Source organism: Oncorhynchus clarkii, chromosome 12 (genome assembly GCF_045791955.1).
Source record: "Oncorhynchus clarkii lewisi isolate Uvic-CL-2024 chromosome 12, UVic_Ocla_1.0, whole genome shotgun sequence".
Classification (NCBI taxonomy): domain Eukaryota; kingdom Metazoa; phylum Chordata; class Actinopteri; order Salmoniformes; family Salmonidae; genus Oncorhynchus; species Oncorhynchus clarkii.
Window position 1 is genome coordinate 80870213 of NC_092158.1, and position 144179 is coordinate 81014391.

A 144179-nucleotide genomic window follows, 5' to 3' on the forward strand; every position below is an offset into this window, starting at 1 on the left:
AGAGCTCTTGAAGCTATAACATTAACAAAGAAGTTTGCAAGGCAAACCCGGTGTTGCGTTGAGGACCAAGTTCTCATCAGTTGAAAATACATTTAATTCCTCAGTGTAGTCAGTCTTATCAGTGAAGTATTCCACCCAGGCTGGAGTACGAGGGAAGAAGATACACTATCTCTGTTCTCTCTTAGTGCTCAGATAAGACTGGTTACTGGCCGAGGTTACTCCTCTCCCTTCAGGTCTGTGCCCCCATAACCCCACTAGAGCATTCACTGGCGAGTGTACTCCTGTCAAAACTGGTGATTATTATGGACGAGCCCAGTGAATAATTGTCGGTATAGATATGGCAGGATGATGGACAGCACACCTGACGTGACTCCTCCCCTACCCCAGCCAGAGTTCCCCGTGAGGTGCCTCTTTGTGCCTTTATGAGTGCTGAGGGCAAGGGATTTCACCACTGTAGGAAGGGTGGAGGCAAAGGAAACCCAACAATGAACTAACTGCCTGATATTGTTTTTCCTTGACCACAAAAAATAACACCAGATTGAGTGTTTAGCAGCTGGTGTTCAAAGTGTAGGCCAATGAAATGCTAGATATTTTCCTTTGTTACATGCAGTGTGCATACACACACACCACAATCTCATTTTACTCGCCTGCATGGGATCAGGAGTTAGGCTCTGCTACCCACAGAAGAAAAATGTGTTTATCTGATGTAACTGAAAAGAAACCACAACGTCTACTGTCTTTCTGCTCCCTAGAGAGGAGTTTAGCTACACCACTTCAACTGAACTCCCCACTGTAATCATACTCTGCAGACCATGCTTTAAATGTTTTACTAAAATGAATCAACAAAGGCGTTACCCCAAAGAAAGCTAACGTGCCAGGTTTGCAGAGGATGGTTATTCTAGTGAGGTGGTAGTCATTGCTCCCTACTTGTTTAAATCTTGCCACGCAGATGCACCGTGTTTGAAAGTGCTGTTGTGTCATGATGTAACCTATGTGGTAGTGTATTGTTTAAACAAATACAACAATATATATTTTTAGTGAGAATTCTGGAGACACAACGTTTGAGTGTGATTTGATCTCATACAGATCAGAGTAGCTAGGCATTGTCCAGACATGTCCAGGCATTGACAAGACTAGATTTACAGTACTAACAGATTTATGGTCAAATTGATTAGACTAGGACCAGAAACCACTTAGGTGGTTTTAAGTGCTTGTATTCAGCTGTTTATGTTGATGGTTTCTATATGCCATAAACACTATTTGAGGCTATCTGGACCCTGGATTTGGAAAAATGTTCTCTCAAATATGTTCATATGCAAACATTACTGACGTGATTCATCAGAAGCCTTGAAGGAAGACAAGGCATTGTGCCTTGATAGGTGAGAAAAGACCCTCATCCACAGGGGTTCTTAAATGTTAATGACATTTGACAATTTATGGGAGGATGGGGTACTTACAATTATCAAAGCAATCCAGTTGTATCTCACATTTGACATTAGCTGGAGCCAGGCTACGGACTCCTGTAACGGTGGTTTTATGTTTTCCTCGCTCCATTTCTCAAACTGTGACGCGAGGGAGTGAAGGCATACAAGAAAAGACAATTGTTGGGCTGTGGTCTTTACACATTTGTAATCTTCTTTTGATATACTAACCATTTCAACTGAAGGCTGTATTCTTCAAACTATTTATTTAAACGAGGTCTTCAGGATAGGACAATGTCACCAATCTTTGTATTGTGCATGTTGTTGTGATATTAACCTTTAATAAATAGTACTTTCTTAATAAGTCTGGTAATCATTTCTGTTTTCACTGATCATGTTGGGGGTGCCCCTTAACCCCCATAATGCCAACCCAAGTCATACATTTTCTGTTAATTTGCCTTAGTATAAAAAATTCTGCTGAATTTAAATAGCCAATAGGAGTCTGAATTAAATTATTAGGTACGTGTACGTGCGAGTGTGTGTTACAAAAATACTTTTCAAAAATACTCTTTGCAGGAGCCTCCTGAATATAATGTAGTTATTCATTCAGTCACTAGATGCTGCTGTTGCATTTCAAACAAGGCCCATTCAGAATGGCGTACTATGGATGGGTTCAGCAATGTAAAGAGGGGTCGCACTCACGGGGTTGTGAGACTTGCTTTTCCATTTGAAAAGCACATACTCACATTTTTCACTCTGACAGATCAAATCACTATCTGGTTTAGCTCCTAATTGATCCAATTGGAAATATATCATTTCCCTTCATTCTACAGTGTGTTCTAATCTACAGCCCCCTCCGCCTCTATGTGCCTGCTCACCCTGGTCACATCCTCATTGGCTTTGGTTTTGACTTCCACTGTAATAACAACACAAATATCTACAGTACCAGTCAAAAGTTTGGAATCACCTACACATTCCAGGGTTTTTATTTTTTACAATTTTCTACACTGTAGAATAATAGTAAAGACATCAAAACTATGAAATAACACACATGGAATCATGTAGTAACCCAAAAAGTGTTAAACAAATCAAAATATATTTTATACTTGAGATTCTTCGGTGACACTTTGGTGACATCACCAAAGTCAATGATCGGTAGGATAGTCAGTTTTACGAGGGTATGTTTTGCAGCATGAGTGAAGGATGCTTTGTTGCGAAATAGGAAGCCGATTCTAGATGTAATTTTGGATTGGAGATGCTTAATGTGAGTCTAGAAGGAGAGGTTACAGTCTAACCAGACACCTAGGTATTTGTAGTTGTCAGAACCATCCAAAGTAGTGATGCTAGACAGGCGGGCAGGTGCGGGCAGCGATCGGTTGAAGAGCATGCATTTAGTTTTACTTTTATTTAAGAGCAGTTGGAGGCCACAGAAGGCGAGTTGTATGGCATTGAAGCTCGTCTGGAGGTTTGTTAACACAGTGTCCAAAGAAGGGCCAGAAGTATACAGAATGGTGTCGTCTGTGTAGAGGTGGATCAGAGAATCACCAGCAACAAGAGCGACATCATTGATGTATACAGAGAAAAGAGTCGGCCTGCGAATTGAACCCTGTGGTACCCCATAGAGACTGTCAGAGGTCCGGACAACAGGTCCTCCGATTTGACACACTGAACTCTGTCTGAGAAGTAGTTGGTGAACCAGGCGAGGCAGTCATTTGAGAAACCAAGGCTGTTGAATCTGCCGATAAGAATGTGATGATTGACAGAGTCGAAAGCCTTGGCCAGGTCGATGAATACGGCTGCACAGTATTGTCTTATATCGATGGCGGTTATGATATTGTTTAGGACCTTGAGAATGGCTGAGGTGCACCCATGACCAGCTTGGAAGCCAGATTGCATAGCGGAGAAGGTACGGTGGGATTCGAAATGGTCGGTGATCTGTTTGTTAACTTGGCTTTTGAAGACCTTAGAAAGGCAGGGCAGGATAGATATCTGTAACAGTTTGGGTATAGAGTGTCTCCCCCTTTGAAGAGTAGTCACCTGGAATGCATTTCAATTAACATATGTGCCTTGTTAAAAGTTAATTTGTGGAATATCTTTCCTTCTTAATGCGTTTGAGCCAATCAGTTGTATTGTGACAAGGTAGGGGTGGAAGACAGAGGATAGCCTTATTTGGTAAAAGACTTGAGTCCATATTATGGCAAAAACAGTTCAAATAAGCAAAGAGCAACAACAGCCCATCATTACTTTAAGACATGAAGTTCAGTCAATGTGGAACATTTAAAGAACTTTGAAAGCGCTATGATGAAACTGGCTCTCATGAGGACTGCCACAGGAAAGGAAGACCCAGAGTTACCTCTTCTGCAGAGGATAAGCTCATTAGAGTTACCAGCCTCAGAAATTCCTGCCCAAATAAATGCCTCACAGAGTTCAACTAACAGACATGTCTCAACATCAACTGTTCAGAGGAGACTACATGAATCAGGCCTTCATGGTCAAATTGCTGCAAAGAAACCACTACTAAAGGACACCAATAAGAAGAAGAGACTTACTTGGTCCAAGAAACATGAGCAATGGACATTAAACCGGTGGAAATCTGTCCTTTGGTCTGATGAGTCCACATTTGAGATTTTTGGATCCAACTGCCATGTCTTTGTGAGATGCAGAGTAGATGATCTCTTCATGTGTAGTTCCCACCGGGAAGCATGGAGGATGAGGTGTGATAGTGTGGGGGTGCTTTGCTGGTGATCTATGCATAGTCACTTTAATAACTCTACCTACATGTACATATTACCTCAATTACCTCAACACCGGTGCCCCCGCACATTGACTCTGTACCAGTACCCCCTGTACTTAGCCCCGCTATTGTTATTTACTGCTGCTCTTTAATTATTTGTTATTCTTATCTCCTACTTTTTTTAAAAGTTATTTTCTTCTTCTTGCATTGTTGGTTAAACCTGTTGAGTGTAGGGGGCAGTATTTTGATGTTTGGATGAAAAACGTACCCAAATGAAACTGCCTATTTCTCAGGCCCAGAATCTAGAATATGCATATAATTGTCCGATTAGGATAGAAAACACTCTAAAGTTTCCAAAACTGTCAAAATATTGTCTGTGAGTATAACAGAACTGATATTGCAGGCGAAAACCTGAGGAAAATCCAACAAGGAAGTGCCTAAGAGAAACGAATCTCCCTGTTCCATTGCATGCCTTCCCTCCATTTAAAGGGATATCAACCAGATTCCTTTCCCTATGGCTTCCACATGGCGTGAACAGCCTTTAGACATAGTTTCAGGATTTTATTCAGAAAAATGAGCGAGAATGATCACATCGCGTCAGTGGATGGCTGGGTGCTAGCAGAGTTTTGCATGCGCAACAGCTTGGAGCAGAAATTTTCTCTCTCTCTCCTATTGAAAAAGGTACAGTCCGGTTGAAATATTATCAATTATTTATTGTAAAAACAACCTGACGATTGATTATAAAAAACCGTTTGACATGTTTCTACAAACTTTACGGATACTATTTGGAATTTCCGTCTGCCCCGTCGTGACCGCTCTAGCCTGTGGATTTCTGAACAAAACGTGCCAACCAAATGGAGGTATTTTGGATATACAAATAATCTTTATGGAACAAAAAGGAACATTTATTGTGTAACTGGGAGTCTCGCGAGTGCAAACATCCGAAGATCATCAAAGGTAAGCGATTCATTTTATTGCTTTTCTGACTTTCGTGACCAATCTACTTTGCTGCTAGCTGTTTGTAATGTTTTGTCTGCTGAGAGAGATGTCCTAACATAAACACTTGGATAGCTTTTGCTGTAAAGCTTTTTTAAAATTTTTTATCTGACACGCCAGGTGGATTAACAAGCTAAACTGTGTTTTGCTATATCGCACTTGTGATTTCATGAAAATTAAATATTTTTAGTAATTTAATTTGAATTTGGCGCTCTGCAATTCAGCGGATGTTGAAGAAAATGATCCCGCTAACGGGATGGGTGCGCCAAGAAGTTAAGGGCTTGTAAGTAAGCATTTCACTGTAAGGTCTACCTGTTGTATTCGGCACATGTGACAAATACAATTTGATTTGATTTATTTAGAATTCAAGGCACACTTAACCAGCATGGCTACCACAGCATTCTGCAGCGATACGCCATCCCATCTGGCTTGCGCTTAGTGGGACTATCATTTGTTTTTCAACAGGGCAATGACCCAACACACCTCCAGGCTGTGTAAGGGCTATTTGACCAAGAAGGAGAGTGATGGAGAGATGCATCAGATGACCTGGCCTCTACAGTCACCAGAACTCAACCCAATTAAGATGGTTTGTGATGAGTTGGACAGCAGAGTGAAGGAAAAGCAGCAAACAAGTGCTCAGCATATGTGGGGACTCCTTCAAGACTGTTGGAAAAGCATTCCAGGTGAAGCCGGTTGAGAGAATGCCAAGAGTGTACAAAGCTTTCATCAAGGCAAAGGGTCTCTCCTTCACTGCAGCCGAGGTGAGTAAGACATTTAAACGTGTTAACCCTCGCAAGGCTGCAGGCCCAGACGGCTTCTCCAGCCGCGCCCTCAGAGCATGCGCAGACCAGCTGGCCGGTGTGTTTACGGACATATTCAATAAATCCCTATACCAGTCTGCCCACATGCTTCAAGAGGGCCACCATTGTTCCTGTTCCCAAGAAAGCTAAGGTAACTGAGCTAAACGACTACCGCCCCGTAGCACTCACATCCGTCATCATGAAGTGCTTTGAGAGACTAGTCAAGGACCATATCACCTCCACCCTACCTGACACCCTAGACCCACTCCAATTTGCTTACCGCCCAAATAGGTCCACAGATGATGCAATCTCAACCACACTGCACACTGCCCTAACCCATCTGGACAAGAGGAATACCTATGTGAGAATGCTGTTCATCGACTACAGCTCGGCATTCAACACCATAGTACCCTCCAAGCTTGTCATCAAGCTCGAGACCCTGGGTCTCGACCCCGCCCTGTGCAACTGGGTACTGGACTTCCTGACGGGCCGCCCCCAGGTGGTGAGGGTAGGCAACAACATCTCCTCCCCGCTGATCCTCAACACTGGGGCCCCACAAGGGTGCGTTCTGAGCCCTCTCCTGTACTCCCTGTTCACCCACGACTGCGTGGCCACGCACGCCTCCAACTCAATCATCAAGTTTGCGGACGACACAACAGTGGTAGGCTTGATTACCAACAACGACGAGACGGCCTACAGGGAAGAGGTGAGGGCCCTCGGAGTGTGGTGTCAGGAAAATAACCTCACACTCAACGTCAACAAAACTAAGGAGATGATTGTGGACTTCAGGAAACAGCAGAGGGAACACCCCCCTATCCACATCGATGGAACAGTAGTGGAGAGGGTAGCAAGTTTTAAGTTCTTCGGCATACACATCACAGACAAACTGAATTGGTCCACTCACACAGACAGCATCGTGAAGAAGGCGCAGCAGCGCCTCTTCAACCTCAGGAGGCTGAAGAAATTCGGCTTGTCACCAAAAGCACTCACAAACTTCTACAGATGCACAATCGAGAGCATCCTGGCGGGCTGTATCACCGCCTGGTATGGCAACTGCACCGCCCTCAACCGTAAGGCTCTCCAGAGGGTAGTGAGGTCTGCACAACGCATCACCGGGGGCAAACTACCTGCCCTCCAGGACACCTACACCACCCGATGTCACAGGAAGGCCATAAAGATCATCAAGGACATCAACCACCCGAGCCACTGCCTGTTCACCCCGCTATCATCCAGAAGGCGAGGTCAGTACAGGTGCATCAAAGCTGGGACCGAGAGACTGAAAAACAGCTTCTATCTCAAGGCCATCAGACTGTTAAACAGCCACCACTAACACTGAGTGGCTGCTGCCAACACACTGACACTGACTCAACTCCAGCCACTTTAATAATGGGAATTGATGGGAAATGATGTAAATATATCACTAGCCACTTTAAACAATGCTACCTTATATAATGTTACTTACCCTACATTATTCATCTCATATGCATACGTATATACTGTACTCTATATCATCGACTGTATCCTTATGTAATACATGTATCACTAGCCACTTTAAACTATGCCACTTTGTTGACATACTCATCTCATTTGTACATACTGTACTCGATACCATCTACTGTATCTTGCCTATGCTGCTCTGTACCATCACTCATTCATATATCCTTATGTACATATTCTTTATCCCCTTACACTGTGTACAAGACAGTAGTTTTGGAATTGTTAGTTAGATTACTTGTTATTACTGCATTGTCGGAACTAGAAGCACAAGCATTTCGCTACACTCGCATTAACATCTGCTAACCATGTGTATGTGACAAATAAAATTTGATTTGATTTGATTTGGCGACTTTAAAGAATCTAAAATCTAATATATATTTGATTTGTTTAACAACTTTTTGGTTACTACATGATTCCATATGTTTTATTTCATAGTTTTGTTGTTTTCACTATTATTCTACAATGTAGAAAATAGTAAAAATAAAGAATTGAATGAGTAGGTGTGTCCAAACTTTTGACTGGTACTGTATGTTGATATCACATCTCTATGTCCTCTGCCCACCCAATACTTTAAAGTACTACTTAAGTAGTTTTTAGGGGTATCTACTTTACTATTTATATTTTTGACAAATTTACTTAATTCACTACATTCCAAAAGAAAATAATGTACAATCTACTCCATTTATTTTCCCTGACACCCAAAAGTAGAATGCTTAGAACAGGAAAATGGTCCAATTCAAGCACTTAAAGAGAAAATCCCTGGTTATCCCTACTGCATCTGATCTGGCGGACTCACTAAACACAGATGCTTTAGTGTGTTCTGGTTTTCTTAATATAAGGAATTTGAAATGATTTATACTTTTGATCCATAAGTATATTTTAGCAATTACAGTTACTTTTGATACTTAAGTATATTTAAAACCAAATACTTTTTGACTTTTACTGAAGTGGTATTTTACTGGTTGACTTTCAATTCTACTTGAGTCATTTTCTATTAATGTGTCTTTACTTTTACTCAAGTATGACATATTACCTCAATTACCTTTTTCCACCACTGGTAAAAAGTGTGTGCTGGAAAAGCTGGGTGATTTCAACATGATTGAGGGTGTCACGGTCTCTCCCTGCCCCCAGGCCTGAAACCTTGGTGTTACCTTTGACCCCACTCTCATCTGAGTGTCACATCAAGAACATTGAGATGGTATCCTTTTTCGATTTCCAGAGTTAGCCCCTTACCCAACCTGATGAAGGAAAACGGATACACACCTTTGTGACAAGCTGACAGAACTAACTGTTGCCACTATTCTGTGTCATTAGTTCCAGATCCCTGCACACACTTAAGTTGGTTCAGAACTCCAGCCCAGAGCTCCAGCTCAGATCTGAGCCAAATCCCCAATCCTGGACCCATATCACACCTACAACAGCACTGGCTCCCTATCAAAGACAGGATTGATTCTAACTTAGACATTTCTGACAGTTTCCAAACACCAGACTCCACTACCTCTCCAGTTGCCAGGACTGAGATTCACAACTGAGATCACAAAGAACCTGATACAGCTATTGATTGTATAAAGGATGAAGTGAACCAGGTTAGTGTTTGGCCAGAAATGATCAAACAGCTGATCAAACTGTCTGATTGCATCTAAATGCTACAAGAAAAAACCTCTTCAAAATCACTAGCCAATTTAATCATAAATGACAAAAGACAAAAGACATTGTTTATTCAGTTTTAACTGTACAAGCTCTCCTACAACTTGTTTGCATGCCAGAATCATTTCATGAGCACACATGTAAGCAAACAACACCGCCCCAAAATTAAAAAGATCATATTTTGGATGTTGCCATGTCCCATAGGCTTATCTAATTCAATTCAAACGGAAGGCCCTGGGTAACTCTCACGGGAAGAGCAGACACTTGAGGCAGTATTAGCTCCTTTACCATGAAGCCAGGAGTGTAACGTTATGTTACACATCTCCAGTGGAGTGTCACCCCAATCTCCTGGCTGCCTAGGTCTATTAACCCTGAGTGGACAGTGTCACACTTGACCAGTAGGTGGCATGTGACCTGTAGCCGTGACTGATAAGCAAAGTGTTCTGTGTTCTCTGTTCCACTACAGATATGGATGGGGAGGTCAGACGGAGGTGTCTTCCTGGAGAGTCGCCTTTCACACAACACAGTGACATAAGTCAGTATTTCAGGAGTCACATCGGCTTCATGGCTCATACATCATGGTGGCTACATAAAGATGACTTGGTTTTAAGTCTTACGAAGGTCAATGCTGGTCAGTTCCCTTTGACTATTGGGCTCAGGGTGTAACATACAGTGCTCATTGCTATGCATGCATACAAGTGTATGACTGGCTAATGTAGGGATTGTTATTTTGGCCCTCCCTAGCCAAGAAGATTACACCCTATACTTCATAGTTTTGTTTGGCAGCACTTTTAAAACTAGTGTCTAAATCTATAAAATATTCCCAACCCATTGTGCTTAAATCTATTATGAGTGCGTTATTATGAGTGCGTGCATTAGTCAAAAGGTCCATGTTAAAGGTCCAATGCAATATTATATAATTTCTGGGTAACAATTAAGTAACTTACTGTGATTGTTTTCAATTACATTTTTCAAAAAGAAACAAAACTAGCTTCCTAGCAAAGAGCAATTTCTCAAGCAAGAATGTTGCTAGGACTTTCTGGTAGTGGTCTGAGTAGGGAGGGGAAAACTGAAAACTAGCTGTAATTTGGTAGAGGTTTGAAACTCTTTCTTATTGGTCTATTAATTAATTTACCACTTGGTGATGACACCAGGCAGTCCAAACCTCCATCCCACCAAAACAGGCTGACATTTCAGGTGGTCTTTTCCAACAGCTCTTACACTAAAAGGGCATTATCATAATTTGCACAATACTATACACTATATATACAAACGTATGTGGGCAACTGTTCAAATTTGTGGATTTGGCTATTTCAGTCACACCAGTTGCTGACAGGTGTATAAAATCTCCACGGACAAACATTGCCAGTAGACTGGCCTTACTGAAGAGCTCAGTGACATTCATCGTGGCACCGTCATAGAATGCCATCTTACCAACAAGTCAGTTCATAATTTCTGCCCTGCTAGAGCTGCCCCGGTTAACTGTAAGTTCTGTTATTGTGAAGTGGTAGGCTACACAAGCTCACAGAACGTGACCACCGAGTGCTGAAGTGCGTAGCACATAAAAATCATCTGTCCTCGGTTGCAAAACTCACTACCGAGTTCCAAACTGCCTCTGGAAGCAATGTCAGCACAATAACTGTTCGTCTGGAACTTCATGAAATGGGTTTCCATGGCAGAACCACCGCACACAAGCCTAAGATCACCATGCGCAATGCCAAGAGTCGGCTGAAGTGGTGTAAAGCTCACCGCCATTGGACTCTGGAGCAGTGGAAACGCATTCTCTGGAGTGATGACACTTCATCAACTGGCAGTCGAACGGACAAATCTGGGTTTGGCGGATGCCAGGAGAATGTTACCTGCCCGAATGCATAGTGCAAATAACTAATGTTTGGTGGAGGAGGAATATTGGTCTGGGGCTGTTTTTCATGGTTCGGGCTAGGCTTCTTAGTTCCAGTGAAGGGAGATCTTAACGCTACAGCATACAATGACATTCTAGACGATTCTGTTCTTCCAACTTTATGGCAACAGTTTGGGGAAGGCCCTTTCCTGTTTCAGCATGACAATGCCCCCGTGTACAAAGTGAGGTCCATACAGAAACGGTTTGTCGAGATCGGTGTGGAAGAACGTGACTGACCTGCACAGAGCCCTGACCTCAACCCCATCGAACACCTTCAGGATTAATTGGAATGCCGACTGCGAGCCAGGCCTAATCGTCCAACATCAGTGCCCGACCTCACTAATGCTCTTGTGGCTGAATGGAAGCAAGTTCCCGCAGCAATGTTCCAACATCTAGTGGAAAGACTTCCAGAAGAGTGGAGGAAATATATGTAAAACACAGGAAAATCATATCTTTGACTGCACTGGGCCTTTAAGCATTGTATATCTGTAATAAAAGGAGACTGCTCATTGGGCGATCTCACATGCCTCCAGCCCTCAGCTAGTCCCCCAATCCCTACCACCTTTCAACACACAAGACACCCCTTTCTCTCACCACCCATATATTTAGACACTCTTAAAACACTGTCACAAAGAATGACTAACTGACAGAAGTTATCATTACAAAGTGCTAGATTCCTTAATTTATAGAGATCCCCATCCCGATACTGTGGAATTTTCCCAAAATAAATTAATGTAAACACTTTAGCAACAGAGGCACTCACAGTGGCCTGGTATGCATAAACAGTATGAACAGTGTGACACAGTGTAATCCCCCAACCCCCCCCCCCCCCACTCCTGACTTCAGGCCGGTCTGGAAATGTGGAGTCTACCCCCTCCCCCCCCCGACTCCCGGCAAAATAAGCCAGACTCCAATCCATCTTACATGGCAATAACACTCTGCCCAAATTGGTGTTGTTTTGGAGACTCCACGGCAGGTTTGTCTCAGAGGACTTTTTTCCACTACAGGTTATTGTTCCTGTGACACTAGTTGAAGAAAGCTGTGACCAGCTATCTCTACTAGATCACATTGTCTATTTTATACATTTACACACAGTATTCTAATAATGTAATGAAATAGTCGGCAATAATGTTTGTATTTTTGTTTTGTTTCCCCTAAACTTTCGGATTACAACCAGGGGCTGGTTGTATTTAAAATGCTCTCCAACTTTAACGATGGTTGGTACTCGATTTCAAAGGACTGTTTAGAAATCTGATACAACCCTCCAGCAAAGCCTACCTTTTTCACCCACATCTCCTATGGTCTGTTTCTAAATCACTCTGCTGAAGCAGTGTAAACAAACGTCAGTTTGCCCTCTGATATTGAGAGGCAAGACAAGCGGCAGTCCTCCACTATGACAACACGGCCTCAGACAGACGATGTCATCCGTCTTACCTCACTCGCCATCCATCACTGTACCGGAGTCGACATGTCTGACAGTCCCACTCTCGCTGTTCTAACTGGCACAGGCCTCCACATCTGTCACATTTTTCTCCAGGCTTACTTTATTACACCAGATGACCCACCCCCCCTGCATTCATGGACACCTGAAGGGCAAGCAAGCAGAGAGAAAACATATTGATTAGTCTCAGTATCTGATGTCATCTTGGTTCCATAAACACTTCTTCAACTGCTGCGTCAGCTACCTGTACACTCTTAGAAAAAAGGTACCTAAAAGGGGTTCTTTGGCTGTCCCCGTAGGGGAGCCCTTTGAAGAACCCCTTTTGGTTCCAGGTAGAACCATATTGGATTCCATGTAGAACCCTTTCCCCAGAGGGTTCTACATGGAACCAAAATAGTTCTAACTGGAACCAAAAAAGGTTTTAATTGGAACCAAAAGGGGTTATCCTATGGGGACAGCTGAAGAACCCTACTGGAACCCTTTTTTCTAAGAGTGTATAGAGTAGGCCTTGTCCTGAAACTGGGATTCTACAGCCACAAAATGCAGCAAGCTGGCAGCTGTGACAACTCCCCAGCTATCTGATATCATGTATTGATACATGAATAGAGAGCCATTAAGGTGGATGTACACATCGACTGGTTGATAGACAAGATAAACAGACAAGATAGATAGATTCTGAATATGCAGACAGTCAGACAAACAGGTTGGTCCCACATTTTGTACACAGGCTGCCATGCAAAAAGTGAAATTGGTCCATACAATCCACTGTGTTATGACAGGGAAGACCTTGTTGGTCATGAGCTGCTACCACCCACAGGCAGGGATCTCCCTCTACTGTCAAACTGAGTTAGGGTTAGTCCAGCTGTATCTAATTAAATACAGAAAGCAGACAGAAGGTGCCAATGAAGTGTTCGTCTTTCAGATCTGCCCATCATTTGTATAAGTATAACTCTTCTAAAACTCTGACTCTTAGGTCCCAGTCTAATTCGGTTAAGAGGGAGAGCAACCGTTGATAGACTGTCAGGGCATTAAAGTCTACATACTGCATCAAACAGGTACTTATATGATATTAGTTGAGAACACAGCATATTGCACTGCAACCTTATAACACGCCATGTTTTCACCATGTTTCATACCGCTAAAAAAAAAAGACCAGGAAGACCCAGACCTGTCTTGTTGAAGCATTGTCAATAACAGGGGCTGAAGAGATTTTTGACTGGGCATTTCACTCTGTCTTGATATTTGTTAAGAACTCTCATCCTGGGCAACAAGTGATTTTGCCAAACCTTTCTTGCATGGGCAGCCTGTGTACAAAATGTATTCATGAAAAAAAACATTAAAAAGAGGATCCCTTGGCCAATGCACATAAAAACTCACAAACCCACTGGCACCGGGAGAGGCCCGCTCCGATAAATCAGCGACGCGCCAAGAACAAGGGCCGGTGCCGGCAGACCTGTGTGCAACAGGACATCTCTATCGGTGAATTTCACAGGTCATTACTCTGGCTCCAGCCCTCGCAGCCTCCAGTGGCTCTAGAGACGGCCAGCTTGTTCTCAGAGACAACAGCTTACTGGGCTTTGTGCTGGCTAAACAAGCGTGTCTGTCTCACAGCGGTAGATTCATGTGTAGATAGAGGGCTCGCTCCTTAGGGAGACCTGTAGAGGAACCATCCATCAACCTTTGGAGGCCATTATAAAATAACAAAATCAAAAGGAGGGCCCACTGATGTCTGTTTTCCAGTGCAGGAGGGAGAACGGAGGAAGGGGAGTATCTCCCAGAGTTATCCACATAATGTTCCAGTCACAATTCAATAGACAGAGGCGGAAGAGTTACTGTTATGCTGGGAAGTAACAGTGGCCGCTTTGACCAAAGAGAGGGAAATTATTCCACCAAAGCTCTAATGAGCACATGAACACTGTTTAGCATGCTCTGATGGAGTCGAAGCCTGAGCTGATGGCGGAGGTGTAAAATGCATCAGTAACAGACCACCCTTTCTTACACAGCTGAAATAAAATGGCTCTGCATTTATATTTTTTGGGGGGGGCCTATGACATTAGTCCATCTAGGCTACAGTCTCAGGGCAATCTTGATGACTTGTGTGTAACAATCATGGTGTGGATTACTTTAGAGGAGGAAAGGTAATACAAACAACTTCTGACATTTGCTTCAAGCTGGTCGATCAAACACGAACCCCAAAGGGAGAACACTTTGTTTCCATTGCTTGTGCAAAGTTGTTTAGGAAAGGAGATCAGGACGTGACGACTCAGCGGACCTGAGAACACACAGCTTCACAGAGGCGCCAGGTTGTAATTAACACTTTGCAGATTGCGTTTACAGGACTGACATGGGCTGTCCCACTTTTATTACCCCCTGGGTTTACTCCTGCCTTCCAGGGGGAAAACATTCTCTGCTTGATGGTGTCCTGTGTGAAAACTCTGGACAGCTTGGATGGTGTTGCTGGCACAAGTCAACTGATTCTCATTACCACTCATTTTTCTTAGGCAAGGATCATGAGAATATCACTGGCACGCTCTCTACCAGATCCACAGTTCTAATTGGATATCAACTCACACTGAGGGGAGACACTGGAGTTTGACAACCTTTATCTATTTTTATCTCCTTATCTGTGGTCCTCATTAGTTTATTTGGCCTCATGCTGTCATTCTAACAGACTTGTTAGAGCAATCCATGTCTTGGCAGTGGGCAGGCAGCTAGGGGGATGGAGGAAGCGCTGATATTGCAGTGTAATAATCTTCATGCAGCTCATCATTTTCCCTCCGGAATGCACGCACGCACGCACGCACACGCGCACGCACACGCACACACACACACACACACACACACACACACACACACACACACACACACACACACACACACACACACACACACACACACACACACACACACACACACACACACACACACACACACACACACTGGGCTTCAAGTTAACATTCCAGCTTAATAAAGAGGCCGGTGTAAATCTACAAATACGCTCGGCACACTGACCTGATAGTGTGAGATTCACCTCATTCAGCTCTCCTCAAACAAGCCACTCAGTCTGGAGTTCCTAAACCTGGGAGCAAACACAACACTAAAGACAGACTAATGAAAGTCTCCAACGCCATGCAGGGGATCTATGACTGCCACACACACACACATCCTGTCCTGTTGATTGGGCCAGTAAGCAGACATTGTTGGGGAGTGTGAGGTGTGCCTCTTGGAAACACTAAATGAATGTGCCCCACTGAGCCCTCACTAGGGAGGCTGATGGAGTGAGCTAACAGGGTTTTGCACTGTCTACCATCAGAGAGAAACAGATCACTCACTAAAATGAGGGCACATTATACTCAGTACTAGTTTTTGCTACGTGACATGACTTCCTCAATACACTATAGTCTTGGTCATGTGGCCCACAGTTGTGATAGCCTACTAAAGCATTTTAACATGTCTCTTAAAAAATGGGCCTTAACGTAGCGCCAAATCCTAACTTTCGATACTCCTATAAAAGTGGAACTGTTGCACAATTATCTACTGTTGCCAATGGGTAAAAGGTGTAGTTATTTTAAAATAAAACTTTGTAATGCGTAAAAAAGAATGATACGTGTGAGTATGAAAGTTAAAAGTTATGATTTGGCGAAGAAAGTTAAGAGAGGAATGATTGGAGAGGAACGTTTCAAGGATGCACATTGAAATGAATGTCAGGTTTAAATGAGGAGCATTCTGAAATGAGGAGCTGTGGGAATACCATCTGCTTTGATATATGCCACTAGATGTAGGCCACTAGATGTAGGCCACTAGATGGCATATATGCATTAAAATAATGAGCACTTCAGAGAAGTAAGAAAGAGCAGTGAGTAAGATTGCCTCATTAATGATGCAGAAATCATGATAAATCCTAAAATCCTAACTTCTTTCTGATGACCTGACCAGGACAGCACCCTTACTGACTAAAGATGTGTCTGGATAGAAGTAGACAATAAAACAATCCTTCTATCATATTGTACAACTGATTAGAAGACATCTTGCATTCCATTTTCCAGTGAAATACCATTGGGTCTAGTACTGTCTTTCAACTATAGCAAAAACTACTGGGCTGAATCTGAGAAGCCATAGATCAGAACACTGGGACTGTTCCATCTTAATGGGGAAAAGCCTGCCTGGATTTCACATCCACCTCACAAAGCCACGCTGCTCTCTTAAACACTTCACACTGAATTAGATTGAAGTGAAAACCCACTGTTTGGAGAGAGGGGTGCATCTTTCCACTCCAGGCCTGGGTAATAAATCTAAAGCCCTCCCTCGTCTGCTCCCTGCTTCTCTTGCTCCTCTCTTTTTATAAGCCTTCTACTTCTCCCCCTGTTCAAGCATTTACTGCAACGATAACTGTGATGATGAAGAACACCTTCTCTTTCAGAAGTTGGTCTACTGCCCTGAATGAGCTCTTGATACTGTTAACAACATTCTTATTATGCTAAAGAAAACCAGAGAAATTGTTTGTGGAATGATCTAATCATACACCGAAACCCTCATGAATCTATAACTTGACATGAGATGTAAATGAGTGGCATGACTGACAAACTCCCTCCATTGTTAATGAACTCTAAAAGAGTTCGGTCCAGGACAGCAGTGACATTTATAATGATGTCAGCTAAGTCAATGCACACTGATTTATTAGTTCAGTTCTATACAGTTCTATACACATGCAGTTGCAGTTCTATACACATGAATTGCAGTTCTATACACATGAATAAGCCCTGAGTGTCACAATGACTTACAAATTGGAAATAGGTAACAAACAGGACCCTGATTGGCATGACAACAGTGGAAGCCATGCAGATTTTCTATTGGATTAGTGCAAACCTTGAACACTGTCCATTGGTCAAGCAGGAAGCCCGCAGGCTTCTCTTTCACTGAGCCAGAAACCCATTTGGTCTTAAATCTGACTTGGTACGAAAGTAATGGTACATAAAAATTTGATGAGTTCACCAAACCAATTGAACAGATCAATGGGAGTATGTTTATGAAAGCTTTAGATAAAATGATGAACTTATTTTCAGAACGATCTGTCATCATTCATGAGAATCAAGCCTTTTCTGAGGTAATGTGACCTATTTCAAGGACTGGTTGATCTTAACCACATGAGAACAGTGTTCACAAAGTTTTGTCCTGAAAGTCAAAGACCGACCTGCCTGATTCTCAAAGAAAATCCAGTCCAACTTTTGTATCTGATCAAAGTCAGCAAGGCCTCTCTCAATGCACTATTCAACAGTGTGGCAAATCAATAAATGAACCTGAGAGTGACGGTTGGCTTCGTAACGCACCGTGGCAGAATGATAGCTTTCTGCAGAGACTTGGCATGCACACAGGAGTGGGTAAACTTGAATGTGGTGGGGTTCGGGACGTGCTACGGAGGGGATGGTTAGGGGGAACAGGGAGACACAGGAGAGGAATGATGGACGGCTCACACGCCAGCCATTGTGAGAAAATTATAGCGAGGTGCCGCCAACTGAGGCAGCATGGCGGCTGGCCAAAGGCCCGGGAGAACAAAGGCCCAGGATCCCTGTGTGTGAGTGAGCGCCGGCCTGCCCACAGAGCCTCAAACGTTCATATTTACATGCGACGCTGAAGAGTTAATTGCAGTGAATTCCTGCGCTGGGTGCAAAGTGGGGGCTGTTGTGTTTTATTTTACATAACAAACACGTTGTTTCTAAGCTCCCTTTTTTGCTTCCAAGGCTCTCTGAAAGAAAAAATGCAAAGCGTATTTGAGCACTTGGTATTCAAGAGGTTGATTGTAACTTCGATATAATGCACCCAAGGCAAAAAATGACCTTATAATGAATCACTCAAATTGTGAAAAATGTGTTGTGATTCAGTGGAGAATATAAAAAGTGTGCTGAAAACCATGCTTATAAAACAGCAGACCAGGATTTGGAGAATGGAATTCTTAGAATAGGGAAACAAACAACTAATTGAAGTTTACATTTCATGAATGTGTTTGGCATGTGTTGAGGTAACTTTGGTGCTCCGCAAAAGTGAACGTTTTAGGTTTGATACTAATCAGCAGTGGCTCCTTGGGGAAAACATTCATTCTCCATACATTCCTCAGATTATACTGTGATAATGGAAAATAATTTCTATTTGATTCATAAGTTCACAGAAATGTTGCTGCTGGATATGTTTTCAATAGCTGGAGGGCTAGTGGGTCCTTTAACAAACCTCGTCTTCACAGTGGTTGATGGACAAAGGCCAAAATGTGTCAGGGTTGCTACGGTTCCTGATCTTTCGTAAACGAGCAGTGCCCTCTCGCCTCAGACTTGGCTATGCTATTCCTAGCACATCAAAGTAGAGCTGACCTTGCATACCAGATGAGGTTTGGATTAATGGGCTTGGGATATCAAATCCACCACATCACCCCCACGAACCATCAAAACCAAGTCAAAGACATTCACAGAGAAAGAAATGCTAAAAAAATCAACATCAACCTGTCCATGTGTCTCATCCAAACACCGTAACCAAGACAGGGCTAAGCAACAAGAGAGGATATTTCAAAAGCCTCCAATTATCTGATGTGTGGGAGCGTACAATGAACTAGGCCAAAGGCCAAAAGGCATCCTTTACCAAACAAATAAAATGTTTGACAGGACAGGTCAGCCTTTCAAAGCATTCCACTGAAAAATGCAGCTCATCATAAGTCAAACGGTTCAAATGCCCATTGCAGTCAATTAAAGACCATTTTAAGTTAACGTGTGTTAATGTTTTATTCACCAATTGCATGTACAAGTAAAAAACAAAGTACTTTCTTCTGAAACGCATCAGTCTATTCTTGTTCTGAGAAATTAAGGCTATTCCGTGTGAGAAATTGCCAAGAAACTGAAGATCTCGTCCAACGCGGTGTACTACTCCTATCACAGAACAGTGCAAACTGGCTCTAACCGGAATAGAAACAGGAGTTGGAGGCCCCGGTGCACAACTGAGCAAGAGGACAAGTACATTAGAGTGTCTAGTTTGAGAAACAGACACCTCACAAGACCTCAACTGGCAGCTTCATTAAATAGTACCCGCAAAACACCAGTCTTAAAGTCAACAGTGAAGAGGCGACTCCGGGATGCTGGTCTTCTAGGCAGAGTTACAAAGAAAAAGCCATACCTCAGATTGTCCAATAAAAATAAAATATTAAGCTGGGCAAAAGAACACAGACATTGGACAGAGGAAGATTGGAAAAAAATGTTATGGACTCTAAGTTTGAGATGTTCGGATCACAATGAAGAACATTCGTGAGACGCAGAAAATATGAAAAGATGCTGGAGGAGTGCTTGACGCCATCTGTCAAAGCATTGTGGAGGCAATGTGATGGTCTGGGGGTGCCTTGGTGATGGTAATGTGGGAGATTTGTACAGGGTAAAAGAAGAAGGAAGGCTATCACTCCATTTTGCAACACCATGCCATACCCTGTGGACGGCGCGTAATTGGAGCCAATTTCCTTCTTCAACAGGATAATGACCCAAAGCACAGCTCCAAACTATGCAAGAACTATTTAGGGAAGAAGCAGTCAGCTGGTATTCTGTCTATAATGGAGTGGCCAGCACAGTCACTGGATCTCAACCCTATTGAGCTGGTTTGGGAGCAGCTTGACCGTATGGTACTTAAGAAGTGCCCATCAAGCCAATCCAACTTGTGGGAGGTGCTTCAGGAAGCATGGGGTGAAATCTCTTCAGATTACCTCAACAAATTGACAACTAGAATGCCAAAGGTCTGCAAGGCTGTAATTGCTGAAAATGGAGGATTCTTTGAAGAAAGCAAAGTTTGAACGACAGAATTATTATTTCAATAAAAATCATTATTTATAACCTTGTCAACGTCTTGACTATATTTCCTATTAATTTTGCAACTCATTTCATGTATGTTTTCATGGAAAATCTTGACATTTCTAAGTGACCCCAAACATTTGAACGGAAGTCTATTTAATACAAACTTATCGTCCTGTGCGGTTTAACCAGTATATGACTACAATATAGACTACAGTATACGCTGAGCTGAGAGTGATATGACTACAATGTATTATTAAATGATGTCAGGGACGTAGACCAAGCCCTAGGCTGACTATAATACATTTACAACTATGACAAGTTCTGAATTATTAATTTTGTACATGAATTCCATAGTTATGACATATTATATAAGGCCAAATGGATGACAAAAGAAAGTAGTTGCCACCATATCACCGTGCGACCACAGGTTTAAATAAATGTACATGGATGCCTTTCATTCTTATAAGCTGAAACATATGTTTCAGGTATCCTATTTCAAAAAGCTTTCTCTGCTACTTTGAAGGTGATGGACGGTTGAATAAACAGGTGTAATTTTGAATCAAGGCCAAAGCATTTCAGAGATGTGTAAACCCTTTGATGATCTCTGATGCCAGCTCCAACACCTTCTTCCAAAGAGTTCTGAAAGAAGTCAAGGAACACAGGCTTCGCCAACATTTGAGTCTTTACAACTGATCTCTAACTTCCATCATTCATCTGATAGGTGTAATAGTATTGTATGTAAAGTGAATCTTGGCTTGGAATTTTTCATTACAGGAGAATGATATGCTGCCCATGCATGTAAATCAAAGCAATACAACTCCTTTTATGTCCTCAAAAAAGGTCAAAGTGTAGATCAACAAAGCTTTGAACTTTGTGGCAATTACTAAATATATTTGTTGTGAGTTAGTGATCATTTAAATTTGAACCAAGAATGTATGTCATCCCATGTTGGAAAAGGAAATGATTTGACTGAAAGCATAGTCCTCCTATGGGAAAAGTAATCAAACAAAAGCATAATGCACCTTATTGCTCTTATACACCTATCAAGAAGATAAGAAATGTTGATGTCAAAATGATAATTAATGGACCAGCCAACCTTCATTTTAGAAGTTAGTGTAATCTTTTCTCAATTAGTGAGCCACTCAATGAATGATCAATCCAGTTTTCCTATACATCAGGCATAAACGAGCTTAGTCTGTTAACCATAATTGTATTATGGTTGGCATACTTATCTAGGAGACGCTGCTTTGATTAGGCAACTATCTGAAACCTTTAGGGGAATTTAATCAGCCACAAGTTTTGGCTCAAATGTGTCTGCACGAGCCTTGCAACAACAACAAACAAGTTGATTAAGGAAAGAAAAAGGAAGAAAAGCAATAAAAAGAACCCATAGCTAAAAATATCATTAAGTTTATGGATTGCTGGTGGCTAAAAGCATTACATCGTTGTATATCTCAGACTTCAGAGATCTCTGGCCATGGAGCCTGGGTCTTTTGAGGCACAGCATGCTGTGTTAAGGAAGGGAGCACTAAAAGCCAGCTCACAGTGACAGGGGGCATTAGCTGCCCTGCATCCTCCAGTCTGCAGCTGGTATTAGCAGGCACCAAGCGCTCTGTCAACACTTATTACTCCACACACAAATCTTCTGACCAGCATCAGCACTTTCCTACAGCTCTAAGACAACCAGAGGAAAGAAAAAGATATGCAGTTGAATATAAAAATCTTACCCCAAAGTGATGACATGTGGTTGGTCAAGTGAATCAAAGTGAAATTACATTGTAAAAGGAAACGGTCTATATTACACAATGAGGAAATATTTTCAGAGAAAAATATGTCTTTAAAAAATTATATATATTTTACACTTTTCATTACAGATGTAGGATCTTCATTTGATCACTCTTTTGTCCATGAGCATTTTCCTGCCAGGCAGGAAATACAAACTTGTAGTGTATTTTAGTTTTAAAAAGGCTTCCAAAAGTTTGTAATTTCCACCTAGAAATTTCAGGCTTGATTTGCTATAACAAAAAATCTATCAACCCCTACAAAAATACTATTTAATTATAATCCACATAATAATTCACATTTCCTGTTGCTGCAGGATTATTTCCCTACTGTAGGAGACTGGCTCACATTAAGATCCTACATCTGTAAATGTGTAGCAAAATAGAAAGACTGCAATTCGTTTCCTTTGTTCTGTCGCTATGTACCTTGCTCGACAATGTCTTACACTGACCCTTTCAATATTAAATCCATATTAATTATAACGTGTTGGAATGTAATAGAACAAATAAGTATATTTGATACCTACTTTCTGAGTAGTCAAATTAGTTTATTCATATTTAACAACTTTTCCAGGCCAGCTGTTACTGAGTAGACGCTGTAATCCTGCCGTCTACTTAAATACCCCACAATGACACACAAAACCTGAAATAGGTGGTCACTTTACATAGCTTGTAAATTAAGGCTTGACAGTCATAGGCATTATAACCATATGAGATTACATTCCATGGAAAAGTCAAATGGGTCAGTGTCAGTCAAATTCTTCATTGTTCATTGATGATATCCTGCATCTGGAGCTTTATCTCTATGTTGATTCAGCCCAGATTGTGTAGATATGAGAACCCTTGACTAAAAATCAAAGCCACTGCATATCCACATTATGGATTATATTCACTCATAAGTAAACCTCAGTGACCAGCAGAAATTGGGTAAAAAATTATGGTAGCGTACCCCTGCTCAGACATTGCACGTCATCGACTGTGCCTTTGGGCACCAGATTGCTATAACATATGCACTTGTGTAGAGGAAACCCCCGCTGCCCCCGCGAGCTATGGGGACCCATGCGCACCTATGTCTACATTTTAAAACATTTTTTAATAAATCATTTTGACAGTAACCCTCTTTTTAAATTTCCGAATGTAGCAAGTGAAGTGTTTGTGTTGTCCAATCCACATGGTAGTAGGTGAGGCAGACAGACAATATAGTTGTTGTGCATCTACTTAGGCTATTTCTTAGTGGCGCCGGCGGCAGACCGCCTTCCTCCTCACCTAATTGGCAATCAAGTTAAAAAATGTAGGTGAATCAGGTCGGACTCGGATGGAGAGTGAGTGCGTTGTTCAAGATGGATAAACAAGGCAAGGCAAGTGGTGCACAAAAGAAAGATGGAAAAAATCTTTATCTGATCAAGCTCTTGCCAAATTACCCATGATAACCACATCAGCAAAGCAACCACCTCATCCTCCACTGACGAAACACCATGGCAGCAGCTAGCACAAGCAGCCTTCCAGTCCCGACAGTGAAAGATGTCTGGCTCCTCCTCTTCTTCCTCCCCTCGAGAATAGTGACAGTTCCTCTAGTGAGAGTGCCGGCCCTACTCCTCCTCTCTAGAAAACCAAGCGGATGACTGCCAGAGACCAAGCGGCCTCGTGATAGCGACCCACCTTCTGTGAACACTGGTAAGCCTATGAGTGATGAGATGGATAGCCCCGACAGTGTGGAGTCTGAGTTCTGTGTAATATAAATAGTCTACCAGCTAAATACTGTATATTGCTATGAATAGGCTAGTAGGCTAGACTGCATTGTCTGCATAATGAAACAATCCCCAATAAGCTATTGTTTTGATGGTAGAAATAACTTATATTTGTTCAACTTCAGGTGGAATATTGGCCTCTGCTTACTCTGGAATTCCAGCTCCATTCTAGAGCTCACTCCTGCTGTGTTCCTAATGAGGAGGTGGGTGTTGGAGATGACTATCTGAGAACTGTCAACAGCTGCTGAAACCATGGATCAATAAATCAGTGTTAATTCATCAGCATGTACATTTCTAATGGGTTCGTAAGCTGATCACTGTTTGATGGAGGACAGCTGGTTTTACTATGGCAGGGTAATTATAGGACTGGTCACTGGTTGATAAAACAAATGTGGGAAAATATCAACTCAATTTGAGACTTTGATAGATTGTCCAAGGTCACCAAGTATCTTGTTCTCATCAATATTTTAGTTTCAGTTGCTATGATACAAAAAGGTAAGATTGTAGAAAAGGCACAAAACTCCCTCCATTTATCCAATAGTGTGCGTGAATTGTGCGCATATACGCATGAGTACAAACGCTTAACAATTATGACTCAGGCAATCCTCAGCCCGTATCCACTCCTGGGAACCCCAAGTTTTAACAAATATAATTAACAAGTAAGTCTTGGACCCAGCTCTATGAAAGTGTATAACTGTGTAAGTAAGTAATATACTGAGAGCCGCCCATAGGTTACCCATGTATGACCGGTGCACGCTGCTTTACTGAGAGTCTCCTGAACCAGACTGCTTACTTGCGCAAACTACGCGAGACTCCTGAGAGTTTGATTCAGAGTGAGTGAGTGCGCACGCTATAACCCTAATTGTGACAGGTGTCATTACTCCATCAAAGGGTTCACGGTGTGTTGAGTTGATAGGTATAGGGGAGATATATATATTTTAAGACAAAATAGAGATTTAATTATTTCAGGGACATTTTATTATATGAATATAAAGAATAAATAGCAGTTCTCTTAATTTACTTGATAAATCGTTGAAATAGGCTACCGATATTCAGCTGTATATCAGCTGCAAGATAACACAATCCACATGAAATCTGAGGTCGATAGATTAGTTTCCATAATGGAAAACAACATGTTTATAAAACGGCACCTATGCGCCATTGATCTTCAATATAAATACAACAAATATAACCAATACTTTCGACAAATACGGTAGACTCTGGTTACACGTAATACTGACTTTTTACAATAACGTACATAATTGAATGGCACCTCATATACATAAAATACATTCCTACACTCGGTAGTGCATACAAAATTACAAAGTCATTATAATTTATACTTGAAAACAGTTATTTCAGTTCGAGCAGGCGCATTTGCATTCGGTTATCATCGGGTATTGAACTGGTATCCAAGTACATTTGAGGCCCCCTTTCTTCTGTATACATCGCCATCTCAATATCGTAAAATGGGTCGAGTTTGCTGGTTTGCAGACCATCCCCTCTGGAACCGAACATGATCTTTTGCTTTGACAGTTTCCCACTCTCACATAACGTGGCCAAAATCTGTTGCCGAGGTCGTTCCATGTATAAATGACGGGACAGAATGAGAATGACCACAGCCACTGCTGCAGCCTCCGTTTAAGTTTTTTACTGGGTTTGTGCTTCTTGTCAAACTGTACGTCAAAATCCATTGCTTTGATTTCATTCGGCATCACTCCACTGGGCTTCTGTTGAATGTCCAAATCGTCAAGCTCATCGTTGCCAGTGTATTTATCCTGTGGTGGTGTAATAGACATCAAGCGACTATCAAAGTCCCCCAATACACTTTTCAGTTCGGTTTCATTGAGGTCCCTCTCTTTTGGGTCAAAGACAGGATCTGGGTCCTCTTTTAATTCCACAAGTGGCAAACTGTCACTCGGGATAGGACGGAGGAGGTAATAATGCTGGCATAGCCCTTCTTCTATTTTAAGTCCGAGGGACAACATCAGCAAGTACATTGCTACAAAATGCTGTGATTGATCCATGTCCGTTACGCACAATAAGACAGTATTAGAGGATACAGCTAAACAGGTAGGCCTAGTCTACTCTGCTGCGTACAGTTGTGCCCGGTTCTTGCGGAGTGCGCACCGGCTTGAGTTACATCCAGCCAAACTTCACTTCTTGAGTGTTGGTGTCCTTAAAATTCAGACTGCCTACTCCATAGCAAACGATAATTGATTGAAGATGGTAAAGATGAATAGTCTCTTTCGTAAAACAAATCTAGATATAGGCAGTGTTTCCCTTTTACGCACGAATTCAATATATTGTATGAAATGGCTCGGTGACAGCATCAGTGGCATCAGCGGTTCTCATTCTTGTGCGCTTTGACGCGTGATTCCAGTTTCAAGTCCTCCCCTCTGAGGATCGGCATGGTGTTTCGTTTTCTTTTGCAGGACGCTGAGAGAGTAACCTGCTCCCTCTGATATATCCTCCACGGGTTGTGATGGATATATTAATTACATCTGAATGTGGGTTTGTTGTAGGAGATCCCCGACACCTCCCTCAATCAAGAGGCGGGGATGGGTTAGGGAGAGGAGGGGTCCGTCAATTTGGATTCTGATCGCCCTCTGTCGGAATATCTGACTACTTCTGCTAATTTTCCATTGATAACAGAGGGCTAGAAGCGGTGAACAACAATTAGAACTGAATGTGAGAGGCCATAGCCACTACTATTTCTATCAATAGGCCAACAGCTACTATTCATTTGAGAGGTTAGCCTACTGGCTACCCTGTACAAATACTGCTGAGGATTTTACAAAAAAGGCTTACTAGGTTATAAAACAACAGGATATAGAGATAGTATTTGTCATGAGGAAAAACATGTTAAATACTCTATATAATAGCATCCTTAAATGACACTCATGACACATACACTCAATAATAATACCAACACAAAATGCTTCAAATATTTGGAATTGTTGTGAGCAAGTAGAACATAGGGAGAGATCTTATAAAGAACATGACTGAACAAACAACTGTTTATTTTTCTAATGAAGAGTGTTCTCTTTGTTGGCAGGGACAATATTTCAGTGTGCAACCATGTCACAGGGAACCTCTCAATAAACCTTGGCTAAAATAACTCCCAAATAAACAACTCTCACTAAGCAGCAGCCATGGAAAGTATCACCATTTGCAAACCTGTCTACCCTCAAATGCTTGGAGAATCATTCCTTGAAAATAATTTAATGGAAGAACTGACTGGCTGCTACATCAGCCATAAAGCATTCACTTAGATAAATGCATCTCTGTTTCATTTTGAATGAGCTAATTCACACACGCACTTCTGCGCACCACTCATTTAGTTTATGGTCAAATTATGGTGAAGAGTCTGGAAAAGGTCACGCTTATTTTTATTTTTTGAAACAACAATTGATCGGACTATTCAGGCATTCTTGGGCATTGGCAATCAGGCATTGGCAAGGTTTAACTTGTTGTGACAAATCCCCATGTATCTGAATATGCTGAAATGCTGCAGCGATAATAGGTAAATACTGATGAATAGATACATAATCATCTACAAGCAATATATTACAATGATTATAACATTCAATGGTCTAGATACGTGGTAACATCTATGGAATACTTTAATCTATGCGATGAAATTCATTGGAGGTATTCAGGTATACAGCTGCATTAGAGCCAGCAAAGTGACATTTCAATATGGTTCTCATTACATTATGGACTTATTTCCAGCCCTCATTTCATGGTGAGTTGTTTTTGTTTCTTCTAATCCCTTCCTACTGTTTTATCACAGGAAAATTGTGATAGTTAAATATTCACCTTGAAAAGACAGAATACTTTAGACAGACGCCTGCTTAATTGAAGAGTTTTTATTCAAGTAGGCTAAACCAAAGTCAATTTCCTCAGCTAGTAAAACAGCCAACATAATTATCATTTTCAGGGTCTGGTCCTTGAAAGGTACAAAGGAATAACAACTTTTGCTTAAGGATATGCATTCAAAATGAATACCTTTAGGTTCTGCATAGGTCGTTGTACCCGTTCCTGCTGGTTTCTCATTTAGTGAGGCAAACCAGACCACTCTCTTGGCAGGCACCTTATTTTTTATATTTTTTAAACTAGGAAAGTCAGTAAAGAACAAATTCCTATTTACAATGACAGCCTACCCTGGCCAAACCCTAACAACGCTGGGCCAATTGTGTGCCACCCTATAGGACTCATGATACAGCTTGGAATTGAACCAGGGTCTGTGGTGACACCTCTAGCACTGAGATGCAGTGCCTTAGACCACTGCGACACTCAGGAGCCCTTAAACATAGGCACCAAGAGAAGGCCAGCTTAGTTAAACCATTAAAAACACACTAAGAGTGATTAAGAATGGACCTAGACTTTCCAGTGTCATTTATTTTATTGTGGTTATATTAAATTATTACTTTCTCCTACAGTTGAAGTCGGAAGTTTACATACACCTAGCCAAATATATTTAAACTCAGCTTTTCACAATTCCTGACATTTAATCCCAGTAAAAATTCCCTGTCTTAGGTCAGTTAGAATCACCACTTTATTTTAAGAATGTGAAATGTCAGAATAATAGTAGAGAGAATGATTTATTCAGTTTTTATTTTTTTCATCACATTCCCAGTGGGTCAGAAGTTTACATATACTCAATTAGTATTTGGTAGCATTGCCTTTAAATTGTTTAACTTGGGTCAAACGTTTCGGATAGCCTTCCACAGGTTTCCCACAATAAGTTTTGGCCCATTCCTCCTGACAGAGCTGGTGTAACTGAATCAGGTTTATAGGCCTCCTTGCTCGCACACGCCTTTTCAGTTCTGCCCACAAATGTTCTATAGGATTGAGGTCAGGGCTTTGTGATGGCCACTCCAATACCTTGACTTTGTTGTCCTTAAGCCATTTTGTCACAACTTTGGAAGTATGATTGGGGTCATTGTCCATTTGGAAGACCCATTTGTGACCAAGCTTTAACTTCCTGACTGATGTCTTGATATGTTGTTTCAATATATCCACATAATTTTACATCCTTATGATGCCATCTATTTTGTGAAGTGCACCAGTCCCTCCTGCAGCAAAGCACCCCCACAACATGATGCTGTCACTCCCGTGCTTCATGGTTGGGATGGTGTTCTTCGGCTTGCAAGCCTCTCCCTTTTCCTCCAAACATAACGATGGTCATCATGGCCAAACAGTTTGTTTCATCAGACCAGAGGACATTTCTCCAAAAGGTACAATCTTTGTCCCTATGTGCAGTTGCAAACCATAGTCTGTCTTTTTTTATGGTGGTTTTGGAGCAGTGGCTTCTTCCTTGCTGAGCGGCCTTTCAGGTTATGTCGATAAAGGACTCGTTTTACTGTGGATAGAGATACTTTTGAACCGGTTTCCTCCAGCATCTTCATAAGGTCCTTTGCTGTTGTTCTGAGATTGATTTGCACTTTCGCACCAAAGTACGTTCATCTCTTGGAGACAGAACGCGTCTCCTTCCTGAACGGTATGACGGCTGCGTGGTCCCGTGGTGTTTATACTTGCATACTATTGTTTGTACAGATGAACGTGGTACCTTCAAGCGTTTGGAAATTGCTCCCAAGGATGAACCAGACTTGTGGAGGTCTACAAAAAATGTTCTGAGGTCTTGACTGATTTCTTTTGATTTTCCCATGATGTCAAGCAAAGAGGCACTGAGTTTGAAGGTAGGCCTTGAAATACTTCCACAGGTACACCTCCAATTGACTCAAATGATGTCAATTAGCCTATCAGAAGCTTCTAAAGACATAATTTTCTGGAATTTTCCAAGCTGTTTAAAGGCACAGTCAACTTAGTGTTTGTAAACTTCTGACCCACTGGAATTGTGATACAGTGAATTATAAGTGAAATAACCTGTCTGTAAACAATTGTTGGAAAAATCACTTGTGTCATGCACAAGGTAGATGTCCTAACCGACTTGCCAAAACTATAGTTTGTTAACAAGAAATGTGTTGAGTGGTTGAAAAACAGGTTTTAATGACTCCAACCGAAGTGTATGTAAACTTCTGACTTCAACTGTACCAAGTTATTGATATTTGTTATGAATATAATGGACATAGGTTTTCCAGGTACTGCATTATTAGTTACACTTTTACCTCAGTTGACTGTTGAAAAGAAAGATGAACTGAAAGCATAAGACAAGAAAAAACGGTTATTCTCTGTACAATGAGAAAGTTTAAGCATGTTCTTGTTGTTTCACAGAGTAAACTGTATTATTCATGTAGGACATGAATCAAAATGTGCATTCTGATAGTACTAGATCAGTGTTTTGTTTTTTACTGATGACTGTTTACTGTGTTTGCTTGAATAGGGCCCACAGCAAGAATTATCAGTATGCTCAACACAGAAGTGGTCTAAGTCAGAGCACCTCACTACTAGACAATACAATCTCTTGACACTCCCACTCAACCGGTGGGGGAAAGAATTGTGTAGTCTACTCTGGAGGCACTGGTGGGGGGCACAGATAGTTGTCATAACTGATGGAAACAGTGTGTGGTTTCAATAAAATGAAATTGTCTCAGAAAACAGTCCATTTCACGTGGCGCTCTTCCGACACAGCACCTTTCACAATGTTTATCTCGCGCAATCCCATTTTCACACTCCAGGCTAATTGAGGCCACATTGCTGCTGAGTAAACACAGACATGAAATGGGTGCTATTTTGTTTACTCTGGCACACTGGTGGTGTGCAATTTGGTAGTTTGTTTAGCACTTTTCCCATGTTCCTCCTGCAATCCAAGAGCCCACAATCACAATAATCACACTTACTATGTGCTTTATTTCAACAAATTGCTAGGTTTCACTAGAGCAAGGTGAGATCTTTCCTCACAATGTTAAGCCTTATCGTAGATGGTGTTCTTTCACGTCAAACAAGGCCACTCTACTGCTCGAGCAAAGCCGTTAGAGTTTACAACACCAATCATTTGCCTCGATCAGATCTTCACAACTACAGGTTTTATGTAGTATACAGATGTCAATCCTATTTCCGTGAATCTATTATCATAAATATCCAGATATGTAGTCGTTATACATTACCATGCATGGAAAATACTGTTCTTTGAAGGCACAGAACCGTTAAAAAATATATATATTTTGTTTAATTACAGAGAAAATTGGTAGACACATTTTACCCGAGTCATCACTTGCCATTGTCTACATGAAAATGTGTCTAAAGCATGTTAGAAAACTCTCTAAAACACTCCACACCAACTCCTATTACATCACAATCACATTCTGAATCATATCTCTACACTCAATTCTTGCTATTTTTTTCCACTGTCCCATAAATCCATATTTTTGTTCTTGTTATAAACAGCATCATTCAAAACATGGATTTATGGCACAATGGAATGTTTTTAGTGCAGAAACATCATTCCAAATGGGATTCTGATGTAACGAGTTGGTTTGGAGTGTTTTAGAGTGTTTTCTAATATGCTTTAGACATATTTGCATTTTGCATTATAATCAATGCCAAGTGATGACTCAAAATGTGACAACCAATGTGACAACCAATTTTCACTGTAAAGAAACAAAATATCAACTACAAGCACAGAAAGAGTGAAAATAAGGCCAGATGGGTGAACTTCCCCTTTAACAGGCTCTTTAATTAACAGCTAGCCTTGTTTTCCCACAGGTTGTGGAGTTGAGGCTGTTGTGTGTGTTAATTTCTTTTCATCCCATAAAGTTTTCATAGACAATAGCATTTTATCCAAACAGAGTAATTAACCAGAATATAAACACGGGGCTATTTCAATCTCCGAACCGCCCTCGCTAGCTATTCAAACAAATGACTAAACATAATGTCTATTTGGGTTTCAAAACAAATAGAGTACTTTTACACAGTTAGTTTGGGCCTGTAAAATGAAATCGTTAAGAAATTATGAAAGGCAATTGTGTCATTATTTCCAGAAATGATCAATAAAATAAACAAACTAATGCTCAGATTTGGTAAGATACGGGCCTGGGAAAATGATAATACAGTATTGTAGGCCTACTTATAATCCAAAGCAAGCTCAGTACCTCACAACTAACATATTACATCAGAGCGTCATGGATGGTGGAGGGCTTAAGGTTCCATTGAGCTCAGGAGGTGAGCATGAACTCATATGTCATCCAGGATAGCAGTGTTCTCAGCTGAGACGGAGGAGGACTGATGGTTCTAACAAGCCAGTTACACAGCAAGTGCACTGGGCTGTGATGCAGCCCGAAGGCAGTGGTCAGCTCTCAGATAGCAGCCCCTTTAGTATATGAAAAATAAATACTTTGGCTTTTGATTGATGATTCAGCAGTTCATCAATCCACCATGTCACAGAAATGGAGCGTGAACAACAGCACAGAGAGACGGTGGGCATCCACTGTGGCTACCAAGATATTTAGCACACGTCAAAGACGGCTTTTCAGCACCGCCAAAGGCAGCGTGGTGATCCCATGTAGTAATCAAGGTGGATTTACACGGTTCATCAGGACAAAGCTGCAGTGGCTGGGCCGGAGCCTCCTCTATGAACTAACAGGCTGGGGGAGTTGGAGACAGGATGGGGAGCCAGTCGAGAGGGATCCCGGTGTCTCAACCTATAACACAGGGTGCTGTGTTTGCCACCCACCCCCTTGGTCTCAGACTCTCAGCTCCAAATTCACACATCATAAATCAAGATGACCTTACATTAATGAATCCCTCTATTTGCTTTATAGTGGTGCTTTTGCAGCAGTGCTAGGATTCATTTCATGGATGTATTCACTCCCTGATAGCTTACAGGGGGCAGGTAGCCTAGTGGTTAGAGTGTTGGGCCAGTAACTGAAAGGTTGCTAGATCAAACCCCTGAGCTGACAAGGTAAAAATCTGTGGTTCTGCCCCTGAACAAGGCAGTTAAACCACTGTTCCTAGACCGTCATTGTAAATAAGAATTTGTTCTGACTTGCCTAGTTAAATAAAAAATAAATACAAGTCCTTTATAGCAGATAATCTGTTGATCATCAAAGCTGAAACATGTCTGAGTATAATTGAAAAGATCCATACCAGGCTTCATATTTCCATTTTGAATGTATCATGAGAGGCGCTAGGTAGTAAGAAAATATGAGCTGTAATTGTCCAATGTCTATTTCTGTACTAAATAAGTATTTTAAGTGTTTTGTTTGTGAAATAAGGTTGTTCTCTCTCTGTGGGAGGTACTTTTCAGTTCACAACTTGGAAAAAATAATCAGCTCTTGATTTTCTTTGTGCAAATAAATAAGGTCGTTTAAATGAAAATCGGTAGTACAGTATAGTTTGTGTGAGGCTTGCACGGCTCCCTGTGACATCATCAGTGTTCGTTGACTCATGAGCAGATGAGTGATGCACACCGTTTTTTCTCTCCTCTTCTCAAAGTCATGTTTAGTACAGCAACTCTCTTTCTCTACCTCTCCCTCTTTCACTGGGGGGCGTTTGGTAATGAAGCAAGTGTTTCTATGCAATACGAGGGGCTGGCAGCTCTGCACACAGCAGACCTCTTTCACCTGCCGCAGCCAGGAGAGTTGGACAGCGGGCGTTGAGCCAGCCTGGCCCGCCAGCAGCAGGCCCCTGCCTCCACCTATGGATGGCCAGCTCAGTGATTTACACAGCCTCTGCCCAGCGGTGGCATGTCCAGTTGTGTACAGAGGGTTGGTGCTAATTGAAAGTTGGCAGTGGAATTAAAGCCAGTTCAATGTCTGTACTTTATATTTCTAAACACCTGGTCTCATGTAAAAATGAAAGAGGTCAATATTCTTGTCACTATAGGAAGCGTTAACATTAGTACTGAAATACAACTATTATAATGATCTCTCTTAAGCTAAGAATAAGAACTTTACCACTGTTTTGTTAGGACTGTAAAATGTATCAATGGAATGACGTTTGTTTTGATAGCAAGAGTCTTCTAAGGCGGTCCTTGGCTGGTTTACCAGTAGTGAGGTTGAGATAGGAGACCCTGCTCTTGACAAGGCCAGACTCAAGAACAGAGAAGTGAAAAAGGAGAGGAAGGGAGTGAGAGGGAGACAGACAGCAGAGGAGGGGGAGTGTACTGGGGGCTTGGGCAGCAGTGGTAGCAGCGACTGTTACAGAAGGAGTTAAAGTGAGACAGTAAAGTGAATCCAGATGTGCTGTTATTATTAATATCTCTGGCTGATGAATGGGAAGGTAAAATTACAGGCGCCAGCCAGGGAGGCCCCGCACGCTGCCCTGCCACCCAGGCGCGTCCCAGCTCACCTCACCTCCATGGCTCCAGCGCTAGCCTAGCGTCATGCTCCCTGTGATCCGCAACGGCAGGCAGACGCTCCGAAGGCCTCCACGTGGTTTCAACACGTCACACAGGCAGAGAGCAACAGCCTTAACCCCAACTCAATCTTCAATTTCAAAACATTGAACACCGTGATTGATATTAAAATGGAACGATCTGAGAGGTAGATGATCCTAAGCATGGTGAAGCATGAGGAGGACCAGACACAAATCTGTAGTAACAGACACTGGGGGGTAGCAAGTTACTGCAGAAAGGGGCTAAAGAGCTGAGACTGAGATTTAAACAAGCACCCTTTAACGATAAAAGCTAAGAGTTCCACTTCATTGCCTTTGAAATCCAACTGAGAAAGCCTTTACACCTCTGGTTTGTACTGTAGGAAATCTATAATCACTCCTAAACGGCTTTATTGGTACTATTGGCTCTTCACACCTCTCTTTCTCACACCGTTTGCCTTTGAATTGGTGTTGATCTATAGTGGACATGTAAAGCGGTAACAAACAGACACAGAGAGGGCAGATTTAATAGGGTGAGTTCTATGGAGGCAGGACCTCTCTCACTCAGCCCATCATCATAAAAAATGACACCAGACAGGGCAGTTTATGACAAGTTCCTACTGCGGTTTAATCAAAACCTATAATGCCAGAGTCATTCCTGAGGGCTGGCTGGCTGCTGGAGTGTGGAACTGTCAGCTCAGCTCACCGCTCTGTCACAGTAGTTGTTTACGGGAGCAGCAGGAGAGCCCAGAGAGGAGGGGGAGGTTGCTCCTGAAAGACTGACACAAGGGGGACTGGTGGGGGAAGCAGAAGGGGAGAAGAGAGGGAGGGACGGGTTCGGGGTTGAGAAACGAGTGTAAATCCACTGGGGAGATGGAGCCTGGTTGGCTGCAGGGGCTGTTGTTTTAACCATCAGGGGAGTCCCTCTCGGGTTGCTGTCCCCCAGCCGTCCTGGGGGAGATCACAGCGAGCCTCCCTGTCGCTGTCTGCTCCCTGCACCCCGCATGGGGCCCCCATCTCTCCACATCACAGCTTAGAAGAATGTCTCATGCGGTCTTACTTTCCCCCTTTGTGCATTTTCAGCGCAGGGATACCAGACACATTATGCTTAATGACTGGCAGTGGTCGCCAGAGGAATGGCTGTTTTGTTGCTACTGCCAAGAGTGTTATACAGTATGCAAACGTCAGGGAACACCCCTATCCCCGCCCCCCTCTTATAAACTGCCCCGTGGTGTTGAATAGACTAGTAAAGTAGTAGAGAGCTGAGAGACAGACTGGACATGGTTTGGGCTTTTATCATGGCGGGCGGTGTCGCTGTGCGCACCAGGGAGAGCAGATTGTATGGGGCTATTCTCCACGGTATAGAGGAAGAAGCCCTCAAAAGCACTCCACTCTCCCCCGCTGAACTACAGGCAGAGACAGCACCTCTGTCTCCAGACAGAACTGAACCAATAGCTACATGAATAATGGCCACTGAAATAGTCTATTTTCAATGACAATAATAAACTTAAACCAGTTTATGGATGACCATAACTTGAATGGGTCCAATGTGATGTAAGACATTTAAGATGGGTGTATCATGACCAGGATTGAATCCTCTACAATGGCGGTGAATTAGTGAGAACAATTCCAACAGGAAAATGTTCATTGATTTCAGATTAATGCACTGTAACTGAGACTTGTGGGTCAGACTAAAGTAATTTTAAGGTTGGATTTCTAGTCTGAAAAACGAGCAGACCTTTTGAAATGGCTGGAGTCAGTCTGATTAGACTACTCCCCAAGGAGAAATTTCCACCCTTCCTCCACAAATATCATGTTTGCATTTAATGTAATATGCTCTCTGTAAGAGGTGATGTTTCAGAACTATATACATTACCAAATTATATAAACATTTAACATTTACCAGCTCATATTTTAATGCAATGCAGAAAGACAAAACTAGCACAGTGTTATTTTGGTAAAGGCAAACGTAGACTGATAGATGAAGTGCTGTTTTGCGACATGGTGATTCAAGATGTAAGGACAGATTGTCATCAAGGTCCAGTGATGAAAAGAGACACAGAGATCAGCAGGACAGTTCACCAGACTGTTCACCAGACATGTTTTACAGGACCGCCACATATGATCTTTCACCTCATCCCCTCATGGTGTTTGGAGGACAGTCTAAATTAACACATTTACACGTGACTTCAAATGTGTTAGTTAAGTATACATCTTTCACCAGGTGGAGTAAATCCAGAAGCTCGGTCAGATAGTAAGCTTTGGGGATCAAAGACATTCTCTGTCAGCATGGCTGTTTGACTGTGAAGCCTCACTTGAACCCCTGAATAGAGGGAATCCTCTATGAGATACAGACAGAGAGGGGATCAGTGGTCAGCTCAGGGAGGGGAAGAGGGGGTTGAAAGCAAACAGCCCACTGCCAGTATGATATATGTTTAAGCCCATTGGGTATAGAGCAGAGACACCCAGCTTAAGATCTGTAACTTGTCTCAGGAACCAGGATGGTCGATCCCTGCCGACTCCATGATTCAAGCTGTTGCGTTATTAAAGAAAAACAAAACCCACGGTAAAACGCCCATATGAAGGCTAAGGAGAAAGAGCTTTCTGTCTGCAAGCAAATCTGTAGTCATAGAAATAACTGATTTTTTCTTTCTATTGCAGGAAAATATATGATTGCATGATATGTTGTATTAAGGAGATGTAACATTTTAACTCAAAATTATCTTTAACAGTCTATAAATGTTTGTATAACTGTCTGTCTGAATCTCATATATTGCATAATCCTGTACATCCTTAGCTAGCTATATTTTAAAGGGCTGAATTATGTAACCTGTCAGGGGTTCTATTGCACAAACCTGACAGTAGGTCTATCAAAGTATGTTCTGTCTAGAAGTATTGAATGTCAATGATGTCAATACATTTATTCTGCCATCAGCTTAATCATTTTTGCCAATGTCTTTTCAAGTCATACTCTGGTGTGTGATCAAGACAATCTAGAAAATCAGCTCTGTTTGGGGGCAATATTGGTTTGAGTATAGGAAGTAAGAAAATATAGGCTGAGAGAGAGATACCCTGGGCTCTGACAGACCATGTTTAAATACCAGTCTGACACCAGCCCAGCTCCGCAGTGTGACTGAAACTCTGACTCGCCACGCTGTAACATTTAATTAGGAGTCACTCGGATTACCTGTGCAGCCAGTCCAGAGACTCAGCTGAGAGGCTCCCTCACCAGGAGAGGACTGAAAGACCACCCATTCCCCCAAGAGCACGTCTTGTGTTGTTTCTGTAAATTATTTTAATAGCAGGGTACTGGGCTTTGTAGAGGGGGTCAGGTCTGGGTGGGTTGACTGAGTCTGACGAGGTACGCCATCCGTTGACAGACAGTGGCTGGGCATTTCATACACCTACCTCATTCGTTCATATCAATGTTTTATCAAACTGAAATAGAAACTCTATATAGAATTTCTGCATCAACAAACAGATTTGGCTGGTGAGGACAGATGAGCGAGTGTGATGGGTGAATGGAGCTGGGTGGAGGGCCCTGTGGTAGGGTTGTTAATATTGTCTTTATTAATCTGATCGGGCAGAAACCCATTACCACATTGACTTACATAACTTATGTTATATTTTCTTTAACAGAGCTGGATATATACCTTCATTTCTTGAGCCCTGTTAGGACTTGGGATCCTCTACACCCCAAGAACTGACAGTTGGGTTCCAGTCTGGCGTTGGCACTGAGAGGGAGTGCCTGTGGTGCTGGGGGCTCCAAGGAGATGACAATGAGTGATGTGTCACTCAGACACAAGGCTTGGCGTCTCCCAAGACCTTGGAAAGAGAACAAACACAGAGAGGTCAGACAAAACAAAGTGCTGTCCATCCTTGTCTCTCAGAACCCTACTAAATAACCAAAGCATCACAGGCAAAGCTGGTCCCCAGGTCATTTTAAATCCAGCTCAGAGAGGGGACAAGTAGAGACTAAACGGCTGAGATAATGAGATTGCCATTAGATTTAGATTTTAATTATAGACATTACAACATATCGATATTTAGGTGCAACACTATTGAGACACATTCCATGTTTATGAGAGGCTGTCCTCTGGTTGGTCAGGTCTCTAGGTGTTCTGTTCCCTAATGGTGACATTAGATATCTCAATGTGTATCACTGTTGATGTAAGTGTGGTTGCACCAAGTCCAGCAGTAATCAGCTGCACTGCACCACATTCCACAGGGGCAGCATCACACTGTGTTTTCCTAAGGAAATAGATTCATCATAAGTCATCATACTAACTGCCACATCATACAAAACAGCCCTTTGTCAATTTGTCCAGCTGCCAACCTTTTCAACATTAATTAACCGACATGTTGAAAAAACTGTCCAGCAGAACATCAATCTCAACAGAACTTCACATCAAAGGTTTATGTAACGAATAATCCCTAAAGAGATTCTGTCCAAAGCAGTGAGTTAACATCTTTCTGACAGATACATTCTTATGAATCATTTTCTTTCACTATTGTTTTAAATGGGTAAATCTTCTGGTGTAGTTGTACATTATCACAGCCCTTCTGCTCAGATTATTGGTCAACTGAACAGCGCTACGAGTGGCAGCCAGCCAGCAGGTGGCAGTCTTATCAGGAAAGCCAAGTGAGACTTGACTTGATACTGGACAGTCAACTTTCAGATGGTTTAGAGTCTCGCCACGGCACTCTGATTACACCCGAATAAGCAACCTCCTTTATAGAATACACTCTACTGCACACAGTCAAACAGAACAATAAAGGAATTGTCCTGGAACATAACGCAGGGGAACAGCCAAGGTCGTTTTCCGTGTTGAATTACTGTATTTAAAAACAATTGTGAAACCACATGTTCAAATATACATAATTTGAACTAAATGTTGTTGGAATTTCTAAATAGAGGGCTTTATGTTGCATAGATCTGTCATGGACATTATATAACTAGCTCAAACCATATGTACCAAGCATTTGCTCAATGTGTGAATGTTTAATATCATCTGATTGTGGCTCGTTTTCTTTCCAGCACCCACAGCGAGACGTCTGTCTGACTAGCTTTGTTCATTCTGATAGACAGATACATTCAAAGGCTTTTGTAATTGTGACAGTAAAAGGTCCATTTTCCGATTCCTCTGAATGTCGACGACATTGAATAATATGCCGTCTAATCTGTGTTGCAGATTATTAAACTATCCACAAGAGCCAGACAAAGGTCAGTAACTCACAAGACTGATATACTTGACATAATATGCCCCCCAAAATGTAATGGACTGCTTTCAAAATCTAGTAGTTGGCATATACAGTATAACAACTTACCTCAGGTTACCTCTGAGAAGCACTCAGGACACAAAATGATACATGTGTTTTCCCTTCAACAAATGAGACTTCTAGATAAATTGGTTCAGTCTCACATTCAGAGAGGTATTTGAAGGGACTAGCATATTGCTCTCAAAATATTTGTACAGTTAAATCTGTGAGTGAGTATATATCCTCATTTTGACACTGGTGCATAGCAATGTGGAGCTAAAACAAACTGCAACATGGGGAATCATCCCACGTAAGAACCATGGCACCAGACCTATTCAGACAGCTTTAATGGCAAGCTCTGTGAGAGTCCACTCTGGGCTTAAATTCCTTCCAGTATTTGTGAGAGTGCTTAATAACTGTAGAATTAAACTAATTACAAACACAATGTTATGGCGACAGAGCAGATAGATGCCAGGCTTGAAACCCTGAGAATCTGCATCTATCTCTGATTAGAAAAACAAGCTTACAAACTATGGTCTTAGTGGGAGGATTAAGTTGGATGCAAAGAAGAAACAAAAAAGAAAGAAAGAAAGCATGATATTCAGGAGGTTTGATTTGTCTATAGCAGAAACTAACCATGAAACCCAAACAAAATGCTCATGTGCAGTGTGGTAAAGTGAACGTTATTTTTCCAGGAAAAGTGAAAGAGACAGAATTTCCGTTGCTATGGCTGCAGCCCTTAAACACGTCCAGTTCCCTGGTATGTGTGAATTCAAGGGCAAAGCAGTAATGAACAGTGGCTTTAATGACACTGCAAGATGTGCGCTTGCCACAGTGTGTATTACTACAGTTAACTGGGGCTGTAATGAGATAGTCTTTCAGGCATGAGTCTGAGAGGAGACAGACAAAGAGCAGGGTTCAATCATATCTAAGTGCATTAATCAGGGAGAGAGAGAGGAGAGAGTCACTACTGGTTATTACTGCTGCTGTAGCCACACCAGGTCAGACCAGGTGGGGGAGAGGCTCTTTACTGCATTCATCATTTCAGTCAATGAAATCAAAACAATACATCAAATCTATATATTGGGAGCCACGGGTTTAACATTCATAGGTTTGGACATTTTAGGGGAAAGACAAATACGGTTTGAACAATATGAACGTAATCTGTAGTTACAAACTCAGGTGAATTCTAAATTTGACTAAGGACAGTTAGTTGTAAGTATGCTGTAAAGACAGAACAGGACAGTAATACTGTCTGAATGGTTGTCTGTCTGCTATCACCACTGTTTGTGGAACCAGAGGGTACAAGGCCTGCTGGTCTTTGATTCTGGGAACGCGTAAATCTATAGACTGAAACATTTCATTTGTGGTATTTATTTTGTTTATTTGTCCCTAAATGTCCCCATCCATCTCTGACCAAGACAGGGTTGGTTTTGATTGGGGAATTTGCTGTTAAGAAGTTTATAGAATAACACTTAGGTTCACAGATGGGTTTACTGATGGTTACTCAAAGGTGTTATTACCTATGCATTTAAGTAAACCACTACTCACGACTCATACCAACATGCCAAAATCATTAAGTCCATTTAAAACTCCATCTATTGAAAGTGTCACAGAGAAAGAAACACTACATTATGTTGTAGTATGGAGAATTTGTGAAGTGAAGAATTTATGTTGTTTCGACATGTTACAGAATTTCTCCTTCAGAGACCGATTCTAACCACACAATTTATTCAATGTGGTAAATCTGCATTCTATTGATTACAGTGATAAATCATTATCTTAACTATAAATAGTTATATTTTTCTAAATGGAAATCAAGCAAAGAAATGTAGAAATTAATTTTTAAAACACTCACATTAGTGTTTTTCAGGTCTCATCTTTTTTTCCACAAAAGGTATTTACTATTGTTTAAACCAAACAATCACCTATGTCAAAACTGCACTCCAAGCAAAGCACTTGACTTGTACAAATCATTCCAATCTGTATTTTCTGGATGGTTTGCACATTCTGTCACTTATTCATGTCATCTACTTCCTCAGTGCTCTAGTACTACTTCCTCAGTGCTCTAGTACTACTTCCTCAGTGCTCAGGCACTACTTCCTCAGTGCTCAGGCACTACTTCCTCAGTGCTCTAGTACTACTTCCTCAGTGCTCTAGTACTACTTCCTCAGTGCTCTAGTACTACTTCCTCAGTGCTCTAGTACTACTTCCTCAGTGCTCTAGTACTACTTCCTCAGTGCTCTAGTACTATTCTGCTCTATGTGGTCTGCAGGCAGCTGTAGTAAAGCAAAAACAGTCATATCTTCTTCTACCAGAGGGGTATTGACATACTAGGAGGTATCAGGTCCCAGAGGAGTTTCATTAAATGGAATTTATAAGAACAGCCAGACTGATAAAACAGAAGAGGGGGTAATCAGTAATCACTCAAAATGTTTGCAATCAGATGCAATCAGATGTTTGCAATCAGATAGAAACTTTTTTGAAAAGAGCAATGGAGAAAATGACTTGACATTTTCACAATAGTAGTGGTGGTAGTCCTCAACAACTCCTTAATGAAGAGAGCAGCCAATATAGCCTCTGTAGTTAGGCTACCAGAGCTGAGGAGAGCTTGCATGCCCCCTTTTGGCTCTTTGGGGAAGAATGGTCATCATCTAGATTCAGAGGAGGGTCACCAATCTGAGAGAGAATGCAGATGCTGCTTCTCCATATCCAAATGAAATGCTTCACCTACTTTATGCCGCTTTGTTTCAAGCTGCTTGGCTGACTGCAGGTCTGGACTCCTGATTACAGTGATAGACATGCAGGAATCTGGAGTTGGCTGCCAGAAACCACAGAAGGAAAGGAGAGGACCCTGAGTCTGCGGTCAGACGGTCGGGAGAGGTAAACAGGAGTAGCCCCTCCTTGGAATGCAAGGCCTGTGTTGGCCCAGAGACTAGGTTACGTATGGAGGAGGTGCCAGTCTCAGTCCACGGCAGCTCAACAGAAAACACAATTATTTTTAATGAATGCAAAGACACACCAAGGAAAACAAATACCTGACATTAAGCTAGCGCCAAAGCCTTAGCAATTTTGTGTAATGCAGCTTACACTGTGCATTACTCTTACGTGATTGAATCTGTACTTGCGCAGACAAGCAGTAAAGCTTAGTCATTTAAACTTAGAAATGCATTCATTGTAACCATACCATAAGACCAGCAATGGGTGTTAATTACGGTCTGTGTGTACCTCTCTCTTTTTGGCAGCGGCCTGCAGAACAACAGAAAGTTTAGCAGTTATTGTTACTCCTCTGAAAAGTTGAAAAATAGTCTGTATCATAGTCTGTTTTCTCAACATCATCATAGACACAAGCCTGCATTCTAATGACCAGAGAATTTAGGGACCATAACAGCAGGTAGAAAGTGAATGGGAAAAAAATCAACATCCAGTCACAGGCATTAGCCACGTGTCTGACCCAGTTCACAAAAATACATTTTATTTTTAACTCTTCTGTGTATTTTTGTAGCCTGTAAATGTATGCTCAAGTCAGGAAAAGGCTTCTCTTTTTTGTTTTATTTTGTTTAAAAGGACCCGTATTTCACACCGACATTATTTTCTGCTCGTTGAATGAGGAGCTGTTTGCAGAAAGATTGATGGATGAAAATCAAACATTATCTTACAGAGCTGTAACGATCCAAAATCCATAAATAGCCCTAAGTGCCCAACAGCAGCCTGCCATCCTGGTGATTTCCGAGTTCCGTAGCAGGAGAGCCCTGAGACAATATTGTGTCTCTCCATGTTTGTGAAGAGACCATTCATTACCTCAGTAGCAGGCTAAACGTTGGCCCTGAGGAACAGACTAGACTCTCCCAGAACCGGAATGGCTCCCGCCAAATGAGCTATCATACAGAGATACATTATTTACCATCCTAGACAAGCATGTTTTTAAAACAGAAAGAGTCAAACATCAAGTGTTTTGACTGCAAGCTTTCTCAACTCAACTAAACCCTCCTCTGTGGTAATAAGAACATTAACACAGCCATTATAAAAGTATTGTCAAACAGTTGGATTCCTGGCCTGGTATCCTGATATACGGCTTGCTACGGTTCAATATTTCTCCAAAATAAAAGGGGGCACAAACTGAGCACACATAGCAATACAGACAGAGGAATAAGCTATAACTCTACCAGTTTGCATGCCAGTTGTTGAGAGATTCAAATACAATACTGCTATACATCTTTTTTTAACCATAAAACTAATGGAGTTAAACAATCCCTCCTATAAATTCTCATTTTGCAGGGCTGAGTTATCTCCAACATCATAAATACATGCGTATGCAGCCTATTGCTGGACATTAGTTATACTATTGGTTATTCAAAATGCTCTTACTTCTGGAAATCATTCCGTTTGGACTGTATTAATAAGTCAAATATGTGATTGGCACAAGCACCCAGCAGTTCTCAAAGATGCTGTTGAAATGAACCAGTGCGACAGGGTTGATTGATATTCATAATGTAAAGGAAATGCTTTTAATTTACTAGGCAAGTCAGTTAAAAACAAATTCTTATTTACAATGACAGTCTAGGTTAACTGACTTGTTCAGGGGCAGAATGACAGATTTTTAACTTGTCAGCTCGGGGATTTGGTCTAGCAATCTTTCGGTTACTGGCCCAACGCTCTAACCACTAGGCTACCTATGCTTAAGAAAATACATGTATAACCTTAAGATTGGGCCTTTTTGAATAGAGGTTAAGCAAGGCATCTGTGCTCAGCTAGAACCACATGTGAGTCTGCATGTATAATTGAGTTGAACTACAGTTGATTTGCACAACACTGTATAAAATCATATAAAAGCCTATTCAGGATCAAGGATTCCGATTCCCAGAGCACACTGATATCTATAACTGTAATCTATTAAAAATCACCAAAAAGGAGGTTGAAAAAATACATTTCCAAGCACAGCCATTATTGTATTACCTCTGGCAGACAGCAAGGCACCTGGGAAATCTGAGCTGACATTTAGGAGAAGCAGGAGTCCAGGAGAAAAAGTACATCACTTTCTAAAGCTAATTAGCCATGTATATTACCAATCAAAAGAACCCCCCTCTAAAATACAATGGCTAGCCAAGAAATATATTTGTCTTCCATTTGTGAAAGACTGGCAATGGAAAGAACCCTTTTGAGAACTGAATATTATTCACTCAAGAAATTCCCGTGGATAAAATGGTGCATAAAAATAGAAATGTAAAGGCTCTGATTTTTATCATTACTCCCATAATTCAGTTCCACCAAAATAGAACAGATGCATAGAAAATCATACAAAAACTCTTCCAAGATTCCAACGTCATCAACCTACTACTATCTCGTAAACGGATTCAGCTCTCTCTGCTATGACAATTCTCGACTCGTCACTTACATTGCCAGAACTGAAGCGTGCCTTTGATTACACTATTAAAATAACTAATGCACGCCTATGCTTTGTGGCCCATAGATGGAATTTGAATTCAGTAATGTAATTAAAACTGTAAAGTATTCATGAATCAAACTGAGATATTAATTGGATACACAAATGTGTTCCTTGTACTTCCTGGTAGTCTCAGGGCTGAAAGAAGTCATGAGACAAAATTGAGACCGGACCTTCACTGCAGATTATGTTCATTCAATGTTCTACTATTCACTCCACAGACCACTAGGTGGAAGAGAAGAACAAAGTAAATGGTCAATTTCCAGCACAGTGAAATCAGTGCCCTACTTCACTTTCCATTGATGCCCACTGGGCATAGACATCAATTCAACATCTATTCCATGTTGGCTCAATCTAATTTAATTGAAATTACGTGTAAAGAACGTTGATTCAACCAGTGTGTGCCCAGTGGGTAGTGATACCATGATTGCACTTTTCTCTAACTCCTTAATAGCAAATAGCCTCCACAGACCACTAGGTGAAATAATCAATATGAAAGGCTATATAGATGGCATGTTGTGTGCACTGTAGCCTACTGTACATGCACGTGGTTGAATGCCTGACAAAGGGACAACAAAACATTCCGATTTTAATAACTGGCTATATGCCAATGACTAGAAAGTTACCTGGACAGTGCTTGGAAATGTAATGGCAAAGACAAAGCTCTTCTCTTTGGGGTTGATAGGAGGGCTTTCACACAAGATATCCTAGGCCTAGAGCAATGACAAGAGTGAGGTGGTGATCTCATAGGAAGCCAGCACCATTTTCACTCAGGAAACATCTAGAACAATGCCCAGTTCGCTGACAGGTCAGCAGAAGTGAAACGTCAGAGAGAGGGACACAGTGAGGATGGGAGGGGAACACTCTCTGGTCTCACTCTCCACCAGTGGACTGGCAATAAACAGGAGTATAGTGACCAATAGCGGTGTGGGTAAAATCACTGGGGAAGCCAAGCCAGACAAAAACCTACAGTATGTGTTGTGATAATTGCGTTGTTTATTCTATAACCTGTTTGTTCATATGCCTTGCAAACGTGATACACTACATGACCAGAAGTATGTGGACAACTGCTCGTCAAACATCTCATTTCAAAATCATGGGCATTAATAAGGATTTGGTCCCCCCTTTGCTGCTATAACAGCCTCCACTCTTCTGGGAAGGCTTTCCACTAGATGTTGGAACATTGCTGCATGGACTTGCTTCCATTCAGCCACAAGAGCATTTTTGAGGTCGGGCACTGATGTTGGGCGATTAGGCCTGGCTCACAGTCAGTATTCCAATTCATCCCAAAGGTGTTCGGTGGGGTTGAGGTCAGGGCTCTGTGCAGGCCAGTCAAGTTCTTCCATACCGATCTCGACAAACCATTTCTGTATGGACCTCACTTTGTGCACAGGGGCCATTGTCATGCTGAAACAGGAAAGCACCTTCCCCAAACTGTTGCCACAAAGTTGGATGCACAGAATCGTCTAGAATATAATTGTATGCTGTAGAGTTAATATTTCCCTTCACTGGAACTAAGGGGCCTAGCCCGAACCATGAAAAACAGCCCCACAGACCATTATTCCTCCTCCACTAAACTTTACAGTTGGCACTATGCATTGGGGCAGGTAGCGTTCTCCTGGCATCTGCCAAACACAGATTCGTCCATCAGATTGCCATATGGTGAAGTGTGATTCATCACTCCAGAGAACGTGTTTCCACTGATCCAGAGTCCAATGGCGGTGAGCTTCACACCACTCCAGCCAACGCTTGGCATTGCGCATGGTAATCTTAGGCTTGTGTGCGGCTGCTCAGCCATGGAAACCCATTTCATGAAGCTCCTGACAAACAGTTATTGTGCTGACGTTGCTTCTAGAGGCAGTTTGGAACTGGGTAGTGAATGTTGCAACCGAGGACAGACGATTTTTACCCGCTATGCGTTTCAGCACTCTGTGGTCCTGTTCTGTGAGCTTGTGTGGCCTACCACTTTGCGACTAAGACGTTGTTGCTCCTAGATGTTTCCACTTCACAATAACAGCACTTACAGTTGACCGGGGCAGCTCTAGCAGGGCAGAAATTTGACGAACACTTCTTGGAAAGGTGGCATCCTATGACTGTGTCAGGTTGAAAGTCACTGAGCTCTTCAGTAAAGCCATTCTACTGTCAATGTTTGTCTATGGAGATTGCATGGCCGTGTGCTCGATTTTATACACCTGTCAGCAACGGGTGTGGCTGAAATTGCCAAATCCACTCATTTGAAGGGGTGTCCACATACGTTTGTATATATAGTGTATATCATTATTTTATATTAAATACATCAAATGTATATATTTATTTATTTTATTTGACCATGCTATTTAGTCCAGTGTATGCCCAATTTGTTTGAGGAAAACTGTCCCTTACATATTGTTGAATCAGTCTTTCCAAATGTGTGGGTGCATTAAAAAAACTACATGGAGATTTAAAATATAATCTGAACAATAAATGGACTCAAACATCTATAAATGTGTAGTTCATTCAAAAGACATTTGAGGATGCATCCTCCACAGCTCATATAGGCTGTGATCACAGAATGACACTCTTTGTGTGGGTCTAATCAAGACCAATATGTAATGTAATGAAATCATGTTGCTGTGACATGTTGAGGAGGTAGGAAAATGACCAAATGGTATTGCCTTCAGATTATGTAGCTACAACGTTGTGAGAAGGTAATGTCTAGTCATGACCAATAATTACAAATCCATTACGTTGGGGTTGGTCGTGGTTACGCAACGTGTTAGCAGTTCATGTTGCACATTTCATTTTAGACTGGGGTGACATTTTGTTCTATGGTTATCTATAACTCTGCTGTGTGATTAATTATTGACGCTTTGTCAAGTTACAGGCGCTCTGCCTTAGAAGCCAGAACCTTCAGTATTTTGGGCCCTTTAGTTATTTATTTTTTACCTTTATCTAACTAGGCAAGTCAGTTAAGAACAAATTCTTATTTTCAATGACGGGACGGCCTAGGAACAGTGGGTAAACTGCCTTGTTAAGAGGCAGAACGACAGATTTTACCTCGTCAGATCGGGGGATTCGACCTTGCAGCCTTTCGGTTACTAGTCCACTTTCTCACAACCTACAGTAGGCCTATGAGAATAACATCGCTTACTTACAACTAAACTCCTATACCACCTATGTAGCCAGACAAATTCTATCGGACTCATCATATTCATCACCATCACGGTTCATGAGGTTCGGTTTTTCCGGCCTCGCGGATTCTATGCTGTCGACGAATTTTAAGATAAGACTTGCAAAGTAGGCATAGACTGCTAAACGTAGGCTAGGCTCTACCTTTTTCAGATATCAATAAATACCCTGTCAATTTATCTTCAATATAACTAGTTTTTACAAAACACATCAGTGCTTCCGGTGAGAGAATTGAATTAACAGATACAATGTATCAAATTTGAAAGGTCAAGTAAAGTATATGAACTTCATCACGCAACATCAGGGCCGCGCGGCGTGAACATATCATTTTTACCGCAAGGGGGAGCGCGAACCACAGGAACAGTTCATTTCGTTGGTCAACGCCAAATGGTGGAAAATACACTTTTTTAAAAATTGTGTTCGATGAAGGTGATAGTCCTGTTTTGAAAAGCGTCTACAGGTTTCAGTCAAATAATACATGATGCAGTGTTTCATCTCAGCCGTCATTTTATTGATATGTATTAGATAGTAATACACACTTATCACCTCCACAGAACTGGAGACCTAACTGCAACCACACAAGGATAAAGAGGTATAGGCCTAGCTCTCGAAGATTCAACATATGAATAATTAACTTCAACTATTTCATTATCGTGTTTTTGTCAATTTCAAGTATAACAAAAAATCAGTGCAGGCAACTTTTAATGATAGGACAAAATCTTTTTTTTTTTTTTTTATGTACATTCAAAATGTCCATTAGGGAAATACATATAATTACAGCACTGCATTTCTTCCTATAGACATTAAGGTTTGGAAGTTGATCTGATTTCAGTGCTTAATCACAAGTGCAAAAATGCATATCATTCATTGACTGAACATTCATACATGAAAAAATGTAGGATTTAAAAAACAACATACATTTGACCATAAAAAACAGGAAAATAAAAGGAAAAGCCATTGTAGTCAAAGAAACAGTACTCGTTAAAACAGGGGGTAGATCACTACAGATCTCATCCAAGCCCTTACTGTGGGCATGCCCAAAATACAACATTTACATAGGAGTAGGAATTCAGTACCAGATAACTTCAATTGAAATATATATATTTTTATACAACTAATAACTAAAATACAGTACATGCCCCAGTCAGTACCACATCCAGCTGCAGATTACACCAACACCACTTTCACCTATTGACTTCGTAATAAGTCTCAAACCATACCCAAAACACACACAATGGCCCTCAGACACCGTGAGTGTAGACTATATTGAACGATGGGTTGAAAAATACAATCCTTGTGGCTTTGATGCGACTTCCCACAAAGGGCGTTCATTTCTTGTTCTTCTGGCAGTAGTTTGAGTAATTGCCACAGGCCTTCTGCATGTCTGTAAGGAAGGCAGGCACTCCGCTCTGTTGAAACACAGGGAATAGCTGCCTTTGTCAATGAACTTCATGGATAGACTAGCAGAGTAGACACACCCAAATGGGGCAACCATTGGCATCCTAACACAAAACATCTGCTTGAGATTAACAGCGTGAATAAAGCCTTCCAATTGAGATAACAGGGCATGCTTTGGGGCATTCATAACTGGCAAGTACATATAAATGAGTAAACAAACCGTTTTCTTAATTCTATAGTACTCCTTTATTATTACTCTACTATGAATATGTCAACCATCCCACCAACAGAAAAAGATCAGCTGCTACACTCTTAGAAAAAAGGGTTCCAAAGGGGTTCTTCGGCTGTCCCCATAGAATAACCTTTTCTGGTTCCAGATGGGACACATTTTGGTTCCATGTAGAACCCTCTGTGTACAGGGTTCTACCTGGAACCAAAAGGGTTCTACCGGGAATCAAATAGGGTTTTTCAAAGGGTTCTGCTATTGAAACAGCCAAAGAACCCTATTAGGTTTTTAGATAGCACTCAGGTCTGAACTCACCTTGGCTGCCCAGTTCACAAGCCAGGTTGGAATATTACCACCAGGGTTATCAAAGTAATTCATGAAGACTGAAAGAAAATAATGCAAATGTAAATGTCTGTCAACAAAAAGCAAGTGACTTCACAGACAGATCCACAACAGATTCAAGTTCAAAACTGAACAGTTTCCCCTATGGACATTTAAAATGGTACTACAGGGATGAGTTCTGATTGGATCTGGTGTACTCTAGAGTGAGCAGTACCTTTAGTGCCACAGGCACCATCACTCTCCATGGCCACAGTCTGCTTGTAGTCATTCACTCGCTGCACCCCACTCTTCTCTGGTAACGGGGACAGTGGGGAGCTCTTAGCCAGGACCACCCAGATCTTCCTGCTGTCCACGTCAACGTCCCTCCGCTCCCTGACGTACACGTACTGAGGTTTACACTGTTAAAGAAGCCTGGTAGAGATAATATGGTCTAATGTGGTCCACACCCCGTGACTGGATCAGTTACTCCTTGAGAAAATATACTGTCCCGTGTTGTCACCTAAAAAACAATACATTTCTCAACTTACTCTTAATACTATAAACCATACTTGTTTTCACTTCACCATGTCGGCCCCATTGTAAATGTGAAAAGGAGGAGAGAGAGGAAAGCAAGATTGAGACATTGTGGGTGGGTGAATACATAGAACAGGATTATGTGATATTGTATATGGAGTATGTATTTTGTTTTTATTAAAGTTAAAAAAAATCACAGGCCTATTTTTCTTTTACTGAGAAACATGATGACCTGATATCTGTATTATTTTACTTCATTAAGGATACGTCTCTGTTTGACAGAGGAAAAGGGTATTTCACCTCCCAGTAGATTGCTGAATGACCATCATAGTCCTTCTCATGCAGCTCTGCAAAAAACAAAAAGGGCACACACAAAATAAAGCAGTGCTTACATCATGAAACATCAGTCATCTATTATACTATAGGTATTATACTATGTCGTCATACTATTCATTACATGATTAAATCATACATCTTCTGGAACACTGGCTGCACTTAGGGGGAAAAAAGGTTATATCTAGAACCAAAAGGGGTTCTTCAAATAACCCCCTTTGATACTAGGTAGAACCCTTTTGGGTTCCATGTAGAACCCCTTCCATATAGGGTTCTACATGGAACCCCAAAAAGTTCTACCTGGGACCAAAAAGGGTTCTCATATGGGGACAACCGCAGAACCCTTTTGGAACCCTTTTTTCTAAGTGTACAGCGCACATAAAGATACAATCACATGTGCAAGCAAAGACACCAACAGCACTTTCAGAATATAGCATCTATCCAATCTATTGAAATGGCAATTTTATTCAACAACAAAAAGCTTGACGGCAGTCAGGAGCTGAAGCCAAGGATGTGTTTCCAATAAAAAGCCCACTCCACCCTCTCACGCAACAAGTCTCTGGGAGAGGCAAATCTGTTACTTCAGTTAGTTATCATTTCCAGGATATCCATAACCCTGTTGTCTCTTCTTGAAAAAGGACAACAGTACAGTATTTGGAAATCCCAAAACAAGTTATGGCCAATGATTTAGGCCTACCTTGTTAAGATGGAACCTGTTGGTAATTTCTCAGTGGGTCGACAAAACAAAAAACTACATTTTCAAGATACAAGCCCTTGAAAGAACATCTTCAAGTTCCCTTGTTTGTTCACGTTTGTTCACACAGTCTAGGCTTATTTAAACATTTGATTAAGCACATTAATACACAAAGGACACAACAACATTAGCCCATGGCTATACCAGAGTGCTAAGTACCCAACTACAACATCAATAGCTAGTCTATGGCTAAATTCAGGTGGACAGACATGTTACCTGTTGGATACTTTGGGGAGGCAAGAGAGAACAAAAGATGAGAAAAGTTATTAACTGCCAAACGGGCCATGTGCTCTTGTTGCGATCCTCATGAAAACTGAGATAAAAGGGATTATTGGTTATGATTGGTTTGATTGGGATAGAAAACAGGAGTGAATGGAAAAGGACAATGGAAAGGTGATGTTTCAACTATTTTGTGGAGCTCATATTTTAGATAATTAAGTAAGAGTTAAAGGGGCTATACATATGAACAATAACACATGCATAAGTAAGCACCATATAAAACAAGCATTAATATGCAATACCATGTCATCAATACTCAACCAAACTGACAGAATTGAGTTGCTTATGAATGTGTTATGAGTCTTATAAATGGCCCTTATTAGGGGTTGAGTGCGACAAGAGGTTTGAATGGAAGAAAGTCGATCTAGGGAGAGTTTGTGTAACTCTTTACCTTTGACATATCCATCCCATTGTTTCCGATAGGGCAAGTCCATGTAGACATCAGCACACAGTTCTGGAGTGCAGGTGGCAAGCACTCCAAAGACTTTGTACTCATAAAGTCCAGTTTCCTGTGAACAGCATATGAAAGAAGTTCTGTATTCCAAATATATACCACACCTACAATGTAACTAATCCCATACCACAGGGATCTGATTATTGCCAGTTGGAGAAACATGCAACCCTCAAAAATGTGCTGGATTTGCACCGGATATTATTTCTCCAGAAACTTGAGCTGGGGATAGAGTTGGGCAGGGGGTTTAATAAAAAACAAACATGCATTCTGTGAAAAGGTACTGTCTGAGCATGCGTAAAGTTCTAGACTACAATTTGGCACACCATACCCAACAGACGCAGCACAAAATGCAATATTTGACATATTTCTGAGGGTGCCATTCATCCCACTATCTCTAGCCTACAACACCATCATTAAGTTTGCTGACGACACAAGAATGGTAGGCCTGATCACCGACAACGATGAGACAGCCTATAGGGAGGAGGTCAGAGACCTGGCAGTGTGATGACAGGATAACAACCTCTCCCTTAACGTGATCAAGACAAAGGAGATGATTGTGGACTACAGGAAAAGGAGGGCCGAGCACGCCCCCATTCTTATCGACGGGGCTGTATTAGAGCAGGTTGAGAGCTTCAAGTTCCTTGGTGTCCACATCACCAACGAACTGTCATGGTCCAAACACACCAAGACAGTCGTGAAGAGGGCATGACAACACCTACTCCCCCTCAGAAGACTGAAAAGATTTGGCATGGGTCCTCAGATCCTCAAAAAGTCCTACAGCTGCACCATTGAGAGCATCCTGACTGGTTGCATCACCGCCTGGCAACTGCTCAACCTCCGAGTGCAAGACACTACAGAGGGTAGTGCGTACGGCCCAGTGCATCACTGAGGCCAAGCTTCCTGACATCCAGGACCTCTATACCGCCTGGCGGTATCAGAGGAAGGCCAGGCGGTATCAGAGGAAGGCCCTCAAAATTGCCAAAGACTCCAGCCACCTTATTAATAGACTGTCTCTCTGCTACCGCACAGCAAGCGGTCAAAGTCTAGGTCCAAAGGGGTTCTTAACAGCTTCTACCCCCAAGCCATAAGACTCCTGAACAGCTAACCAAATGGCTACCCAGACTATTTGCACTGACCCCCTCACCCCCCCACATTTTTACGCTGCTGCTACTCTCTGTTTATTATCTATGTACAGTCACTTTACCTCTACCTACATGTACATATTACCTCAATTACCTCGACTAACCTGTGCCCCTGCACGTTGACTTATACCGGTACCCCCTGTGTACAGCCTCGTTACTGTGATTGTTGCTCATTAATTATTTGTTATTTTCTTAATTAGTATTTCTTTATTGTTTACTTCAGTTTATTTAGTAAATACTTTCTTAACACTTATTTTTTTCTTAAAACTGCATTGTTGGTTAAGGGCTTGTAGGTAAGCATTTCACCCTAAGGTCTACCTACACCTGTTGTATTCGGCACGTGACAAATAACATTTGATCATTTGATTTGTATTTTAAACCTAGCATAAACATGAATCATTGTAACTGTGTGGGCAAATATAGTCAAAATGTTTGCCTTGGGGTAAGTTGAGAAAATTAAAGTGTTTTCTTTCCAGGCATAATGCAAGGCATTATAGCTGGGATATGAGGTAACAGGGCCTGGGATATGAGGTAACAGGGCCTGGCCTATGTTGAAAAAAAAAATTGGTAGTGTTAAGCCTTGTTAAAATATGCTTCAAATTACTGAAATACAAAAAAAGCGATCGTAATTGTGTTGAATTGCGGAGGTAATTGTGCCAAAAGGCCACTTTTTTTTGGACAAGCTACAGTATGCTTTCAAAACTAATGTTTACATTAATTCTGAATGGCTCAACTTACCCCACTCTCCCCTAGCCTACTCAATCATCAATATGACGTTTAAAACACTTTAGTTGATAACGACTTCCGCATTTTGCCAGTGGGCCTGTTGCTCGAGTCTAACGCAGGCTACTCACAAAATCTTCTATGCTATTTCATGTAAATGTCCTTTTCGACGTGAAAATAATACAACGTATGAAACGTGAAAATCGTCTACGTGCGAGCACATCCAACAGATCGATGCCAGTGCGTCATTCAATCACGCCAATCGGCATAATCACAATGAATAAACTATTGCTTCGCCAGCTAACGACGCTAACCGCCGATAAGCTAACACAGCAGTTTTCACTTTCTATTCCTGTCTCAAAACATTCACTTAAATGTACCTTGTCATACAGCCGGTAGATTTTGACACCCATAGTCTCTGTGAAAAACTCCCATCCCCCCTCCAACTGAGGTTTATCTAATTCCTTCCATGCCTCCAGAAATTCCTCATCTGTAAAGTGCAGCGACATGTTTTCAAACTGTGCTCTGACATTTGATCATGTGATCTAGGACTCCGTGGTGCGCTTCAGACGCCGTGCGTGCGCTGAAGTGCGTCAGTTGTTCCAGTGATATATTTAGAATCACTATCTATTTATTTTCGTGATTGAAATTGTATTTTGTATTTAAACTGTGTGTGTGTGTGTGTGTGTGTGTGTGTGTGTGTGTGTGTGTGTGTGTGTGTGTGTGTGTGTGTGTGTGTGTGTGTGTGTGTGTGTGTGTGTGTGTGTGTGTGTGGTTAATAACTACCTGCACTGTAATGTTTTTGGAATGCTCCTTTGTCTATCCCACCTCCAAATTGAAGTGCCATCCAAGGAAAAATATAATTTGGAAGCACTGACCATCTCCAATTACAATAGAGAGGAAACATAATCTGTAATGCTTTGTGTCCTGCTGGTGCCCTGTCTCAGTTGCTTGTTGATGATTATTCTGCGGTTAACCACTCCCATTCCATTCAGAAATCCCAAAACTGTAGTCTAGTTCAAATATAGGATAAGCTACATCTGGTGGTTTTAATAAAATATATCAATGCCTTTAGGAACTTCCAGAGGTAGAACCCTGGATCTGTGGTTTAGCATCCTTTGCACTCTTCAGGCGATTTCAGCATTTACATATGCCACTGATTGAAGGTAGGCCCAAATGATAATCACTCTAAAATATGTCACTCCATAAGTGCCTCTGAGGGATAGTTTAGAGATATGTCATATTACTCAAATCAGTTTTCCAGCCGGACAGTATATGGTCCAGCTAAGGGTTGTGGAAGAGCCATGATTTCCCATTGCCACTGTCTCTTTTTGGGAAGGGATTTACTGCAGGAAGGAAGAGACAAGACAACACCCCGTATCACATTACTATGTATCAGATCTGTCTTGGGGAACACTTGTGTTACAAGCAGTAGATATATCCCATCCACAGGCCCTGGTGGCTGCCATTGATTGGATCACAGGCATAGCATGGGTGTGTGACAGCATGAATTTCCAGACACATAGGTCCTATGAACCATGGTCCCAGTTTGATAGACCATATGTCAATCATCTTAGAGAGTCCCTTGTTTTAATTAAAAATAACCAAACATGAAGATATGTGCATGGATATTATTGTAGGCTCAAGTGTGTGGGTTTGTATGTTGTATGTGTTTGTATGTTTGTGTGTGTGTATATTTGTTTGTAATGATGTGATAATATTGTAATATGTCAACTGCTATAACTCATCTTCGTATTAGCCAACATCTGCTTCAAAGGCCTAATGCGCAGTTCTAGGCTATATAAATGTGTCTGGACATCCCAACAGCTGTGCTTCATGTTGGCCCTGCCTTAGTCAAAAGAGGTTAAAAGGTCCCCCCTCCTCTGAAGCCAAGATAATAATAAAAACCTGTGGCCCGCTTTTGGTTCACCCCACCCCCATAGCCACCGATATTCTACAAACGTGCTTGCAATGCAAGAAGATAGCAGTCAAACAGTCGTTTTCTTACACAGGAGGAAACGCACCGGGGACATCCGATGAATGGGAGTCAAATTCCAACACAGCGTTTACGGTGCGAGCTGTAGACTGGCTGAGCGAAGTGGAGAGTGAAACTGTGTTCTGGACCTACACATTGTATCTGGTTTATAATTGAATGTACACAAAGACGGAGGGGAGTCCCACTTGTGTCTGCTTTTGAAAGTATACGGAGTTACTGGAATACAAAAGCGTATTACAGTCCATGTTTTATTCATCGATGGGCAAAACCACATTTTAAACGGTGCGGGCATGGAAAATGCGTGCAAGGTAAGTTTAAACACTTCGTTAGACACTTATCGAACATGCTGATTTTTTTCTTCATCACACAATATTCACTGTGTGTTTATCGGAAGTTGGTCCACGCGTAAAACTCGATCTCTCCAACTCAAACACTTTTCCTCATACATGATATGTTCCCTTTTATGTAATCATTACAACAACTTGAAATAACGTGTTTATATATGGTAGGTAGACTATGCATGTGGCACAGCTAAGGCTACAATATTTTCCATTACTAACTTTCTAGACACATTGAAATTCAATTCAAACATAACACCCCTTACAGCAAAACCGCATGATTTTACATGTGTAAAATCACATAATTTCACATTAAATTGTACTTGTGAAATCATGTGAAAAGTTGTTTTTGTAACATTTCACATATGTAGTTTCATGTTATCTATCACACGTTGCTTTACTTGTTGTTGCATGTTATCACATTAACTTCACATACTATCACGTGAAAACATGTGTTTTTGGAACACTTCACATGTTCACATGTGAAATTAATGTATTTTTTCTATCAGGGACCTCATCAACAAAGGTTACTATAATAAAGGACTAGGCCTATTACAATAAATAGGCTTTAAGTTAAATATATTCCATATAGAATATAAATTGCAAAAGGTCTACAATTTTGCACTAGGCCTATTAGAGTAATACATTTCTAAGATGTTATGACATGGACTAATGTTTTATAACAAGCATCTTGAATTAAATTTTTTATTATATTTTCTAAGTTTGCGGACATGGAGAAAGAATGACTGCTTGTGAAATTGCTGATGATTTTGAGGCTGCTCGGATTACACAGAGTAGTTTGTAATGCCATCTCCCACGCTCTCTAGGGAATGTGACAGCTTGTGCAAGGTTGAGTGGTTCTGCGTCATTCAGCCAATTTCTGACTTTGTTGGGCCAGAGGCTAGCATTGTGCAAGGAGGTTGCCTGGGGTTACTAAGTGCCAAATGAAGGCTCATGTCTTAAGCTGTCAACAATTCCGACTGAGGCCATGTGCATGCACATAATAGCTACTTAAATTATTGTTTAGGCCTATTTTATTATGTCCAGTGAGGCTACAATTGTGCAACATGTTGAGGAACATATGGATTTTGACACTCCCTTCAGTATGACATAACAAATTATATATTTCTTCACATAGATTGGGACACGCTGACAGAACAACCTCAGGATATAAAAAGTAAAGACCCATCTGTGGTTAAAGTGAGGATCCATCTGTGGTTGGAAAGAAGCACAACTTTGATGCTGGATCCTGCGATGCCAGAGGAACCCAGTAAAGACCCCATGACAGTGCCAGCAGCCCCAGAAAGAGCTGTCATGGAGAAGGCCAACATTAATGACCACACTCCGACTGTGACTATAGTAGCTATCCCTTTGGTCACTGAAATCCAACTGAACGCGGCCACAGGTGGTGCAGAACTCTCCTGCTATCGTTGCACAGTGCCGTTTGGCGTGGTCATTCTCATTGCCGGTATCGTGGTCACTTCTGTGGCCTACAGCTTCAATTCACATGGGTCCACCATCTCCTACTTTGGGCTGGTGCTACTATCTGTTGGACTGGTGCTATTGGCGCTAAGTGCGGTATGCTGGAAGATGAGACTTGAGAGAAAGAAGGAGAGGCGGAGGGAAAGCCAAACTGCACTGGTCGCAAACCAGAGGAGCATCTTTGCATGAAGGGAAAGACTGATCATCAGGAGAAAAATAAGTCTGTGATATGTTTGGGTGCGAGGGGAAACAGAGGTAGTGGTTAATTTGAAAGCGGAGCGGAGACAGCTGTATCCAGATGTTTTCATGACTGACCAACGTCTATGTGGTGGGTCGTTGCCCTGCAAAGCTTTGACCTCAGACTATCTCTAGGCTAAGCAAGTCAAAACGTCTTAGCTTTCATGAAGTTGTTGGGTTTTTAATCTGTCAAACAGACTGGTCACATCTGGGAAGCTGGGCAGACAGCCAAACTGAATGTATCATAATTAAGACAAATTACCACTGTACAAAGCAATGGAGAGGATGTTTCCCATTAATCTACTGTTGCATCTGGTGTCTTAGATTTACTGGGAGGGATAGTGGTCTGAAAGGAGGGGGACATGGGAAAATCCAGAACAATGAATCATGCTTCATTTACCATGTTTTAGGCATAACATCTCTCATAAAGTCTGATTGTTCCTTTTCATTTCACACAGAATTATGTTCAATTACCTGACATGGGAATATGGTACTTACAGTGAGGGGGAAAAGTATTTGATCCCCTGCTGATTTTGTATGTTTGCCCACTGACAAAGAAATGACCAGTCTATAATTTTAATGGTAGGTTTATTTGAACTGTGAGAGACAGAATAACAACAAAAAAATCTAGAAAAACGCATGTCAAAAATGTTATAAATTGATTTGCATTTTAATGAGGGAAATAAGTATTTGACCCCTCTGCTAAACATGACTTAGTACTTGGTGGCAAAACCCTTGTTGGCAATCATAGAGGTCAGATGTTTCTTGTAGTTGGCCACCAGGTTTGCACACATCTCAGGAGGGATTTTGTCCCACTCCTCTTTGCAGATCTTCTCCAAGTCATTAAGGTTTTGAGACTAACGTTTGGCAACTCAAACCTTCAGCTCCCTCCACAGATTTTTGATGGGATTAAGGTCTGGAGACTGGCTAGGCCATTCCAGGACCTTAATGTGCTTCTTCTTGAGCCACTCCTTTGTTGCCTTAGCCATGGGTTTTGGGTCATTGTCATGCTGGAATTCCCATCCACGATACATTTCCAATGCCCTGGCTGAGGGAAGGAGGTTCTCACCCAAGATTTGACGGTACATGACTCCATCCATCGTCCCTTTGATGCGGTAAAGTTGTCCTGTCCCCTTAGCAGAAAAACACCCCCAAAGCATAATGTTTCCACCTCCATGTTTGACGGTGGGGATGGTGTTCTTGGGGTCATAGGCAGCATTCCTCCTCCTCCAAACACGGCGAGTTGAGTTGATGCAAACAAGCTCCATTTTGGTCTCATCTGACCACAACACTTTCACCCAGTTGTCCTCTGAATCATTCAGATGTTCATTGGCAAACTTCATGCATGTATATGTGCTTTCTTGAGCAGGGGGACCTTGCGGGCGCTGCAGGATTTCAGTCCTTCACGGCGTAGTGTGTTTCCAATTGTTTTCTTGGTGACTATGGTCCCAGCTGCCTTGAGATCATTGACAAGATCCTCCCGTGTAGTTCTGGCTGATTCCTCACCGTTATCATGATCATTGCAACTCCAAGAGGTGAGATCTTGACAGTTCTTTTGTATCTTCCATTTGCGAATAATCGCACCAACTTTTGTCACCTTCTCACCAAGCTGCTTGGCGATGGTCTTGTAGCCCATTCCAGCCTTGTGTAGGTCTACAATCTTGTCCCTGACACCCTTGGAGAGCTCTTTGGTCTTGGCCATGGTGGAGAGTTTGGAATCTGATTGATTGATTGCTTCTGTGGACAGGTGTCTTTTATACAGGTAACAAACTGAGATTAGGAGCACTCCCTTTAAGAGTACTCCCTTTAAGAGTGTGCTCCTAATCTCAGCTCGTTACCTGTATAAAAGACACCTGGGAGCCAGAAATCTTTCTGATTGAGAGGGGGTCAAATACTTATTTCCCTCATTAAAATGCAAATCAATTTAAACATTTTTGACATGCGTTTTTCTGGATTTGTTTGTTGTTATTCTGTCTCTCATGGTTCAAATAAACCCACCATTAAAATTATAGACGGATCATTTCTTTGTCAGTGGGGAAACGTACAAAATTAGCAGGGGATCAAATACTTTTCCCCCTGACTGTACATGTTAATATGTAATGATATATATTGGAATTATGGGGACACAAAAACGTGTTGTTTTTGTTTGATGTTTATTATTGTATTCTCTGAAACAAGTCGAGCTCAGAGATAAAGTCAATTAGATGTCACACAGTAATTATTGATAGTAACTATGATGTACCTATTATGTTATAGGTAGTATTGCATTATGAGGGAATATGATTATTGACTAAATGTAACTTACATCGAATTAACCTTTATTAAGTATTCTCTGTAAGCACTTTGTTCCACACCATGACTAACATGGTGTTCTATGTAACTATGACGACAAGATTATTTGGAATTACTAGCATCTTGCCACAGTCTTTCTTGTTGTCACTACAGTATTTGCCAATGTCAGTAAATGTATTTCATATGTTGAGCGATATGAAATGTTCTAGTATTTTATTCCACTTTAATATAATCATTTTTATGTATGACTTCTCTGTTAACAGTACATCAATTGTTAATAGGTTATAGTGAGGTTTAATAAACTCTCATCCATATTTAAACATTTCATTTGTGTCCGTTTTCATGATCCAAAGGTTCACTATGTATGTATTCTGAAGAGAACAGCTGATATATAGGGGAGAAGTCGAAGTGTTCCATGAGACAGTCTGGCTCATATCAGCTATTAGCTTGACATATCAAATTAAATGATCTTTCTGTTTAACACAACCACACATGGTCTATTTCAGCTTTGGGGTTTTTTAATGACTGAAATGACATAATAGAATGTCTCTCACTTAATGTATTTGTCAAAGAAGAAAGAGTAGGGCATAACTGCTAAAAGCAGATAAGTGGTGTGGCTTGAACATTCAATAGTGAATTGAAGGAAGTGTGTCTTTCTCTCCTGACGTACACCACTAAGTCCAACTCCTTATCCTGGGGTCCCATTGTGTATTCAACCTTATGCACTTGTTCTGTCCTTTGTTGATTGTTTAAACTGCTTTGAGGGCAGGTTTGCCTAGGATTACATTTCATTAATCTGCAGTGAAGGAAATGTGTTCGTGATAAGGATAATAAATAATGTTTATGTATTATATAAATAAGTTACAGTATTAATATCTACTTAATATGTTTTCTAATATTACAATGTATTAACTATTTGTTGTTGTTTTGTACCTCTGTCAGGATCAAATTATGTAGCTGCCAAAGGTGACATCACTGTATGCTTTGACAGCTGAGAAATCACTTCCACCGTTTCTTCCACTATATAGTAAAGTCCAAATAATCTGCATAACAGTGCTCAGTTGGCCAACAGAATCAATACTTAATTCTACCTTCCAATACATACATTCCCAAAGGTAAAAGGAAGTTGAACTCTCCTGTTTGACTTGGTTTAAAATAGCACAGACGCGGAGGTATATTTATAGGCAGCATTTGCGTTGCTATGCGTCCCTGTGACACCAGACACTACAACTAAATGGTTTGCTTGCGTCAGAGGAGCACCTACAACACACTTTGTCACTTTTGAGGGCGAACCTTACCCCACGCATAGGGAAGCTCCCATATAGGGGGAGAATGGAGTCATTCAGACACCTGACTCTGAGACCAAATGTTAATCACTTAGTAAGATGTGTCCCTTTCCGCATGACAGGTTACCAGCAGCTAGGGCTAAGAAGCAGTGAAGTTGGAAAAAAGGGGTGACCTGATATGGGATTTAACAGGTGCTCTCCACAACCGTACCCTCTTTCTGAATTTGTTGTACGTCACTTTTTTTTGTTCCAGGGACTGCCAAGCAGATAATTATGTTTATGAATAAGACAAAAGTGAGATTGGATCAAATTATTTAAATTATATCGAAGAAGCCCATAATGGCTAGCTGTTACAAGCCAGAATGGAATGAGCACAATTAAAAGTAATGAGGTCAACATTACAGGGATCCTTTTCAGTCAGTTACCTCCAATCAAATACTTGATGAAAAAACCCAGAGAAGCATGACTTAACCATAAACAGCTTGAAATAATCAAAATATGTGGTACCAGAGGAGCAAAGGGCTCATTTGTTACAGCTTCTATTTCAAATGACGTCCAATCAATGACCTTGGTTGACCTGGAATATGAGGTCAATGTTTTAGAAATATTTTTTTAATCGTTGCTTGTGAGCTCACCCTGTTATCATCAGGCTGTCAGGGCTGTTGGTGTAAAGGAAGACAAATTCTCACATTTTGTGTCTGCACACAAATAAGACTGCCCATGTTCTTGTACAGTCCAGCCCAAATGGAAAAAAAGCTAATCATATCCTAATAATTGTGGATTGTTCACTTGAAAACAGTGTTACAAATATTCACTTCAAGATATACGTTGCTGTTATGAATATTAGAACTGGGTTTCTGATCAATGTGAAACTGTCATTTGAAGTATTCTGTGGTCAGAGCTTCTCATATGTCCAAACCATAGTAAATTCATTTTGATGTGACATTTAAGTTGCTCTACGAAGGCTGGTGGGTTAAAGAGATGGAGAGTGACTGTTTAGTTGCTCTACAAGGGCTGGTGGGTTAAATAGATGGAGAGTGACTGTTTAGTTGCTCTACAAGGGTCTGTTGGTTAAAGAGCTGGGGAGTGACTGTTTAGTTGCTCTACAAGGGCCGGAGGGTTAAATAGCTGGAGAGTGCGTCAGCCATCTTTCCCCTGGCGGATTGGCCCATGTCACTACTTCCTCTGTAAACTCACCCCACCTGACACTCAGTGACCATGGGCACAGGCCAGCTGATGCAGGAAACAATAGGCAGCTAGCCTGCTTATCAGACACAACCCTCCCATTTCTTGAACGTGAGCAGTTCTTTGATGGTTGTGTCAGTGGATACAACAAAAGTGGAACCTTGGCAATCAGGAGAGAGTTTTGATTAGATTGTTGCAGTAGTCGTTTGTAAGAATGCTTGCCTTCCCAAATGTTCACTGTCAGAAATATTTGCTCACTTGGAGTTTCAAACTTTTAAGCTTGTGCCTCTGCTGAATTTCAACATTGGCCCATGTTTTTGATAACTGAAAGAGCAACCGCTGAAACACTGCTAAATTCCATGTATTGGTTCAGCCCTTCAAAAAAATTCCAATCTATATTTCAAGCACCTCATCAAGCAATGTTTTCTTCCTGCTCCCTTTGAAAGGTACTAAGTGCACACCCTCCAAGATAAATAAATGGCTTATCAAAAAGTATTTCAAGGCAATAGCTAACCACAATTTTGGTGGTAGTTCCCTTAAACAAATTATTATTGTGATAGCTGGGAGAGGATATGTCACAATCTTTATAATGAGTGGACCAAGATGCAGCGTGGTATGGTTCCATCCTCTTGATTAGGTAGTGAAACTCAAAGAAAACAAGAAGACGCAAAACGAAACATGACGCTCAGGTAGTGCTCGCAGACAACTATACATAGACAAGATCCCACAAAACACAAAGGGGAAATGGCTGCCTAAATATGATCCCCAATCAGAGACAATGATAAACAGCTGCCTCTGATTGGGAACCATACCAGGCTAACATAGAAATATAAATCACCTAGATTACCCACCCTAGTCACACCCCGACCTAACCAACATAGAGAATAAAAAGCTTTCTATGGTCAGGGCGTGACAGGATAAACATAATAATCACTTTTTATTGGAAGAAATCCAGACTACATCCATTATCCAAGAAGCACATTTTACCTTAAAAGGAACAGAAAAGCCACTATGGCATTCACAACAGTTATCTTCACTGGCACTGCCCAAGACTGTCTTTTCTTTCATGCTGTGCCAACAGCTCTCAAAGAGGTGTCTGAAGTGCTGCCTGCCCCGCTGCCTCTGGGGTCCTAACCCATGGCATGTCCTCATTCCCATACACACTGGAGGTAAAGCCCTTCCTGACAAACTCAACAACTCTGAGGGATAGAGGATGCACTGGATCGCCATTAAATCTCAGTTCAACCCAAAAGTTCCCACTGTTGTTTAAATAAAAAACTTAAGCACTGCTTTTTAAAGCCTTTTTAAAACTGTAAAGTTCTTCACCCTCTTGTATCTGGCAGTTTAACTTGAGTTTTGAATCTTGATTCAACTTGACATGAACAACTCTCAGCAGAGTAAAATAAGTCTGAACAGCAAACAACGCAAGATCAATAGACACTGTGAAGTTATTGAGTCTGGAGATTGTGTAGAACCTTGGAAGGGTGGTGGGTCAGGGCCTCTAGAAACAATTATGTTTGTTTTGTATTATTTCCCTAAATTCTTATTCAGACTACAGGGCTCTCTTCAACCATAACAAAAGGCCATCTTGACTGATACAATATTGACGATTGAAGCAGCTGCAGCTCCCCCAATGCCCAACAACGACCAACTGTTGAACTAGCACATTCATCTTCTAATTGATTGTGCTGTGTAGTATTTTACCTCTTGTCTCCTTGTAGCCAGCCACCCTTCTGTCTCTCTCCCCACAGACTTCCTAATTAAACCAAGGAGTGTACTGCTAACAGTGTTTTCCCCTTGTTTCTCTTTCCTCATCAAGACTTCTCTCAAACATAGTGAGCCTCAACCAGCTGCCTGCTGGAAAAGGGTGAAAATGATTCCCATCATGCAACAAAGACGGAAGGACGTCAAAACGGCACAAAGGGAAACCACAAAAGTGACATCCTATCGTGACTGTATTGTTGACTCCGTCAAGCATGAAGATACATTTAATCCATTTGTCTGAAAAGAGGAATGAGAACAGACATGGTCAGAGTTTGGTTTCACTGTGATACATAATACAGGATAGTTTGCCGAATTCCTGTTGAACCATGGTGTATGTTGTATCTTGTGATTTACAATGCATTGCAAAAAGCTTAGAGAAATAAATAGTATGAACAAGGCAGTGACGGATATGTTATTCGTGGTCAATATGTTGGCTCAATGTTGATCTTGAAAGAAGTTCTCACCCTGAAACAATCTAGTCCTCGTAACCTTGTTGGAACAACAGAGGAACAATCACTCCTGTCATGGTGTAAAAGACCAACAGGGCTGTTTCATGTCAATCTCTGACACCAACAGGAAAAAAGCGACTTCCACAGTGTTTACCAACTCTGCCTCAGGAAATCTGTTTGTAATCTGCAAGTTCTCCTTTGAAACCAGGGATTGGGAAACAGCTGTAATTGAAGAGTTATCTATTAATCAGTGTTTATTTTTTGCACTTCCACCTTAATTAGTGTGTGTGTGTGTGTGTGTGTGTGTGTGTGTGTGTGTGTGTGTGTGTGTGTGTGTGTGTGTGTGTGTGTGTGTGTGTGTGTGTGTGTGTGTGTGTGTGTGTGTGTGTGTGTGTATATATATGTGTGTGTGTGTGTGTGTGTGTGTGTGCAAATGCTCATTACAGAAGTATTTGAGAAAAATACACAATGCAGATTAAAACTGCACCCCCTCATTGATCAAATAATAGACAATATGCCAAAGTACATGTGCTGCAAAAGGATATATATTTTTATATCACAAAACAGTGGATAAAAACTCAATGATTAATATGTCTCCTGTGTCTAGAATATCAGTTTACTGTAAAGAAACATTGTGGACAGTGAGTTAATGCTGGAAGACCGCAAGTGCAATTGGTTAGACTGCAATAATACATGCAAGGTGTTCACTCTTTCCAGTACCATATTGTTGTATGTGTGCCAAGAAACATCTTGGCAAGCATGGCCAGTCTTTTTCCCCTAAGTAAATTAACTAAATAATTGGAATGGTTCAGAGAGGAAATGACAAGGTGTGTCTGACACAGCTGCAGAGGTCATTTAACAAACAATGATGTCATGGGAAGTAGCTTCTTCACAGCACTTGGTTTCCTTTCATCTGAACAGCTGAGCTACTTTGTAAAAGGTTAGATTTTCCTCTATAGGCGTTCAAAAACTCCATTGCATAGATCTTTTTGAATGGTAAGTAGAAACTTCTACTTCTGCTGTTGGTTAGGTTACCACCTTGATATTCCTCAATACAGTCCACTAATACAGTTATGCTATAAATGTATTGATCTTTGGGGGAAAATGAAAAAATGTCGAGGGAATAATCTAAACGCTTCATCCTTGAATGCATTAATGGAGACCAAGACAGAAATATATATTTATTTACCTTCTTCTGCCCTTATGTGACATGAAGTGAAAGCCCAGAGGCTCTCCTATTTGCCACGCTCTGTCAGGTAACTTTCACACCCAGAAGCTATGGCCCCATAAACCAGCTTGGGAGCCTAGGACTTGGCCAGACCTGGTCACACAGAGCACAACAAGGGAATGTGGCCCAGCTGAGAGTAGTGGGACCCCAGCTCCAAGCACCACCTAATCTTGAACAAGTGTGAATAGGTTACTGTGGGAATCAGTGGGGGAGAGTTTAATGTGGTCTCGGGGTGTAAATCGGCATGCTTTTAATCAGCTCTGGACGTTCTTCTGAGCGCTGCCTAGGGAAGAAAACAGCAGCATTTCTGATGACGTATGCAGGACAATGGAGAGGGGACACAGTCAGGGCATCTGTTTTGTAGTGCCCCAATGACTTATTACTGTGGCCAATGGGACCCACGTATAAATCTGAGCTCCTCTGGAGGTGCAAGGCGAAAGAGTCTCTTTGATGCTAAGTGAGATTTAAATGCATTTAAATGCATTAGTTTGGGAAAGAAAACCCTTCGACAGCTCTCTGTCCTCCTGAGTATGTAGAACATTGCTATAGGTTGCAATGTGTTCTGAGACATATGGCCAGAGAAGAGTGTTACAAAGGATTACACAGGCTTCATATAGAGTAAAACAGTTAATTGAAATCCTATTACTCCATATTACATACAGTACATGTCTAAGTAGGCTACAGATGAAGGATCTTAATTTGAGCCAGTTTACTACAGCAGTAAAATAATTCTGAAGGAACAGGAAACGTGCATTATAATGTGTGGATTATAATTAATGTAAATGTTTTGTAGGGGTTGATACGTTTTCTGTTAGGGCAAATCATGCATATAAAGTCTGATATTTTCAAGTGGAAATGACACATTTTTGAATCATTTTAAAACCTTGAATACACTACAGTTTGCATTTCCTCATGTGCAGGAAAATTCTCAGCAACAAAAGAGTGATCAAATTAAAATCCTACAGCTGTAATTTAGTGATGTCTAAAAACCATTTCATTGATTCATGTGGTGTTTCGGTAAGGGTCTTTACATGTGTCACATACTCTCCGTGCGGTTTAACACCACTGTAAAAGCACTCCTCTCCCAGGCTGGGCTTTAAATGTAAGTCACATGGTACACAGACGGGTTGCGCTTTGTGGGGTCCTTGACTAGAGGAAGCCATGAGCTCTGGGAGGAGCAGGTTCCCACACCCAGAAGAAGAGACGGAGGACAGGCTAACACAAACAGTCCGCCTTTCAGGAAGGAAAAGGCTCCCTTTAGGCCTTTATCAGATCTGCGAGCGCCTCAGTCCGCCAGTCGCCCGCCAGCAGCTGTCCCCCCGAGAGGTACGGCTCCACCCTGGTCCAATTTAATGGTCCCTTTACTCTGAAATAATCAGTCATCATAATGCACTACTAATATATCAGGCTAGCTGCTAGGTCACTCCCTTATTTGGGTCTGAGGACACAGTGCATACAGAGGTAAAGTGTGGAACTAGTCAACTAGTCAACATTTCAAGAATGCAGGGTAATGGCAACACTATCAGATAGGGCTAGACCGGCAGTGCAATATGTGATGACCTGTGCACGGTGGTCTACACCCTCTCTCACTTGTTCAGGAAGGTCTGGCCAACGGGATACAGCAATGTGGTAACAATTACTATAGAATTAACAAAATAACAGATGTGTGGGTAAGTTAGGTTTACCACACCACACATGGATTCCTTCCCGCTCAGGTCTAATTTCCTGATCAAACAAGTTATACTATTCATAAAATCAATTCTGAAGGAAATACACACAACACGAAACAAATCCTCAACCCCCTGGTTCCTCAGTCTAGATCCCCTCTACTCTCTGTGCCCATGGACCAGTATGTCTCTCCTGTGATATTCATACACATGGCGGCCGAACAGGAGCTGCCCTCAGCTGTCTTTTGATTGCATAACCCTGCCTCTTTGCTTACCTCATGGAACATCTCTGGAGTAACTCATGGAGACTGAAGACACAAAGAACAGGGACACGTTCACAACATCTGCTGGCTTCAGCACCTCATGACTGTGTATGCGGCTTGGGCAACTCAGAGTGAGTAATAGTTCCCTTATGTCCAGTAAAGAGGGCTGTGTCTATGTTGATCTTTTTTCTAAACGTATTAAACCCTTATGAAAAGGAACCGGAAGTGGAATGGTATATTTAATGGGGGAAGGAAACGTTGAAGCTTCAGTTTAGTTAAACCTTTTAGCAACAAATGTTTTCTTGGTTGACTCCTCCATTCTTTAGATAGAAACAGATCTCAGCAACAGTCATGTAGGATAGGGACTGGGAGTAGATGATATCCCACTAATGTCATAGGGAAACCTTTGCCACATCGAGGAGGTCTTGATTTGATGGGTTTTTGCAAGAAATTGATACGCTAACGCATTACAAAATTAACACTCTGTTTTTTTTTATGATTTAAAAAAGCCTGGGCCTGAAACTTCTGCAATTTTTTTTTACTGGCATGGCTAAACTCTCCAAACTTGTATAAAATATATCTTACATTTGTTAGTAGTAGAAAGAACACAGTGTACTCCACTGTCCACCGATTTAATTTCATTATTACCAGATCTGTAAAACAGAGCATTTAAACCTCAAATGTAAACATGCTTCCTTTTGATTCATGTCAGTTAAGTTGTAACAACTTTCTACATTTGGCGCACCCTCATGGTTGCCCACAGAGGCACCATGGCAACAAAGACAAGAGTGCTTGAATACATACATGTCAAGACAAAGGTCTATGCTGTTCAGTATTTGAACGTGAAGCTAGTATAGGCGAGAAAAGCTCTTGGGGCCCTGTAGTGACGATTTATCACATTGTGTTGGATTGCAGAGAAGGAGGGACCTTTTGAATGTGTATGCCTTGTAACTCATTTGTTGTGGACTTGGAGGGGTGAGGGTGGGGGGTCAGGATATGTCTGATGGAGGGAGGGACACCACCAAGTATTAGTGGCATGCTGGGAAAATAAACAAACATTGAGCAGAGTTGTGTCTCTTTCCCTTGGAGGTAAAGTCTTTGTGCTCTAGCAGAAAGTGAGGCTTTTGTTAACAGAAAAGTCAAAGAAAATAATAACTCCCCTAGCGTCCTCAGACATCTACACACAGAAAGGCTCCATCCAGACAGAGACGACAGATGGGAAGGCCCAAGGCCCTCCGGGAGGTTTCTCTACATATCCTTTCTCCCCAGCTCTCTCAGGGCGTCTGTCTGCTTCCAGTCCCGTGGAGACGGCTGGACACCCTGGCACCAGGTCTGGAGCTGGGAAAGATCGCCGGCCCCGATATAAACAGGAGAGAGTCCCCACCCATGGGCATGGGACAGACAGACAAACCTGACATATCCTCTCCTGTAATCACTTCCAAAGAACTCAACAAAAACATCCCTCAGCTTTTCCTTCAACCCAATGTCAATGTGCTTTTTTTTGTCTAGTAATCTTGAAAATGAAGCTATATGGATTGCAACGCACAAAGTCATCTTATTGATTCTGCAAAGACCTTATCAATATTAATCCATACCCACAATGTCATCTCATTGCCAAAATTGACCATTTCCCAGAAGGAAATTCTGGCCTCCAAAAATAAGGGAGGATGTTTGCTAAAAAAATGCATGTTGACTATGTTCTGCATATCAATCCACAAACAGACAGGCTGACTGTGTTAATGCTGAGGCCGCCACACAAGGGCGTAGCCTTTTCCAGATGCTCATTTTGGAATTTGACCAGATTAACAAGTGATGACGAACTGACTGACGTACAGAGGACTGTCAGAGGACATGGTTGCTCAATGAGGACTTTTTACTCAAAGACAGAGAAGGCATTAATTAGTCTTCTTCATAAGCGTTCATGAAATATTGTGCCGATTGTCCTTCAGAGGCCAAAATAACCCTCTTGTTTTAAATCAATGTCCAAATGAACAGTTAGATCATGACATGTTGGTGTGGCTATGAAAAATCTTTGTAACCTTTGACATTGGTCACAAGAACATTAAAAACGTATTAAAGGCATGAAAATCCAGTTCTGCTATGAAGTAACAGTGAATCCTAACTAAGCCTCTGATGGTATTTGGAAACATGAAACCTCTTTATCAAAGAAATCCTTACTTTTTCGAATTAAAACAGCTCTGTCCTTTGTTCTAAAAACCCATGTCATCTGTTTGGGGCTTGTCCATTGTAGACAATCATCCTGATAAATGACTAGTTGAGCCAGAGGAACATGAACTCTAAAAACAGAGCTGTTAGAAGTTCATCAATTCACATAGGATCTATCTGGTTTTATCTTTGTTCAAGAATACAATCTAAAACTCATGTATGCACTCATAAAAATGCACCAATCAAATCTCATCTCTTTGTATTGAAGTGCCTAATAAACAAATATTGATTACTAACGACATCAAGTAGAACATTACAGTTTGCCTGTCCCCATACATGACAGACACGTGTGTGTGTGTGTGTGTGTGTGTGTGTGTGTGTGTGTGTGTGTGTGTGTGATGGCAGTCTGGGTCAAAGTTCAGATTATCATCCTATAGATGGTGCTGTTCCTACTGCGCAGCTCATGTTGACGATGATGACTGCCCTCTGCTGCTCATCTAACCCTCTCGTTTGAAAGCAAAAGGATGAAAACCATACCACAGGAACAACACTAGCTTCACTCAGTAAAAAGATATCAGTAAATAAATATGGTAGAGAAATGTCCTTGTGGTGGAAGTTCTCTCTTCCACAGAGCATGTGTATTTGAAAATGAAAAATGGCACTGCCTTAATTGACATGCGTCAGCACAGATTATTGACCTCATAAGAACGCTTTCAATTCCGTTAATCCGCCCTCTGATATCTCTGCAGCGGCAGCCTACAACAACTGTGTCAATCCTCTGCTACACACAGTGAACAGAAGAGTACTGATCACACATATTTACCACAATAAATATGCCTGCATTGATATTTAACATTGAAAATATGAAAGTCAAAGACCCCTCTTTCACATCTGAATAGCTTTTTAAGTCGCTATCTCGAGTCTCTATTTAGCCAGATGGCTCCCTCTCTCAATCCCCACTCACAATCAAGATTAAGATTACACTATTACACACACACACACACACACACACACACACACACACACACACACACACACACACACACACACACACACACACACACACAACACAACACAACACAACACAACACAACACAACACAACACAACACACACACAGAACACAGTACTCATAAATGCGTCATACACATGTTCATACTAACGACAGACTGTCCGTCCCCACCCTGCTTTTTCTGTTAATTCTCTAAATCCGTGCTGTTTCCGACATTAATATGCCCTTGATAAACAGATTCTGGTGATATAACACAGGCTTTCAAAAATGGCCTTTTTAAATGGGCAGAATCCTATACGAGATTCAGTTGTTGAAATTACAACCGAGGCTTAAGTTATTAAACAGAGCAGCTTTAATCATTGATCACAGAAATTCAAGGTTGGAGGAATGGCATGGATTAAAGTATTTTTACCACGAAGCCACATATCCACTGTGATCTGAAAGAGAGAGAGAGAGAGAGAGAGAGAGAGAGAGAGAGAGAGAGAGAGAGAGAGAGAGAGAGAGAGGAGATTGACGAGGATAGATTGACGAGGATAGAGAGAAAGCCCTGCTGTCACTCGCTAGTTTAGTGATTCCAGCTCCACTGAAGGCGACCATCTTCCATTTTCCGTCCCATTCACCAGCTGTTTCTTCTGGGCCTGTGGGCCGCACAGTATGAGGCAGCTACCATGGGCTTTAAGGAAAACTTCTCTGAGATTGATCCTGTCACTTTGAACCTCTGCATCCTCATCGCCAGCTATGTTATCTTGCTTCTGGTGTTCCTGATATCTTGTATAATGTATGACTGCCGGGGCAAGGATCCAACCAAGGAGTACGCGCCGGACCCTGTGCCGACCCAATCCCCCATCAGACTGGTGGTGATGCAGCAGACCACCCCTTCTCCGCAACATCAACGCTGGGACCAGACCAATATGGTCACCTCATATGAGCCTCAGCCCAGTCCAGACTTCAGGGAGAAGAAGAGCACCATGGTCTAGATTCTAGAAGGACTACTGTGGTGCTGAATAACTCAGTCCACCACCCGTTGGAATTATCGCAGCGGGATAAACTTTTGTACATATATGTTTTTTAAAATCTGTTTCTACATTTATTTTTTAGATTGTATTTTTCCCTGGTGGCCAGGACAATGCTAGGATTGGACCTGCAGAAGACCAGTCTGAGACGGTAAGAGAGAAGCATGTGTGTGCAGTGTTGATGCACATGAAATCCGTCTTTTAGAAAGCTCTGGTGGATCACAGAAGTTCTAAAAGAAGAAATGTCACAACTGATAATCAACATGGAATTCAGGAGCTGTACTATTAACAGCGGTTTGTGTTACACGACATGAGAGGGAAATGCAATTGACTGAAAAATGATTGCAGTTTTCAAACCTTATCTTTGCTCATAGCCCAACTATTTATTACATCACAAAATGCCTCAGTGTTTAAATGTGATACAAAGTATTACCAGTTATAATTGTTCATTTTTAAAGAGAGACAGGTCTGTCCCCTCTCAGTGAACGTTCATTGTCATCTTGCTTCACTACTTTGTCAAATGTTACTTGATAGACATTTGTATGATGCTCTGCTAGTGTAATGTTTTCATCGATGACAGACTTGTTGTCCTATCTCAACCAGGACTCAAGAGGAGTGTATTACAAAGTGTCCCCTGGCATTTTCAGATTAGGAGATTGCCCAACATTTCCTCGTATTGTTTATAGGTAAACTAAGGTAGCCATTAGCCAATTACATAACTTGACAGTGTTGAGTCTCTATGAAGTAACCGACCACAGTTCAGCCAAGTGCAGTCCAACCATGGTCCTGACCTGTGAGGCCCAGATTATTCTGCTATTTTGAGACTTGCTTCTTTAATCTCTCTCCCACCCGCCATGAGAAACAGGTTATTTATGGAGCCCTTTTCAGATATGTACCTGCTAACCCTTTGATGTCAAGACATGTGACTTGATTCAGTCAACACAAGTTGATACATGTAAATAAATACATTAACAAATGCTATGTAACGGTTTATATACAGTTAACTCAATAATTACAAGCTGTATTGTAGATACAAATGGTCAGAGTAACACATCAATCAATCAATATGGCATACTGTGTACTTTTTCTGAAGTGCTTATTGTTTTGTATAATTTCCCTGTATGAGTAGTAGCTTCCTGTACGAATGTTCCCTTATGAATAATGAAACTACAGACGCTTGATACAGACTACTCCTATCATCAAGTAAAAATAAACATACTTTCTAAATAGTGTTTTACTTTGATAATTGCTGAATCCTATCAGTGCATGTAAATATTACATGGACTGTTCCAATAAAGAGCTGCAGTATCTAATACTGATAAAGGTGTCCGCAGCACACGCATGGCTATTTCCTGACTGTAGGGTCCAGACTGTCCAGGGCACTTCACTTGTTGGTGATACAGAGAGCACGCCATGCAGTGCCCGGAAAAACCTGTATCTCTCGTGACACAGATACGATGGGAACATTGTATTCCCAAGCCCCACACCAGTCATAATGTAGTGCAGCTCTGCAGTATACACGTGAAACGAGCAAAGTCCCATAGATATTTATTGATGTGACGCAGTGCTGTTACTGTAGGTCCTGAGTCCTGACTTTGCCTAATGTACAGTATATGACTCACTAAATAGCCAAATCTGTGCACACATTCCTTGACTTGATGTTGTCTGATTCCAATGTGTTTCCTCTTTTGTTCTGACAGGCAGTGTTTCCATTTGGCATCTGTGTTATAGGAATATGAGACGCTTAGAGAAGGTCTGTCTTTTGTTCTGTTGTCCTATTGCTGAAATGGTAGAATGCATCCACAATGCAGGCCTCATGAGGACTCGCAGGTATGGATTGTCGTGGCCATACATTCCCCTCCTGAAATTCACTAGGCCATCACAGACTCCATTGAACAACTACAGTATATTGAGAGAAAGAGGTTGTGGCTAACACTTATCCAATTATTCAGTCAATCTGCTTGAATTAGGATCTCTAAAAGAGAGTGCAAGCTGAGGCTATAAACTGAATTAAGTCCTTGCATGTAATATAATTAAACGGCAGTAATCATACATTCACTCGAAAGTGCGACGGAGTACTCACTGCCAAAACTAGCACCTGTACACACCGAAATAGCTTTGCCCATGCCATCTTATCTGGAGTATAAACAAATTAAGCTGTTTTAGTCCTTATACTTAGAAATGCTACATGTATGCACCTTGCCCTGAGCTGACACACCTGGCAAAGCAGCTCCAATAGCATGATTACAGTACAACAACATCAACACCTACAGTACCAACAGAAGATTACAGTACATCAACATCAACACCTACAGTACCAATAGAATATTACAGTACAACAACATCAACACCTACAGTACCAACAGAAGATTACAGTACAGCAACATCAACTCCTACACTACCAATAGAATATTACAGTACAACAGCATCAACACCTACAGTACCAATAGAATATTACAGTACAGCAACATCAACACCTACAGTACCAATAGAATATTACAGTACAGCAACATCAACACCTACAGTACCAATAGAATATTACAGTACAGTAACATCAACACCTAGGGAATCACACATCTCTTTATCAGTTATTGACAGAGAGAGACACTTATATTCTTGAAGTAATTTACTTGGGAAAATGTATTTCTCAAAATCTGGAATCAAGAGATTCCAACTGATGAGAAACTAGCCATCTGAAAGGATCATGTTCTTCTGAGTATTAAGATGTAAAAAAGAATTACCACTAAGATAGAATACCACAGAATCCCATCTAAGTATATACTGTATGTGAATAATTGTACCATTTAGAAAAGGCGACATGTTGCAGGACAATGGGGCTCCTAAGGTCTAATATGAACATAAATCCGAATGTTCCAAATATCTGAAAATGCTTGCAGTGTTTTTGTCAACAGTGAAGAGCAATGATACACCAATGTATTAGCTGGGTGCAGGTCGACTGTCATGCCTCTATGCAGACACTACACCAGTAATCCTTTGCTACAGGGGGAAATGTGCTTTACAGTCTAAGAACACACCATACTCAGCTTGTTAGCTACTAGATCAATTCTGATCTCTGTTGAGGCTGGGACACTACACAGGCTCGATCTTACTTTACAACAGTTTGATTTATTGATTGAAATGGGCATTGACAGCATGGCTATAACATACACTAATATATCCACCATGCCATGAATTGCAAAATGCAGCCATTTTATTTCCATTTCTTTACTGAAACCTCAAAGGGCATAGCTATGTATTTAGATGTTTAGCCTTTTCACATTGACAACATTGATTCATCAAGCATCTGAATATCACACCTTTACATTTCTTGTCATCTTGTGAGGATGGAAATATTCTGTGGCTTTTCCTAGAGGTGTTTCCAGCCTATTGTAATCCACAGTATTGGGATTCCCATGTCTTCCCTTTTTAGAGGTACTGCATTCCAGCATGAAACAGTAAACCAATTACAGAGCTGTTTAACCCTGGCATCACGTGTCTTCACAAAGCCTCTGTTATCCTGTGCGTAGTCCCGCCAGTTTCTGTCTTACAGTAGCCACTAAAGATGTCATATTAACAGCATGGCCTGCTGTGTGCATGTACAGTACAGTACATTGCTGTTGGGCAGTATGGAGCATTGTTTAATACTGTTGATCTACATGGTGTAGAGAGCTTTTACATCCTGGCAGAGGGCTTTGTTGGGCAAGCTTTGGGTGTTTAAAAGCAATCAATGAAAATAAATCACACACAGCCTTTACAGTATGTGTTGCCATAGTGTGACACAGAGGGTGATTCTTGTGAGATGCTTAACATAATACCTGACCTGACGGACCTTTAACCACACTTCCACTGTAACATGATCTCTTCCACTTGCACTGCCGTTGTGGCTCGTGGAGGAAGTGAAATGGGTCTTCAGGTTGTTGACTGTGAGCAGAGTGGGGTAACGGATGAACTCTGCATGTGCCTCCAACATGTAACAGTGTCAGAAATAGAATGAGCTAAACACTGTTTTATAGCATATTTAGAAACACAGGGACACTCTGCTGAGCTGCTAAACCCTGTGTTTGCATGACAGAATGCCAACCTCCATGTCTCAGTCCTGTATCGCATTAGGGGTGTTAGCATGGCACCATGGGGGAACTGCAGCCTTGCAGCAAGAACAAGGAAATGCTAAACCCTAACATATGGCTGCTCGCATCCTCCCGTTGTCTCTGCTAATGTCATTCTTAAAAACCCTGCCTGCCTGCCACCCACCATCTCAGCTGTACTTCCACAGCTGGTGAACAATGAGCTCCTCCTGGGCTGGATAAACCACATTTGAACTGTCCAATGCATGGTGTACCCTAGGGATAGGATCTTGTGCAAAAAGTGGATTTTACTTTCATGAACTACAATACACATTAGGCTAGGGCTACTTTTGTAATCCTTTGGCATCACAACATATAAAACCAGAGAGATGAATTCCTACTTAGAGGCTTACCTGTCTGTCCAAAGATAACATGTGAAATATTTCTCTACGGGGTTGATTATACATCTTATTCTGAATTTACCAACACAAACATTTAAAATGGATACATTTGGGAATGTTATCTTCTCATGCATAAATGTGCTGGTTATTAATGGTTCTGAACGGTATTGTGCAATGCCACTGCGTTGAAGTTGAGTCAGTATGGGCTTATGTTTCACTCTGGTTGTAATAGCCCAAAGAGGAAAAAAACTACAGGCATTTGTCAGTTTGAAACTCATTAAGCTTGCATATTGCACTTAAAGTCTTATGTAAACAGCTATGTGTTGTGTTATCTAATGCTGTTCCTGAATGATCCAGTTACATTACTGTCACTGTTATGTAACTCTATGGGTTAGAGAGTGCTCATCAGATACATTGCTGAGTTACAATGCCATCACTGTTATGCAACTTTATGGTTAGAGTGCTCATCAGATACCTTGCTGATGTGAAATTCAACATAGGCTAGCAGCACATTGTTTTGTGTCCTGTCCACATACAGCACAACACAATTACCCATAGGGACATATTTGCATCTGATAACATTGTGAACTAATCTCTTCGCATCTGTTGAAACAGGCCTATGATGTAATATCAGTTTATTTGCTCAAGTTTATTGACACTGAGATAAAAAGTCAATACTAAAAGGCTGAATTCAGAAAAATACATGATTAATTCATGACACAGGACATGATATTGGACTCTGAACAGAATACAAAAATAATGTTGATGCATATTCAGGTTTTCGTCACTAGTTGCCACACCCACAAAGTCATAAACCCCGGCAATTTATACAACTTCTCTTCTTGAAATTAAAATCTGATTTCAAAACTAACGCTAACATTAACATTAACCTTAACCACACTGCTAACCTTATGCCTAAACCGAACCTTAATTTAAGACCAAAAAGCTACTTTTGGTTCTCATGAATTTTTTTCGATAAAGCGTTTTTAACTTTAGGGTTGTAGTAACTAGTAGAAACCCATATTCAGGGTTGCTGGTTGAAAAACAAAAGTAACTACTACTGTTACATCTGTCTATCATGGTGTGACAGATTTTGAGACCTCCTCCAGCCACCCACACTGTCATAAGATGATTGATTGGTCTGATAGGACGATGCCCCGCACTTTTAGTGCTATTACTGGTTCAAGCATCCGTCATTCAAAATCTCTTTGCTTGAACTAAACACATTTCAAGCGTGAAAAAGGGAACAACGCCGGTGTCTACAAGGGGGCACAAGTGTCAGGAGGATATGTCTTTGCTAAATGATAGTATTAATGTAATCGATTGAAGCTAGTTTATATTTGCAGCACAATGGTATTAAGGAAAATACTAAAATAGTGTCTTGATGTATTGATTTGGGCTGGGGGTATCTTATTATGTGTACAGATGACTGATTAGTTGATGACGATAGCTGGGCCTTCACTTTCTCTTGTTTTGGCTAGCTTTCTAATTTCCCATTTGGCTAGCTTGCTGATTTCCTATTTTTGACTGTAGCTCGCAAGCTAAATCTTGCTTCGTGATTTCCTCCCTTCGTTTTGCGTGAAGGCATTGAAATGAAGAGAGTGAACAGCCTTCAAAGGTGGGTTAGCTAAAAATGTGGCAGTCAACCAATGTTTGCATTATGATGAATTTAGCTATAGATAGATAGCTGGCATTCATTTGTTCAGGCAAGTGGTCTTGTTAACGTAAGTGAACCTAGCTATTGGCATTTACTGAGCCTTATTCTTAGATGGATTGTTTGTTTGTAGCCATGAATTGAGCAGAAACATGGTCATTGTAGCATGCAGTACTATAGCCTACTAGCTACAATGTGTCCCACCAGGAAATACGATATAGCACAGGGAAATGGAATCCGGTAAAACAAGTCGCCATAATTGTCCAATCATTGCTTTGTAAATAATGGTTATATGTCCTTGATGAAGGGTAATTACATGTTATCAGAGTGACGCTGAGACTCACTTTAAAATGTGTGGCAAGATTCAAAGATGATTGCATTAAGAATTAGGTTTCAGCTATGATATGACACCTCGAGTATGAACAAATCTGTTTTGGTTATTGAACTACACTAAGTGAAGTGGATCAATACCCGGTAACAGAATGACTGTAACAGATTGACATCATGGGTCTGTACTATACATGTATAATTATGAATATCATTCTCTTCATGGTGAAGTGTCCTATACAAAGGTAGAAACATTTAATATCCTCCTTTGCATGTTTATTCTACACACGAGCTATTATTCAAAATGTTAATCTTTTTATTTATTTAACCCCAATGAGCTCTGCCTCTATACATGACCAAATGTGGTCGGTCTGGACCAAATCTCTACCAATCATAGATGTCTATGTTTCACAAGTTTGGACATTACAGTAAATTAAAGGTATAGTACAGTATAGTGCTGCAGAGCAGAGTATATAGTTCAATACAGCACAGTATAGTCCAGCAGAGTATATAGTTCAATACAGCACAGTATAGTCCAGCAGAGTATATTACATTATATGGTAATCTACTCATGTGCTCTACTGTACTGAACTCTACTTCCATCTCCGTGACCAGAAATCAAAGCTTTTGTATATTCCACATTTTTAGGATTTAAAATGGTTGAAACATGTATCTATGCCTTAATTTTTTTTTTAAATACAGACTCTTAGCTTTCATTTGGAACAAAATGTTAAATGCTCCTATAAACTTCAGGTTATTGCTGATTGGTCCTTTTTTACATGGAAATGACCTGAAACTAAACTACTTTTCCTTTTTTTTTTTGGTCAATCACTAAAATGTGAATGTACCAGTAGGCCTTCATGTGTTAATTATATGCTATTTTTCTTTGGTCAATCACTAAAATGTGAATGTACCAGTAGGCCTTCATTTGTTAGTTATATGCAATTTTTCTTTGAGATGTACTGTATGTCAGTTTCTTGTCTTCTCGTGTTATTTTCCTGCTTCCTTCAATTGGCATGGCATACTGTTGCATGAACAACCCAGAACAGTGTGGAAACAGCCCTGAATCAGGATAACCTCTAACACCGGTATTGTACCAGCCCCTAGTCCTCCCCGCTACCTGCCCCACTAACACTTGCTGCATGTTGCTGTATGTTTCAGGTTCATGAACAGGCGGGCCAGTGCTAACTGCCGCTACCAGCCCACCTGCTATGAGCATGCTGCAAACTGCTATACTCACGCGGTGAGTTCACCTTCCCTAAGTGTAGGCCTACTGTACAAAGACGGGTTTTCAAATGTCAGACCTCAATTGCTCTTTTTCCCATGCTTAATTCTATTGACGGATTTCTACCTGGTGTTGATAGGGTTATGGAGAAAACATTTGATGAAAAACACTATCATTATAAACTAGACTGAGTGTATGTTACAACAGTTGGTAATGTTAATCTGTCTCCCTTTGTCTGTACCCTGCAGCTACTCATCGTACCAGCTGTTGTCGGCATGGCCCTGCTGCACCGGCTCTCAGACGACCGATGGGAGAAGATCACAGCCTGGGTGTACGGCATGGGCCTGTGTGCCCTCTTCCTGGTCTCCACTGTGTTCCACATCATCACCTGGAAGAAGAGCCACATGAGGTGAGGAGACAGAGTAATGTTCGATCACACTAGACCAGGGGTCTTCAACCTTTTCTTGCCAAGGGACCCCCTCCCAGGCAAAATGCCGACCCAGGGACCCCACCATACTTAAGTAAATATTATGTTTTACATGTCATGTTATCATCAGGTGAATGGAAAGGAGAAGTAATCAACATTTTAAAGTGAATAGATTTGTTTGATTATTTTGACCTCCCCACATTATAATTGAAAGAGGAAGTGTAAACTCATAGCCTATTAGTTAGAAAGGTAACTCCAAACTCATTTTCGCTAAGAGCAGTTGCTTAGCGCTGGTTAAACAAAGGTTAGCCATGTGTTCAAGTCCAAGCCAAGAGCTTACCAGCAGCACTTGTTGCAGTGGTAGCCTATTCACGGGTGCTTATTCAAAGCCTATGTCAGATACTTCAGTGAGTTTAATTTGCAGTAACAGGTCTGACTACCTGAGTTATATTATACAGCACCCAGCACATAATAATTTTAATTGCATACTAGGTATGAGTGGGCAGACGCAATCAAAGGCCAATGAGAGAAAAACTGAATGCTTGGTCTTGATTCTAGGTCTGTGGAGCACTGCTTTCATATGTGTGATAGAGTGGTCATCTATTTCTTCATCGCTGCCTCCTACACACCATGGTAAGTTCTATTTCTAATACCAATTTCCATATGTCACTTATGGGATGCACCTAAGGGGCGGATCGCAAGCTCAGAGTATCCAATCACACAGCATCTGTTGGAGACAGAGTGACAAATATCGGCAATAGAATGGCCTTACTGAATAGCAACTGTAAGTGCTGTTATTGTGAAGTTGAAACGTCTAGGAAAAACAACTGCTCAGTCGTAAACTGGCAGGCGTAGTGCGTAAAAATCGTCTGTCCTCTGTTGCAACACTCACTACCGAAGTCCAAACTGCTACTGGAAGCAATGTCAGCACAATAACTGTTCGTCGGGAGCTTCATGAAATGGGTTTCCATGGCCAAGCAGCTGCATACAAGCCTAAGATCACAATGCTCAATGCCAAGCATCAGCTGGAATGGTGTAAGGCTTGCTGCCATTGGACTCTGGAGCAGTGGAAACACGTTCTTTGGAGTAATGAATCACGCTTCACCATCTGGTAGTACGACAAAATAATCTGGGTTTGGCGGATGCCAGGAGAACGCTACCTGCCTGAAAGCATAGTAACAACTTTAAAGTTTGGTGGAGGAAGAATAATGGTCTGGGGCTGTTTTTCATGGTTCGGGCTAGGCCCCTTAGTTCCAGTGAAGGGAAATATTAACGCTACAGCATACAATGCCATTCTAGAAGATTCTGTGCTCCCAACTTTGTGGCAACAGTTTGGGCCCTTTCCTGTTTCAGCATGACAATGCCCCTGTGCACAAAGCGACTTCCATACAGAAATGGTTTGTCGAGATCGGTGTGGAAGAACTTGAGCCCTGACCTCAGCCCCATTGAACATCTTTGGGATGAATTGAAACGCCGGCAGAGAGCCAGGTCTAATCGCCCAACATCAGTGCCCGACCTCACTAATGCTCTTGTGGCTGAATGGAAGCAAGTCCTCGCTGCAATGTTCCAACATCTAGTGGAAATCATTCCCAGAAGAGTGGAGGCTGTTATAGCAATAAAAGGTGGACAAACTCCATATTACTGCCCATTATTTTGGAATGTGATGTTTTACAAGCAGATGACCAAAAGTATGTGGACATGTAGTGTATATACAGTGCATTTGGAAAGTATTCAGACTCTTTTTCCACATTTTGTTACGTTACAGCCTTATTCTAAAATGGATGAAATAAATAAAAATCCTCATCAAGCTACACACAATACCCCATAATGGGCTCCCGAGTGGCGCAGCAGTCTAAGACACTGCATCTCAGCGCTAGAGGCGTCACTACAGATACAGCCTGTATTTGAACCAGGGTATCACAACCGGCCGTGATTGGGTGTCCCATAAGGCGGCACACAATTGGCCCAGCGTTGTCCGGGTTCTTAACTGACTTGCCTAGTTAAATAAAAATAATGACAAAGCAAAAACAGTTTTTTCGAAATGCTTGCAAATGTATTAAAAATAAAAAACCTATACCTTATTTACATAAGTATTCAGACCTTTTGCAATGAGACTTGAAATTGAGCTCCGGTGCATCTTGTTTCCATTGATCATCCTTGATGTTTCTACAACTTGATTGGAGTCCACTGAGACTCTTCCTAGAGCTGGCCTACCAGCTAAACTGAGCAATTGGGGGAGAAGGGCCTTGGTCAGGGAGGTGACCAAGAACCCAATGGTCAGCTCCAGAGTTCCTATGTGGGGATGTGACAACCTTCCAAAAGGATAACCATCTCTGCAGCACCACCAATCAGACCTTTATGGTTGAGTGGCCAGATGGAAGCAACTCCTCAGTAAAAGGCACATGACAGCTCGCTTGGAGTTTGCCAAAAGGCCCGTAAAGTACTCAGACCATGAGAAACAAGATTCTCTCGTCTATTATTGCCTCCATTTTCCATAAGACATACAGAGCTTTGTACCTTTAAATCTGAGAACTGAATGTGACCTCTTTATTGTTGGCCTACCAGGCAGAATTACAGGAGGATGTGGGGGAAACAACTGGATTCAGGTACTCTGAATCTGGTTTCTTGGGATGAGATCTGTATGGCTACAGATCTAAACCTCTGTGCCTCCCATAATGCCATCCAAGGCTGTGGTCATATTATGAGTCTGGCGGTGGTGGGAGAATGGGCTCTTTGGCTAAGCTTGTCCAGCTTGACAGATAAAGAAAAAGTGGACTTCCTGGATGCCCCTGTGATACCCAAGGAGTTGTTCGGCCCGCTGTCGCCGCCATGCAGCAGAAGTGCAACATGTGTATGGAAGAAGGTGAAACCTTCAACTTCTGCCTACCCCGCAAACCAGGGACAGGGCAGCAAGCTGGCCTTAGGGGCCCTGAACCCCAGTGACACAGCAGACTGCCAATACCCAGGCTAAGCTTTTGAATCAAGGCAAACCTGAAGCCAAACAATCCTTTTCGGCGGCCTCAGCAAGGTTCCTCCCTCCTAACCCCCCTAAGGGGGGCAAGAAGTGCCAGTCAAACTAGGTCACAGCCCTAAGTGGCAGAGGAGGATAGTGTGCAAAGCCTCTCTCGGGTTTAACTTAAGCTGTCCCTCCCCCTCGCGTGACAGTGGTGAGGCACATCTGTAAAAATAATAATATGTATACACTATTCCCTTTTGCAAAAGCACACTTTCGTGACATTGCTCACATGGGAAGATGGAGGATGTGCACTCTTACCATGAGTGCCATCCCCCTTGGACTCTCCGCTTGGCACCTTATCAGGTTTTAGCCAGGGATGAAAAAGTGAACATGTCCGTTCTCCCTCTGGTCTCTTCTGACATACGGAGCTGGATGACAGATTGCCTTTTGCTATTATACCATAGCTTCCTTATTTTTCCTTGCCTTACGGCATTGTTGCCTCTGTCTTTTGCACTAGCAACACAGTAAAAACAGGCTCATGTGGGCACCTCCTCGGTACTAACACCAGGAGGCGCCATCATGAACTGAGCAAGGCAGGGGAGAAATCTTGCACCTTTCTCTGTTTTCATAGTGACAAACAGGAAATCAGGTTTCCAGGGTTCACTTTAGGGACCACAGTCTTTTTTTGGGCAATTTTATGGCAACTTAGCTCTATTGATAGAAAACTATTTTTGTTGAGCTATAGGAGAGTCAGTACAGCATTCCATATTCCAAAAATAAGAGGGGGGAAATGGTTACCTTTGCTGGGCCCCAGAGCACCAAGTCCAATGCGCTCAGTTTTTTTTTTCCTTGTCCCGTTCTTAACTGCGCTTGGTTTGCACAGTCTAAGATTAGGCCAGCTCCACCTTTGCTTTCTGAACGAGCGGCTGAGGAGATCTTCGCTCATTCTAACCCTCCCTTCCGGGGTAGGGCCAAACAGACCAGACACATACAGGCAACTGCCAGAATAAAGGAAGCACCAACATAAAGTGTCTTAATAGGGTGTTGGGCCACCACGAGCCACCAGAACAGAGTCAATGCACCTTGACATAGTTTCTGCAAGTGTCTGGAACTCTATTGAAGGGATACGACACAATTCTTCCACGAGAGGCTTTGATGGTGGTGGAAACCACTGTCTCAGGCACCACTCCAGAATCTCCCATATTGGGTGGAGATCTGATGACTCGCTCACACACACGCTTTAAACCCCCTATGTTTCTTTGAGACCCATGGGCAACTGGGCATTTTCATACATGAGCATGATGGGATGTTAATTGCTTAACTAACTCAGGAAGCACCTGCTTTCAATATGCTTTGTATCCCTCATTTTCTCAAGTGTTTCCTTTATTTTGGCAGTTACCTGTAGCTGATCTATTGCTTAGGATTAGGATCTGTTTAACCAGCATGTTTCCTTCTTTCTTTTGGCTACACGGGTTGCCCCCGCTAGTCATTCCATTGGCCGGTCTCTTTCGCGCAAAGAACCCCGCTCGGTAACACAAAATAGCCATACCTATTGCCACCTGCAGTCCAAGAGGATCAAGCATGTTTTGCAAGAAACATTCATGCTCATAAGCCTTCGAACCATTACGAGGTATCCTAGTTAACTGGGACAACTCTTTGCCCCCCCCCCCCCCCCCCCGTGGAATTATTACGCCCCGGGGTGAACATGCTGGCACTTCAAACCAGTCCCTGAGAACCCGGCCTCCCCATCTATCCAGACTGACTCGAGAAGACACTGTTAGAAGCGTCAACCCTATAACGATCTTTTGGAGACCCTGCCCCTAAATGATTAAGCACCACTAGGGGTGGAAGCCACGGCACACCCTCTCAAGGGTAATGCCCTATGCTTTTTCTCTCTATCCTAGGCCTGACACCCCCACTCTAAGCAGAGCGAGGTAACAGGCTTATCCCTGATCTTCGACTCCTGCAATGACTAGGTGCACCCTGGTTAGCGGAGACCACTCTCCTGCTCTATAACCAGTCCTGGTAGCCACTGTTATACAGGGATCCACGGACACTAACATACGGAAAGATTTGTACCCTCACCCAGTAGCCGTGACCCTCTGTGCATAGCCCGTGGGAGGATAAATCTGAATGTGACAAGCCGGCCACTGATGAAAATGATGAAATGAATGAAAATAAAACCTAACATAACTCAAACGGAAAGCATTTGCATTTCTGCGCAGTCCAGGCAGTGCTGAGAGGGAAAGTTTGGCCTGCTATTTGTTCTGGTTCTGGTTGGATGTCTCATCTTTCACAATCCAGAGTGCCAGTGCCCCACATACATGCCCATTGTTTGGCGAAACAGACAATGCATTTTTTGGAGAAGTGGTGTAACCTACACAGATCATTCCTTAAATGCTCCGTATGCTTCATTGCAGGACTTTTTTGGACAGAGGGAAGATCTCCAAACGTCCAGTTGACTGCTATCTCGCCTGTCACACAGGCCTCGACAGGCGTTATACTTCTCTTTCTAACCCGCTTTACCGTCTGCCCTATGCCTGCAAAACGAATACGCGGGCTGTACTCACTGGCAGCCAACCCCTGCAGAGGGAGGCCCCCTACATCGTTAACGGCTATATTGAGATAGTGTAGGCTATTGTATTGGAAAATATAATAGCAAGGTTACAGCCCGGAAGGGCTCATTCCACTAGAGATATGACTACCTCTTGGGCACTGGTCTAAGGCATCTCCTTAGGGGAGATTTGCGCTATAGCGTGTTGGGCCACCCCTCATATGTTTGTGGTCTTCACCGACTGGATGTCACTGCACCTTCGTGGGGCATACTCCCTCAGTGTCGTAGCCTCTGAGGGGTGATGCTGTTGGAGCTACCCTGGCTTCAGGGAGCATGTCTGTGTTATGGGAGTTTGCTATATCCCATTAGTGACACATTGAAACAAGTATAAGAAATACAACTTTGGGTTACTTGTGTAACCCCGGTTCTATGAGAATATGAGTGAGATGTCACCACTTTTCGCAAGAGCGCAAGAACTAGAGGCATGATTGAAAATGACCAGTTGGCTGGCGAGTGGCTCCCTTTATGGAGGAGAGGGGCTCACTTCATTCGCCAATCGACCAGTCTGTCTTCAACAGACGCTGTGTGATTGGATAATTCGAACCTGTGACCCCACCCGTAGGCATATCCCGTAAATGTCACTGGTATTCGCATAGAACCGGGGTTACACAAGTAATTCAAAATGATCTCGTATGTGATGAGGATCCTGTAGTTAGTATGTTTCCCTAGGCTAAAGTGTGGAATGAACATCATCTTTCTCTCCTGCCAGGTTGAATCTTCGTGAGCTTGGCCCACTCGCAGTTCACATGCGTTGGTTTGTATGGCTAATGGCTGCGGCAGGAACGATATACGTCTTCAACTACCACGAAAAGTCAGTATAATAACCTTTCTGCATTTTAATGATGCCTTTTTTGCAATGTAAATGTATATTTTTTTAACTAAATCTTCAGTGGAGTAATTGGATATGTACAGACTACGGTCTCAATGAATCCTATAACAATGAAGCTGATGAACAGGGCCATTGTTATATCTGCTAACCATCATCACTTGTTTTTGTTCTCAATTTTGTAGTTTTTCTGGTGATAAAGTAGGTCTTTTTTTAATATGGAATATTCTGTGTGTTTTTTGTTCTAGGTATAAAGTTGTTGAGCTCGCCTTCTATTTGACTATGGGTTTTTTCCCTGCGTTGGTTGTAACATCAATGGTAACGTACTCAGTTTTACATATTGACTTTCTGCTGTAATCTCCTCACTCAGTCACCACCCACACTCACAGCGGTAGTGGCAGTGCTGCTTACATCTGCATCTGCTGCTTACTGTTTGCTTTGACACTCTGTTTCGAGCTCTCTGGCAGACACATTAAACATGACCGGTTCTCCATAACTTAATTAAAATGGCCCCTAGAAAATCTGGAATCTGTCAATTCCACCAAACCGGCGTCTACATATGTGAAAACAGCGCATTTCTATGATCTGTGGTTAAAAAAATAAGGTCCTAAAAGAAATGCTTCTCTGTGACATCACATGGTAGGATTAAAAGGGAAAAACTGATTTTCAAAACCTGCAATGAGTTTCTTGCCCAAGGGAGGGTATTTTCTTACTCCCCACGTCTCCGTCAATCTCATAGTGTTTGAAAATCACTTGTTTTTAAAATGTTTCAACTTTTGATGATGTCATCGGGTAGAACTGTTCACTTCTTTTTTTTTCTATAAAACTTCGAAATGGGCCGTTGACACTGGAGTTGTGCTGGAGATAGTGAAAATGAGGTTGGAAAGTGGTGGAGTTGTTCTAAGGTGCTCTATCGCTTTGCACCTTTGTAATGCCTACCGTCATCTGGTGTTCTTGCAAAAACATCATGTTAATGTGTGTATTAGTGACTTACTATACATTATCAGTAGCATCCATCGCCAAGTCTTGGTGATCACAGCCTCCATCACCACCCTTCACTTGTGTACCACTATATCCCTCAAACTCAACTCTGGACCTTGAAGCCAGTCCCACTGCATTTTCTATTATTCCCCTCTAATCAGGGTCTGATTTAGACCTGGGACACCAGCTGTGTGCAATTAATTATTAGGTAGGACAGAAAACCAGCAGACTCCGGACCTCGTAGGGTAAGAGTTGAATAGCCCTGCGCTATATGATCAGCAGAATATCTGTTGTTCAGCTTCCTATGCCCCCCTGTGGACTTCTTGTGGTAGTTCACTCAGACTCCAAAGGTTTTTAGGGTTTGTATTACTGTACTATATTCTAGTCCTTTACATGAGATTTTCCCCCACATTTTCCACAGAACAACACGGATGGACTGTACGAGTTGGCCTGTGGGGGACTCATCTATTGCCTGGGCGTGATCTTCTTCAAGTCGGACGGGGTCATCCCGTTTGCCCATGCCATCTGGCACGTGTTTGTGGCGCTGGCTGCAGCCGTGCACTACTACGCTATCTGGAAGTACCTCTACAGGAGTCCCCCTGCTAATACTATTCGGGACGCCTGACCCCCACCGCATCAAGTAGGCTAACTGAAAACACATTGCCCTCCAGTGCCTCTCGACATAGGCACCAGCAAATAAAGACTCCCACAACTGCCCACCGAGGATGCAACCACAGCTGGAAAGTTTATGAAAACGACCATGCATTGTTTACTGTTTTCAGGTAGGGAACAGTTTTTCGGTTTATCTTTGACTGTACAAACTTTGAACAAAGGTTATTTGTAATTCTGTTTTTGTACGACTATTATTTATTTGGAACCCCAAACAACTAAAATGATCAACCTTTGACTTCCATTTGGAAATTGTTCTCATCTTCTACACATAATGATACGTTGGGCTGAGTTGATATCAGTGCTTTGTATCACTTCACATTCCATACTTAGTATCTTCTGTCAGTTGTAGTGATTTTGTCAGTCATCTTATTGATTGGAAAGCAGTTGGGAAGGACATTCAATTGAGTTGGGCTTTTCACTCTGAGGTAAATGTGCACGGTACACATTGGACACAAAATGTCTGAATCAGTATTTATCAGTATCTAAGTGCAGTCTCATTTTTCAGAAGCACTTTTGTATGATAAGAACCACAAAGAACCATTGGATATGATGTTTAATAAGTACTCTGATTTGTGTAATTGTATTCTTTCTCACAAATATGGAGCCTTCAGAAGGTGAGTATTTGAGTTGGTATACAGTGCCTTGCGAAAGTATTCGGCCCCCTTGAACTTTGCGACCTTTTGCCACATTTCAGGCTTCAAACATAAAGATATAAAACTGTATTTTTTTGTGAAGAATCAACAACAAGTGGGACACAATCATGAAGTGGAACGACATTTATTGGATATTTCAAACTTTTTTAACAAATCAAAAACTGAAAAATTGGACGTGCAAAATTATTCAGCCCCTTTACTTTCAGTGCAGCAAACTCTCTCCAGAAGTTCAGTGGGGATCTCTGAATGATCCAATGTTGACCTAAATGACTAATGATGATAAATACAATCCACCTGTGTGTAATCAAGTCTCCGTATAAATGCACCTGCACTGTGATAGTCTCAGAGGTCCGTTAAAAGCGCAGAGAGCATCATGAAGAACAAGGAACACACCAGGCAGGTCCGAGATACTGTTGTGAAGAAGTTTAAAGCCGGATTTGGATACAAAAAGATTTCCCAAGCTTTAAACATCCCAAGGAGCACTGTGCAAGCGATAATATTGAAATGGAAGGAGTATCAGACTACTGCAAATCTACCAAGACCTGGCCGTCCCTCTAAACTTTCAGCTCATACAAGGAGAAGACTGATCAGAGATGCAGCCAAGAGGCCCATGATCACTCTGGATGAACTGCAGAGATCTACAGCTGAGGTGGGAGACTCTGTCCATAGGACAACAATCAGTCGTATATTGCACAAATCTGGCCTTTATGGAAGAGTGGCAAGAAGAAAGCCATTTCTTAAAGATATCCATAAAAAGTGTCGTTTAAAGTTTGCCACAAGCCACCTGGGAGACACACCAAACATGTGGAAGAAGGTGCTCTGGTCAGATGAAACCAAAATTGAACTTTTTGGCAACAATGCAAAACGTTATGTTTGGCGTAAAAGCAACACAGCTGAACACACCATCCCCACTGTCAAACATGGTGGTGGCAGCATCATGGTTTGGGCCTGCTTTTCTTCAGCAGGGACAGGGAAGATGGTTAAAATTGATGGGAAGATGGATGGAGCCAAATACAGGACCATTCTGGAAGATAACCTGATGGAGTCTGCAAAAGACCTGAGACTGGGACGGAGATTTGTCTTCCAACAAGACAATGATCCAAAACATAAAGCAAAATCTACAATGGAATGGTTCAAAAATAAACATATCCAGGTGTTAGAATGGCCAAGTCAAAGTCCAGACCTGAATCCAATCGAGAATCTGTGGAAAGAACTGAAAACTGCTGTTCACAAATGTTCTCCATCCAACCTCACTGAGCTCGAGCTGTTTTGCAAGGAGGAATGGGAAAAAAATTCAGTCTCTCGATGTGCAAAACTGATAGAGACATACCCCAAGCGACTTACAGCTGTAATCGCAGCAAAAGGTGGCGCTACAAAGTATTAACTTAAGGGGGCTGAATAATTTTGCACGCCCAATTTTTCAGTTTTTGATTTGTTAAAAAAGTTCGAAATATCCAATAAATGTCGTTCCACTTCATGATTGTGTCCCACTTGTTGTTGATTCTTCACAAAAAAATACAGTTTTATATCTTTATGTTTGAAGCCTGAAATGTGGCAAAAGGTCGCAAAGTTCAAGGGGGCCGAATACTTTCGCAAGGCACTGTAGCTTTTAAAAAGGGTCTCTGTGATTGGACTGAACTTCCAGAAAGATACAATATCTACAGTACATCTGAGATGTCCTGTACTTCTGCACATATCACTGCTGCCACTTTAATGGTATAGTAGATAGTTCCATTATATCACACACTTCCTGATTTAAAAACTCTTCACATCCTAAATGACCCTTCTGTTCTTTGTATTAATTTGAACCTGTTATGTGTTTTTGGATCTTCAATGGTACTCCATTCCCTATCTTTCTTTTGAGGAGTATTTGCCATTTCAGTTGAGAAACTATGAAGACCAGTTCCATTATACTATGAAGTTGAAATGATTGAGAAACGTGTCATGTACAACCAACCCTATAATGATTTTTAATGGTTGGTAGATTTATCCATTTTTAGCTTTCTCTTTTGTTTCTCACAAATGTTCCTTGTGTAAAACACTGTACAGCCCTTGGTGAGCATGCCTTTTGTTTTCCCCTCCCTGACATTTTGTTAGCTATGCTAAGTGGAGAAATCAGATGATTTTGTTATGGATTGTAGCCATTCTGAAATGTCTTGCTCCCTTTACCATAATGTTTTGTAATATTTGTATATTCTGTTTTGGCACATGATCCTGTACTGGCCTTTTTAGGGAAAACATCCGCTTCTTGTTAACTCCCTACTTTATCCATTGGGTGTATTGGTGCTGTACATATAGAAAACAATGTTCACTCTGTAAGAAATAGGTTACAAATGTGTTGATGAAAAATAAATGCCCTCAACATTGTTCCTTTCTTCTCAGTTTGTCCATGTCTTGTAAATGTGTACTAGATCTATAGGTTGAAACTATAGCTGACCTCTGGGGGCTTGTCACAGCACTTCATACAGACAGAAAACACATTTCTCCATTGTTCTATGTAGGAAACCAAACCTTCATTAAAGGAGTTGCATTTCCCCTTAGCTCATTTCCTCCATGGACAGAATGTTAGCCAGACAGTGTCCCAGCAAGAGACCTTCCAATTACTGACCTTGATGCTTGAGACAGCTGCTGGGCCTGGGAGCTTTTTGATCAATCAGACTGGCAGGTGGATGAGGAAAACACACAAGCCACTGAAATGTTGATACCAGCAGTTTCATTCATTTGGTACCATGTCTTGAACATACCACAACTGACCTTAACCTAGACACCTGTAAATGTTTTTTACTCCTTAGAAATACTGGTTATGTGACATTACTTTCCTAAATGTATGCTAAACATTAGGAACAACTTCCTAATATTGAGTTGCACCCTTTTGACCTCAGAATAGCCTCAATTTGCTGTGGCATGGCCTCTACAAGGTGTCGAATGCTTTCCACAGGGATGTTGGCCCATGTTGACACCAAAGCTTCCCAGTTGTCAAGTTGGTTGGATGTCCTTTGGGTGGTGGACCATTCTTGAAACACACAGCAAACTGTTGAGCATGAAAAATCCAAAACCGTTGCGCCCGGCACCGACTACCACACCCCCTTCAAAGGACCTTAAATCTTTTGTCTTGCCCATTCACCCTCTGAACAGCACAGATACACAATCCATGTCTCAGTTGTCTCGAGGCTTAAAAATCCTTCTTTAACCTGTCTCCTCCCCTTCATCTACACTGATTGAAGTGGATTTAACAAAGTGACATAAATAAGGGATCATAGACTGACCAGGTGAAAGCTATGTCATGGAAAGAGCAGGTGTTCATGTTTTTTTATAAACCGAGTGGTTCGATCCCTGAATGCTGATTGGCTGAATGCCATGGTATACCATGGGTATGGCTAAAAATGTCTATTTACTTGTCTAATTACATTGGTAACCAGTTTATAATATCAATAAGGCACCTCTGGGGTTTGTGGTATATGGCAAATGTACCATGTCTAAGGGCTGTTCTTAGGCACGACACAACACCTCCGACGACCTTATTGCTTAAGTACTATATAGACTCAGTGTATACAGTAAACAGTTTGAAAATGTTTGACACTATAAATAAGTGTGACACTCATCAAAAGAAACAGAAAATACTTTATTAGACACTATGAATTACAGATCGGGAGGCCAAGGACTGAATATCATGTTATGCATTCATTCCATGACAAACAAGACAGAATACTCCTTTCATTGTGTATCTATGTACCCTCTGTGAAACAGTCCATTGGTGTTGCCATTAATACAATGGTAATTAGTTAATTGTAGCGTTTTAAATAAGTAAAAAGACAATTGTAAATATATAGAATATTTGCTGCATTAGATCTGAACCTATTCAAGTGGTGATAATGACATTACATCGCTGAGAGACTGAGGAACAGTCAGTGTATTCAAGGCACTGGAATAGACTCAGAATTATGGTTACTTTTTTCCATTCATGGGTGAGGTAGTGAAGTCACTCTACGGGAAGGTATGTGGGCAATGTGTGGACTGGTAATGGCTTTATCCTATTCTTTCATATGGTACGTCCATGGTACAGAATAGCATGTTAAAGTACATGGACACACACAGCTAACAAAACCCATATCTGTACGGATGGGCTATAGAAATGTGAATAAGGAAAACCATCTTCAGCCATTTCTCTACAGCCAAAACATAGCTCTACCTGCAACTGGTAGGGAACACTACACTGTATTTGGTCAATTGTGAATTTAATGAAGTATTGTAGCAGAAATAGAGAACTCAGTAGTGTCATTGAGAGTAATATCACTCAGGAAGTGGGGCTTACTAGAACTGCGAAGGTCTAACAAGCAGACAAACAGCAGCTACAGTAACCTGAAATTGCCCTCCCCTTCATTGTAACATCGTTCTAACTAGTGAGCATAGATGGCTCCAAATATTAGTTTATATCAGAATATGACTAAAGGTAAACCTTTTCAGTTTTACCATCAAAGGACTCCGGTGACATATTTTGGCTGAGTGAAGGGACCCATAACAGGAATCTTCTTGAGACACCTAGTGGTGACATCGATGACAATCAATAGCAATAGAGACCCAATAGTGGGTCTCTTCAGAAATCGATTAAAGATCATTCCATACATTCCGTCCTCCATACTCACAACTTTATTTCATGTTAACGTTGGGGAGACTCGAGCTTAAAGCACTACGATTCCATGACACAAGGAACTAAAGGTTACTGACGGCTAAATCTATAGTATATCACCAGGATACAGGAGTGTCTTTCCAATAATGCCCAACAGTATCCGTTACTGCTGCTGGATTTGGAGGAATCTCTGTAAAACTACCACATTGTTATGGTTAAGATAACCAATATAGTAGTGTTTTGCTTTCTTTAAGTAATGTATTTGTATTCTTTAATAATAATAATAATAATAATATTCTGGATTCTGTGCCTTTAAAATACATAGCCAGTAATGTATAGGAAAAATACTGTATAAAAACCCCCATATAGAATATCTTTATATAAACATCTCTTATAACCAATGTATCATCTGTACTGTCTCTTTTGGTTTGTAGTAAACTAATTGTTTGGGATAACCACAGTACTGGACAACACCATCCTACTTTTTTCCCCGACATCTTTTACATTCATACAGCCATCTTACAGAAGAAGGCAAACACATCTACAAAAATACAGATATCTCTATTGATTATTAAAAGAACCACTCTTGTTAATCATGCTAAATAAAAAGGAAATAATTCAACCACTTTGCGATTAGCTTGAGGTTTGTGTTCTGAGAAATCATGCTGAAATATTCAAATAAAAACAATGAGATGATAATAATAAGAACATCAACGACACAAATAGAAGCCATAATAATAATAATAACAATTAAAAATTGAATATTTCAAAAACTTAATCTGTCCTTAACAGAAAAGATACATAAATATCAGGCAGATTAGACTGAGGAACATTGCACCAGGGCAGATTGTGACACGTGTTAGAAGATTGGTGCAGAGAGGGTTAGCGGAGTTGTGGTTGTGGAACAGGCTGCAGCAGAGAGACCACTGAGCACAGGGTGGGAAATCTGTCCACCATCACCATGCTAGCTAGCGCAACTCCCAACAGAAAATGACCGTGCCGTGCAACGCGAGACTAGAGGGTTGTGGGTTCTACTGGAGACCAAGAGGTGCTCTGATTGGGGAATCGGTGTGGGAGGAAAAACTTGGTAGCATGAATTAATATAGCTTTGGAAAATATTATTGCTCAATGTGTGATAGAAAAGAATCGCTGTTTTTTCTTTCCAACTGTACAGTTATACTGAGGTTTGAGAGAGAGGTTAAGTGCTAACAAGAAAATATTAAAATCACAAGAGTAGCTTATAGTCCTGATGTGATGAACTGATGGTACAGCTCTGCAATAGAACAACAATGGACACGGAAATGTATAATATTAACAGAAGTACAATAACATAAACAAATTGCAATACAAATGTATGGTACAAACTCAGAGAAAGGATGCTACAGGAAGGTACAGGACATAACAGACAGGAACAGGGTCTTAGGTAGGAGGAGAATCCCTCTGAAAACAGCACTGGAAGAACATAAGGATGGGGAGGGAGATACATTACAACAGCTCTCAGTCCTGATCACACATATAAAACAGGTGAGAAAGGGGGAAAACAAACAGCATGGCATCATTTACAAAATTAACAGTGGAAAGAGGGGACAGGGTAGGGATCCGGAGAGTAGGTTATTGGCTCATTAACACTCAAAGTGCCTTCTAGTACTTGAAAGAGGAAAGTGTGTGTGCATACTGTACATACATACTCATACCCCATGTACATGTGTGTACATGAAGGGTGAGTGAGAAAACAGAAGGAACAAACTAACGGATGCCAGTGACAGAATTCAAATTCCAAATGATAGAATCATGTAAGATTATCATGTACAGGGGTGAGGGGCTGGTGTGTGTGTGTGTGTGTGTGTGTTGGGGGGGGGGGGGGGGGGGGGGAAGGAGTGTGCCACCAAAAGGGAGGCACATTGTCCTTTAAACTCTTGGGTGAGAGGGAAGGGTGTGGCGTGGATGTTGGTTTGGGGAGGTTCACAGGGGTCCATGCTGAGCCTCGTATTTGGCCACAATGTTCTTGGTGCGACCCAGTTCCTTCCTCAAGTCGGCCACCTCTGAGCGAAGTGCACCGTTCTCCTTCTCTAGGAAGCCAGCCCGGATGGCAATTTGGTTCTCCTTCAGTCGCCTGGCATCTCGTGATCTTTTGGCTGCTACGTTGTTCTTTCTGCGTCTGGCCCAGTACTTGTCATCCTGGAAAGTGAGGTGAAACACACTGTTGTGATTCATATATTTTTTTTCACACTACCTGTGGTATTGTAAAATTATAAGTGATTCACCTGAGTAATAAACCGTATTCCAAACCTATTATTTATGTCAGCACGCATCTCATTTTCACTTATCACATTTCCATAACGTTGTTTAAAACTGCCTGACACGTTCAACCTCATTTGCACCCTGCAGGAAGCCATCTTACCTCAACAAACAAAATAGTACATGTGATACACCTCTTCCATCAACATCGTATGACCTGGGTTAAGAGTGAATGACCACGGCTAAACCTGTCAATCTAAATCCTGGCCAAGTTCGCCTCCTCCCTATCAATACTGAAAAAGCTGCCAGTTTGGGTTTGCGCCAACGCTCCTCCTCATATTGTGGTTTAAAATACTTCTGGTTATTTAGGTGGAATAAGTCCACTTGCTGCTTACATATCATAAGAAAACATGGTGCTTAACGTTTTTGGCCAAACAAGTGGCGAACCCTTTCAACCTTCCACATAAGTAGGCTCCAGGTAGGTTACCTTGAGATCTTCAGGGATGAAGATCTTGCGTGCCTTTTTGATCATGGGCTGTGGTTTGAGCTCCTCTGGGGCGAACTTGCGTTTTCGGGGGTCAAACATCTCCTGTCCGGGTACGCTGGACAGAGCCAGGTCTGCAGGGTCGGGCTCGTAGCCCACTGGAACTTGAATAGACTCTGGATCGATGGGGCTGGGGGTGTTCCTGGCAGCTGAGGGCAGCACTGCAGGAGAAAGGCAAAGGAAAACAGGTTAGAGGGTCTGCTGAATTACATCTGGGCACTGTTAAGAAGAGACTGTGCTCTCAAAGAGCAGGCTTTGAGGTGCAATGGTCCTTGAGAAAGTAATGGTTAGAAATTAGGCCTTATTAGACCTCAATTGGTTTCCTTAAAATGAAGGTTCTAGAATCTGCCATTAAATGTAATATAAAAAGCTATGACAAAAGTCATTAGTACCCCCCTCACCTCCTACCCCATACCAGGTGTAGTAGGGGTACTTTTGAGTTCTCAAAAAAGCCCCCTTTAAAAAGACCCAAGGAGGGCACTTAGGGGGAAACTAACACACGCCTGTTTACATCATAATATTCTGCCATTCTGTTCTGTATCATGGTTGTGCTTTACAAAGCTGATCCTCTAGAACTGGGGTGTCAAACATACATCCCAGTCCAATGCGGCCTACGGGTGATTTGAGTTTTTTTTTTTATCTCTCATATTTGTTTTTCTACAGGACAATGACCCAACACACTTCCTATTTGAACAAGAAAGAGAGTGATGGAATGCATCAGATGACCTGGCCTCCACAATCACCTGAACTCAACCCAAATTGAGATGGTTTGGGATGATGAAAAGCAGCCAACAAGTGCTCAGCATATGTGGGAACTCCTTCAAGATTGTTGGAAAAGTATTCCAGGTGAAGCTGGTTAAGAGAATGCCAAGAGTGTGCAAAGATTTCATCAAGGCAAAGGGTGGCTACTTCGAAGAATCTCAAATATAAAATATTTTGATTTGTTTAACACGTTTTTGGTTACTACATGATTCCATATGTGTTATTTAATAGTTGATGTCTTCACTATTATTCTACAATGTAGAAAATAGTAAAAATAAAGACACACCTGGTAGGAGTGTCCAAACATTTGACTGGTACTCTATGTATGTATGTATGTATGTATGTATGTATGTATGTATGTATGTATGTATGTATGTATGTATGTATGATATATATATATATATATATACACATACATACATACACACACACACACACACACACACACACACACCTTAAAATGTCTAAAACCAAATTGAAAATATATAGAAAAGATAATGGTCCTACAATCATATAGTTTCTTGACTGTGTCCAGCTCGCTAATTATCACCGAAATGAAAGCTAGACAGTCAGGGAGCATCAGAAATTCAGAAAACAGAGGACTACAAGACTATTTGTTGCAAATTTTGACAGCAAGGAAATATAACACATTTCTTGTGTGGCCCTCCGGACCTCGTTGACGACCATATGCGGCCCCCGGGGAAAGATTTGTTTGACACCCCTGCTCTAGAATCAATACCAGCCTTGCATGTGAAGACGGACTATATTCTTATGTCCGTCTTATTCTATACATGCTCATCAAGTCAATGATTATTTAATCTAAATAATTCTACAACTGCCCTTGCCCACAGGGAAGCAAAATAAATGTGGTTGCACCTTTTAACCAACAGGTGGAGCACAGAGAACACACACACACACACACACACACACACACACATTTACCGACACACAGACAGACAGACAGACACTCTCACAAACACAGAAGATATGTTATTTAAGCCTTTTTGGGGCCCTGTTATCAGTGCCTCTAGTCAGCTGAGCTCAGGCAGACAACAACATTTTGTCTGTAAATTGACTTAAGGCAACCTCCTCCTCAGCCAGCCTCAACATGTGCCTCTGCAATCTCTCTGTGGATGTTACGTAACACCTAATAGATTTCTATTGCACAGAGCAGCAGGTCAGCAGTTGACACGGTTTCACATTCTACCCTTCATCATTCAGTGGATTAGCAAGCAGAACTGAAGAACTTAATTGGATGGCTTCATCAAATCAGCTGTAATTTGATTGGTGGCTGGCGGTGAGCATCTTATGACAGTAAGCTAATAGAGCCCAATGTCAGTGTATTTACCTGAGATTCATCCACTTAAACAGCTTGACAATTACAACGACTCACAATCAAAGGACTACAGTCTTTTGTAGTTGGTTTGAAAACGTAATGAGGAATGAAAGAAATACAAATTCTTCCTGCTGACGGTGAAAACACTTCACTCAAACAGAATTCAAAGGCCGACATTTTAGGTCACTTCCTACGTCATGACCCAGCTTCTCTGTGCTTTAAGCTGGCTACAGCCTTAAGCCTTCTGACCTTTGATCACAGCAGCATTTCTAGCTCCAGCCAGTCCTGGTTGAGATTTAAGCCAAGGCCAACATACAGGTCTGACTTGCTTGTACGTTATGCAGAAGGAAGTAAGACAGTTACTCCAACCCTTTCAGAAGAGAAAACAAATATGTAGGAATTTAGTGAAAAAAATATGGATGAATATGTATGCACTCATACATAAGTTGCTCTGGATATGAGCATCTGCTAAATTGCTAAAATGTAGACACGCAAGCATGACAACTACACTCTAGCGTCACCAGTGAATCATTGCATCAGTAGTCACTGACACATTAAGCTAAAATGGCTGGCCATCCAAAGTGGTACTTCAGCAGGGGTCCAATTCAATGCCTAATTTTAGTGAATTGTCAAGAACACGTTGGCTGCATGTTAGTCCCCAACAATGACAGGCCACTGACTAACACTGTCAGCTTAGTGCCAAGCTACTTACAAGGGCTAAATCAGACGCTGTCCAAAACAATCTGTCAAAAGTATATCACCTGTATAAATAACAAGCACTGTGGCCCAAACATCTTATCACTTTAACCATTAATTCTGACCAGATTACTGGAGTAAAAATACAGTGACTGGCTAAGAGTGGCCTGGTGAAAAGCCTGGCTGATAGTGCCCTATAGAATTTGGCTGTGACCTCCCGTCTACAAACCTCCAATAGGAAGAGACAACACACACCCGTCTGACAACATGTATTCAACGTCCACCAAAAATAGATAGAAGGTAAGAGCTCTGCGTCTTGTTCCTTCTCCTGTAGGTAAATGCTCAGATTTGCATTGTGTGGGTGGGTAGTAGAACCAGTGCAGATGGGATGGAGGGCTAAGATGGCTCTGACCTGACTCTCACCTGCATGTTCTTCCTCTGACTGCTGGACAGTCAGGAGAGAAACTCAAACCCTCTTTAAAATGGTTTGATTTTCATTAACATTTTAAGCTTGACCCCTAAGGAATGACAACATCGAGTCTGTGCCTTTTCCAATCTATCTTCAAATTGAAGTGTGAGCTAGTCGGGGATTCCTATTATTGTGTTAAGTGTTTACTGTATATGAATGTGATGCTAAACAACATGGAGTCAACAGGACTAACCACAACTCCCCCTTATCTGTTTACTATAGGGAGAGGATTTCCATAGGTACCACACATATCAGACAGTCACTTCCATGGCACACAAGTTTAGACCTGACCTTTGACCTTGTCTACATTCCACTTCCCTTCTGGCCCCTGCCAACAATAGACCGTAGGCCCCTTATTGAACCAGCAGTGGGACCCGCCCATTGCTAACTCCACTGGATATCTGCTGTGATAACAAAGCTATCTCATGCTGCATTGTGCTTGCATGCAATATGGAATTGGGAGGTTGGTGGGGCGGGCTAGGCTGGAGGTGTATGTGATAGCAGTATAGCCTTGACCATGTGATCTCATCAGGTTTCAGCCTGTGCCTCTGCTATGGCTCCGACTGGGATCTGTCTGGTGAGGGACAATTAAAGGAAGGAGGTGAGGGAGAATTAAAGGAAGGAGGAGAAACTCATGCCATGACAAGCTCCCGTTAGCAGTGGGGCTACACATGGCAGATGCATGTGTCTGTCAGGAAGACCTAGCCGTACATGTGAGAGGGAATGTGCATAACGGCGAGAAGACAGGCCCTGTGAAACTGTACCAGACCAAAAAAAGAAAGAAAAAAAAAAAAAACACGCTCACTCGCACTGAGAAAAATATACATGCACGTACACCCTCACATGCTGGGATTCTTTGTACTGTAACTGTACAGATGTAATTCTTTGACATGAGTGACAGACTTGTGTCCGGATGTACTATTACTTCCTGTGGTGAGGCCAAAAACTATTTACAGTACCACGTCAAGGTGTGTTCCCAGCTTTTTTCTTTACTTTGTGAAAGCAGTGGGGAAATAAATACTGAGAGGAACATTGTGGTCACTGTACGCACACTGAGGAAGGACATACTGTGTATGGCATGAGTAATAATGTCATCATTAGAAACAAACTATTACACTTCTGTCTGCGACTACTTTTAAGGGACAAGCTAAATCATCTTAAAATGTGTCAAACAGAATGTCATACATCAGAAGAAAGTTGTGAATGTTTCTGTTTTTTCCCCATGGCAATTGTGAGGCTATTTTTGGAATGGATGGGAATTTAGGGCATTTGCAATTCCTTCAAATGTGATTGCAAATCACAGTAAAAGCATGCTGGGTGGATCAGAGTAATAGTGGGGGGGGATTGATACAGTAGAGTATCGTAATATTAATACTATATGACAATATTATATCAATTTTATGACTCCAAGTATCAATTCTCAACAGCAAACCTTTTGTATATTTTCTGCTAGGTAGTTGACGTTAGCTGGCGCTAGTCAGCTGTACCAAAACATTGGTATTTCTCCTTCTATAGCGTTGGCCTCAATCTTCTATTAAAAATGGTGAGCCAACATGTTTTCAGCACTTTTAATTTCCATGACGGATCAAAACTAGTTTTTATCATGGGTCTCTCGTGTCCCCCTGCAGCAGACATAGTGAGCAATATGTCATGAACATCAAATCAGAATACATATAGAATCCCCTGCAGCAGACATAGTGAGCAATATGTCATGAACATCAAATCAGAATACATATAGAATCGCAATAAATATCGTATTGGCACCTAAGTATCACGATAATATCATATCATATCATATCATGAGGAGCCCTGGTAATTCCCAGCACTACCATTTAAGTGGTATGTCATATGAATTCAAGTCCACTACACAGGCCAGTTTCACTAGATCACCATCACTGTTCACGTCGGGACATGGTAGATCATTAATGACTAAGATGAAAAACCTTTGGACATACATAGGTCTATTGGAATAAAATGCAGCAGAATGTGTTTTGTGTGAGAGTTCAACTTCTATTCAATCTGAGGATGTTTACTGATAATGGTGTCAACTCATATCCATAAAACCTCAAGAAGTATGGGACAAATAATATAGGTCCCACCGAGCAGAGACATTGTAAACATGAGCTTCTGTTATACACTGGAACATTATAAAAAGGCAGGTTTCCATACAGTGTGGATGTGATTATAAGGATTGTATTTGACACACTGTGCTCTACCAACAATGGTAATGAGAAGATATCACACACACCAACCAAAATACGTACCAAAGTTACTATATAACACAAACCAATGGGCACACAGAAATATTCCCTTTAAACATATAACATAACTGATGTGATAACACCTTATTTATACATTTTTATTAACTAAAACAGGGTCATAAAGACAACTACCATCCTCATCATTAATTAACTAGTTTCAAAATAAAACAATTACAGGCAATAGAATCACTGTTTTCCCCTCGACTAGAAGATTCAGATAGGATGTCCATTATTTAGCAACAAAGAATTGGCTAGCACAAACCAGATTACAGCTGCCTGCTCCAACAAACACACCAATTACACTGACCCTCTTTATTCACTCCCCCACTTTCAAGAGGCTGAAACCATGACAACTAGCCTTATGGAAGATGTTTGCCTTGGTGATGCATGTCAATAAGGTATGTTTATCCTCACACCTCTAAATAACAGGGTACCAGGAATGTGTGTTTCATTAAGGAGGAACGTTTAACTTTTTTCTGGTTGTCTCTTCAGTAGGCAGCAACAGATAAGTCAAGATTCACCTTAACCAAACAAAGCATTGCGTGCCAAGCAACAAAATGAGCCTAATCTAAATCAATATTGGAATGTCATCGGGAATGTAGTAAAACTGTAAATGTTTGTTGACAAAAACTACACAGTTGAGGGATCAAAACTACAACCCACCCAAGTTGTACAACTACTGTCCCTCCAGTTTAACTTTCTAGTACTTGGCACAATGCCACTCAAGCTCCAAAGTCCAGGGCCAGAATTGTAGAAGAAATGTCCTAGCATACACAAAGCCCCTGAATTAGCCTAAATACAGAGAAACCTCTATCTGTGCTTTTGGTCAGAGTGGGATGGGGTATACAGTAAAGGAGAAAGTTCAGTGTTGAGAAGACAACCTGGTCATGATATGCATGCTGAGTACACCAGGTCGACAAACAGCGCCCGGGGCATATTATTACAAAGCGTAACAACTAAGGCTTTGACCATAGAGATTTGCCCTAATTTGAGAGCTATAGGAGGGTTGTGTGTGTGCGTGTGTGCGTTTCGTTGACCTTGCAGATGTTAGCCCTCGTTTGAGAGTGTTCCTGTGCTGTGTGTGTGCCGTGTGTGATATGGTATTTTACCTGATCTGGCTGGGGGGCTCTGGAGACAGTTCTGGGAGACCATGGTTGTATGAACAGAGATAGTGGCGTGGCTATTGAGGTCGACCACAGAGGGTATGGGGGGTGCAGGGGAAACCTGCTGGATAGTGGGCTGCCGGGACTGCTGTGGCTGGTTTTGGTTATTCTGAGCTGGGTTTGCGGGGATGCCATTCTCTGACAGAAACTCTTCCAGGTCCATGTACTCCAGCTGAAAGTTGTCCCCATCATATGGCAAGGTCTTGTCCCACAGGGTTGGCCCTAGGAAGGCCGACTGTGGAGTATTGGTACCGCCTTCCTCATCCAACTTTTTCTCATCTTTTCCAAAACCTGCAAATATTTGGAGAGAGTCATATCAAGGTTAGACCAAAACAGACAAACAAGCCAATAAAAGGCCAAGGTTTTAATTTATATTTATATATAAACACATGTGTATATACATGTGTGTGTGTGTGTGTGTGTGTGTGTGTGTGTGTGTGTGTGTGTGTGTGTGTGTGTGTGTGTATATATATATATATATACACATTTCCATATACATATATATATATATACACACATACATACATACATACACACAATATCTAAAGCCCCTGTTGTTGATTAAGCATATACTTGAGGCATATTTGAATGTTTATATACTTGATGCAAATAGATAAATAACCAAACTACAGTAAACACCCCATCAACTCCAAAAGCAAAAGTACCCTCTAGGGGACAACCTCCAGTCTCAGGAAATATATTTTAATTTCTCTTCAACCTATTTCCAGAAGTTTTAAAAGAGTTTTATAAGTACTAAATGGTTTCTAGCCTGGCTAGTCTTCGGAATACTAACTCTTTACAGTAGATTACAAACTTCCCACAATGTACTACTGTTGGACTTGCTTTTGCCCTTTAAAAGTATTTTTGTAGTAGTGTTCAGATTTTTGTCTAAGTTGTTGGGAAAGTTGTCAAAATGTCAGTTATTTTTAAAAGTTTAGATAGAATGTAGTTGATGTGGTTAATAAAACAGTGGTTGTTTGATTGGTAGAATATATTTCTATTTCTGTAGCAGAGAAGTAGACCAAGATGCCATATCCTCTAAGTGTTTGCCTAAGTTGTTGGGAAAGTGGTCAAAGTAGCTGATGTGTCAAAAGTCTAAATGTTTACTTATTGTCTCATGGTAGAAATGTGCTCACCCAGTGCTATAAATGTTACATTTCTGAAAGTTATATGACAGTTAATTCAACAGTGGGAAATTAGCTTAACGAATGCAGTGGATAACCATTACTAAAACAGCTGTCACTTTTGATCAGAAGAAGATAACACATTCAAATCTGAAATCAGAACAGAATTGCCATGACATCAGAGTTTTGACTTCGATATCAGGTTTAGTATCACTATACTCGACACCAAAATGATACCAATTGAAAAAAAGAAAGGGTATTAGCCAAAGTCACAGAATGGTAATTGATCCAGATGGATCTTTTGAGTGGATTATCATTACATTTGATTTTTTTTTTAGTGTATGCATTAATTAATAAATTATTAAATAAATGTCACCTTTTTTTAACCAATCAAACTACATAACATTATGATCATCATTTATTTGAATGGTAAATCTCTAGTCTATTGATAAACTGGGTAAATCGTGATGTAGCCTAGGCCTATTTACAATACAAGGGGATGCATATTCAATAGGAGTGTGTCCATGCATTGAGTTATTGAACCTTGTTTTGGCTGATTTCATTGGGCTACAGATGAAAAACAATCTGTTTCCCTTCCATTTTGGGACTTATTTTAAAGTATGCAGGTTCTCTTTAAGACCCATGACGTCATTCACACACACCTTTGAAAACAGTTATTAACAGGTTCAACATTTCTACATGCTGTTTTTCACTATTCAAGTGTGTTAACTTATGTGCCGCATGAGTGGTGATGCAGCTCAGACTCCCAGTGGTTCCTCCTGACAGGCTTGGGATAGCAATGAGTAAGTGGAGCAGGCATGGTGCTCTCGCGCTATAAACGGACATCGGCTACGCTGATTGACAGACTTGATCCTCTCTCAATCCGTTGACGACATGACAGAAGTACCAAATATAACAAAAATTCTAGTACACAACCGTTTTTCAGGTTCTAGTATACAAAAAGTACTGAAGTTTCGGTATATCGTGAAACACGCATTTGAATAGCAGAGAAGTAGACCAAGATCTCCTTTTTGTCTAAAGTGCTGGGGAGCTCCGCAAATTTTTTTTTTTTAAATACAGAAAATGCAGTTGATGCGGTTACTAAAACAGCTGTATCGTTTTATCGCAAGAATATATTTTTGTTACGATTTCAGATTTCAATTGCAGAGAAGTAAAGGAAGATTCCATACGCCCTAACTTTTTGTCTAACTTGTTGGCAAAGTGTCAATGTAGCTGATTGTTGTCACAAGTTATTGTTCACAGTGCATAGAATGTTAGATGTAATGATGTCACAATGGGACCTTTAGAATGTTGAAATCCCTTTAGAGTGGATGGAGGACAAAACGAAGGGCAAAAAGCTTTAGAGTTTATAAAGTGTAAAGGACATCCAAAAGTTGTATACAAGCACACTGATCCTGACCACTCTGCACTTTTTTAAAGTTTGAATGACGTTTCTAGCTTAAACGGTGTACGAAAAACAGCATTCCAAATAATAATAAGTACTGTATGACAAAAACTTGCAGCGGGACGTTTTCTGTCGTAAGTCAATGAATTAAAGGGATAGTTGTTACACTGTATCCTTATCAGGCTGGAGCTGTCATGCTAGGAATGTATTTTGACATTTAACGACAAAATTGCAACCATCATGGATCATACTGTACTCCTTCCCGATCTGGCTAGATGTAGTAGTACTAATACATTACACTTAATGCGGAAATCAGCAGTATAAACAATAAAGCGAATCCCCCGACACTGGTTCGGTAAAAAGCTGAGGGATGGGGCTGAGAAATGTAACCACTCAAATGCATAGACATGAAGAGTTAGAGTTATGGATACAAGGATTGACCATCCATGATATCAAAATTATAGTTTTAACCATGTTGAGGCTATATTGTGTTTGTTTACATTTTCATTGTTTACAAACATTGGAGTAAAACATTCTTATATTTGGGGTTCTGATGGGTTATTGAACTAAGCTCATGAGGCATTTATAAGTTCTACTCTTCAAGAATCAATTAATGTATAAGTCCAAAAGTGGATGTAGCAACAGTGATTGTCCGTTTAATTTACACTTGAATCAACGCCCATTCTTAGTAACTAAAGGTGAGAAACACCGGGCTACTGAAATATTGTAGCCATCGGAGACGTTGTTTTTTCTGCATTGTATCTTGCTTGCTCACGCGCTGCAACACTGACAGATCATGCTTGAAAGCGAGAACGACAAAACAATCGTCTCAAAAATGAATGTAAACTTCCACGTAACAAATGATTTGATGTCTGCGTTTTGTTTACCTTCTTCATGATGAAATGGCAGCTTCATTGGATTCTCCAACAAGGATTTCAGTACGCCATTAGTTGGAGGTTGGAAAGATGAGTTTAAAGGATCAGGTCTGGACATTTTCTCCATTGGTCTGGAGGACGATAGTATAACGTACAATTGCTGTTATTCCAAAAGAAGACCCACGTTTGAAAATATGTTAAACAAACACCAAACCTCAATGCTTGACCCAAATTGTAGTTCAGACCGAGAAATTGATATCCGCGCAGAAAATAACAATTACGACTTTCGTCGAACGACGCTAGTTCGAGAAGGCAGAGAACTAACTGGATGTGAAGCTCAAGATGGTTCACAATCCATTTGTGGACACCGATGTACATGACGTCAAACCTGGCAAATACTTGAATACCGATTCTGCGAATGGGATGGAGGGAAGGAGGGACTGACCACTGCTGATTTTGGAACTTATTTGTTTCACGGTTTTCCCTATCATTTTTTTCTCCGTCCTTTTCTCCTTGAAAATATATATGTCAATCATGTTAATTGACAGATTACTCCGACATGGCGTATGTGATCGTTGTACTACCCACATCCATTAGCCTTGGTATGTAGTGCAAGAACCATAGATCTAGACCCTCATACAGTTCTCTCTCTCCCGGTTTTCTATTGTGTTATTGACTGTACGTTTGTTTATCCCATGTGTAACTCTGTGCTGTTTTGGTTAAATAAAGGTGAAATAAATTGATGAAACACTGGGGACAGCAGTGGGATCATTGTGGTGTTCTCTCGGGGCCTTGTAAGCATGTGAAGCTTTGAGTGTGAGGATATACAACCCTTCTTTAAAGAGGGGGAATATTGTAATTTAGGCCTACTGCAATGTGGTGTAGTGAGCTTTGTTGGACACATACACAGAGGCCTGTGTTATTAGGTGCTCAGCTCTGTAATAGGATATGGATCAAGCCCCCATCATAGCGCTCTCGCTCCTGTACATTCAATAGATAATTTAAAGCTTGTTTCCACCAAACTGGTAACTATTCAACTCTAATAATATTTTGTCACACACTGGATAGTTGTAGGGAAATGTGTTGTTTTACAGGGTCATCCATAGTAGTACGGCACCCCTGGAGTAAATTAGGGCTAAGTGCCTCAAGAGCACAGCGACAGACTTTTCACCTTGTCAGCTCGGATATTCAAACGAGTGACCTTTCAGTTACTGGCCCAACATGCTAACTGCTAGGCTACTAAAAGGAGTAGGCTTATAACAGGTGTGCCAACTGTACATTTCTTAACCTTAGATCTATAGGCCTACTATTGGCCACAGAGTAATTGAATTATACAAACATTTATTTTAGCTCTCTATTATGTCCTACAAACATTTAACCTATGGTCTACAACAGCCCTCCACTAATTGTTTCTTAAAACATAAAACCAATCAATTAGAATGATGCTAGTACAACAAATTCCCAGGACATCTACAGATGTAAAAATACAGATAAGAATAAGAGATAAAAGTAACAAGTAATTAAAGAGAAACAGTAAAATAACAATAGCGAGACTATATACAGGGGGTACCGATACAAAGTCAATGTGCAGGGGCACCGGTTAGTTGAGGTAGTATGTACATGTAGGTAGAGTTAAAGTGACTATGCATAGATGACAACAGAGAGTAGCAGTTGTGTAAAGAGGGGGTCAGGGGGGCACTGCAAATAGTCTGGGTAGCCATTTGACTAGATGTTCGGGAATCTTATGGCTTGGGGGTAGAAGCTGTTTAGAAGCCTCTTGGACCTAGACCAGGCAGTGATGCAACCAGTCAGGATGCTCTCGATGGTGCAGCTGTAGAACTTTTTGAGGATCTGAGGACCCATGCCAAATCTTTTCAGTCTCCCGAGGGGGAATACGTTTTGTCAAGCCCTCTTCACGACTGTCTTGGTGTGCTTGGACGGCCTGTTCACCCTGCTGTCATCCAGAAGGTGAGGTCAGTACAGGTGCATCAAAGCTGGGACGGAGAGACTGAAAAACACCCATCTCAAGGCCATCAGACTGTTAAATAGACATCACTAGCCGGCCTTTACCCAGTAGTTAGTCACTGTCACTAGCCGACTACCACTCGGTTACTCTACCATGCATCTTATAGACCACTGTCCTATGTACAGACGGAAGTTTACATACAGTTAGATTGGAGTCATTAAAACTCATTTTTCAACCACACACAAATTTCTTGTTAAACAGGCGTACTATTGTTTGTACAGATGAACATGGTATCTTCCGGCGTTTGGAAATTGCTCCCAGGGATGAACCAGACTTTTGGAGGTCTACAAAAAAAATTCTGAGGTCTTGGTGGATTTCTTTTGATTTTCCCATGACGTCAAGAAGAGGCACTGAGTTTGAAGGTAGACCTTGAAATACATCAACAGGTACATCTCCAATTGACTCAAATGATGTCAATTAGCCTATCAGAAGCTGCTAAAGCCATGACATATAATTTTCTGGAATTTTTCAAGCTGTTTAAAGGCACAGTCAACTTAGTGTATGTAAACGTCTGACCCACTGGAATTGTGATACAGTGAATTATAAGTGAAATAATCTGTCTGTAAGAATCATAAAATACGGGATGAGATGTTAAAAACTGTCCATTGTGCCAATAGATGGTATGCACTCACATGAGATTTGCCGTGATGTTGACAGAGTGGCATGGGAGGTTTATTTGGGGGGTGGGGGGTCATGAAGTTATAGCCCAGCAAGGGTCCTTCCGTTTGATCCAGATCCACTGGCTGCCTCTTTCAGCTGCTTGAGAAACTGCTCTGACGGTCTGCCGCAAAGCCTGTCCATGGATTCCAAGTTCTTTCAGCAACCTGATGGTGGAAGAAGCCACGAATCCTCTGCATCCCACTTCAACTGGCCAGACTTTTGCATTCCAGCCACACTGAGTTGTGTCTGCTGCCAACTCTGTGTAACGCAGTTTCTTACGCTCGTAGGCCTCTTCAACAGAGTTTTCCCATGGGACTGTGAGCTCTATGATGTACACAGCCTTTCGTGAAGGGGACCAGAGTACCATGTCTGGCCTAAGGTTGGTAGAAGCAATCTCAGGTGGAAAAATGAGTTGCTGGCCAATATCGACAAGCATCTTCCAGTCCCGGGCCATGGCTAGGTGTCCAGTTTCTGGCTTCGTAGGAGGATGCTTGGGCCTTTTCTGTCCCTCCCAGATGAATGTTGTTGTTTTAACGGGATTGCTTGCTTTTGGAGGTAATGAATTGGTTGCACTCCTCTTGGTCTCAAGTGCTGCAGCCAGGCTCTTGAGGACCTGATTGTGCCTCCAGGTAAACAATTGTTGGAGCCTCCCGGGTGGCGCAGTGGTTAAGGGCGCTGTACTGCAGCGCCAGCTGTGCCATCAGAGTCCCTGGGTTCGCGCCCAGGCTCTGTCGTAACCGGCCGCGACCGGGAGGTCCGTGGGGCGACGCACAATTGGCCTAGCGTCGTCCGGGTTAGGGAGGGATTGGTCGGTAGGGATCTCCTTGTCTCATCTTGCACCAGCGACTCCTGTGGCGGGCCGGGCGCAGTGCGCACTAGCCAAGGTTGCCAGGTGCATGGTGTAGCCTCCGACACATTGGTGCGGCTGGCTTCCGGGTTGGAGGCGCGCTGTGTTAAGAAGCAGTACGCATGACATTCAGCCTTCGTCTCTCCCGAGCCCGTACGGGCTCGGGAGAGACAAGATAGTAGCTACTACAACAATTGGATACCACGAAATTGGGGAGAAAAAGGGGTAAAAAAATAAAAATTGTTGGAAAAATTACTTGTGTCATGCACAAAGTAGATGTCCTAACCGACTTGCCAAAACTATAATTTGTTAACAAGAAATTTGTGGAGTGGTTGAAAAACGAGTTTTAGTGACCTAAGTATGTAAACTTCTGACTTCAACTGTGTGTGTCCCATCATATATACAGTACCAGTCAAAAGTTTGGACACCTACTCATTCCAGGGTTTTTCTTTATTTTTGATTATTTTCTACATTGTAGATTAATAGTGAGGACGTCAAAACTATGAAATAACACATATGGAATCATGTCATAATCATGTCGTAACCAAAAAAGTGTTGAACAAATCAAAGTTAAGTGAGCCTTGAATTCTAAATAAATCACAGTGTCACCAGCAAAGCTCCCCCACACCATCACATCACCTCCTCCATGCTTCACGGTCGTAACTACACATGCGGAGATCATCCATTCATCTACTATGCGTCTCACAAAGACATGGCGGTTGGATCCAAAAATCTCAAATTTATACTCACCAGACAGATTTTCACAGTTCTAATGTACATTGCTTGTGTTTCCTGGCCAAAGCAATTATCTTCTTCTTATTGGTGTCCTTTAGTAGTAGTTTCTTTGCAGCAATTCGACCATGAAGGTCACAGTCTCCTCTGAACAGTTGATGTTGAGATGTGTCTGTTACTTGAACTCTGTGAAGCATTTATTTGGGCTGCAATTTCTGAGGCTGGTAACTCTAATGAACTTATCCTCTGCAGCAGAGGTAACTCTGGGTTTTCCTTTACCTATGGCGGTCCTCATGAGAGCCAGTTTCATCATAGCTCTTGATGAAACATTCAAAGTTACTGACATTTTCCGGATTGACTGACCTTTATGTCTTAAAATAATGATGGACTTTGCTTATTTGAGCTGTTCTTGCCATAATATGTTTTGGTCGTTTACCAAATAGGGCTATCTTCTGTATACCACCCCTACCTTGTCACAACACAACTGATTGGCTCAAACACATTAAGAAGGTTAGGAATTCCTCAAATTAACTTTTAACAAGGCAGACCTGTTAAATGAAATGCATTCCACAGGACTAACTAATGCCGCTGGTTGAGAGAATGCTAAGAGTGTGCAAAGTTGTCATCAAGGCAAAGGGTGGCTACTTTGAAGAATCTCAAATATAAAATACATTTTGATTTGTTTATCACTTTTTGGGTTATTACATGATTCCATATGACGTTATTTCATAGTTTTGATGCCTTCACTATTATTCTACAATGTAGAAAATAGTAAAAATAAAGAAAAACCCTGGAATGAGTAAATGTGTCCAAACTTTTGACTGGTACTGTATATTAAATGTTAAATGTATGTCCCGGATTGGGTCCATATCAAGTGAATGATTGTTCTATGTTGGGATCCCTACATCTGAAAGTAGGGCAACAACCTCAGTTCACCTCAACGGAGGTGCTGAGTCTAACAACTTGATAAAACATAAATATATAGTTTTATTGGCTAAGTTGTTAAAAAAAGAAGAAGTATATTCAAGGCCATATTTCAGTCATGGCTTGTTGTGGGTGGTAGTGGTGGTGGTTGAGATGGATTTATTTCTCAGTTAGAGTAGTTCTGACTAAAACTGCACCATTCTACACAGCCTACCAGAGTGGGAGTACAGAGATCACAAATACTGTATGTGAGAACCTCACTTTGCCTGCAGCCGTTTTTAGGGTTGTATGATCAGTATATCCAAACACACTACCCTGGACCTTTCCCCCTCACTCCCCCACAACCAAAATATAGAATTGAAGATACAACTGGTTGAAATGTGTAAAATGAAACCCACAGCTTAATTTGAATTGTACCAACAGAGAGGAGACTACGGTTTTTCAAGAAGATTGTCTCACTTAGCCGTGGAAGTCATGTGATTAAGAATTCAGGGGCTGGACGGAAAAAGAACAACTCACTGAAACGAGCCACAGTACAGCAATTAAAGGCCTGTGGAAGGGACTGAAACGAGCCACAGTACAGCAGTTAAAGGCCTGTGGAAGGGACTGAAACGAGCCACAGTACAGCAGTTAAAGGCCTGTGGAAGGGACTGAAACGAGCCACAGTACAGCAGTTAAAGGCCTGTGGAAGGGACTGAAACGAGCCACAGTACAGCAGTTAAAGGCCTGTGGAAGGGACTGAAACGAGCCACAGTACAGCAGTTAAAGGCCTGTGGAAGGGACTGAAACGAGCCACAGTACAGTAGCTAAAGGCCTGTGGAAGGGACTGAAACGAGCCACAGTACAGTAGCTAAAGGCCTGTGGAAGGGACTGAAACGAGCCACAGTACAGTAGCTAAAGGCCTGTGGAAGGGACTGAAACGAGCCACAGTACAGTAGCTAAAGGCCTGTGGAAGGGACTGAAACGAGCCACAGTACAGCAGTTAAAGGCCTGTGGAAGGGACTGAAACGAGCCACAGTACAGCAGTTAAAGGCCTGTGGAAGGGACTAAAACGAGCCACAGTACAGTAGCTAAAGGCCTGTGGAAGGGACTGAAACGAGCCACAGTACAGTAGCTAAGGGCCTGTGGATGGGACTGAAACGAGCCACAGTACAGTAGCTAAGGGCCTGTGGATGGGACTGAAACAAGCCACAGTACAGTAGCTAAGGGCCTGTGGAAGGGACTACTGGGTGGGGCCCACTAAGTACCTTTAAGATACATGATATGGATAACATGGGTCTTAAAACATTCCTTGAGAACCCTTGATATTGACCAACTATTTTGGGACTTAGCATCACTTGACATGATTTACTGTCCACCACAGCCTATGAAAATTATATTTACCATTCAAAATTATTGATTTTATTTGCAATTATTATACATTTAAATAAATTTCAGTGGCCTAATGCAGACATATTACAAATCAGTGAGGGGCACTTGCCATCTCGAAAGGATGTTGTGTGTATTTGATCTCATAGACCTACCAACCCTGTTCTAGTTCTGGCCATGATGGTTAGACCTCCGCCTTAGCTGCACTAGCTGTGTCATGTTCCCCATGGCTCCCCACCTGGGCGTAGGCTTCCTGTGAAACTACTGGGCCTGAAAAAGAAAACATGACAGATCTCACTCGGCCTGTCTGAGGAGCTAGATGGGAGACCAAGCCCAGAAGGGTTTAGAATCCTCTCCTCAGTAGTGGCAAGCTACTCAAGCTGGAAGTATTCATTGTTTTAATTCCAACTTCTTTGTGCACTGTGTATTTTGTACTTTTAAATATGCAGTGCACTTCAACTTGAAGTTGAGCCTGTGAGAAGAGTCACATTTCAACATTCTCTTTGTCATGTTTCAACTGGACCATAGCATAGCTCTATCCTCTGTGTTTTTTTACAAGTAAAAGTGATGGATTACCAGTAATACAAGTGTTAAGTGTTGATAAATGCAGTCAATTTGACTGGCTTTTAAAGTACAGCTCAGAGTAGACTTGTACATTTCACAGTTGGCCCTCCTTACTCTGCTCCATGCAATGCAGATATGCCACCGTGTATTTTCAATGTCACTGCTGTGGCTTAAGTGCATGTTACTCAAGGAATATATAATTTACGGTTTTTACTTTTTAATTACCGTTTATATATATTTTTTTTTTCATTCAACTTTTTCACTCCGGACGCTTTATCTGGACATGGTACGTCAGGACCTCCAACAGCCGAAGCTAAGTAGTAACATTAACATGATGCCTTCTAATCGCAGTCGCTGTACTCATAATATACAGGAGAACGATCGCTTTACGGCGAATATAGCTGTGTTACAAGCCCAGCTTCAGACGCAATTGTTAGGCAGGGTAATTTCAGTGTAGGAAAGGATGAAACAGCGTCTGTGCCACCAGTAAGTACAGATAGTAACGTTAGTATAAATCCCCTCGCTGCAGGAATGCTCAACCGGTGTCGCTCATTCAGCCGACAGAAACTTTCAACCGGTTTTCCCCATTAAGCAAGGAGTCGAAGTCTGAGGCCGAGCCTTCTCTTGTCTCTACTCCTCCCGTTACGGGGTCTGAGACGCAGAAGCTTCCCACCATTAGCTCTGACAAATTGAAAACCCTAGTCATTGGCGACTCCATTACCCTCAGCATTAGACTTAAAACGAATCATCCAGCGATCATACACTGTTTACCAGGGGGCAGGGCTACATACATAAGGGAACATTTCGGCATTTCGTGTATGATCAGTGAGAAAGTCCATATTGCAAATGTACGGTCCCTTACTAGACGTCCGAAATCGTTTGTAAAATTCGCGGTCGGCGTCGGGCCGTGCGGTAGGGCCAGACCTACCGGGAAGTCATCAAATGAACTTTGTCGGACATTCGGTTTCCGTTTTATAAAATAAACAAGTTTTTGACCGTTTTTCCGCTATCCCGGAATTTCCCACAAGAGGGCATACGGAATCATATGGCAATTTGGCAAAACATCACGAATCACGACGGGGCCTTATCTCGAAAACGGAAAATATTTCGAAGCCGAAACTTGGTGAGCGTAGGTTTGGCATAATGGGCAGTTGGCCCCGAACAAGATGGCGTCTAGGCCTCGACGGTTTTTGAGTTATGGCCGTTTTTCTGGGATTAAAGGTCCTAAATGGAAATAGAGAAATTATTTTTCCACTTCAGGTCAAAGTCAAGGAGCCTCCGGTGTCAATAAAAAAAGAACCAGCCATTTATCTATCGTCATTTAAGAGAAACGGAACAATGACAACTTGGCGATGGTCACAAATAGGCATTTTTTTTTTTTCAACGGTTACAGATCCAGTTGCAGGGTGTTCATACGAATCTTTTTAAAGTGTGCTGCGGAGCTCTGCGAGATTTCTGTGATTTTCTATGATTTTCTGAAATAACACACACATACTAAACCCTCCGTAAATAACTCAGTTCTTAACGTAAAGACTTAAAACTCAGGATTCTGTAAAAGCATACCCCAATGAGGATATGTGGTGAATTATAGCTTCCTGTGCCAACCGGAAGTGCCTTAAATGGTGTCTCAGGGGCTGTTTCGAAGGGTTAAAAAAGTCAGATCTGTCCAAAACTTCATATATGTGATTAGGCAACCCCCATAAACTGTAAATCAGTCATTTTTCCCCAAAAAATTCAAAGGAAAAAAAAATCACACTAAAACACAACTTGAATGGAGGGACGTATTGGGGTGCGTAGAGACAGACAGTGGCTGCAATAGTTAGCTTTGTTGGAGCTAAAAAAGAACCGTCAGACCTAGAGTTCCGAAACTTTAGAAACCTGTTCTAGACCTCCGGTCGATGGTACGTGGTGAGTTACGTGGCTCTAGACGGTTCTCGGACCGAGAAACAGCCTCGTACATTTGCAATACCTTCAATTCATTTTGACCATTACGAAAATGACGACGTTTAGAAAAGTCTCAGAGACGCAAGGCTAGGTGCATTGAAACCGGCTCGGCCCATAGAGACGGACCCCAACGTTTCTGTCCGATAGCTCGTTCAAGGACCCCGTAGCAAGTCATGGAAAAAAGTGGATTTTCAGCACCAATTAGGGTTTTTCTCGGACACCAAATGACCTATCGAGCCGAAACTCGGGATTCGGGGTCGCCTCACATAGGACTTCACATAATGTCCGAACTGGACCCGCAGCTAGAACGTAACTATGTGTTTTACCTTTTTATTATGTTTTAAACTAAAGGCGCTGTGAATTATGGGACTGCTCTGACATATGTGATAGTTGGCTTCTAAATGAGTAGTAAAAAGTGGGTTTGGTGTCATAATGACATCTAATTGACTGATGGACACTGACTTGCTAGTTGACTTTTGTGCATTTGCAATATGTTTAAACGGAGAGGGACCATCACCAAAATGGCATTCTGAAATCAACACAAAAAATGGCATCACCATAGTCTCCAGACTGTGCTGAGTTCACCGAGCTATCCCGCTTGACCGTAGCTCGCTCGGTCTAAGCGCAACGACCATTAGAAAAGTAGGCCCAAAATGAAGCCTGCCCCACAATGTAATTTGCTTTTGAGTGACAGTGAGAGAACCGTTAGGGTGAGAAGAAAAATTCCACCACATGAATGTTCCTAAGGTCCTCCCGATCTGTACAAGCCTAACCTTGACCGTGTGGCATTAACCCTTAACAGTAAAACAGTGTTTTTTGATCTCACAGATTACAGTGTCATCTCTCCCCATAGGAATACATTGCCTGCACCCCTAATTTCAACCTGAAGTCTATATGGGTTATGAATGTCGTATGAACCTGTCTTCGGTACCAGTCCATCAGGCCACTATGAGGTCTACCTGTGTTGATTCTGAGCTTCCTGGACCAACCGGAAGTGGTTAAAATGCCCCTAAAAGTGTTTACCCATACCCTGCCTGCAGTTTGACAGACATAGTGCATTCAACCCTGTGTAAATCAGTCAGTTCTTAACGTAAGGACTTAAAACTCAGGATTCTGTAACAGCATACCCCAATGGGGATATGTGTTGATTTATAGCTTCCTGTGCCAACCGGAAGTGCCATAACTGGTGTCTCAGGGGCTGTTTCGAGGGGTTAAAAAAGTCTGATCTTTCCAAAACTTCATATGTGTGATTAGGCAACCCCCATGAACTGTAAATCAGTCATTTTTCCCAAAAAAAATCAAAGGAAAAAAAAATCACACTAAAACACACCTTGGATGGAGGGACGTATTGGGGTGCGTAGAGACAGACAGTGGCTGCAATAGTTAGCTTTGTTGGAGCTAAAAAAGAACCGTCAGACCTAGAGTTCCGAAACTTTAGAAACCTGTTCTAGACCTCCGGTCGATGGTGCGTGGTGAGTTACGTGGCTCTAGACGGTTCTCGGACCAAGAAACAGCCTCGTACATTTGCAATACCTTCAATTCATTTTGACCATTACGAAAATGACGACGTTTAGAAAAGTCTCAGAGACGCAAGGCTAGGTGCATTGAAACCGGCTCGGCCCATAGAGACGGACCCCGACGTGTCTGTCCGATAGCTCGTTCAAGGACCCCGTAGCAAGGCATGGAAAAAAGTGGATTTTCAGCACCAATTAGGGTTTTTCTCGGACACCAAATGACCTATCGAGCCGAAACTCGGGATTCGGGGTCGCCTCACATAGGCCTTCACATAATGTCCGAACTGGACCCGCAGCTAGAACGTAACTATGTGTTTTACCTTTTTATTATGTTTTAAACCGAAGGCGCTGTGAATTATGGGCCTGCTCTGACATATGTGATAGTTGGCTTCTAAATGAGTAGGAAAAAGTGGGTTTGGTGTCAATTGATATCCGTTTGGTGTCATAATGACATCTAATTGATTGATGGACACTGACTTGCTAGTTGACTTTTGTGCATTTGCAATATGTTTAAACGGAGAGGGACCATCACCAAAATGTCAGTCTGAAATCAAGACAAAAAATGGCATCACCATAGTCTCCAGACTGTGCCGAGTTCAACGAGCTATCCCGCTTGACCGTAGCTCGCTCGGTCTAGGCGCAGCAACCATTAGAATAGTAGGCCCAAAATGAAGCCTGCCCCACAACGTCATTTGATTTTGGGTGAGAGTGAGAGAACCGTTAGGGTGAGAAGAAAAATTCCACCACAGGAATGTTCCTAAGGTCCTCCCGATCCGTGCAAGCCTAACCTTGACCGTGTGGCATTAACCCTTAACAGTAAAACAGTGTTTTTTGATCTCACAGAATGCAATGTCATCTCTCCCCATAGGAATACATTGCCTGCACCCCTAATTTCAACCTGAAGTCTATATGGGTTATGAATGCCGTATGAACCTGTCTTCGGTACCAGTCCATCAGGCCACTATGAGGTCTACCTGTGTTGATTCTGAGCTTCCTGGACCAACCGGAAGTGGTTAAAATGCCCCTAAAAGTGTTTACCCATACCCTGCCTGCAGTTTGATAGACATAGTGCATTCAACCCTGTGTAAATCAGTCAATTCTTAACGTAAGGACTTAAAACTCAGGATTCTGTAACAGCATACCCCAATGAGGATATGTGTTGATTTGTAGCTTCCTGTGCCAACCGGAAGTGCCATAATTGGTGTCTCAGGGGCTGTTTCGAAGGGTTAAAAAAGTCAGATCTGTCCAAAACTTCATATGTGTGATTAGGCAACCCCCATGAACTGTAAATCAGTCATTTTTCCCCAAAAAATTCAAAGGAAAAAAAAATTACACTAAAACACAACTTGGAAGGAGGGACGTATTGGGGTGCGTAGAGACAGACAGTGGCTGCAATAGTTAGCTTTGTTCGAGCTAAAAAAGAACCGTCAGACCTAGAGTTCCGAAACTTTAGAAACCTGTTCTAGACCTCCGGTCGATGGTGCGTGGTGAGTTACGTGGCTCTAGATGGTTCTCGGACCGAGAAACAGCCTCGTACATTTGCAATACCTTCAATTCATTTTGACCATCACGAAAATGACGACGTTTAGAAAAGTCTCAGAGACGCAAGGCTAGGTGCATTGAAACCGGCTCGGCCCATAGAGACAGACCCCGACGTTTCTGTCCGATAGCTCGTTCAAGGACCCCGTAGCAAGTCATGGAAAATAGTGGATTTCCATCACCAATTAGGGTTTTTCTCGGACACCAAATGACCTATCGAGCCGAAACTTGGGATTCGGGGTCGCCTCAGCTAGGCCAACACATAACATAAGAAATGGACCCGCAGCTAGAACGTAACTACGTGTTTTATGGTTTTTTTATGGTTTGAACCCAAGGCGTTGTGAATTTTGGGCCAGCTCTGAAGTATGTAATAGTTGGCTACTAAACGAGTTGGAAAAAGTGGGTTTGGTGTCAGTTTGTATCAGTTTGGTGTCAGAATGATATCTAATTGACTGATGGACTCTTGTCCACTTGACTCTTGTACATTTGCAATATGTTTAAACAGTGAGGTACCATCACCAAAAGCGACATTCTGAAATCAACCCTAACGAGCGATTGAGATGAACCAGAATCACTGCAAAGCCATCCCGAGTTCATCGGGCCAGTCAATTTCACATTCCTGCAGGATTTTATAGCATGACCAATTCGTGATGGTGCCGGCCCATTGAAACATATTGCAAATGCACAGTGACTTTGAAAAAGTAAGGAAACATAAACAAAAAAAATCAAATTATTTTTTTTTTGGGTGACCAGTTGCACTATAGTGAAAAAACATCACCAAATGCGACATTCTGAAATCAACCCAAACGAGCGATTGAGATGACCCAGAATCACTGCAAAGCCATCCCGAGTTCATCGGGCCAGTCAATTTCACATTCCTGCAGGATTTTTATAGCATGACAAATTCGTGATGGTACCTGCCCATTAAAACATATTGCAAATGCACAGTGATTTTGAAAAAGTAAGGAAACATAAACAAAAAAAATCAAACTTTTTTTTTTTTGGGTGACCAGTTGCACGTGCATTTGCAATATGATTCTATAGTGAAAAAACATATTGCAAATGCACAGTGACTTTGAAAAAGTAAGGAAAAATAATGATGGATGACCAGTTGCACGTGCATTTGCAATATGATTCTATAGTGAAAAAACATATTGCAAATGCACAGTGACTTTGAAAAAGTAAGGAAACATAAACAAAAAAAATCAAACTTTTTTTTTTTTGGGTGACCAGTTGCACGTGCATTTGCAATATGATTCTATAGTGAAAAAACATATTGCAAATGCACAGTGACTTTGAAAAAGTAAGGAAACATAAACAAAAAAAATCAAACTTTTTTTTTTTGGGGTGACCAGTTGCACGTGCATTTGCAATATGATTCTATAGTGAAAAAACATATTGCAAATGCACAGTGACTTTGAAAAAGTAAAGGAAACATAAACAAAAAAAATCTAAAATTTTTTGGGGGGGATGACCAGTTGCATGTGCATTTGCAATATGATTCTATAGTGAAAAAGCATATTGCAAATGCACAGTGACTTTGAAAAAGTAAGGAAACATAAACAAAAAAAATCAAAACATTTTTTTTTTGGGTGACCAGTTGCACGTGCATTTGCAATATGATTCTATAGTGAAAAAACATATTGCAAATGCACAGTGACTTTGAAAAAGTAAGGAAACATAAACAAAAAAAATCTAATTTTTTGGGGGGGGGATGACCAGTTGCATGTGCATTTGCAATATGATTCTATAGTGAAAAAACATATTGCAAATGCACAGTGACTTTGAAAAAGTAAGGAAAAATAAACAAAAAAAATCTAAAAATTTTTTTGGGGGATGACCAGTTGCATGTGCATTTGCAATATGATTCTATAGTGAAAAAACATATTGCAAATGCACAGTGACTTTGAAAAAGTAAGGAAACATAAACAAAAAAAATCCAATTTTTTTTTTTTTGGGTGACCAGTTGCACGTGCATTTGCAATATGATTCTATAGTGAAAAAACATCACCAAATGCGACATTCTGAAATCAACCCAAACGAGCGATTGAGATGACCCAGAATCACTGCAAAGCCATCCCGAGTTCATCGGGCCAGTCAATTTCACATTCCTGCAGGATTTTTATAGCATGACAAATTCGTGATGGTACCTGCCCATTAAAACATATTGCAAATGCACAGTGACTTTGAAAAAGGAAGGAAACATAAACAAAAAAAATCAAACTTTTTTTTTTTTGGGTGACCAGTTGCACGTGCATTTGCAATATGATTCTATAGTGAAAAAACATATTGCAAATGCACAGTGACTTTGAAAAAGTAAGGAAAAATAAACAAAAAAAAATCTAATTTTTTTTTTGATGGATGACCAGTTGCACGTGCATTTGCAATATGATTCTATAGTGAAAAAACATATTGCAAATGCACAGTGACTTTGAAAAAGTAAGGAAACATAAACAAAAAAAATCAAACTTTTTTTTTTTTGGGTGACCAGTTGCACGTGCATTTGCAATATGATTCTATAGTGAAAAAACATATTGCAAATGCACAGTGACTTTGAAAAAGTAAAGGAAACATAAACAAAAAAAATCTAAATTTTTTTGGGGGGGATGACCAGTTGCATGTGCATTTGCAATATGATTCTATAGTGAAAAAACATATTGCAAATGCACAGTGACTTTGAAAAAGTAAGGAAAAATAAACAAAAAAAATCAAAAAATTTTTTGGGGGGATGACCAGTTGCACGTGCATTTGCAATATGATTCTATAGTGAAAAAACATATTGCAAATGTACAGTGACTTTGAAAAAGTAAGGAAACATAAACAAAAAAAATCTAAATTTTTTTGGGGGGATGACCAGTTGCATGTGCATTTGCAATATGATTCTATAGTGAAAAAACATATTGCAAATGCACAGTGACTTTGAAAAAGTAAGGAAACATAAACAAAAAAAATCTAATTTTTTTTTTGGGGGATGACCAGTTGCACGTGCATTTGCAATATGATTCTATAGTGAAAAAACATATTGCAAATGTACAGTGACTTTGAAAAAGTAAGGAAAAATAAACAAAAAAAATCTAAAATTTTTTTGGGGGGATGACCAGTTGCATGTGCATTTGCAATATGATTCTATAGTGAAAAAACATATTGCAAATGCACAGTGACTTTGAAAAAGTAAGGAAACATAAACAAAAAAAATCAAAACATTTTTTTTTTGGGTGACCAGTTGCACGTGCATTTGCAATATGATTCTATAGTGAAAAAACATCACCAAAAGCGACATTCTGAAATCAACCCAAACGAGCGATTGAGATGACCCAGAATCACTGCAAAGCCATCCCGAGTTCATCGGGCCAGTCAATTTCACATTCCTGCAGGATTTTTATAGCATGACAAATTCGTGATGGTACCTGCCCATTAAAACATATTGCAAATGCACAGTGACTTTGAAAAAGTAAGGAAACATAGAATCAAATTATTTTTTTTTGGGTTACCAGTTGCACATTTCAGATCACCAGTTGCACATTTCAGATCACCAGTTGCACATTTCAGATCACCAGTTGCACGGAGGAAAATCGTTACTTTTGACTTTGACTTTTGACTTCCTATGACATCATATTGCAAATGGACAAAACATATTCCTTATGCACAAGTAAAAAAAATAAAATTATGATAATAACATTTTACAAAAGTATATTCATACACTTCTTACACATGATTAATTGTCTTAAAATCGAAACAATTTCGAAAAACGGTCCAGAAAGCACTTTTTTTTAGTTTTTAAAGTTTAAAAAAAAAATCAAATTTTCGACTTTTGACATCCTATTAAATCATATTGCAAATGGACAAAACATATGCCTTATGCACAAGTAAAAAAAATAAAATAAATTATGATAATAAAATACGAATAAAGTATGTTGATACAGTTCTTATACGTGTGTAATTGACACAAAATTCGAAAGAATTTTGAAAAACGGTCCAGGAAGCACTTTTTTAAGGATGTGTGAAGTTTTTTACCAAATTTTGACATTTTTGACTTTTGACTTTTGACTTCCTATGAAATTATATTCCAAATGGAGAAAACATATGCCTTATGCACTAGTAAAAAAAAAAAAAAAATGATAATAAAGTATGACTAAAGTATGTTGATAAAGTTCTTATACATGTGTAATTGACATAAAAATTGAAAGAATTTTGAAAAACGGTCCAGAAAGCACTTTTTTAAGGATGTGTGAAGTTTTTTACCAAATTTTGACATTTTTGACTTTTGACTTTTGACTTCCTATGAAATCATATTGCAAATGGACAAAACATATGCCTTATGCGCATGTAATTAAAAAAAAAAAAAAATGATATCAAAATTGGACAAAAGTATATTCATACAGTTCTTACACATGTGTAATTGACAAAAAAAGCGAAAGAATTTCGAAAAAAGGCCCAGAAAGCACTTTTTTAAGGGGTAAAACGTTTTTGAAAAAAATATCATTTTTTCAAAATTTTTCTTTTGGATGTTGACTTGGGTTGCATTTCCAATATGAAAAACCCAGGTGGAGCGCACTCGCCCCCTGTTGGATTTTTGAGGTGTTACAATTGGCAATTGCCATATGGCATTTGCCATATACTTTGCACGAATCAACGCCGCTTTGGGTGGTATTGGACATCGTGTACATGGTTTGTCCAATGCCAATATCTTGCCATTCATTTTTGTACAATTCAGGGGGGTATTCCCTTACATACACTGACGTTAAGGCTAATCTGAAGATGGTGCTGGCTAAAGCTAAAACTGGCGAGTGTAGAGAGATATAGAGATATTGTTATTCACGTCGGCACCAACGATGTTAGGATGAAACAGTCAGAGATCACCAAGCGCAACATAGCTTCAGTGTGTAAATCAGCTAGAAAGACGTGTCGGCATCGAGTAATTGTCTCTGGCCCCCTCATAGTTAGGGGGAGTGATGAGCTCTACAGCAGAGTCTCACAACTCAATCGCTGGTTGAAAACTGTTTTCTGGCCCCTCCCAAAAGATAGCATTTGTAGATAATTGGCCCTCTTTCTAGGACTCACCCACAAACAGGACCAAGCCTGACCTGCTGAGGAGTGACGGACTCCATCCTAGCTGGAGGGGTGCTCTCATCTTATCTACCAACATAGACAGGGCTCTAACTCCTCTAGCTCCACAATGAAATAGGGTGCAGGCCAGGTAGCAGGCTGTTAGCCATCCTGCCAGCATAGTGGAGTCTGCCACTAGCACAGTCAGTGTAGAGTCAGCTCAGCTATCCCCATTGAGACCGTGTCTGTGCCTCGACCTAGGTTGGGCAAAACTAAACATGGCGGTGTTCGCCTTAGCAATAAAGACCTCCTCCATTCCTGTCATTATTGAAAGAGATCATGATACCTCACATCTCAAAATAGGGCTACTTAATGTTAGATCCCTTACTTCAAAGGCAATTATAGTCATTGAACTAATCACTGATCATAATCTTGATGTGATTGGCCTGACTGAAACATGGCTTTAGCCTGATGAATTTACTGTGTTAAATGAGGCCTCACCTCCTGGCTACACTAGTGACCATATCCCCCGTGCATCCCGCAAACGCGGAGGTGTTGCTAACATTTACACTAGCAAATTTCAATTTACAAAAATAAAAATGACGTTTTCGTCTTTTGAGCTTCTAGTCATGAAATCTATGCAGCCTACACAATCACTTTTTATAGCTACTGTTTACAGGCCTCCTGGGCCATATACAGCGTTCCTCATTGAGTTTCCTGAATTCCTATCGGACCTTGTAGTCATAGCAGATAATATTCAAATCTTTGGTGACTTTAATATTCACATGGAAAAGTCCACAGACCCACTCCAAAAGGCTTTCGGAGCCATCATCGACTCCAACATGTCTCTGGACCTACTCACTGTCACAGTCATACTTTGGACCTAGTTTTGTCCCATGGAATAAATGTTGTGGATCTTAATGTTTTTCCTCATAATCCTGGACTATCGGACCACCATTTTATTACGTTTGCAATTGCAACAAATAATCTGCTCAGACCCCAACCAAGGAACATCAAAAGTCGTGCTATAAATTCTCAGACAACACAAAGATTCCTTGATGTCCTTCCAGACTCCCTCTGTCTACCCAAGGACGCCAGAGGACAAAAATCAGTTAGCCACCTAACTGAGGAACTCAATTTAACCTTGCGCAATACCCTAGATGCAGTTGCACCCCTAAAAACTAAAAACATTTCTCATAAGAAACTAACTACCTGGTATACAGAAAATACGCGAGCTCTGAAGCAAGCTTCCAGAAAATTGGAACGGAAATGGCACAACACCAAACTGGAAGTCTTCCGACTAGCTTGGAAAGACAGTACCGTGCAGTATCGAAGAGCCCTTACTGCTGCTCGATCATCCTATTTTTCCAACTTAATTGAGGAAAATAAGAACAATCCGAAATTCCTTTTTGATACTGTCGCAAAGCTAACTAAAAAGCAGCATTCCCCAAGAGAGGATGGCTTTCACTTCAGCAGTAATACATTCTTGAACTTCTTTGAGGAAAAGATCATGATTATTAGAAAGCAAATTACGGACTCCTCTTTAAATCTGCGTATTCCTTCAAAGCTCAGTTGTCCTGAGTCTGCACAACTCTGCCAGGACCTAGGATCAAGAGAGACGCTCAAGTGTTTTAGTACTATATCTCTTGACACAATGATGAAAATAATCATGGCCTCTAAACCTTCAAGCTGCATACTGGACCCTATTCCACCTAAAATACTGAAAGAGCTGCTTCCTGTGCTTGGCCCTCCTATGTTGAACATAATAAACAGCTCTCTATCCACCGGATGTGTACCAAACTCACTAAAAGTGGCAGTAATAAAGCCTCTCTTGAAAAAGTCAAACCTTGACCCAGAAAATATAAAAAACTATCGGCCTATATCGAATCTTCCATTCCTCTCAAACATTTTAGAAAAGGCTGCCTCACTGCCTTCTTGAAGACAAACAGTGTGTACGAAATGCTTCAGTCTGGTTTTAGACCCCATCATAGCACTGAGACTGCACTTGTGAAGGTGGTAAATTACCTTTTAATGACATCAGACCGAGGCTCTGCATCTGTCCTCGTGCTCCTAGACCTTAGTGCTGCTTTTGGTGTTCCTCAAGGTTCCGTTTTAGGACCACTATTGTTTTTACTATATATTTTACCTCTTGGGGATGTCATTCGAAAACATAATGTTAACTTTCACTGCTATGCGGATGACACACAGCTGTACATTTCAATGAAACATGGCGAAGCCCCAAAATTGCCCTCGCTAGAAGCATGTGTTTCAGACATAAGGAAGTGGATGGCTGCAAACGTTCTACTTTTAAACTCGGACAAAACAGAGATGCTTGTTCTAGGTCCCAAGAAACAAAGAGATCTTCTGTTGAATCTGACAATTAATCTTAATGGTTGTACAGTCGTCTCAAATAAAACTGTGAAGGACCTTGGCGTTACTCTGGACCTTGATCTCTCTTTTGAAGAACATATCAATACTGTTTCAAGGACAGCTTTTTTCCATCTACGTAACATTGCAAAAATCAGAAACTTTCTGTCCAAAAATGATGCAGAAAAATTAATCCATGCTTTTGTCACTTCTAGGTTATACTAATGCAATGCTCTACTTTCCGGCTACCCGGATAAAGCACTAAATAAACTCAGTTAGTGCTAAATAAGGGCTGCTAGAATCCTGACTAGAACCAAAAAATTTGATCATATTACTCCAGTGCTAGCCTCCCTACACTGGCTTCCTGTCAAGGCAAGGGCTGATTTTAAGGTTTTACTACTAACCTACAAAGCATTACATGGGCTTGCTCCTACCTATCCCTCTGATTTGGTCCTGCCGTACATACCTACACGTACGCTACGGTCACAAGACGCAGGCCTCCTAATTGTCCCTAGAATTTCTAAGCAAACAGCTGGAGGCAGGGCTTTCTCCTATAGAGCTCCATTTTTATGGAATGGTCTGCCTACCCATGTAAGAGACGCAAACTCAGTCTCAACCTTTAAGTCTTTACTGAAGACTCATCTCTTCAGTGGGTCATATGATTGAGTGTAGTCTGGCCCAGGAGTGTGAAGGTGAACGGAAAGGCTCTGGAGCAACGAACCGCCCTTGCTGTCTCTGCCTGGCCGGTTCTTCTCTTTCCACTGGGATTCTCTGCCTCTAACCCTATTACAGGGGCTGAGTCACTGGCTAACTAGGGCTCTTTCATACCGTCCCACTTGAGTGGGTTGAGTCACTGATGTGATCTTCCTGTCTGGGTTGGCGCCCCCCCTTGGGTTGTGCCGTGGCGGAGATCTTTGTGGGCTATACTCGGCCTTGTCTCAGGATGGTAAGTTGGTGGCTGAAGATATCCCTCTAGTGGTGTGTGCTTTGGCAAAGTGGGTGGGGTTATATCCTTCCTGTTTGGCCCTGTCCGGGGGTGTCATCGGATGAGGCCACAGTGTCTCCTGACCCCTCCTGTCTCAGCCTCCAGTATTTATGCTGCAGTAGTTAATGTGTCGGGGGGCTAGGGTCAGTTTGTTATATCTGGAGTACTTCTCCTGTCCTATCCAGTGTCCTGTGTGAATTTATGTATGCTCTCTCTAATTCTCTCTTTCTCTCTTTCTTTCTCTCTTTCTTTCTCTCTCTCAGAGGACCTGAGCCCTAGGACCATGCCTCAGGACTACCTGACATGATGACTCCTTGCTGTCCCCAGTCCACCTGGCCGTGCTGCTGCTCCAGTTTCAACTGTTCTGCCTGTGATTATTATTATTTGACCATGCTGGTCATTTATGAACATTTGAACATCTTGGCCATGTTCTTTTATAATCTCCACCCGGCACAGCCAGAAGAGGACTGGCCACCCCACATAGCCTGGTTCCTCTCTAGGTTTCTTCCTAGGTTTTGGCCTTTCACCGTGCTTCTACACCTGCATTGCTTGCTGTTTGGGGCTTTAGGCTGGGTTTCTGTACAGCACTTTGAGATATCAGCTGATGTACGAAGGGCTATATAAATACATTTGATTTGATGATAATTTATTAATTGTTCATAAAGTGTTGGTCTCCCCCATTTTCTATTTATTTTGTTATGTAAGTTTCTGACAGTACTGTTCTGTGAAATACATGCAGAGTCTAATCCAATGTAACATCCCCCTCCCTATGCTCCCCTGACAAGAATTCACACTGAGGGTTCAGATGTGGTTTTGGGCAAGATGTGGCACACAGAATCCTGCAGCACGATGAGCTAGGGATAACGGCCTGAGTCCGTGTGTAATTACTCTGTGAAATGTTACATAACATGAATAGTTTTCTGTTGAAAAGAGCTTCAGCTTCATTTCAGCTTCTGCAGCATGCTCCCTAGACCTTCAGGCCTGCTGGGGTATTACAGTACAGTTTTTTATCTCATCGTGTTAATTCATTCACATTATCCTTTTTCACAGAAACATGACTTGACATTGTTGACCTCTCGACCCCTGGCTATTTCAGGCACATCATATACGTACAGTGGCTGATGTTAATCCTTCAGATTTCGTTATATTCCCAAGGGGAATCCAAGTGGCCTGGGCCAACGCTAAAATAAACCTTATTTAGGGTTGGTTATTTTTAGAGGAGTGTAGTCATCAAGATGTTCTGTACTTATATATAGTTTTGAGTCAATTTGAGTGAGGTGTCCTCTAACAACAGACTCCATCCTATGCTAGCTTGCTACCGGTTGGCCTGGCTAGCTGTCTAAATCGCCGTGACCCTCAACCAACCTCTCCACTCACTGGACCCTTTTGATCACTCGACTAAGCATGCCTCTCCTTAATGTCAATATGTCTTGTTCATTGCTGTTCTGGTTAGTGTTTATTGGCTTATTTCACTGTAGAGCCTCTAGTCCTGCTCACTATACCTTATCCAACCTATTAGTTCCACCACCCACACATGCAATGACATCTCCTGGTTTCAATGATGTTTCTAGAGACAATATCTCTCTCTTCATCACTCAATACCTAGGTTTACCTCCACTGTATTCACATCCTACCTTACCTTTGTCTGTACATTATACCTTGATGCTATTTTATCGCCCCCAGAAACCTCCTTTTACTCTCTGTTCCAGACGTTCTAGACGACCAATTCTTATTGCTTTTAGCCGCACCCTTATTCTACTCCTCCTATGTTCCTCTGGCGATGTAGAGGTGAATCCAGGCCCTGCAGTGCCTAGCTCCACTCCTATTCCCCAGGCGCTCTCTTTTGACGACTTCTGTAACCGTAATATCCTTGGTTTCATGCATGTTAACATTAGAAGCCTCCTCCCTAAGTTTGTTCTATTCACTGCTTTAGCACACTCTGCCAACCCGGATGTTCTAGCTGTGTCTGAATCCTGGCTTAGGAAGACCACCAAAAATTCTGACATTTTAATTCCAAACTACAACATTTTCAGACAAGATAGAACTGCCAAAGGGGGCGGTGTTGCAATCTACTGCAAAGATAGCCTGCAGAGTTCTGTCCTACTATCCAGGTCTGTACCCAAACAATTTGAACTTCTACTTTTAAAAATCCACCTCTCTAAAAACAAGTCTCTCACCGTTGCCGCCTGCTATAGACCACCCTCTTTGCTCCCAGCTGTGCTCTGGACACCATATGTGAACTGATTGCCCCCCATCTATCTTCAGAGCTCGTGCTGCTAGGCGACCTAAACTGGAACATGCTTAACACCCCAGCCATCCTACAATCTAAACTTGATGCCCTCAATCTCACACAAATTATCAATGAACCTACCAGGTACCTCCCCAAAGCCTTAAACACGGGCACCCTCATAGATATCATCCTAACCAACTTCCCCTCTAAATACACCTCTGCTGTCTTCAACCAAGATCTCAGCGATCACTGCCTCATTGCCTGCATCCGTAATGGGTCAGCGGTCAAACGACCTCCTCTCATCACTGTAAAACGCTCCCTGAAACACTTCAGCGAGCAGGCCTTTCTAATCGACCTGGCCGGGGTATCCTGGAAGGATATTGACCTCATCCCGTCAGTAGAGGATGCCTGGATATTTTTTTAAAAATGCCTTCCTAACCATCTTAAATAAACATGCCCCATTCAAGAAATTTAGAACCAGGAACAGATATAGCCCTTGGTTCTCCCCAGACCTGACTGCCCTTAACCAACACAAAAACATCCTATGGCGTTCTGCATTAGCATCGAACAGCCCCGTGATATGCAGCTGTTCAGGGAAGCTAGAAACCATTATACACAGGCAGTTAGAAAAGCCAAGGCTAGCTTTTTCAAGCAGAAATTTGCTTCTTGCAACACTAACTCAAAAAAGTTCTGGGACACTGTAAAGTCCATGGAGAATAAGAACACCTCCTCCCAGCTGCCCACTGCACTGAAGATAGGAAACACTGTCACCACTGATAAATCCACCATAATTGAACATTTCAATAAGCATTTTTCTACTGCTGGCCATGCTTTCCACCTGGCTACTCCTACCCCTGTCAACAGCACTGCACCCCCAACAGCAACTCGCCCAAGCCTTCCCCATTTCTCCTTCTCCCAAATCCATTCAGCTGATGTTCTGAAAGAGCTGCAAAATCTGGACCCCTACAAATCAGCCGGGCTAGACAATCTGGACCCTTTCATTCTAAAATTATCTGCCGAAATTGTTGCCACCCCTATTACTAGCCTGTTCAACCTCTCTTTCGTGTCGTCTGAGATTCCCATAGATTGGAAAGCAGCTGCGGTCATCCCCCTCTTCAAAGGGGGGGACACTCTTGACCCAAACTGCTACAGACCTATATCTATCCTACCATGCCTTTCTAAGGTCTTCGAAAGCCAAGTCAACAAACAGATTACCGACCATTTTGAATCTCACCATACCTTCTCTGCTATGCAATCTGGTTTCAGAGCTGGTCATGGGTGCACCTCAGCCACGCTCAAGGTCCTAAACGATATCTTAACCGCCATCGATAAGAAACATTACTGTGCAGCCGTATTCATTGATCTGGCCAAGGCTTTCGACTCTGTCAATCACCACATCCTCATCGGCAGACTCAACAGCCTTGGTTTCTCAAATGATTCCCTCGCCTGGTTCACCAACTACTTCTCTGATAGAGTTCAGTGTGTCAAATCGGAGGGTCTGTTGTCCGGACCTCTGGCAGTCTCTATGGGGGTGCCACAGGGTTCAATTCTTGGACCGACTCTCTTCTCTGTATACATCAATGAGGTCGCTCTTGCTGCTGGTGAGTCTCTGATCCACCTCTACGCAGACGACACCATTCTGTATACTTCCGGCCCTTCTTTGGACACTGTGTTAACAACCCTCCAGGCAAGCTTCAATGCCATACAACTCTCCTTCCGTGGCCTCCAATTGCTCTTAAATACAAGTAAAACTAAATGCATGCTCTTCAACCGATCGTTGCCTGCACCTACCCGCCTGTCCAACATCACTACTCTGGACGGCTCTGACTTAGAATACGTGGACAACTACAAATACTTAGGTGTCTGGTTAGACTGTAAACTCTCCTTCCAGACCCATATCAAACATCTCCAATCCAAAGTTAAATCTAGAATTGGCTTCCTATTTCGCAACAAAGCATCCTTCACTCATGCTGCCAAACATACCCTTGTAAAACTGACCATCCTACCAATCCTCGACTTTGGCGATGTAATTTACAAAATAGCCTCCAATACCCTACTCAACAAATTGGATGCAGTCTATCTCAGTGCCATCCATTTGTCACCAAAGCCCCACATACTACCCACCATTGCGACCTGTACGCTCTCGTTGGCTGGCCCTCGCTTCATACTCGTCGCCAAACCCACTGGCTCCATGTCATCTACAAGACCCTGCTAGGTAAAGTCCCCCCTTATCTCAGCTCGCTGGTCACCATAGCATCTCCCACCTGTAGCACACGCTCCAGCAGGTATATCTCTCTAGTCACCCCCAAAACCAATTCTTTCTTTGGCCGCCTCTCTTTCCAGTTCTCTGCTGCCAATGACTGGAACGAACTACAAAAATCTCTGAAACTGGAAACACTTATCTCCCTCACTAGCTTTAAGCACCAACTGTCAGAGCAGCTCACAGATTACTGCACCTGTACATAGCCCACCTATAATTTAGCCCTATCAACTACCTCTTTCCCAACTGTATTTAATTTATTTATTTATTTTGCTCCTTTGCACCCCATTATTTTTATTTTTTTCCCATTATTTTTATTTCTACTTTGCACATTCTTCCATTGCAAAACTACCATTCCAGTGTTTTACTTGCTATATTGTATTTACCTTGCCACCAAGGCCTTTTTTGCCTTTACCTCCCTTCTCACCTCATTTGCTCACATTGTATATAGACTTGTTTATACTTTATTATTGACTGTATGTTTGTTTTACTCCATGTGTAACTCTGTGTTGTTGTATCTGTCGAACTGCTTTGCTTTATCTTGGCCAGGTCGCAATTGTAAATGAGAACTTGTTCTCAACTTGCCTACCTGGTTAAATAAAGGTAAAATAAATTAAAAAAAATAATCCCAGATTATGGAGACATCTGACCTACCTGGAACCCTGCTCCTCCTTCTCCAAATGGAAGCACTTCAGGGAGCTCATTCTTTACCACAGCATTGCAACTCAAACATCCCCAAACCTGAGAGATTGCAAAGGGTTACACCAAAACCTCTTCAGAAATAGAATGGGCACAAATGTACAATATATAGCAATAACAATTCCATGAGAAATCCATGTAACCAGGAAAGCATAAGGCAGGGTAACACTCTTCATTTTCTGATTCCGTTTGCTTTGATTTATCCTGTGGCAAGTAAACATTTCTTGGAATCAGAGGAGCTCAAACTCAGGCTTTGTGAGGTAGAGCAGAGAAACAATCAAGCAGAAGTGGGCCGTAAGTGATACTCTAACCAGATCTAATTTCATTGACAAAGTGTTCAGAGCACACTCAACAAGACAGGTGGGTGGCATGAGACAAAGGCTATGTGTCAAATGTATGTAACACCTTGCGAAGAAGTGGTAATAGAGGGTCGGAGACAAGGACATGATCGGTATGTTTTTCCATTTGAATGTTATCTCTACAAGGGGAAAGAACTCTACTATGTTTTGTTCATTTACATTAGGAACAAGAAACAGGGTTTTAGGGCTGCACAGTATTTGTTCTATGCAGCTGCATGCATTCTTAGCTTCTACTTCACACACTGATTCTCCATCCTCTGCGTGATTCTGCCTGTCTATCACCTCCTCTCCCTGCCTAAGATGTGAGTTATTGAGGGTCATCTCCAGCTCCCATACACTGCATTAAGCTCTCACAGCGCCAAAATACTGAGCTGCTGCTGCCCACACACACATCAAGAGCAACGCAGGTGAAGAAATCACTCTGCGGGGTTGCCAGATATGCTTGATTTATTAAGCGCACGTATAGGTAGAAGTAAGAGTAAAGAAGAGTCAATTGACTTATACTATTCAGGTCATCAGAGTTTGTTTAGCTGGAGATGTAGCCTATAGATACATAAAAGAAATGTGGTGCTTTGGAGACATTTAGTCACAATGACCCCACATCTTGGTGACATTGAGTCCTAGCAGATTTCTTGAGATTTGAAGCAAAGCACAAATCATTTGTTGACATACGACCATTACATGTTGCCATTAATAAAACAAACAAATCTACTTCAAATAAGCTTTTCTACAAATGACCTACTTGAATCCATTTATTGCATTGACTTGGCCTTTGAACAAAAAGTCAATAGGGAAAGCTGCTTAGTGGTTTACACTTACAGAGGTTACTGAGGATGAAGAACATCACAAGTCAATCATTTTCAACCTACTGGAAGCGCATTTGACAAATCTCTACACAGAGTAATAATCATAACAAACATATCTGTCTGACCTTTGTTCAAGGTGCACTTGTCCATGTCATTCAGTTTCTATGCCCTGGGGAAAGGACTGTACATTTCACTATATGGAGTTGTGTACTTTCTGAGAAATTTACTTGAGTACATTGTGACTTCAGCAAAGTGTTTTGCCTCATAGCTTACCTTACCGTGGCCAAGATTCAATCAGATAAAGTGTTAACCGAAGACAGCCAACACCCTCATAGCTGATGTTTTTGCAGTGTCTGAGGTGTAAAGGCATCCACGTATTAGGTTCGGTTTGCTTCTAGCAGAACTTGGATAAGCGAAGCGAACGTCTGTGCCTCGCATACTCCCTTAAAAGACCATTGCTTGAAAAACTGCAAAATTACTGTTTGTCCCTCTTGAGACACCATAACAACAACAAACCCAGTATAAATTATTTCCTCAAAATAGTCAGAATTAATCTAAGATAAATCAAGAAATCTGTAATTAATTGAAGTTTTTGCTGAGATCTTAGTCGTGCAATTTTACATCTAACTAAGATGTTTGGTGCAGTATTTCTTAAGTTAAAAAAATCAGCATGAAAACTAGCCATCTCTCACTGAATGGCAACAAACACTTAATTGAAGAATCACTTCCGTAGCTCCCACTCCTACTAAGAGTAGTACTGTTGACCAATCACAGACGAAGGGCTACCGAACAGCTAAAAAAAAAAACTGCCGAACACCAAAACAAACAAAAACATCATAGAATGTTGTCATAATATATGCACAAACTGTTTTGACTGGGGAGCATGCGACAGGCTTGACTGCATCGGAGCTGTCAAATCGGTGAGCAGCTAATCTTGATCATTAACATGAAGCACGTCCCACTCCTGTTAGAAGTTCAGAATGAGAAAGTGTAGGCTATATAGAAATAATGACGCTCAAATTGAAAATCATCAAATTAAATAATGAGGATTTCTATCAGCCTGATGGAGGTGTAGATTACGTCTCACATTCCAGTTTTCACATTTGTAAACAAGGCTGCATGGGATTTCTCTTAATGCAACTTCGTGCAGCCAATGGCCATGTCCGCTTTAGGTATAATGCCAGCAGACACTTGTGGATTTGACCGCTCTAACACAGTTCCACCTCCAACACTGCCAAAACAGTGTTTTTACATAACAGAAATGATGCACATGATTGAGCATAATAACATTCTTAATATAAAACATTACGCTGCAGGACATCACTCCTTTATGGTTTAGGTAAAATACACATTTGATATGACTGGCTGCTCTAAATGGACCATTTATTGATTACTTATGCTTTTAATTACTTAATATGATTTGAACTTTAAAACAGCATTACATACCTTTACATGTAAATGGAGTTGTGTGCATGACCCTGCTCTGGCTTTAGTGTGATCTGGCAGGAAGAATCAGTCTAATCTCTGAACTACAGACTGGTGGTGATTGCTCAGAGTTAAAGTAATCTCCTTTTTATATTGGATAGGGGACTTTCTTGTATCATTTTTTCATGGCACAGTAGCACTTCTTTCTTTGCCACCCATCCCTTGCTCCTCTCCTCCTCTGCAGGTTTTTGCTTAGTTATCACCATCCACTTCCATTGCTGCCCAGGGGATGTGTGTCCCTCTGGGATCTGCTGGGGAGAGACCACCCTGAGCCTACACACAACACTCATCATCCCTGCAGAAAAAACTCTGCTAAAACAACAGTATCCCCACAAACACACACAGTAAGAAGTCACATGCTGCCAGTGCAGACACACACGTTTTCTCACACACACATAAACATTCAGGGGAGAACGGATACATCTCCTCTCTCATCAGTGGATACACACAGCCACGCACGCAGGCACGTTCACACTCACACACTGAAATAGAGCTGTGTCCATCTGTTGTGGCTGGTTGTTTTTACAGTCAACAACAGATAGAGACACCATGTTGGCTAGGGCTAAGGACCAGCGGAGATGGAGCGTTCAAGGGGAGTGAGTCAGAAAGTGAAGATGGAGACAGGGGATGTCCACAGCATAGCAAACCATTCTCTGTGCCTTGCCTGTCATTTCTCCATGACACAGACAACAATCTGAACCCAGAAATATCTCTCTCTCTCTCTCTCTCTCTCTCTCTCTCTCTCTCTCTCTCTCTCTCTCTCTCTCTCTCTCTCTCTCTCTCTCTCTCTCTCTCTCTCTCTCTCTCTCTCTCTCTCTCTCTCTCTCTCTCTCTCTCTCTCTCTCTCTCTCTCTCTCTCTCTCTCTCTCTCTCTCTCTCTCTCTCTCTCTCTCTCTTTCGATGGAGAAGTGTGGTTGGCCATCCTAACACAGTAATCTGTTTAGAGTCTACCGGTTTGTCCTTGGCACTGATATGGTATGATAGTTGACAGGTTGAGACGGAGAGGAGGGAGAGTAGCTGAAGGTTAACGTTAGATTATAGACTGAGGGTAGTGACATTTTGAGATATCAAATCAAACTTTATTTGTCACATGTCACAGAGACAACGATAGACAGCTGCTTCTGATTGGGAACCATACCCGGCCAACAAAGAAATAGAAAAAAACATAGATTGCCCACCCTAGTCACACCCTGGCCTAACCAAATAGAGAATAAAAAGGATCTCTAAGGCCCCCCCAAAGGTGCGGACTCCGGACTCGGTTCCTTAACAGCTTCGAACCCCAAGACATAAGACTGCTGAATAATTAATCAAATGGCCACCAAACTATATACATTGACCCCCCCCCCCCCCCCCCGCACGCCCAATTTTTCAGTTTTTGATTTGTTAAAAAAGTTTGAAATATCCAATACATGTCGTTCCACTTCATGATTGTGTCCCACTTGTTGTTGATTCTTCACAAAAAAATACAGTTTTATATCTTTATGTTTGAAGCCTGAAATGTGGCAAAAGGTCGCAAAGTTCAAGGGGGCCGAATACTTTCGCAAGGCACTGTATTTGTAGTTGTCCACATATTCTAAGTCAGAACCGTCCAGTGTAGTGATGCTAGATGGGCGGGCGGGTGCGGGCAGCGATCGGTTAAAGAGCATACATTTAGTTTTACTTGCATTTAAGAGCAGTTGGAGGCCAAGGAAGGAGAGTTGTATGGCATTGAAGCTCGTCTGGAGGTTAGTTAACACAGTGTCCAAAGAAGGGCCAGAAGTATGCAGAATGGTGTCGTCTGTGTAGAGGTGGATCATAGAATCACCAGCATCAAGAGCGACATCATTGATGTATACAGAGAAAAGAGTCGGCCCGAGAATTTAACCCTGTGGCACCCCCATAGAGACTGCCAGAGGTCTGGACAACAGGCCCTCCGATTTGACACACTGAACTCTGAGAAGTAGTTGGTGAACCAGGCGAGGCATTCATTTGAGAAACCAAGGCTGTCGAGTCTGCCGATAAGAATGTGGTGATTGAGTCGGAAGCCTTGGCCAGGTCGATGAAAACGGCTGTACAGTATTGTATTGATGGAGGTTATGATATCGTTCAGTACCTTGAGCGTGGCTGAGGTGCACCTGTGACCAGCTCGGAAACCAGATTGCATAGCGGAGAAAGTACGGTGGGATTCGAAATGGTCGGTGATCTGTTTGTTAACTTGACTTTCAAAGACCTTAGAAAGGCAGGGTAGGATGGATATAAGTCTGTAACAGTTTGGGTCTAGAGTGGCTCCCCCTTTGAAGAGGGGGTTGACCGCGGCAGCTTTCCAATCTTTGTTGATCTCAGACGATACGAAAGAGAGGTTGAACAGGCTAGTAATAGTGGTTGCAAAAATTGCGGCGGATAATTTTAGAAAGAGAGGGTCCAGATTTTCTAGCCCAGCTGATTTGTAGGGGTCCAGATTTTGCAGCTCTTTCAGAGCGTCAGCTGTTTGGATTTGGATGAAGGAGAAATGGGGAGGCTTGGGCAAGTTGCTGTTGGGGGGTTAGGGGTAGCCAGGTGGAAAGCATGGCCGGCCGTAGAAAAATGCTTATTCAAATTCTTAATTATCGTCGATTTATCGGTGGTGACAGTTTCCTAGCCTCAGTGCAGTGGGCAGCTGGGAGGTGCTCTTATTCTCCATGTACTTTACAGTGTCCCAGAACTTTTTGGAGTTTGTGCTACAGGATGCAAATTTCTGTTTGAAAAAGCTAGCCTTTGCTTTCCTAACTGCTTGTGAATATTTGTTCCTAACTTCCCTGAAAAGTTGCATATCGCGGGGGCTATTCGATGCTAATGCAGAACGCAACAGGATGTTTTTGTGCTGGTCAAGTGCAGTCAGGTCTGGAGTGAACCAAGGGCTATATCTGTTTCTGGGTCTATTTCTTTTGAATGGGCATGCTTATTTAAGCATTTTTAAAAGAATAACCAGGCATCCTCTACTGACGGAATGAGGTCAATATCCTTCCAGGATACCCTGGCCAGGTCGATTAGAAAGGCCTGCTCGCTGAAGTGTTTAGGGAGCGTTTGACAGTGATGAGGGTTGGTCGTTTGACCGTGGACCCATTACAGACTCCGGCCATGAGGCTGTGATCACTGAGATCCTGGTTGAAGACAGCAGATGTGTATTTAGAGGGCAGGTTGGTCAGGATGATATCTAACAAGCGGCAACAGTGAGAGACTTATTTCTGGAAAGGTGGATTTTTAAAAGTAGAAGCTCAAACTGTTTGGGCACAGACCTGGATAGCTTGACAGAACATTGCAGGCTGTCTCTGCAGTAGATTGCAACACCACCCCCTTTGGCAGTTCTATATTGGTGAAACATTTTTAAGTTGGGGATGGAAATTTCCCAATTTTTGGTGTCCTTCCTTAGCCAGGATTCAGACACGGCTAGGACATCAGGGTTGGCGGAGTGTGCTAAAGCAGTGAAAAAAGCAAATTTATTGAGGTAGTTACAGTTGGATCAGTAATCGATAATATATACTGTATAGGTACAGTATCTGAATGGTGCCTGGAGGTCCCTTTAATAGTGCTAAAACATCAGGAGAGCAGCACAGGAATAGTAGTACAGTGCCCTTGACCGTTTATTTTAAGGATTACTGTGCAAATCCTCTGGTGACCTGGAAACTTCCTACAGATCTTAATTTGACCTATAAATTGTCACAGCAAAATAATCCTTCAGCAACAGGTTTTGAAAGTTTAGTCCATAATGTTGATTGATCAGCGGTTAGGCTATTAGCTGGCCAAAAGTAGTCTACATGAAATGTGCCATACTGTTAATGTGGGATTTCAGTGAATGTACTGTATTTAAATCATGAAGTTCATCTGCATTTCATGCAGGAAATTTCAGGAAAATTCTCAGCAACAAGGGAGAGTAAACTTTGGTTCTCCTAAAGGCAAAAATTAAAATTAGGCTTTCTCTTGGGTCACTACTGTATCAATCAATCAAATTGATTAATAAAGACCTTTTTACATCAGCAGTTGCCACAAAGTGCTTATACAAAAACCCAGCCTAAAACCCCAGAGAGCTCCATACTGTTGCTGATGGCGCCGACAGAGATAGTCGCCTCGCTTCGTGTCCTTAGAAACTATGCAGTATTTTTTTTTTTAATGTATTATTTCTTTCATTGTTACCCCAGGAAATCTTAACTCTTATTACATACAGCTGGAAAGAACTATTAGATACAACAGCGGCGTCAACTCAACAACATTTCAACCAGGAATACGACTTTCCCGAAGCGGTTCCTCTGTTTGGACCACCACCCAGGACAATGGACATAATCCATTGCTTCTCTAACTTTTGCGAAGGATGCAAAGCCCTCTCCCGCCCTCCCTTCGGCAAATTCGGCCACGACGCTATCTTGCTCCTACCGACTTATAGGTAGAAACTCAAGCAGGATGCATCAGTGACTAGAACCATTCAACACTGGTCTGACTAATCGGAATCCACGCTTCAAGATTGTTTCGATTACGCGGACTGGGATTTGTCCCGGTCAGCCTCAGATAACAACATCGATCTATATGCTGACTCGGTGAGTGAGTTTATAAAGAAGTGCATTGGAGATGTTGTGCCTACCCTAACCAGAAACCGTGGATGGATGGCGGAATTTGCACAAAACTGAAATTGCAAACCACTGCATTTAACCATGGAAAGAGGTCTGGGAATATGGCTGAATATAAACAGTGTAGTTATTTCCTCCGCAAGGCAATCAAACAAGTGAAATGCCAGTACAGGCCAAAGACACGAGATGTATGTGGCAGGGTCTACAGGAAATTATGGGCCACAAAAAGAAAACTAGCTACATCACGGACACTGATGTCACTCTTCCAGACAAACTAAACACCTTCTTTGCCCGCTTTGAGGATAGTACAGTGCCACCGTCATGGCCACTAACAAGGACTGCCCCCCTCCCTTCTCTGTGGCCGACTTAAGTAGAACATTTAAACGTGTCAACCCTCGCAAGGCTGCTGGCCCAGACGGCATCCCTAGCTGCGTCCTCAGAGCATGTGCAGAACAGCTGTCTGGTGTGTTAACGGACATATTCAATCGCTCCCTATGCCAGTCTGCTGTTCCCACATGCTTCAAGATGGCCACCATTGTTCCTGTACCCAAGATGGCAAAGATAACTGAACTAAATGACTACCGCTCCGTAGGACTCACTTCTGTCATCATGAAGTGCTTTGAGGGACTAGTCAAGGATCATATCACCTCCACCTTACCGGCCACCATAGACCCACTTCAGTTTGCATACCGCCCCAACATGTCCACAGACGATGCAATCACCATCACACTTCACACTGCCCTATCCCATCTGGACAAGAGGAATACCTATGTAAGAATGCTATTCATTGACTACAGCTCAGCATTCAACACCATAGTACCCTCCAAACTCATCATCAAGCTGGAGGCCCTGGGTCTCAACCCCACCCTGTGCAATTGGGTCCTGGACTTTCTGAATGCCGCCCCCAGGTGGTGAAGGTAGGAAACAACATTTCCACTTTGCTGACCCTCAACACTGGGGCCCCACAAGCGTGCGTGCTCAGCCCCCTCCTGTACTCCCTGTTCACCCATGACAGCGTGGCCATGCACGCCTCCAACTCAGTCATCAAGTTTGCAGACGACACAACAGTAATGGGATTGATTACCAACAACGACGAGACAGCCTACAGGGAGGAGGTGAGGACACTCGGAGTGTGGTGTCAGAAAAACAACCTCTCACTCAACGTCAACAAAACAAAGGAGATGATCGCCCTATCCACATCGAAGGGATTGCAGCGGAGAAGGTGGAAAGTTTTAAGTTCCTTGGTGTAAACATCACAGACAAACTGAAATGGTCCACCCACACAGACAGTGTGGTGAAGAAGGGGCAACAGCGCCTCTTCAACCTCAGGAGGCTGAAGAAATGTGTCTCGTCACCCAAAACCCTGACAAACTTTTACAGATGCACATTTGAGAGCATCAAGTCGGGCTGTATTACAGCCTGGTACGGCAACTGCACCTCCCTCAACCACAAGGCGCTCCAGAGGGTAGTGAGGTCTGCACAACGCATCACCGGGGGCAAACTACCTGCCCTCCAGGACACCTACAACACCCAATGTCACAGGAAGGCCATAAATATCATCAAGGACAACAACCATCCAAGCCACTGCCTGTTCACACAGCTACCATCCAGAAGGCAAGGTCAATACAGATGCATCAAAGCTGGGACCGAGAGACTGAAAAACAGCTTCTATTTCAAGGCCATCAGACTGCTGAACAGCAATCACTAACTCAGAGAGGCTGCTGCCTACATTAAGACCCAACCACTGGCCACTTTAATAAATGGATCACTAGTCACTTTAAACAATGCCACTTTAAATAATGCCACTTTAATAATGTTTACATATCTTACATTACTCATATCACATGTATATACTGTATTTTATACCATCTATTGCACCTTGCCTATGCCGGTCGGCCATCACTCATTCACATACTTCTATGTACATATTCTCATTCACCACTTTAGATTTGTGTGTATAAGGTAGTTGTTGGGAAATTGTTAGATTACTTGTTCGATATTACTACACTGTCAGAACTAGAAGCACAAGCATTTCTCTACACTCGCATCAACATCTGCTAACCATGTGTATGTGACCAATAAAATGTGATTTGATTTGATTTGAGCAAGCAATCCAGATGTAGAAACACGGTGGCTAAAAACTCCCAGGAAAGGCTGGAACCTACTGTAGGAAGAAACCTAGAGAGGAACCAGGCTCTGTGTACTATGCTTTCTATACACAGATGAGTCTATTTTTAATTTGTGTTGTTGTGTGTAGTCCTTTAAGTTAAAGTCTGTATCAAGTGTATATATACCCTTACCAAATCCCCCCCTCTCTTAAGCCACACGTGCGTCACCAAAGTGCCGGTCTCTATGAGACGAGAAGCATGACTGAGACATGTGTTTTGTGTAACTCAGCTCAAAAGAATAAATCAGGTTGGTTAATCAGGTTTCATTGAACTGGCAGTCTTCTTTTCAATGTAATTCCAACACCAAAGAAAAATAAACCCTCAAGAGCAGAGATGCTCTCCCACACAAACACAGCTAGTCTTGTGTGGTTCCTGGCAAAGTGCAGGAACCTAAGGAATAGGAGGTTTCTTCTCTGTCTCCCAGCAGTATCTAGGCAACCTCCTTACAACCAATCAATTTGAGATCAAAGGACAGTTCAAGCTGTCTGTGCATCGACCTAGATCCGTTATGTTCTCACATCAACCACTGCACCCTTCACTGTGGATCACCTGCTAATTAGTGTGCCTCTCTTCTGGCTTCCCTAGATGGAAGGCTGCTCTGTCCCCGCATCTCCTTCTGAGGGATATTAGCCACGGCAACAGTCTCAGTCTACACTCTGCATCCGGCTGAACCTCCAGTTTAACACACAGTAGACTTCTCCATTATTCGTTAGGTTAACACTAGCAAACAGGAAAAGCTGAGTGTTGTGGAACTCATAATTGATTTGCTATTGTGCTGTCGAAATGTTACAATATGCATTATGTTACAATATCCATGTTTTATGGAAACAACTGTTCTCACAGCTCCAACAAACACACTCCAGTAATTTGCATAAAACAATCTATGTCAGATGTTTACAGTTATAATGAGGCTACCAGTATCTGAAGAACAGCAGAGTTCAATAAAAGCCTGTTTCCTAATGATCCAAGGATCCCTTATAATAATCCTTTAGGTTTTGAGGGTTTTGAGGGGGCGGAGGGTGGGGGAATGTCTGTTGTGGCACAAGGCTCATAGAGGTATCGTTAGTACAGTAGTTTATAGTGCATCTCGTTAGTGTCTCTTTAAGGGCTGAGTGGAGGACCCAGGGCACACAGCAGATGGCGGCTGGCTGCAGGTTCAGAACTATGCCCCGGTTTAAACTGGTGGCATGTCAGCACTGTATGCCTGCCTGCAGTACAGTACAACACACACAGCAGTGAGGTGGTGGTAGTGGGCCAATCATGTCTCTTTGTTATGTCTACAGTATAGAGAGAGACTCTTACTCTCTCTTATGATGGAGGGTGACAGCATGGGCCATGATGACTTCTGTGAATGATATGTGTGACAAAACAACGTTTGTAGTCATGGATGATAGGTTTATGTACATACAGTGCATTCAGCAAGTATTCAGACCCCTTCCCCTTTTCCACATTTTGTTACGTTACAGCCTTATTGTAAAATTGGTTAAACAAAAAATGTTCCTCACAAATCTACACAAAATACCCCATAATGACAAAGGGAAAACAGGTTTTTAGAAATGCTTGCTAATAATAAAAAGGAAATACCTTATTTATAGAAATATTCAGACTCTTTGCTATGAGACTCTAAATTGAGCTCAGGTGCATCCTGTTTCCAATGATCATCCTTGAGATGTTTCCACAACTTGATTGGAGTCCACCTGTGGTAAGTTAAATTCAATGGACATGATTTGGAAAGGGACACACCTGTCTATATAAGATCCCACAGTTGACAGCGTATTTCAGAGCAAAAACCAAGTCATGAGGTTGAAGAAATTGTCTGGAATTGTGTCGAGGTACAGATCTGGGGGAAGGGTACCAAAAGCTGTCTGCAGCACGAGAGTCCCCAAGAACACAATGTGCTCCATTATTCTTAAATGGAAGAAGTTTGGAACCACCAAGACTCTTCCTAGAGCTGACCGCCTGGTCACTCTGAGCAAACGGGGGAGAAGGGCCTTGGTCTGGGAGGTGACCAAGAACCCGATGGCCACTCTGACAGAGCTCCAGAGTTCCTTTGTGGAGATGGGAGAACCTTCCAGAAGGACAAGCATCTCTGCAGCACTCCACCAATCAGGCATTTATGATAAAGTGGCCAGATGGAAGCCACGCCTCAGTAAAAGGCACATGACAGCCCGCTTGGAGTTTAGCAACTCAGACAATGAGAAATAAGATTATCTGGTCTGATGAAACCAAGATTGAACTCTTTGACCTGAATGCCAAGCGTCACGTCTGGAGGAAACCTGGCACTATCCGTACGGTGAAGCATGGTGGTGGC

At 41.8% G+C, this 144179-nt stretch overlaps 6 protein-coding genes and 1 long non-coding RNA gene across 8 annotated transcripts in view; 4 read left to right on the forward strand and 3 right to left on the reverse strand.

The window, feature by feature from the left end:
- LOC139421441 (chromobox protein homolog 2-like) overlaps window positions 1-1785 on the forward strand; it is a 6581-nt gene extending 4796 nt beyond the window's left edge. Inside the window, exon 5 of the mRNA XM_071172355.1 lies at window positions 1-1785. This exon is cut by the window's left edge and continues 2053 nt beyond it. The gene's annotated coding sequence lies outside the window, so the exon portion shown is untranslated.
- A 23051-nt stretch (window positions 1786-24836) lies between these two features.
- LOC139422297 (noggin-3-like) lies at window positions 24837-25806 on the reverse strand. Its single transcript, XM_071173487.1, has one exon. It carries the CDS (start codon window positions 25804-25806, stop codon window positions 25138-25140), a length of 669 nt encoding a protein of 222 aa, XP_071029588.1. The 3' UTR covers window positions 24837-25137.
- A 22606-nt stretch (window positions 25807-48412) lies between these two features.
- On the reverse strand, window positions 48413-54645 carry LOC139421442 (phosphatidylcholine transfer protein-like). Its single transcript, XM_071172356.1, has 6 exons — window positions 54472-54645; window positions 52164-52281; window positions 50674-50753; window positions 50108-50279; window positions 49867-49934; window positions 48413-49336 (listed from the first exon to the last, which is right to left on the reverse strand). The coding sequence occupies exons 1-6, from the start codon at window positions 54598-54600 to the stop codon at window positions 49256-49258; spliced, it is 648 nt and encodes a 215-aa protein (XP_071028457.1). The 5' UTR covers window positions 54601-54645; the 3' UTR covers window positions 48413-49255.
- Window positions 54646-56055: 1410 nt separating this feature from the next.
- On the forward strand, window positions 56056-60761 carry LOC139421443 (uncharacterized). Its single transcript, XR_011635632.1, has 3 exons — window positions 56056-56395; window positions 57564-58634; window positions 60201-60761. It is a non-coding gene; the product is annotated as an uncharacterized lncRNA (long non-coding RNA).
- An 11260-nt stretch (window positions 60762-72021) lies between these two features.
- Window positions 72022-72529, forward strand: LOC139421445 (small integral membrane protein 36-like). Its single transcript, XM_071172359.1, has one exon. The coding sequence runs from the start codon at window positions 72124-72126 to the stop codon at window positions 72430-72432; it is 309 nt and encodes a 102-aa protein (XP_071028460.1). The 5' UTR covers window positions 72022-72123; the 3' UTR covers window positions 72433-72529.
- On the forward strand, window positions 72491-91633 carry LOC139421444 (monocyte to macrophage differentiation factor). Of its 2 annotated transcripts, none has more exons than XM_071172357.1 (8): window positions 72491-72619; window positions 80076-80157; window positions 80388-80548; window positions 81125-81199; window positions 86846-86947; window positions 87211-87280; window positions 88365-89252; window positions 90875-91633. In XM_071172357.1, the coding sequence occupies exons 1-7, from the start codon at window positions 72582-72584 to the stop codon at window positions 88566-88568; spliced, it is 732 nt and encodes a 243-aa protein (XP_071028458.1). In that variant the 5' UTR covers window positions 72491-72581; the 3' UTR covers window positions 88569-89252; window positions 90875-91633. The 2 variants fall into 2 exon arrangements, with proteins under 2 accessions (XP_071028458.1, XP_071028459.1); XM_071172358.1 differs by lacking the exon at window positions 72491-72619 and adding an exon at window positions 78129-78551.
- A 1241-nt stretch (window positions 91634-92874) lies between these two features.
- On the reverse strand, window positions 92875-107142 carry LOC139421446 (hepatic leukemia factor-like). Its single transcript, XM_071172360.1, has 4 exons — window positions 106781-107142; window positions 103311-103655; window positions 96621-96838; window positions 92875-96073 (listed from the first exon to the last, which is right to left on the reverse strand). Exons 1-4 carry the CDS (start codon window positions 106893-106895, stop codon window positions 95858-95860), a joined length of 894 nt encoding a protein of 297 aa, XP_071028461.1. The 5' UTR covers window positions 106896-107142; the 3' UTR covers window positions 92875-95857.
- Window positions 107143-144179: the final 37037 nt, after the last annotated feature.

Excerpts from the sequence above, each read along its gene's own strand:
- LOC139422297 (XM_071173487.1), bottom strand. The coding sequence starts at position 25,806 with ATGGATCAATCACAGCATTTTGTAGCAATGTACTTGCTGATGTTGTCC.
- LOC139421442 (XM_071172356.1), bottom strand. The coding sequence starts at position 54,600 with ATGTCGCTGCACTTTACAGATGAGGAATTTCTGGAGGCATGGAAGGAA. Across the intron at positions 50,754-52,163 it reads ATGGGATGGATATGTCAAAG|AGCTGCATGAGAAGGACTAT; the intron begins GTAAAGAGTTAC and ends TGTTTTTTGCAG. Across the intron at positions 49,935-50,107 it reads TGGTGCCTGTGGCACTAAAG|TCTTCATGAATTACTTTGAT; the intron begins GTACTGCTCACT and ends ATTTTCTTTCAG.
- LOC139421445 (XM_071172359.1), top strand. The coding sequence starts at position 72,124 with ATGGGCTTTAAGGAAAACTTCTCTGAGATTGATCCTGTCACTTTGAAC.
- LOC139421444 (XM_071172357.1), top strand. The coding sequence starts at position 72,582 with ATGCTAGGATTGGACCTGCAGAAGACCAGTCTGAGACG. Across the intron at positions 80,549-81,124 it reads TGGAAGAAGAGCCACATGAG|GTCTGTGGAGCACTGCTTTC; the intron begins GTGAGGAGACAG and ends TCTTGATTCTAG. Across the intron at positions 81,200-86,845 it reads GCTGCCTCCTACACACCATG|GTTGAATCTTCGTGAGCTTG; the intron begins GTAAGTTCTATT and ends CTCTCCTGCCAG.
- LOC139421446 (XM_071172360.1), bottom strand. The coding sequence starts at position 106,895 with ATGGAGAAAATGTCCAGACCTGATCCTTTAAACTCATCTTTCCAACCT. Across the intron at positions 103,656-106,780 it reads GCCATTTCATCATGAAGAAG|GTTTTGGAAAAGATGAGAAA; the intron begins GTAAACAAAACG and ends AAATATTTGCAG. Across the intron at positions 96,074-96,620 it reads TCATCCCTGAAGATCTCAAG|GATGACAAGTACTGGGCCAG; the intron begins GTAACCTACCTG and ends CTCACTTTCCAG.